The sequence below is a fragment of the Dermacentor silvarum genome, chromosome 7 (genome assembly GCF_013339745.2).
Source record: "Dermacentor silvarum isolate Dsil-2018 chromosome 7, BIME_Dsil_1.4, whole genome shotgun sequence".
NCBI lineage: Eukaryota > Metazoa > Arthropoda > Arachnida > Ixodida > Ixodidae > Dermacentor > Dermacentor silvarum.
The window spans coordinates 7,763,142-7,907,320 of NC_051160.1; the positions used below are offsets into that span (position 1 = coordinate 7,763,142).

At 48.9% G+C, this 144,179-nt stretch overlaps 2 protein-coding genes across 4 annotated transcripts in view; both read right to left on the reverse strand.

The window, feature by feature from the left end:
- Positions 1–15,347, reverse strand: part of LOC119457493 (uncharacterized) — a 276,591-nt gene extending 261,244 nt beyond the window's left edge. For both annotated transcript variants that reach the window (XM_049670126.1, XM_037719079.2), the window contains exon 1: positions 14,740–15,347. In XM_049670126.1, the coding sequence (XP_049526083.1) occupies positions 14,740–14,845 (106 nt within the window). In that variant the 5' untranslated portion in view covers positions 14,846–15,347. The remainder of the gene's footprint in view (positions 1–14,739) is intronic.
- An 11,166-nt stretch (positions 15,348–26,513) lies between these two features.
- LOC119458430 (1,5-anhydro-D-fructose reductase-like) lies at positions 26,514–117,886 on the reverse strand. 2 transcript variants are annotated; one of them, XM_049670135.1, is made up of 9 exons: positions 117,630–117,886; positions 112,857–113,024; positions 109,067–109,333; positions 91,974–92,090; positions 59,266–59,402; positions 50,109–50,196; positions 31,074–31,157; positions 27,970–28,058; positions 26,514–26,685 (listed from the first exon to the last, which is right to left on the reverse strand). In XM_049670135.1, the coding sequence occupies exons 1-9, from the start codon at positions 117,855–117,857 to the stop codon at positions 26,652–26,654; spliced, it is 1,212 nt and encodes a 403-aa protein (XP_049526092.1). In that variant the 5' UTR covers positions 117,858–117,886; the 3' UTR covers positions 26,514–26,651. The 2 variants fall into 2 exon arrangements, with proteins under 2 accessions (XP_049526092.1, XP_049526093.1); XM_049670136.1 differs by lacking the exon at positions 109,067–109,333.
- Between the last annotated feature and the right edge of the window lie 26,293 nt (positions 117,887–144,179).

Consider the following 144,179-nt stretch of genomic DNA (forward strand, 5'->3'; position numbering starts at 1 on the left):
GTCAGAGCGCGCCGTAGTACTCCCGGCTGTTTCTTTTTTTTTTTTAACACGAAAGTGTTTTATGCCGGGGTCCACCAAGACTTCACTGACGTATTTCCATCACGGAAATACGTCATAGAACATAATACAAAGAAAGAAACCAGAAGAAAAAGTTCCACAAACATGCAAAATTTGGAAATCGAACCCACGACCTCTCGGTCCGCGACGATAGATCGCCGAGCGTTTAACCCATTGCGCCACAAACGCATTTGCAGAGAGCTACACAGACGCGCCCTATATATCTAACACTCCTCCGTGTACCCGCGCTCTTGCTCGGGGCGGTGCCGCCGCCTACGAGCAGAAAAGAGAAGTACTGCATTATGACACTAACGCGCACCGACAGTGAACGCTTCGGTGGTCTCAGCACTACGACGCCTCGATGCCAGCATTCGAAGGGACGCTGGCATCAAGAAGCACTACCAACGCCACCTAGGTGGCGGCGTTCACCGTACTCAGCACAGCGGAGCGTGGCCTCCGCAATTAGCTCTGAAAATGTTTCTGAAGTTGATCGCGGAGGCTGCAATTACGACGCGCTGTACGCGCTGATTTGACTCGGTGACGATTCAGTTACGTGCTTTGTCTTGCGCGTTGTATTAGTGTGTCAGTTACGTGCTTCGTCTTTCGCGTTGTGCTAGCGTGTGCAGCGTAGTGCAGCTTCCATATGCACGACGGTTGCTCATGGTCATCGACGTTGGTAGTCGTGATGGAGGAGACGTGCCACCAGGCGTCAGCGTGGGTGCATCAACGCCTAAGGGCGCTTTAGCCACAAAACACCAATAGACATTATATATCAATGTGCAATAAACATTACACTACTTCTGTGAAGACACGTTTCACTTTCGTGTTCTATACCGATTCCTATATAAGAGGGATCAACCACATTTTTTCTCGATACCCATTCGAAACCATCAGAAACTCTTGAAATAAACAAAAACAAGGAAAAATCTTGTCGCTTCCTGCATGTGTGCAGCTGCCGGTCGCGCGCGCACCGAATAAAAACTACCAGTAACCAAACATTTCGGAAAATCTCGGATTCTCCGTGATCTCGACGCAAGAGGTCACGTGTTGGCCACCACTGCCTGCTACACGCAGCGTTCGCTTGCCAAGGCTGGCTGCGTGACGTAATGCTCCCTCCTATATTTTTCTTCCACCATGTTCGGGAGAGCAGAAAAACCAACACTCTCTGAACAGCAATTTCATTCTCTGAAGTAACACAGCGCGCGATACGCGACGTCGGCCAGACAGCTTGCCGGCGAGATTCGGAAGCACGGGAGAGCCCATGTGAACCAGGGGCGGCCGGCACACGGTAGGCATGTATTTGATTGCAAAACGAAAAAGAATTCGCCTTCACTTTCTTCGTCGGCACGTACTGTTTTCATAATACTTCCTCGGCTAACATCCACCAGCACTTTTGTCGCCACGCATGATAATCTTAGAAAACAATTGAACAGATAAACTTAACGTGCATGCACGAAGAAATAGCTGACTTCGTCCATTCGACTAGTTGATCGACTCGAATACGCACCTTGCGTTCATATCCGAGTTTGATCATGGGTGTGAGTTCGTCGCCGTGCGCTCAGTGGAAACAAAATCTCCAGAACGTACACGCGACGAAGCTGATGGCGTGAAGTTCCTTCTGTTTATGCTGGCAATCCTAAGCGGACGCTTGGCTGCAACACCAGCGTCGGAATCCACGAAGTCGCCGCGGCTGAAGATGCACTTCACGTTCGCTTCCGAAAGTTATGTTTGCAGCGGAAAAGTAGTAGCCCGTTAACCCTGAGTAATCTGACATCGCAGCAATCACAGACGGAACACGTTAAAATCGCACTAATTCGTAATGCCACCGCTACCGTTGCACGCTAACGCTGGGAGAAACAGCGATCCGCACATACCAGTGCGCTTGTCTGAGGCTACATTCCTCCTCGCTGGCGCCGTGCTCCCTCAAGGGCCAAGCTTACTTTCTCACAACGTTAGTAGTAGTCCTCCTCACCGATAAAACGGTCTGTGGCCACCCTGCACTGTTCAGAGGGCCCCACTACGACGTTTACATTTTTCACCCCAGCGTCGCCGACACCGGCCGCTAGAGAGGTGATGAAAATGATTCCAAACGATAGCGGTCACTATTCGTCGTTCGTCTGAGTGTTATGCCCTGCGCATGGGCACTTTCGACGTTTTCACTACTCGGACAGTCTTGCCTCGTGTTAAGCAATCGAAAGTGTCACGGCCAACGTATACAGCGTCTCTCCAGTTTTGCTTCGCCCACTCGCTAGGCTGTGTGTTCTGGCGCTGCTGTCTACTCTGCAAAGCTTTAGCGCAGAATGGAATTCGAACTATAGCCCAACGGCTTTGCCAAGGTGACACCGAGAAAATTGATTTTCCTCTTAGCAGCGCGCCAGTTCCATTCGCAGTCACCAACCATTTTCTGTCGTTGTAATGATGTCGGTTTGTCAGTTTCAACACAGTGAATGGTCCAAAAGAAATGAACACTAGAAGAAAAGAACGACGTTTGGGAAGGAAAGAAAGCGTAAACTAAAAATAAGAGAGAAAGAGGTAAAGTTATTTAAACGCAGATATCTCCCTCGACAGCGCCATAAATCATTTTTTCGCCTCTTGGTAACAAGAAAACTTGTTTTCACGGCCTCTCTTAATTGAATATGCGCGAAAGAAAAGTTGTTCTTTTTTGTCTCTCTCGAAGCAACGCAATTTAAAAACGGCAACTGATTCGGCATGTTCGCTCTTCACTCAAGGCCTTTATACGCGGGGGCTGACTCAATCACTTCTTACTCCTCAAGTCTTCTTAGCGCACAGGCGACATAATAATATCGTTGCCTTTGGCGGGCGCGTCATTTAAATGCCAGTCTCTCAGCCGGACCGCGAAAGCAACAGGGAATGCAAGGAGCAGCTCAGACCGGGTTCAGTTTAAGTGGAGTCGGGATCGATTTGATGGCGCATGATAATTACGGGATTAACCGATTTGGACGACACGGTTTCCACGCAGTTGTTTGTTTCTGCGATCGAGATTGCCCTCTACTTGCTCCACGCTGACGCGTCGCTGCTAGCCTTCTTACGTATTCTGAAAATGTTCACTCAGAGCGAAAAACAAACAAACCCAGGAAACTACCCAGCAAGTCTTGCCTGAGGGCAGATAAACAAGTAGGAGTACGCAAATAGCGATCTTTGAGGCCGAATCGAATCCAACCGAATGTCGAGTGCTTTTCCAATAACGATCACAATTAATACAAAGCAATGTTTCCCCTCCGTAACGTTAGTGAGGTTTTGTTGCACGTCATGAAACGTTGCTAGATAAAAATTAGCACAAACGGAGCATTGCGAACGAGTTGGTTTGCCGGACTCTTCGGAGAGCGCCAATGTATAGCCGCTCAAGTTGTCTGGCTCCCTGCGCCACTCATATATGCTGAAATTTATCCTACTTTTGCTATGTTTTATTCAGCACAGTTGACGTTCTGAAATACGTTTTCAAACACTCTTGGAAAATACTCGTGTTTACGAATAATAAGTTCGATCGAATAAAACCCTTCGTTATTCGAAAGTTTCGAATATATCGCACAGTAGAAAATAGCGTTAAACGCAAAGTCGCCGAGCAACATCGGTTAATAAATGATTAGATTGATTTGACAGTTAGAGCACGAAGTGCCTACCTGCCTGCAGCGCAAGTGAAAAATTAATTTGCTAAATAACTACGCGAAAGACAGTGATGGAGACTTGGTGGTGGCCGATCGGGCCAATGACGAACGGTGAAGAGAATAGAATTGACACGAATATCTACAAGAACGCGGGCCCTGGTTAACAGCGGAGCTGTTGTAGGTAGAGGCTGCGCCGTCCGTCCATCCGCCAGTGTCACGCAGGTCACGTCACCAGGAGAGGATGAGAGCCGCGCCAGGGGAGGGCAGGTCCCGTGACCAGCAGTGGATGAGAGGCACGCTGGGGGAGGAGGCTACCAATGAGAGGCCGCGCTGGGCGCGAGGAGGAGAGGCGATGGGTGTAAGAGAAGGTGTTTCTGTCCGGCGCGCCCTTTCGGATAACGCGCCGACCTGCTGCCGACACCGTCCGCGTTTCCCCGGTGTCCGTCACTGCAGCCGATGCCTCTGGCGGCGGTTCGGCAGGTTTCGACCAGACAACTGGACACTCGTCGAGTGGCGTCGGAAGTCGCTGCCTCTACTCGCAACGTTTCAATACAAGTTCGTGTTGTAGATGTGTGTTTACTTGTGTTTGCGCAATTGCTGTAAAGGCGAAAGCCTTTTCGAAGGAAAGAGCAGGCTTCGTCGTCGGGGACGGACAAGCCTTGATACAAAGAGACAATGCGTCAGCTCGTCTTCAGGGTTTCATTTTTTCTTTTTCTTTTCGTGTCCATGCACCGAATTCCGCGTGCCACTCTCACTCCTTCAAACCTCTTTCACGTCGGCTTCTATGCGCCGCACCGTGTAGCAGACGACGCTACCACTATACTTGACACGGGCGTTTCAACACTCCCGGCGCGAGATGTGCTAGGGGCACATTTCTAAAGGATACAAGCGCTGCACTGGTCGCGAGACTACCTGGCCGTTCGACAATTTCAAGAGACTGGCACGAACCAGCCCATCAGAGCGCGTTCTGGCGAAAACTTCCATGACATGCCATGTAAACAAAAAATAGTCTCCAACTGCACTGCCTCGTAAGAGTTCATATAACGTACGAAGCTCTCGCGAAGCACGCTTAAGGCATAACGCATTGTCAGAATAAACAACACGGGGGTAGCCGCGGCGAGATGTGAATCGGTGAAAAGCTTCTAGAAAGCATTCAGTGTTAGCAAGTCTTACAACCTCTAGATGAATGACTCGTACTACGGCACACGTAAAGATGACAACATGGGCTTTCACAACAGGTTCACCTGTCACATATATCGGCCCCGCAAAATCCACTCCTACTGTGTCAAAGGGCTGAGCCATTTGCACGCGCTCTACAGGCAGTGGGGCCATTGGGACACAAGCAGGTTTCGCGCGGAAACAAGCACACCATGAGCACTTCGCGATCATTTTCTTCACGCAATGCCTGGCGGCCACAGTCCAGAATCTCTGCCGTAGCTGTGCCACTGTAACTGCTATTCCAGCGTGGAAGAGACGCTTGTGAGCACTGTGGGCGATCAGCTGCGTCACTCGGTGATCGCCAGGAAGCAGTAGAGGGTTCTTGACGCTAGGCTGAGTAACTGCGTTCTGAAGTCGTGTTCTTATGCGTAGAAGTCCGTCGTCCTCCCCAAGAAATGGGTGGAGATCTTTTATCCGCGATGATGTTTCGATGGCGCGCCAAGCTTTCAGAGATTCTATTTCCGTTGAGAAAGCTTGGGTTCGGATGTAGGAATACCAGTAAACTTCCGCTCTGGCAATTTCTTCAGTCAGTAGCACATTTTCCTTCTGACGTCTTAGTCGTGTGGAACCATCGGCCAACCTTAGGATCCAGGCGGTCACTCTAAGGACGCGAGTCCAGGAGCTATATCTGCTCAAGTCGAAGAGTGCAGGGTGGTGCTCTGTTGACGCATGTAGCATGACAGTATCGGGCACACATTCTTCTATCACAAGTTGTGGGCAGGTCTCTACAGTTGTTGTCGGATGAAATGCGGTCCGCGTCGCTAGCCAAGTTGGCCCTCTCCACCAGAGGTCATTGGTACAGAGCGAACGCGCTGACGTTCCCCTGGAAATCAAGTCGGCAGGGTTGACCCTTCCAGAGCAGTGGTTCCATAGTGGAGGAACTGTTAGGTCTTGCATTTCAGAGGCTCGATTACGGATGTACGGCTTCCACGTCGTGAACGATCCAATCTTATGCATGCGAAGCTATAACATCTTCAACAGGTCTTTGTTGACGTTGGGGCCTTTCTCTGGATGATCATTCAAGGATGTCGCTCCGGCCGCACGTAGTGACGCATCAAAAACGACCCGTAACTTTGTAGTCGTGGAAGACTCCTTGATGACTTCGTGATGTGGCATGCAATACGTCTTGTCATCGACTGTGTCATGCAAAGGTACGGGTTCTGCATGACTATCTTTGGAATACTGCGTGACCGCCGTATCGTACTGAAGTAAAAGGTCTTCGGTCTTGAACAGTCGGCGCAGAAGGCATTGTAACGTTTTCATTGCTACCATCCGGTTGTCTTTAGGTTCGACATCAAGCGCCTTCCAACGAAGGCTTACTTTGTAGCGATCGTCACGCTGCTTGACATTGTTGTTAAATTCTTTCCAAACAGTATTATCATGTTCAGACGCATCTGGCTGATCAGTTATACCCAAACTCTCAAGCTGCCAGAATTTCTGCAGTGATGTTGATAGATCGTCGAACATGCAACACGAAGTACGAAGCACACACACATTCGTCTGCGTCCGTCGATTGAGACATCTGTCGTTGCTAATTGGGCCTTGCAATACCCATCCAAGTGCCGATCTCCTAGCAACCAGTTCTTTGTGGGCCTCATCCCATGTCACTTCTTCTCTTAATATTTTCCAACTCTGGTCTGCCCCGATTAGCAAACTAATTCCTGGTTCCTGTAGTGTTCCAGGATAATCAACCGCGTCAGCGAGGGGCCTACAACGACTCTTTATTATCTTCACAAAGTCGTTGTCATGCGGAATCTCCACAATATCCTCGCAAATGTGCGGGATTTCAATAGCCTCAATTTCCACAAGGGTCCCGTCAAACTGACTCTTCAGTGCAAGCTTAACTATCTTTCGTCGAGCAGTGCGGCTGGGACATTGATGGCCAAAGACGCGTATGCATAAGTCGACTTCATCTATGACTTCGAGCTTCAGTTTGCGCGATAATTCTTGGCTAACAAAAGTACGTTGGCTGCCGCTGTCAAGAATGCCTCGTACATAGCAGCAAAGATGGCGGCCCCGCATCTATGCTCTAAACGTCTGAAGTAGAATAGCAGTGTCAAATCTGCAATGGTTCTTGCTGCCTACTTGTGTAGCATGCATCAACGCGCTGCTGAGAGACTGCTTTGGTTCAGGTGTAACCGCCTGCGATCTGTTCTTATAACACATAGATGAGGCATGTCTGCCAGCGCAGTATGTGCAACTAACCTTGCGGCGGCAATCCTGGGCCCGATGCCCCTTGGTAGTGCACCGGAAACAGCTGCCGCTTGCCATGAGCAGACGCCTTTTCTCGTTGTGGTCCAAGGAGGAGTCACACACTGATGTTGCATGACACTTCTCGCAAAAGACGCACGTTTCAGTGGCACTGTTCTTAAGCACTGCTGCCGATGACGGTGGTGTCTGTCGGCGACCGGATCCGGGCAGCAGGTACTGTCTGCTGGATCCCTCTAATGGACCGTGAGCTGTTCTCTCCCTGCAGTCAACCTCGACGCGAAAATACTGCAGGAGATCTTCAAGGTCTTCCTCCGCTGTTGGCCTTAAGTTCCGATCGTCATTTACCTTAAGGCTTCTGTGTCTATGGTAATTTACCATGACGTCTTGAGGAATGGCTTTCGTTAAAAATTCGCCGAGCATTGCTGCATACGACGACGCAGGAACTCCGAGACCTCTCAGTCCTCTTATATTCACCTGTACGAAATCGTACAGGTTCCGCAATCCCGTGACATGGGTCGAAGAGCTGACCGGAGTGAGGGTACGCAGGTTCTCAAGGTAGTTTGCCTCGATGATCTTGGCGTTCCCGAAACGTTCCTTGAGAATCTCAATGGCATCGGCGTAACTGTTCTCGGTGGTAAGGATCCCTGCGATAGCCTTGGCTGCCGGGCCGTCCAGAAGAGAGCGGAGATACTGGAACTTCACGATGTCACTGAGACGGGAGTTCTCATGCACGTTGTGGCGGAACACGTCCCAAAACGACTGCCACTTCATCGTTGATACATCGAATCTCAGGAGGTCCAATTTGGGCAGTCTTGGTCCAAGTGTGGCAGGGGCACTCACTTGGGGACCGTTCTCGCCAGAAGGCAGCGCGCTGGGAGGTTGTATGGGCGGCGGCTCTACACGAACACCTGTACCGGTGGTCGGAGGATTAGACAGCTCCAAAATATGGTGTCGCAGCAGTCCCAGGGCGCCAGCGGCCTGGTCTTCATATTCCAGTACGGAATCGTAGTCGGCTGCGACCTCATCGTCAGACATCTCGGCATGAAGCTCACCGTTGATCTTCGTGAGCTCATTCGTGCTCTTCTCGAGACGCTGAAGGATAGTCCGGAGCGTTGCCAGGTTGAACTCGTTGGTTTCAATGAGGCCACTAATGTCTTTCACAAGTCGCGTCTGCTGAGCTCTTCGAGCTGCACGCATCTTCTTCAAGCACTCCATGGCCCATCCAAGTCGAAGTCCTGCTCCCGGGTTTTCGGCACCAAATGTAAAGGCGAAAGCCTTTTCGAAGGAAAGAGCAGGCTTCGTCGTCGGGGACGGACAAGCCTTGATACAAAGAGACAATGCGTCAGCTCGTCTTCAGGGTTTCATTTCTTCTTTTTCTTTTCGTGTCCATGCACCGAATTCCGCGTGCCACGCTCACTCCTTCAAACCTCTTTCACGTCGGCTTCTATGCGCCGCACCGTGTAGCAGACGACGCTACCACTATACTTGACACGGGCGTTTCAACAATTGCATCCCGTGCAACACATACACATGTAACACTCGGTGTAACTACCACAGCTTCGCTGTTCGACCATCTTCCCGGAGTGAAAGGGAGGTATAATTTTTTTCTTATTTATTCCTCTCTTTAGGTTTTGATACGTTTTCTCGTAATTGACGTCAGCAGGCAAGTCATGCACGAAATGGTCTCGGTTATCATTAAAATTTAGTTGTAAGTTGAGTTCTCGTCTGGCATCGTATCATATGTATCATCGCATCATATCATATAGGCTGACTAAACGCGATAAAAGCGTCAGGTAAGTTCGGTAAACCGCTTTCTGCGTTTTTTTTATTTATTTATTTTTTGCAAACTTGAGCCAGAGGTATTTCGCCACGCTGGTTTATTGAGATAAGGTTGGGGTAAGTATAAGGTTAGCGCATCATCTTTCATCACTCTTTTTTCTCCCCTTTTCTTCTTCCCCTGTGCAGTGTAGCAGGCCCGAACATGCTAGCTCAAGCCGACCCCTCTGCCTGTAACAAATTGTGCACGTATACATATATATCTTGTACAGGCGTTTATTGCACGCAAGCGTCAGAGCCGACCGTTGGATCAGCTCAGGGAACTGCGGGCGCGAGCGGCGTAGTCCGAGCGATGCGCTAGCTGGAGAGCTTGACCCACGTACTAGACAGCTCTGGTAAGGGTGCCCCACTGCATCGTCCCTCTTCTTCACTACAATATATATATATATATATATATATATATATATATATATATACAGGCTGTTTCAGCGAACACTTTCAAAATTTATTTAAGGTTGCCTGTGGCAGATAGCCCAATTCTAGTTAATGAGTTGGTCTACTCGAAGAGGCGGACATCACCTGCACAAAAAATTGAAATGCATAATCGACGAATTAACAAAAATTCACTAATGAAGTTTTTAAATAATTACCTGATGGCCCATATTGCAGTTTACAAATTGTAGCCGTGGAGTTCGCCAGGATGATCCACTTAGAATTAATTTTCAGGATGACACCAGTTTCGAGATATTAATTCCCGAACTTTGCGGAGAAATGCATTGGCGTTCCAGTTAATTTTGAGCTTCAATGCATAAAGCGACGTTTTGTTAAGAAACTATGTATGTATGTTAAGAAACTGTGTGTGTGTGTGCGTGTGCGTGCGTGTGCGTGCGTGTGCGTGCGTGTGCGTGCGTGTGCGTGCGTGTGCGTGCGTGCGTGCGTGTGTGTGGGCGGGGGGGGGGGGGGGGGGTTGAAGCGCCTACTTGCTCCAACCCCTGTGCAGGGAAGGCCGCAGCTAAACGTCGCCTCCCCTCCCTACCTCCCTCCCGTCCCCCCACGGCCGCGAATTACGCGTCTCTTTCTTTCGTTACAATCACCATATATATAGTTTGCTCTATATATATGGTGATTGTAACGAAAGAAAGAGACGCTTAATTCTGCAGAACTTCAGGGAGCACGGCGCAGAATGCACGTTTGTTCTCCGCCGTGCGTTCGCTCCCCGTGAAAGCGCGCGCGTCCATCGCGCCCTTTTACTCGCACTATCAGCGTCCGGCGCGCGGCGACGATTTCATTAGGCGTTGACGTCATACGGAACCTCACGGCGACGGCAACGACGGCGACGGCAGAAATCCTCCTTGAGTGTCCATGTAATTGCTATCGCAATAAAACCGTCTGCCACACACGCGCACACCAAAGAACCGTACTCAAGCACAGGAAACATGAGGCAAGCTGCTCACACACACGATCACACAAAAAAGCACACGAGAATGCGCACGAGAAAGCACACAAACACGGATAAATCCTGAGGCAACCACATAGTAGCACGAACCGGCGTCTGCCTTGCGTACCGGAGCAGCGGCGTCCTAGCCCAAAAAATGTCACAGTTTCGCCCTAAAGGCGAAGCAATGAATGCGATAGCAAATTAGTAGAGAGCTATACGGAGTAAGGATAGTAGTGTTACCAGCCAGTGGCGTAGCCCGGGTGGGGGGTTCAACCCCCCCCCCACTTACCCGCCCTTTGTTTTCGTCGCTTCGCGCTGACATAATTCATGAAACCGGTGCTACTATCACAATTTCATTCCTGGGCGCTTCCGTTTGGTTGGTAATTTACAGCGAATCATGTCTGCATATGGAAAAAACTGTCACGGTGTTTGTCAAGGCTTTGACACTCTGTGAAGTTTTGGGCGAGAATGTGGCGGCCGCATTCTGAAGCAACAAATGTGCAACAAATGAAGCAACAAATGCGGCAGCCGCATTTTAGATGATGGCGAAAACGCTCGAGGCCCGTTTACTTAGATTTAGGTGCACGTTAAAGACCCCACGTGGTCGAAATCTCCGGTATACATTTCCGCCGCTTCCCTTTAGGTGCCGCGGTTAGGCCGCGCTCGCGCAGGATCTTAGGCTACGTTCACACTTGGTCTCGAAGCTGTAGGAAGCGGCAAAATCTTGCAAAAATCCGCCCGCCAAGGCGGCAAAACAGGCAGAAAAACAGGCTGCGAGCCAAATCAGTCTCGGGCCGATTTTTTCGCCATGGCGAAGCGGAAACGCGGCGGAAAGTCGTTCTGCTTCACTGCAAGCTACACTAGCATGTAAACAACCGGTCGTAAAATTGAACATGGCACCAGAAGTGTAGGCTGTAATGCTGATCGACGCGATCAAGAACCAGCCCTTGCTCTACGAAAAGAGTGGCACTAAAACGTACTGTCAGCAATACACGCGATAGTATTCAACGTCGCGCGACCGGAGGTGCGGCAACGAAGCCTTGGCGTGACAACTTCTCGCGCTTCTGCAAAGCCAGGCGAACCCACCACCACCGTTTCCGAGGTGTCCGCGTCTTCCGTTTATTCATTGTCCATTTCTAGAAAACAAGTAGGTAGAAGTATAAAAGCCATTTCTTCTTCCACTTCCACGGCAGACAATAGTTAGGCAGATTCCTCGTTGGCGCTCCATAATTCTCCTCGCACGTGTACGGTATGTTGCAGAAGTCGCGGGGAGCTTTTCTCGTCGCGACGATAGATTGGGAGCGTAGGTCTCACGTAGGACGCGCAGGCTTTGGCGAGCCCCAACACAAGGGCCAGTCCGGGTTTTAGCTGTGGTGTTCCCGTTGCCCCTTTGGTGTCCTGGAGGCGCCGACAATACGAAATGATGAAATGTTATTACAACTTGAAAATAAAAGCTATAGTTAAAGAAATATTCTCACGCCTACGCACCAACCTGTGACTCAGCGCTACCGCGCCCGTGTGCGGAGAATTACGGAACGCCAACGAGGAATTTACCGAAGGTCGCAGATGACACGCGAAGTTGCGTAAAATGATCACTTTTGATGACGGTATGTGGGTCAAAGAATGAACATACCGCTCGACATAATGCAATAATGAGCGCCACCACGCCGACAAACGTACGCAGACGAGATGGATCTGGACGAAAACGAGATCAAAATGGGACACTCGTCGAGCTGCGTCGGAAATATTACTCACCTTCTAGCCTCGCAACGTTTTTATATAAATACGCATTTGGTGCCGCAGTTCCGTTACTCCACCGACCGTCAACCTTTTTCGAGAGATGTCAACATTTTCCCATGTTTTTCCAACGCCCTCTCTTGAGAATGCGAAAGACGAGTTTGTTATTAAATGCGGGCGACCGCTCAAGTCTCCCACACAGTTTAGAATGTATTTTCTGCAAGTTTCTATACGAAGTGCCGATCGCGGCTAGTGACAGTTGGCTAGCATGCTTTCTTAAATGGAACATTATCCACTGTTATGTTCTTCGTCAAAGGTCAAATCGAGATGTATGCTTTGCAAGGCCATCATTCAACTTTGAATTCACTTACATCATCAACTTTCACATTCACTTAAAAGTCACGCACGCATTAACATTGGTACAAATTCCCCTATGCAGTTTTTATGATGATGAGAATGCTGAGATATCGGCATTTCGTTTGAAATGGGGTGGCGCTTTATCGCACCAAGTTTGTTCTTTCAACTTCATGGCGTTTCTACGTCTTTAGGTACCTTGATACACTATCGCTGCATTTACTGTCGTTTACTGACGCAAAAAACTGAAAAATAGATAGCGCAATTTGTTGTTCATAAACACTGTTACGTCCGTAGAACACGTGCTACCTTTCAGTGTGTAGCAGGCAGATTATGCACTGACGCTTAAGGTGTTACGAACATGTACGAACGAACACGTAGCAAAAGAAGACGATTATATAATTGAACTAAAGCAGTGCATCGTACCGAGTGTAAAAGCGGTATAGAAATATCGCCGATAGCGCAGCGTACCTGCGCCACGAAGTCTGGCGAGGAAAGAACATGGCTGGAAGAAACTGAAACAAACACAAAACACCGGATTGACGTTTCGGCGCCCAATACGGGTGCCTTGTTCACAATGAACGAATGCGTCGGAACACGTAATGCGCTTGCGTACAACTCAGGGCCCGGTTTATCGTGTTAGTAGTAGATTGTATGCAGAATTATTCAATCGGGATAATAATTTCTTCTCTCTTTCGATGATGGAAGCCCAGTTTATACTGTCTTTTCATGATGCTTTGCCAGGGCGCTGGAAACCGTGTGTCCTTTGGCTACATCATTGCGATGTTGCCTGTAGCCTTCTTTCAAAGTTCCCCGTCTCGCCTACGTATATAGGCACCGTGCATTACAGTTTGCGGGCGATCTATGCGCCACTACAAGTGAAGCTTTGGGACGGCCAGTGTCAAAACCAGCAAAACTGGAGAGACGCTGTATACATTCGCCGTGATACTTTCGATCGCTTATCACGAAAGAAGACTGTTGTGAAAATATCAGAGTGCGCATGCTCTGCATATGATCGCACGCGTTCGCAATCGATATGAGCAGCGGGAACAATTCTGAGCTTGATATCGCCAAAGCGCAGGGCATACCTCTCAACTTGCGACGATAAGGAAGCCGTTGTCGTTCGGAATGGCGTATCATTTTCATCGCCTCTCTAGCGGCCGGCGTCGGCAATACTGGGGCAAAACATGAAATGTCGTAGCGCCATCGGAACAGTGAACGGTGCCCATAGCACGCCTGACAATCCTGGCAAACGAATTTTGTAGACGACCGTCCCCCCCCCCCCCCCCCCCCGGATATTTCTTCTTTTTTCAGGCAGACTTTGACTCGGACGAGTTGTTTTAGCTTGCTTGAAGGGAGATTGATGCAAGTCCATCAGGCCTCATAGACGGCAGCGGGATAGCGATACATACTTGGACAGAATGCCGAAAAAAAATTCTTACGTGTTATTAGAAGGTGTTTGAAAGGAATGAGGTCTCTGGGCGGTAGATAAAAAATTTACATGTAAACACCTGCAAACGTGCAGGGCCATCATCACGTTATGGTGCCATAACGAGATAACTGATGTAGCTTAAGACACAAATGTGTCGTATCGGATACATTTATTTTGCTACTATCTTGTATCACTACCTCAAATACTTATCGGCTGAGTATCTTGTATCGTGATACATTTGCAAGGTATCTTTGCCCAGCCCGGCTATATGGACGTTCGCACAGCATGAATGTGTGATTGAATTTGTGCCAGGTAAAAGTTGCCGCGATACGAATTAAAAACTTGGCTCAATGTTCAACCCTCTATCATAAAATGGGTAAAGTTGTCGAGTGCTTTACCCCTGACTAAAATTTCGAAGCTTATCTGAATTTGCTGTGACGGAAGTTAAAAGCTGGAAACTGGGTCTGCTGTGGCCGTACTGACGTCAGACAACCTCCTCATCTTCAGCCTAGCCACAGGGTGAAGGAAACGAAAACTACGCCCACAACCGCCACGTTCGCAATCATACATCAATGCGCAATTAGGTGCAGGATGCGCTTCGGCGTTCGGTAATTTGAGCGGCGTTTTGCGCGCCGGACAGACTGAGCAGTGCGTGCTTTTCGGAGGCCACGGTGGGCAATACTATGGCGACGTTTCGTGCATCGCAAATAAGTTGTCCTCCAGCAAATGGCGGTGTCCGATGTGAAAGCTGTCGCTAGCAAATGAGCTCTCAGAGTGGGAGCGATCGCTGACGTATGCTGATTTTCTTAAGCAGAAAACTCGGCGCCTTGCGTTGCGGCAGTTGGTACCGGGATAACCAAAATGTGGGTAAAAGAGAAGGGGAGACTCACGGATGTACGCTGCCGGTGTCACTTCCACCGCGAGCAGCAGCAGCAGCAGCACCGCGACCACGTCGTGCGGGCACCCGTCCAGGCGGCACGACGGCCGATGCTGCATACCGTCGGCGACGGCACCGCGCGCGGTAGTCCGCAATGCCTCATCAGTGGCCGCACCAGCTCGGCGGCCGAGCACGCGGCGAACAGCCGTGCATGCCACACGGTTGCTTCCGACCGCCGGCACACGACGAAGGCTGTACGGGGGAGCAGTTCCAACGCCCGGCAAACAACAACACCGAGAGTGCGTGCCGGGTGGGAAGGATTGGCACGAGGTTCAAAAGGCTGAGCGCGGGGTGCGGTGCTAAACGCCGGGTCTGCTGCCCCCCCTTTTTTTTTTTTCTTCTTTTTTTTCCCCCACCTTTTGTTGTCGAGACGGCGCAGATACTCTAAGCCACTCTGCTGTCCTTACACACCGATCCTCGGTCACGGCGCAGTCCACACACCCGACGCAACCGCGAGCGTTATCCCGACTGGCTCGGGCTGCTCGGCTCGGCTGTTTGCTGCTGCACGCAGTCGATAACGCTTTAGAAGGCGACGCAGCAGCGGCCGCCGAGGCAGGCAAAGCCAAGCCTCTCTGTTCAGAGGAGGGGGAGGGATGAAGGAAAGGATCGTTGTTGTAGTTACAGGACTGGCCGCTCTGCGGCGCCGCTGGCCACAAGAGCGGTGGCGCTCCGGGCGCTTGTCTGCTTGATGCCTGCTTTGCAGCTGATGGTTTATTTTACTGCCCGCGTTTTGGCGGCAGCGCTAGCACATTTTGGCGCCAAACGTGTTTCCCACGCCTGGGTTTCGCGCCGGCGAGCGGATGTAGAGTGGCGAACAGTGGCGCAACGAGGGGGGGTGTAACCCCCCCCCCCTCCCTTTTGTTTAAGCCCTGTTCTTTCCTTGCGCCTTTGAGTACTACAACTAAGATGTAAGACGCGCAATCGTCTGCACACTCGCAAATAGCGCATTTTTTGACAATTTCCCGTGAAGAAATTGAAATTAGTGCTGTTTAGATGGTATTGCCAAACCTAGGCAAACTGTCAACCCCAGGCACAGATCCTGGGTGCTCTACTGGTGGAGTGAGTGACATATTTGAAATCCGGCGATTGGGAGACCCGGGCCTGGGGCCGCCTAGATGGCCACTGGGAGCTGTTGTTCCCGCACGGCATCCATGGCTCGCTGGACGGCCCAAAGTTGGTTTAGGAGTTCTGAGCTGAGTAGCGTGGCCGACCACAGCGCCCGTAGATTTTCCGGGGAGACTGCCATTTTTTCTTGATATATTTTACATCCCCACAACATGTGTTGAAGGGTGGCTCTAGCAGACTTGCATAGCTTGCATATATCGCTGGCGTATATCTCGGGGTAGAAAGTCTTTAACTGCACGAGACTCGCATAGATTTCTGTTTGCAATCGCCTCCAAGCAACGGACTCGGTTCTGTTCAGTTTAGTGTGAGGCGGTGGTAATATTCGCCTCTGATTTTGATAGAATTTTGTAATATCGCTAAATCTTGCTAATCTGTCTTTTTCTCTCCAGATCTCCTCCTCCGCGTTCCCCTGACCGATGGAAGTCTACTCTTTGCTCAGCTCGGCGAGTAAGACCTCGAGCTTCGCGGTGTGCTATCTCGTTCGGGTTGATTGCGTGAATGCCTGGAGTCGTATGTGCTGGGAACCAGAGCAATTGCCTGCCGTTCTTCTCTGCGTTAGAGAATTTTGCTTTGTTGACTATGATGATGTGCCACGCCTCAGGAGAAATCCTACCCTTAGCATAGTTTCTAATGGCCGCCTGAGAATCGCTAATTATGTATTGAGCATTTGTGGAGATCAATACTAGTGCAATGGCTACCTCCTCTGCTGTCTCGGAATGTTTGGTATTAACTGACACGCTTGTCAGGGGCTTTTGGGTGTGATCTACGACTACTGCCACGTAGCTATTTCTGTGTGGGTATTCAGCCGCGTCTACGAAGGCTGCTCTGTCGTCTGAGCCATAGCTTCGGATCATTTTCTCTGCTCTACTCGTGAGTCTTGCCCTTGTCGTAAACTGGATGCATGTTCTTGGGTATATTTGTTACTAGGAGTTTGTCGCGAATTTCTCTCGTTATCGTCCTCTTTTCCCCGCATTGATTGTGGTCATTCCTAGCTTGCGTAGTATAGCCGTCCTGTTTTGGTTTTGGTTAATCGTTCCACCTGGGATGTTTGTTGCGCTTCTATGAGTTCGTCCAGAGTGTTGTGGAGTCCTAACTTTAGGAAGAGATCTGTGCTCGTACTGATTGGAATCCCTAGTGCTAGTTTGTATGCCTTTTTTATGAGGTTGTTAATTTTGGTCTTTTCAGCTGCAAACCAATTGTGAAAGGCTGCTATGTATGTGATCTGATTGATTATGATTGATTGTATGAGCCGTATGATACATTCTGCCTTCATACCCTGGTGCTTGTTAGTAATTCGTTTGATTAATCTCATGGTGTTTGTTACCTTTGTGTCTAACTTCCTTATGGTTTCCCTGTTTGTACCTTTGTTCTCGATTATTAGACCCAGTACCTTGAGCTGATTGACTATTGGGATATTCCACCCGTTCTTGGTGTGCAGCTTGATTTCCTCGTGAGCATCGTTTCTGTCGTATCCTTTGGGAGGCCTGCCCCTAAGTGTGGGGCGCTATAAGAGAAGTTCAGACTTCTCTGCAGAGCACGTGAGGCTTGTTCCTATGAGGTGTTCCTCTACTGTGTTTATTGCGGTCTGGAGTCGTTGTTCTATTGATCCATCGCTGCCATCACAGACCCAGATAGTAATATCGTCCGGATATATTGTGTGATTGAGGGACTATATGTGATTTAGTTTTTCGGGGAGTCCCATCAAGACGAGATTGAACAGCATCGGGGAGATGACAGAGCCTTGCGGCGTGCCCCCCCCCCCCCCCCCCCCCGATGTCAATTTCGGCTGACGTGAGTCCTCCGACGGAGAAGACTGCTCTCCTATCTGATAGGAAGCTCTTGATATAGTTATACGTCCGTCGCCCTAGTCCTAATCACTCGATGTTTTCCAATATGGTTGCGTGGTTTGCATAATCAAAAGCCTTTTTATGATCAAGGCCCAAGATGGCCCTTGTAGAGCGCGTTTTATAGTCGATTATCTGATGCTTAAGTTGAAGCATTGCATCTTGTGTCGAAAGGTTTTTGCGAAATCCTATCATTGTATCTGGGTATATGTTATTATCCTCTAAGAAGTTATCTACTCTATTTAAAATTACATGTTCCATTAATTTTCCGACGCAGGATGTTAGGGAGATTGGTCTGAGGTTGTCGATCTCAAGCTTTTTACCAGGTTTTGGAATAAGCCTTATCGTCACTTTCTTCCATTGAGCTGGTACTTCTCCCTTTATCCAGCCCTCGTTTATATATTCCGTTAGGTTGGTGATCGATCCATCATCGAGGTTCCTGAGAGTCTTGTTTGTTATACCATCTGGGCCTGGGGCTGATTTGGTGTTCAACATTTTTCAACTGATCAAGCGTGGCATAGTCTTTTTGTGCTTGTCGAATGCGGTGGAAAAGAGTTGTACGCATTTAATGCAAGACAGTGCCTCCCAGCAAGAGAGGAGACTGTTAGTGGCAGGCTATCCAAGGACTATGATCACTTCAGTGGCTGAATCTGTGCACAAGCGTTTGAAAATGAAAAACAGAGGGGATCGCGAAGTCCGAGACAAAATAAAAAAGAACCTGGTGGTTATGCCGTATGTGCATGGCATTTCACACAGATTGAAAAAGGTTGTGGCAAGAAACGACGTCAGATTGGTCTGTTCCGCGCCTTGTAAGCTTTCAAAACTGTGCATGAAGGTCTCGCAGCACAGTTCGCGAAAGAGTACGTGCAATACAAAGCATGTCGCGAAGCAGCGCACGTGCGACACATGTGTAATGTACAGTATTCCTTTGAAATGTGGTAGAGATTACATAGGACAAACCGGTCGCTGTGTGAATGATCGGAGCATGCGAATCTGATACCTACAGGCACAGGAGGTAATCTTCAGCTACATTGTAAACAGTGCGGTTGTAATCCCATCTTCAGTGAAGTTTCAATCTTGGGGAAGGCTGACTCAGCAGGAAAGAGAGTTGATTGAAGCTTATCAAATCTATAAACTAGGGCCCGACAAGTGTGTAAGCGCGCCATCTGTGTTCCTTACCAAGAAAGAGTTTTTATTTCTTGATCAGTGTAGACGTGTATAGATAAGATGATGACCGTGTTTATGTTATATTGTGCCTTGCGCATGTTCAGTGCGGACTTGGGGGACGTCGTTTTCATGTATGAAGTTCAGTTGTTAGTCCAGCCACCTTCCTGTCACTTTGTCTATGTCTTCTTCTCGATTTTTTCTACTTCCAAGTTTGCTGGCATCCTCCAAGTATAGCCTGTATTGTGTTGCACGCACACTGTGTTTCTTTTTACCAGCGTGGTTAATGCCCTGGTCACCCCTTCGGCATAGCCAAAAGATCTGTATCCTGCCAGCTTTGCGACCCCATGTGTTTCCTGCAGAATTATGATGTCTGGCTTATCCTTGTCTTTTAAATACTGCTGCAAAACTGACTTTATTTTTGTAACTTCTACAGTTCCATTGCCATATTCTGAACTCTTTTGTAGCGCGCCTCATTGCGGGTGCGACCATGGGAGGGAGACGGGAGGTTGGAGAGAAGCTGATCTTATATAATTTTGTGGTTGAGAAGTGGGTAAGGATTGTGGTGCTTCTGATGCACCAGAGGGGAGTCCATTACCTGGTGACTGGTGTGCCTCTAGGATGTCTAATCTACTCATAATTGCTGTTATTGCCTTAGCCATTTGGTTCATCATTTCGTCCCGTTTTTCATTTGCCTTTTGTATCTCTACTAGCGTCTTTTGGATATCGGCTGATGCTTTATCTACCGCCGTCTTATCTAGTTTATCACTTCTGGCTTGGGCCTTGCGTTTGAGTGGAGGGGGGTCATCCCCTTCGTCCATCTCATTGTCCGGGAGTTCAGTAGGATCTTTCATGCTCGCGTGTGGAGCTGAACTTACCTGATTTAATTGGCTTTTTGCTTCCTTGAGACTCTTTATTTTATCGCTCATACGTGCTAGCATAATCCTCAACTGCGCGTTCTCGTGCTTTAGTTCCTTTATCTCGTTATTAATGGCAGTGTCCCCGCCAGCCCCCGGGCGCTTGCCATCGACCACGTCTGCCCAGCTCACCGTGGTTGTCGTGCTTGCTGAAGTGGGTGGCCTAGTTCTGGACCTGGATCTGGATCCGGGTCGTCTCCCTGGTGTCCTGGAGCTCGACCTTGATAAGGATCTGGGGGTGGATGGAGACCTTGTTCTCGATCTGGAGCGTCTTTCCCTGGCGTTTGGCCTTCCACGAGACTCTGCCCTGTTTTCTCTTGAGGTAGCATCTTCATGTTCTCGTTTTAGTTCTCGCTGCAGTCTCTGCCATTGTCTCTGTTTAACGATGAAGGGATTCTTGAATTTGGCTTTGCATGTCTTATCCGCGGTTGGATGGTCCTCGCTGTATAACTGGGACTTAGGTTGGCACCTATGGTCTTTTTCTGGGTTCGCTGTTCCACATCCAGCACAAATCTTGTTGTTAGGGTTGGGACATACATCTCCTCTGTGTCCAAGTCTGTAGCATTGGTTACAGAAATCCACTTGTTTCCGGTACAAGGAGCATCGGAGCAGCGCTGCCCTGTATCGGACGTACGTGGGCACTTTGTATCCTTCAAAGAGCACAATCACTGTGGTAGTATTACTGATTCTCTTCGCTGCTATCACCATTGGGTTCTTGTTCGTAACCACCGCTGCTGTGATGTCTCTTGGGCCCTCGTCGAGTGGGATTCCTCTGATGACTCCTTTGGCCGTCATGTCCGGCGCAGTCTCGTAAGCATTGGCCTCGTAAAACTTGTCTTGAATCTTGATACGTGCTACTTCCTGATATTCGATGGCATGCTCTTGATACGATGCACTGACGATTAGGATATTTTGATAATTGTTGGGGCAGACGATATCCTCCTCCCTTTCGTCTCGAGGGATGCCTGCCACGTCTTGTACAGCCGCTGTTAGGTGAACTATACCGTGTTCGGATATTTTGAGTGCTCCACGTGGTCTGATCACAATCTTGTAATCCCCTCTTGGCAAATGTGGCATCCTGCTTGCATTGCGTATCTGCTCTAGCCTTCCTTTTCTGGGGTTATCGTTGCGCTTGTAAGGCCACGTCGGCGACAAGGTGCTCTCGCGATGTTGGGAGGCTTGCCGGTGTGATCTTCTGTACCTGACATCCTTCCATCCCTCGCTTGTATCCATTTCTTCCTGCATCCCTTCATTGGGATTACGGCATGGGTGTGCGAGTGGACTGGGTCCCGGGGCACTCGAGCAGCATCGCCCACGGTGCGGCCCACAGTGCAGCGAGCGAGCTGTTATTTTCCCGCTCATCTCCCCTGGGCCCAGTCCCTCTCACTCCTGTGCGTCTGGATCCGGAGGAGGAGCGCGAGCGACTTGAAGTGCAAGTCAAACGGGAGCTGAAGGCGAAGGTACCGCACAATGCCCACCCTTTGCCCAAGGGGCTTCCTCGGGGCGCGCAAGTCCTGGTGCATAAGGCCAGGACGGGCGCAGCACTCACCGAAGACGTCCTGGCTAAGTGGCGCGCGTACGCCGCTTCAAGGATGACGCGAGGCCATCAGAGGCAACGTTTGGACAATGAGGAGGAGGAAGAGACGGAGGCGAAAGTGATGTCTTCATCAGTGACGTGCAGTACGTGCGACATCGGTGCTCGACCGACAATCAGGCATCTATTGTGGGACTGTCCCGGTCTCGCGGCAATAAGAGACAAGCACAAGGGACGCGGCATTACTTCACTGGAGGCATGGACCACGCCGCCCCCTCAGGCCGATGCCCGACGAACTATCAACTCCCTATGGGAGTTTGTGCGCGAGGCCGGCTTGACCGGCAGGTTATGAATGTGTAGTGTTTTCTTGTTTTTTTGTGTGTTTTTTTCCGTGTGAACCCCGCCATTGACCCTTACCCCTGCTTAGGCCATTGAGCCATTCTTTTCATTAAAGTTCATTCTCTCTCTCTTCCTGGGTTATGCGTTGCCCCTCTACGGTGACTTCCATTGTTGAGAGCATGATCGGTAATTGTTGAGAAAGCCGACCTCGCGGCTCTCCCGCCACGAGGCCCGGCCAAGAAATTGTCGTAGAGGCTTGAAAAATGGGAATCCCACCTGGTTTTCGATATCCACTTGTTCCTGAGAACGAGTCCGTTGGTGTGCAGTTTCGGGTGGTTTTGGGCGATTTGCACTACAAAAACATTTGTGGAATACGGAGCCGACGTGATGTGCGTCCGCTGGCTCCGGCTTCTTCCTCCCCCCCTGCTGGTGGAGAAAGTTTTAAGCTGTATAACTTCTTCCCGAATGGAGCGAGGTGTTGCGACACGAAGCGTTTCAAGATCTTAGACGGAAAGAAAGTACAGAGCTGACGACTGGAAACAGCACTCTATAGAACTTGATGCCTTTTATGGGCACTGGCTGGGAAGGATACTTCCTCCAGTTGTCGCGCGTCCGTAGCAGGCAGGATACTCACGTTTCCTCGGCATAAGAAGCCGCTACAGATCGAGAACCAGCTCACGAACACGTAGGCATCGTAGGCGCCGAACACGTTGGCGACATTTCGCGTGACTAGCGCTGGACGCGTCGGCGCCTACGAGCGACAGCGTTCCTGGCATGCCACAAACGCAGGCAGGCTAACCAAGGTTGGCACAGTGCCAGGAACGCTGCTGCTTGTTGACGCCGAACGCGTTGGAGGCTAGCCGCTCCACATCAATCGGCCAGCTTCGCTGTGTCTTGAGCTTTGCGCGGCCTAGTGCAAGCTTTCACCTTTTTTTTTTTTTTTTTTTTCCTGGCTCAGGGCGCCGTGGAGAGAAGAGAGGCGGGGTCGGGAAGGCAGGGAGCTGGCGAGGAGGAGACGCACACGGTCTCCTCCTGCTATTCCGGGTTGCCATGCGGCAGTTTCTTGGCACGCACCACAAATTACGGCTGCAGAGAAGAGAGGCGGGGTCGGGAAGGCAGGGAGCTGGCGAGGAGGAGACGCACACGGTCTCCTCCTGCTCTTCCGGGTTGCCATGCGGCAGTTTCTTGGCACGCACCACAAATTACGGCTGGAGAGAAGAGAGGCGGGGTCGGGAAGGCAGGGAGCTGGCGAGGAGGAGACGCACACGGTCTCCTCCTGCTCTTCCGGGTTGCCATGCGGCAGTTTCTTGGCACGCACCACAAATTACGGCTGCAGAGAAGAGAGGCGGGGTCGGGAAGGCAGGGAGCTGGCGAGGAGGAGACGCACACGGTCTCCTCCTGCTCTTCCGGGTTGCCATGCGGCAGTTTCTGGGCACGCACCACAAATTACGGCTGGCTTAAACAGCTTCGTTGTTAAGGAACTCTGATTCAGCTCGCTAGGACGTCTGCACGCACAGCGCAACAATTTCCGCGGTTTCGTCGCTAAAATCCTTGAGACCGATATAAGGCTTCGACGAAACCTTCACCACAATCGAGAAACGTGAGCACAGCACCAAGCGAAAGAGCCACCGTGAACCAGTGTTGCCAGGTTTGGCTATATATAGCCAAATTGGGCTACAGGAAAAAAATTTTGGCGTTGACTTGGACGAGTTCTCTATGTGGCTATATTTGGGCTACTGAAAATTTGTGATTTGGCGTTGTTTGGGCTATGGGTGGCGCCCTAATTCATCCTCTAGATGTGGCTCTGATCGCGTAGAAGCGAATCTCGGAGGCAATGGTTTAGCTGGCTGAGCCGGCAGCGTGGCTGTGCGTGTGTGCGCGCGAGAAATGACCCCCCCCCCCCTCCCCTTCCCTTCTCTCTCTTCGCCGTTGTCTGTCTGAGCCGGTGGCTTTGATCTTTGATGGACTTAGGCTTACACCCCGCTTGACCGTTATGCACCCGATCCCCGGGCATCGGAATGAACCTGGAATTAGTAGGTTTTCACAGTACACTGTATTAACATGGCTATGCTCAGGAAGGGAGAGCAATTACATAAGGTAGGGGCCGTAGGGTGATTGTGGCACCGACATGAAAGAAGGGAAGCACGGGTGGATGACATGCTCCAGTGTGTTCATGGCCATGTCTTCTGGGTGAAGTATCGCGCCGGGCACAGCTTTCGACCTACTCCACGTTTCTCGTGCGAAGCTTTACTGCCATTTTCCTTCTCCTGCTAATGAATTTTTGTTCGTGCTTACAATCGAGATTCATTTCGATAGGTTGCACGCAAGATCGGATCCTCCTCAGAGAGGAGAATCCAAACATGGGGAGGTGGGCCAAGTATGCGAGAACGTATAAAAAAGAATGGGAGCAAGACCCCGAGCCAAAGGAGGGTTCTGGTGCTTTTACTTCTAGATGGTTTGCCCGTAACATCACGGATGTAGATACTCATTCTGCTAATATCGAAACACGTTTTCCACGATGACATCAGTGCACCACGTCACATGAACCTCACCCACCGTGTTAGCTTAGTTTGTGAGGTGTCGCGCTGCTGGCTCGAGGACGCGGGTTTGATTCCTGGCCGCGGCGGCCGCATTTCGATCAAGACGAAATGCAGGAACACTCGTGTACTTAGATTTAGGTGTATGTTATAGAAACCGAGGTGGCCAAAATTAATCCGAAGTCCCCCACTGCGTCATGCCTCCCAATCATATCGTGGTTTTGGCACGTAAAACCCCAGCAATTATTAGAGAGTTTTAGAATATGGGCCTCAAACGTTTTGGGGCCCCAAAGAAATAACGTCGAAGCGACTGCGCATGCGCAAGACGCAAACTGTGTTTGAGTTTTGCGTCGGGCACGCTATTTGATCGATTTAGCGGGAGCCCCAAAAGCTGCCCCAAAAGCTTTTGTCAACAAACATGGCGGCGCCCATCGAAGCGATGGCTCTAACCTAGCACCAAACTGGGCTCGATTCCTGGTAACGCGTGAAGTTCGTAAGCTATGAGAAGTGATTGCGGTTAACGCTTTCTCTCAACTAACCTGTGTAATGAAGATTGATTGATTCATCAGGCGCCGCTGATACCGAATTAAATTGTCGATTTCATGGCTCGTAGGCCTAACACGGATTGACTTGGCTGGGTGAAAGTACGTAAAGTTGGTTACTCAAAACTAAGTGCAACAAGTTGCTTGCTCCTAACAGAATAAGTTCTAAATTGTAATTAAATGCGAGAAAACTAAAATCTAAATTACTCTTCTTATCATAAAATGGGTATATTTTATTGTAATATTTATAACAGCTTTTCTTTGATGCCGTAGTGACGCTGCAAGCGCAACACGCTACCCGCAAACGCAAAACGCCTATTCTAAAGCTCTTCACTCCTGCGTGCCCTTTTCACACCCGCAAAGCTCTTTGGGGCCCCCTATTCTAAAACTTTGTTAGCACATCAAGATGGTTTGCTGTTATCAATTTGGACCACTGTTATCAATTTGTTGTTTACCTGTGCTCTTTCTGCGCCGTCGCGGCTTTTACCATTTCGAGCGAGTTGCGTTCGCGATGTGCTCGTCGCCGAATACGACTGCGCGCTTCTTACACTGGTGTGCCGCTTTGCGCAGTTATCTTTTAAAGCTTCGCTTACACCGATTCAGACAACGAGTGGCAGCTGTTGTCTGTCACTTTATTTTAACGCATGCTCTTGCCGTGCTAGAGGCCTAAAATGGCGGCCAGGTTGATGTATATGGACAGAATATAGAGCATGTACCAGCTTACCCGGGCCAAGATAATTGAAAAAAAAAAACGAGAAAACAAGATAGGACGATGAGACAAATAACACCAGATATCATAGCGCGAAATACTTGTTGTAGCTCATAAAAAAAAAAAAAGAAGCCGCGAGCACGTCGCAGATCGCTGGACAGCTGAACTTCTACGCCATAGGCACATATGATGTGAGAGATCGATGATGCGAAACATTATTTTGCGTTCACGATTGCTCAAAAGCAGAGTTCGTAGTTAATATTACTGGAAATAACCAAAAATAATAACTTAGTACTATCTGTCATAAAATAAAAGCACTGATTTCGCCCTCTGCAGCGATGCGATAGAACTTAAGAGCTTCCGGGCCCAACCAAAAAGTGTTCTGTGCAAGCATTATGTCGCTGTTGTTGATGTCAAGGGCCGACCGTCATGGCGGCACGGTCATTTTGGTACGACGGGTTGTGCAAAAAAGGATTGCCGTAGTCGAATGTGAAAATGTATACACAAATAACACTGTAAATAAAAGTGGCTATATTTGGCTACGAAATTTTTTTCACTTTTTTGTGTTTGGCTACATTTGGGCTAAAACTTCTCTAGCTTTTGGCTACGCCGCCTCGTCGGACCTGGCAACACTGCCGTGAACCTGGATGTCGTAGCCATCTTGGCTTATTTGTACAGTGTTGCCAGCACAGGTGAAGCATTCTTGGAGTTCCCAAGTGCTCAATCAGTTACCGCAACACATTTCTCTTTTCGTTGAATATGCTTATTCCCTGTGTACATTGCCCATTCAGATGTAAAATAAACATTTCGTTCGTGTGTTCATATGCCACGTCCTTTAGGGCTTCTAACAATGCAACTTCTGATGCTCGTATTTGAATGTGTGTAGGTGTGTTGGGCGTATTTGCATGTTTTTGTGTTTGTTGCGGGCATATTTGTTTGTGCAAGCATGCGCGTGAAGCACAGGGCATGGAGAAAAACGGTTTTTAGAAGCTTCACAAAATAGTTTTATTCGACAACTCAGTCACAAGAAGAGCTTCTCTTAATTACAGTAATGTGTGACGAAATTTAATATAATACTTTCGGGAAGTAGGTGGTCGGGGAACGAACGTAACTATGTACAGATGACTTCTTGCGAGCTCTCTTCGAGCGTTGACTCACTTGAAAGGGTACTCTGCTCTGTCTGGCAATCTGCAGTTACAAGAGAACGTTAGTAAGTTAGAATGGCAGTTTAATTCACAACTTTATTCACCTGGAGAGGTCTATCATGATGGTATGCGGCGCTGCGTGAACAATATCCTAGATTCGGGGGCTTCGGCAGCTTGCCCTGAACTTTCAGTCTATCAGTTTATTTCATATTTCTCGCTGGAAAATGGACCTTCCACGTTCATTAACGAAAGGCCCAGCGCCAAGGTTACGATACGCCTGCGTTCTTTGCACGTGGTAAAGCACTCTCATAAGTAAAATACACGCAAGCACCAAACACTAAGATGCCACATATAGGGCGCCATGCAAAGTTGAAATTTTCTTGAAGCATTTAGAATGAAGCCCCTAGTGCGGCCATTAAATATGTCACCGTATTACCGACCAGCAATGGGCCGTCCAGCAGGCCCACGAAGCGGCCGCCAGGTATTCCCTGTCGGTCCCTACGTGGGAGACGCCCACTACGCCCTAAGCGCGTCCTGCATGACCCAAATAAAGTTTGTCCAGTCCAGTTTACTCGGTTCTAACGGGCAATGTGTTTTTTTGTGTGTGTGTTGTTGTTGTTGTTGTTGTTGTTTCGGAAAAAGTCACTAAAGGATGATGGGTGCGCTGAATCGAGTACGCAACCAAAGCTGCAATTGGCGTTTTCTAAATCCCGTCAACCAATATCGAAAGTCGTGCTTAGCCGTACAGCGAGCGCCGGATGTTTCTCACCATTGTACGCCACTTGCGGCTGGTGTACAAATCACAGCTCCAGTGACCTCAGAATTCATTTTTTTTTTTTTTTTAGTGAGAACAAATCTGTTACCACAAAAACCTGGTGAGAGAATAATAAAGGGTACCGCATTTTCGCATTTATTTAAACATGAAAATTGGGGTGGGCGTTACAATGAAGGGCATTGATTTTTTTTATTCTGGCCGCGAAAGGTCGGGAGCCCATTACAGTAAAGAGCGCTCGAGAATCCAGCAAGTACGGTGTTCATGATATTCTGAAAAGTGGCCGTTTGAATAAAGAATTTCACCCATTGTTAGATTTACCTGTCGTTCAAATGTCTGGCGCAACGAAAAAAAGTAACTTACCGCACAATAAGCTGTCGAAACACCTAGGCAAGTAATAGCTGAAGATTGACTCGCTTTGTCTCTCCAGAAGTCAACGTTTGGCGAATCACTGTCATTTGCGCGAAGCTTTTTAACCAAGGATAAGTTTACTTCCGCGTAAAAAGCATTATATACAAGCGGTTTCAAGTATTAGCGCATCGTGCCAATACGTACCCGTAAATGTTGTAGGCGAACAAGCGCATGTTCCTGTTTAGCCCTGTGAGTGTTTTGACGTCAGTCTCCGACAGCTCGAAGTCGAACACCTGAAATATCAGCGCCGCACGCGGTATAGCAGTTAAGACCAAGCCCGAGTGTATCTTTTTGGTGCTGTCCTAGCGCCTTTTCTTTCTCCCTAATGCATAATTTTTTAAGGTTATTTTGAAGACAAGGTCTTCATAGCCGACTTCAGACGGACTTGGCGCATCTGGGATCTCCGTATCTTGTAAGCACTTCTAGAAAGAAGCAGTCGGTTAGGTGACTTGTAGATGCCCTATGAGCATTAAAACAGTATTAAATGATACCTCGTCATGCCGAGAATACGTAGCAACAGTCGATGGATGCGATAAAATGTGAGTGTAAGCAGCCGTAAACGGGGTGAGATGCACGAGTCTCTGCGCCACTGTCGCCCTCTGCCTTGCCGCCGCCAAGTGCCACGTAACACAACTGCCGCGCCATCCGCGATATGGCGTAGACTGCCCGAGTTCGATGACTCGCTGCTGAGTTCGAGAGCATGCCCGCGCGCTCGCCGCCTCGCCGCGTTGAAAATCCGCTTGAGGCGCTCCGCTTTCAGTGTGAACGTGCCTTTACGCTTGGCGTCCGCGGCCCACTCATCGTCGGTGGTCTCCTTCCGCCGCCGCGCCCATTCCCTTTTAGATGCGAAGCAGCTTATGGTCGGGGCTACAGTGTACTAGAATTCTAGTACACTCTAGTCAGGGCTATGTCCCTCCCTGCGTCCGCCGTGCGGCGTCCACACCCGCACTGCGCATGCGCGTCCTCCTCCCCCTCTTCTCCTTGTATTGACCCTTTTCGCGGAGCAGTTTGTTTTAGAGAAACGAGATGGCGCTCACGGCGGCGCGCCATACCTCTCCTCAGCGACCGCGCACGAACACGAAACCATTACTGCTTCTACCTTGCTTCTGTGCGATCAGCTGTCGGAAATGCAACTGAGTTTTGCTAACACACTGTGCTCCAATCATGCTAGATTGAATCATGTGGATGGAAGACGTGTGCAGTAGTTGGCTGGAAAAATAATGATTGGCATGTTAAGGAATGGAAGGAATCTGTGTGGCCAAGTTTGCGGACCGCTGCTGCAACTGTCCGAACGTGCTACCGGCACTTCGTGATGTACGGCTTTCCTCGAGGATACAGAAATTTGCTCATCCGCCAACCTTGTATCGCTAACCTTCAAAGAAAGGGCTCCATCTCCAGAACGTCGGCAAGAGTGAGTACCACTCGTTAAACAATGACAAAGGGAGTAGCGCCGCTTCCTGTCATAGTAAGTTTCGCGCACGTTATCTATACACATCTGTCCCAAATGGCAGGAAAACTTACGCCCACTCTATCGCCGACGTATCAAGAATAAGTGGATTGGCGCACACTTGAATATATGCGCACTGTATACGCACAATAAATGACGGACTACACCTATGGCGCTCGAATGGTCGAAGCTGAATGTTTCGTGACCGTCCACAAGAGTAAGCGAGTTACTAGCTGTAATATATATTTGCTACAAGGTATTACAATGTACAAAACAGCTACGTTTCAAGCATTGTGCGCAGCAAGAACAAATCTATCGAAGCTGAGCACACCCGCGAGCGATTAAGCTGAAAATAATCAAATAGTGGCCGCACCGAGGAACTTCACTGAGTCAGAAACTGACAAGCCACTGCTTCAAAATATTTGCCGAATAAAGAACAAAGAGCAAAACACGCTCATCCTGACTGAATTCATGAGCGGAATGTTTGGATAGCTTGGAATACATATTTAGCCCCGCTTTTAGAACAAGCACCATGTACGCTGCTTGCGCCGTTTGGACATAGCTTAATCAGCTCCGAAAGCGCTTTTGCATGTTCTCCGCGTGCGTGCGCGAGCTCACTGTGTCCTTCCTCCCCCACCCCCCTTCCTCTCTCTATCTATCTCTGAAGCTGCGATCAAAGCTTCGTGTCGTCCACCTAGTCACCGTCGACGATATCTCCGAAAACAGAGGTTTTCTAAGCCGCGCCGGCGTCATACATTTCCATTGTAAACAAGGAGGCAACGGGGGCAGTTGAGGCAAGCAATGGACGCGTCATCACGTGATCAAACATGGCAGAGCCCACGGGATCGCCGCGAAAAGGGTCAATATGTATAGTATATGTACGCCAAGCTCCGGCTTCCGGAAGCCGGAACCGGAAGCCGACTTAGCCACTGTACCCGAATGATCCCCCGGTGCTTCGCCCACTCATCATCATTCACTTGGTCCTCTCATTCTCCTCCCGCAAATCCACGATGAGTGCCACGGACAGTGTCAGCGCCGTAGACAGCGCCGCGGAGAAGAGGGCTCGAGCCGCTGCCACGAAACGGCAGCGGCGACAGGCCGATCTGAAAACTAATGGGAACTTGAGTCGACTGCTTCGCATACTACTCAGGGTGTAAATTTTTTCTGTTCACGCAGTCGTTCTAGGTAGGTACGCTGTTCTTCTTCAGACCGTACAACCCGCGGCCCAGCCATTTCACAGTCAGAGCAGAACTGAGGAAAGGAGCCTACGTACAGCATGACGTCAGGAGACAGACGGCACTCAGATTGGTAGGCACTATAGTTTAGTTTGAATACGCGTAATGACGTACACCTGTATGTCGCGAACATAGACATGGCCGACGCGGGTCAAAGTGTAGTATCTTAATATTTGATACGGGTTGTGTTTGGCCCCAAGATATTAAACTCATTTCTGTAAGCCTGCTTCACCTCTGCCGCAGGTTGGCCCGGTATTGCGCTGTCTTCCGGGTCGCCCCACGTTTTTGGTCTACGGACATCGATCCACTAGAAACTATACAGCTTCGCTGTAAAGAAACAACTGGCCGCAGGTGGGATACGAACGTCTTTTCATCATCTTGCGTACTTGAGCTACCGCGGCACCGCTTTCCCATCGGGGAAAGTTACAAGAGCTAGGCTTATCATCGGCGAGGATTCAGATGGACAGCAATAGACGGACGATGAAGGTCGAACGAAGTTGTCCAGACAAAAGGAAGATAAAGAGGATTGCTCTTCCGGGTCCTGCGCCTGTATACGAAGTACAAACCTGGATGTTTTCTTGGATGTGATCCGGACACGTGGACCTGGGCAAGGCCACGACTCCGCGCTGCAGCAGCCACCGGATTAGGATCTGCGGGAAAGGGGGATCAAAGGTCGCCGGTGTGGATTAGTCAAAAACTGCAGGCGATGACGTCGGCCAGCTGGCCTCGTTCACGAGATTAACGTATTGGGCGCCTGTGTACCCGCCTGCGCGACGGCTGCGATGCGCAACGCTGCCGCCAACCGGGCACTAATTGAGACACACGGCACGCACTGCCCAAGGCCGCTGCCGTGGCCTGAATTGATTAGCCTCATCTTGACCGCGTCAAGAAAAACAGCGTATGCGAGCAGAGCGAAAACAATGCAAGATCCTTCAGTGAGTCTTCATACAGGGTGAGGCTAGAAATTGTTAAACTTTTCATTTTTTCATAGAGCTTGTGAGTTATAGACCGACCTAGTGGACTGATTGATTGGCTTCTCAATGATTGACTGACTGATATGTTGAGCAATTTTATTTGTTATAATTATTTATTTATTTATTGAGCAATTGATTAATCAATCATGTGTTCGATTGATCAATTGTGTGCTTGAGTGACCAATTCATTGATTGACTGACTGATATATTTATTAATTGATTGTTTGATTTATTGATTCCAAAGTTTCAAAGTAACATCCAGGCCACGAGAGATGCCGCAGTAGAGGGCAAATCTGTAGTCCTGAACGTACTCTAATTTTCATCCATTCTTGCCACCATAGCAGCTTTGTACTCAGTGCGTGTTCAAACCGCGAATTCTCGTAGGTAATAAACAGGGAGCACCGCCGTAATTCACAAGGTGACGAGAAATATTTTGCCGTCGTATATCGTGGTAAGAGTTCGAAATGTAGGGCACTCAACAAATTTGTTGGGTCCCAAAAGTGTGTACTTTCTAATTGTATAGTTTACTTATGTTAAATAAACTTTCAAACTTTCATTGACGTGAATTCCATTATAATGGTGCACTCGTCCATATTTCGGGCTCCTTGGCCCCCAGGGCACCGAGATATCCTCGCACTGCGATTCATACACTTCGCATGAGACATTAATTTTGACCCTGCTGGGATTAGCAAAGCCAACTCGGTATCTTTTCAATGTGCACATTTTCGCGCCCTTCCGACCTACCTACTTCACGATCACGGGTACCAGCCTTAGGATATAAGCTCCGGTCTTTACACGGGGGCGGGGAGGAAAGGGGGGGGGGGGGGGACATGTGCATGTAGAAGAATGCGATTAGCTCTCACATCATCGCAAAATATGAAGACGCAGGATTTGAGACTTTCCAGAGGTTCTGCGGTTGTCGTCACTCTTCCCTAACATTTACATAATTTCAATGTAGCCGAACTTCCACCCTGGCAAGGTCGCGCCCTGTTCACGCACTAAGTCGGGTCGCGCCTATGGGCTTACGGGGACAGACCATGCAGAACATGAACTGCGATATCCCCACTGATGGAAAGATCCTGCTTCATATTGACTGAAACGAACGCTGTTTTCCTCATCAAACGAGGATTTCTATTTTTTCTGAACAAGTCGCGAAATGTAGAGCAGCTCTAGCACATACAGAACCTATTTGCAGCAGCTACAGATGCAGCAACTCATTGCAGAAGTGGACATAAATATACACTGATGATGATGATTGCAGCAGCTTCCTATGCAGAAGTGGCTGAAAAAGTTAAAAAGCGGAGGGGTCGCGCGTGCGGCCCGATCTCGATTAAAAAAAAAAAAAAAAAAGGCGCACGGCCCTGAACACACGTGTACCGCATCGCAACTCCACCAGCACGTCGGTGCGGTGCCGAAAACGTGCGTAGCGTACGGCGTTTAAAATGAAAACAAGGCCAGGGCTTTGTCCGGACTGCACCGTGAACTACGTATGTATGTATTTCATTGATGGCTATAGCAAATTTATCGAAAAACCCCGGCGTTATAGCCTGGGGCCACCTACAAAAGCATCACGTTGCTGACGAAGCCTTCTTGCAGCGGCGGCCCTCTGGTGGTGGCAGCGCGTGCCTGACGTCACGTGTACTTGTTGAGGGCGCGGTAACTCTGGTTCGATACGAGACCGACTATAGACGCCGACGAGCACAGTGTGTCGCTGAGACCAGTTTATCATGATAGGCCGACAACGACGCAACCGACGAGCGCGGGTTGCCATATAGTGCGACAGGCTTTCGTAAGTATTATATAGGTGTTGTGTTCTTTCGCGGCGACGACACCGACAAAATCAACTTGGCGACCGTATCCGATCCCTGCGCGATCGGCCGCCGAACCGACAACACGACAGCTCGTGTATATACAATTAATCGCGCTCAAAAAGAGTCAAAACGTGCTTCCGAAGTTGAAATGCCCAACCTTCAGCACTCTCAAGCCGTGCACATAAAGTTTTAGCTGATGTTGATCCTGCTCAGCGAAGGTTTAGGCCTAGCGGAGCCGTACGTCGAGTTCGCGCTCCTGCTACCGGCGGACCTGAGCTGAAAAGTTGGCAGTTACGACGCACCAGTTGGTGTCGCCGCAGCGCCGTCTTTTGCCCTGGCGGGATCAAGTGTCATGGCATTGATACCGGGCTGCGTGGAGACGAGCAAGCGCCTCAACGCATGCTTCTAAAGAGAAAAAACCAGCGAAAAACCAAGACGGCGACTGTGTGTGTGTTTGCTTCCCTCTGGTCCTGCGTCTTGGTTTTTCGCTGGTTTTTTTCTCTTTAGAACATGAACCAACTAGCCCAGCAATTCACGCTTCTAACGCATGCTTAGGAGACTCCAGAAGAGTTTCTGCGTGAATTTATTGCGTTTGCAACTAACACTTGGAGCAGGTCAGCTAGCTACATCACTGAGGGTTCTCTCGAAACCTTCCCCAACCCGTACAAACTAACCAGTCTACCCAGGGATACACTCCCCCGAATGTACGCTGTGCGAGGACGACAAAGCCGATTTAGCACACATCTTGCACGAATGCCCTGAGCTCAAACCTAGAGCCGAATCATGGCCATGGCAATCGGGAGTCAGACGGGCAAGCATATATTTCTTAATCAGCCGAGAGCAGTGGGAGGCTGCGGTGACCAGCTCGGTTCAACTGCGGGCTTTAGAAGACACGCACGGTCTGACGGCCACCTCACGAAGCCAGCAACAATCCCGCCATGTAATCTGATGAATCATTTTCTGTCGACGAATTAAAGTTTTCACCACCACCCCGCGAAGACAGTGATGCGCTATAGGCAAAGGGGAGCTTCCGTTTCGACCAGCTGGGCGGCCGCGGCGGCTGCCACGGCAAAGCATGGTCGACGTGCGGGAAAAAGACTGCAGGGACTGGCCGCTTGCTGGTGGCTCGGGCAATGTCGCAGGGAACTCACGTGACACGGTGGCCATGCGCACTCGCGTGGAGAAGGCTCTGCAGACCGTCTTGAAACATGGATTCCCGCAATACTCGGTAAAACATTGTTTACGTTATTGCAATTGCATAACCAGAATCTACCCATCCCCTCTGCGATGCCCCTCGGGCCCTGAGGGCAATAAATGAATAATAGAAATGGTCATGCAAACCTATCAATAGGGTAGGTACGTTACTGCGTTCAAGTATAGCATAGTGCAGAAGGGGCTTCCAGGAAATTCGTAGGTGTAATATGCATGAGCTCATGCATGATGATCCCGATGCGCCTTTCAAAAATTCAGCAAGATAGCGCGGCACGTACACTATTCCATAGGTCGACAATTTAAACGAATAGTACAAGAACACCGACGAGTCACACTACATGAGCATAATTGAGCTCGAGATATCTGCAGCTGTGCGGGATGAAGAAATGAAGCACAAAAAAAAAGAACATTTTTTGAAGGGTAGCGTGGAAAACATTCGGCTGCTGTTCTGAATTGGCTACAGAGCTGTGCATATGATCAAACTTTTGTCACAAACATGTTTTTCTGCAAGGGTTAGTTTACCTGGAGGTTTTTATTGAAACAGGGAAGAAACATTCAGAACGACTCTACGAAAACAAGCAGCACACAGCCGAGTTCCGATTCAGTCAAGACAGTTTAGGATGGAGGAGATTCGAAAGCCAAGCATCGCAACTTAGCGTACCTTCACAGCTTACATGATACGAAGCACTTAGTGGAAAGGTCGTAAGTAATAGCTGTAACGGTGAAGAATTAGACTGCGGCACAACGGCAAGTCTCAAAACGAACATTGGGCGTGCCACAAAAACAAGTTACACAAGGACCGAACGATACAGTGACGAGCACATTCGTCGGCTCAGGCTGTTTACACATGACTCGACGAAGGTTCGTAATCGCTGCTCGCATATATAAAACACCACTCGCGTCGCGCATGTACAATCTCATTGCACAAGGGGTCGACGACAATACAGACAACAGGTAAAATCCACATTCGAGAAAGTGCCAATGCATGCAGGCGCGTCTAGCGCTGAGCGATAACTTGTTAGTTGTTAGCGGGTCAAATACGGTCCCTGGAAAAAAGGATAAACAAGTACGCGTGTCAATATGTTGGCAATCATTTCTCATGATATTCACTGCCGAATGACTCCTGGGACGCGGTGAATGTGACACGAACATCTTAAGATGCCACGAGGTTTCTCACATTCGGGGACGTGAAGCCGCGGGGTACAGTTGCGATTTCGGTGTGGGCAGTATTTTTTTTTTTTTTTTGACAAGACCATTGGAGAGACAGGTGCGCATTTAAAAAGTACTCGCTGCAGCGTGAGGCAATCGCTCACATTTCGCAAAGTTTTACGCATTTTTACAAGTGTCTTCAACAACACCGAGGGAAGAGCGCATCGTCCGGAAATCTATCAATGACTTCTCAAAATCACCACGTAAAACAAAATGTCTCATCTTCACACTCTCGCCACGAATGTCGTGTTTTCTTATACATCATACTAATTACGGATGATGCAAGCATTTTAGAATTCCCCGAATTATTCTAGATTCTACTGTAATTCATACACTGCCTATAAAATTTAATTTCCACACACAAAACAGTGGCGTCGCCCAGGGAACTAAATGATCACGTGATATTGGAAGTTGGGACTGGGGAGGGTATTTATTATTGCGATAGTAACTATGGGGACACTCGATGCTAATTTGCATCGTCGTCGCCGTGAGGTTTCGTACAAAGTGAGATAGGAACACGCCCAAGCGCCGTATGCTGTGGGTGCGACAGAAATCAGGCGAGGGTGAGCAGAGAAGGCCCGTGCCACACGGGCAAACTAAAGTGCACTTTGAGCGAGTGAACTTCAGCGCGCTGAGTGTAACCTTGGCGGCGCGCTGCTACACGAGAAAGAAAAGTGTTTTTTTTTTTTTTCAAATTGATGGCCATGGCAATCGGGAGTCAGACGGGCAAGCATATATTTCTTAATATAAAAATGTGTGCACGAAAACAGTTTATTACTGTTAGAAACAACATTTACAATCCACCTTTACAAGCGCCGGCAACGATGGTAACTTGACCAGTAACAGTCAAAACGACTCCATCCACCAAACAACTGCGCAGCCATTACCCGGCGTGGTCGTGATCAGCCCGAGAGCGATAGTAGTCTTTTGCTGTTCTTGTTGTTTCTTTGCGGTGCGGCACATTTTATTATCTTGTAACCGTTAGCAATTTAAAACAACGTTATTAAAAATTACTCCTCAGTCTTCTTTCAATAATACTTTACTTTTTTTTTACTCATTGCTAACGAGGCTACACACTTCGCCGCCGCGAAGTGAGTTCGCAGAACACACTCGCCGGTGAGTGCGCTCTGCAGTGAGTGTCACTAAGCGTTCCCGTGTGGCAGCCTGCGAAGTGCACTCGCTCAAAGTGCACTTTACTTTGCCCCTGTGGCACGGGTATTAGTTACCGCACGCCCAGTGTTAGGGGATCAAATGCGCGCAAGCGGAGGCCAGATCGCGCGGTATACCGTGATCAAGCGCGCTATAGGGCGGCCCCTCCCCGGCCTGGCTGCTGCGCATGGCTGTCGGCAAGTGTGAGAGCATACGCGGCCCGCTCGCCATATCTGCGGCAGGTGCAAAGACACGGCAAGGCGAGATGGCCGGTCGCTTCAACTGCGCTGTCTTCATTTGAATTTTTAAGGCCTTAGATGCCGCATGGGTAGAAAAATCCGACGTCCGGCGTTATGGCACCAACATTCATCGCACCAAATTATGGTGCCACCAACAATGGTCGTGGGTTGGAGTGCCTTAATTAGGTCTACCTTAATTAAGATATGCTTAATTAAGGCACTCGAACCCACGACCTTCGGTGAGAGGTGAAACCACGACCTTTGTTGTTACTTAAAATGAACTTACGGTTATTAAGGGCACTCAAACTTCCGACCCATAGTGGAAGTCGAACCCATGACCCTGGAGTTAATTAAGGCGAAGTTAATTAAGGTATATTTAATTAGGGTATTTTTAATTGAGGCATTCGAACCCGCTACCTGTGGTCTTAATTAAGGCGATGTCAATTTAGGCAGATTTAATTAAGATAGAGTTAAGGCACTCAAACCCACGACCTTTGGTGGGGAATACGAAGTAACAACGCATTCGAATGAGAATGTCCAGTAATTTAACGAGTGTTTTTGAGCGCGCAAGCTTTCGATTTCATACTGTTTAACGTATGCTGAAGTGACTGTCAAATTTTAACTTCTCGATAATTTTTTTCCAACCCTCAAGCGCTCAAGCTTTGCGGCGCTGAGGGAAACCAACGATTGAATAAATCGTGCACTTGATTTTATGTTGCTTGATTCTCTGTTTTCAACGTGTGTGCACGCTAACATTAGGCAAGCTGTCGAACGAATGGAGCAGAATGCAATTATAAAACGTACTCTGTTCGGTCATGCGATTTATTACAACAAGAAATTGAAACAGATAACTTGAATATTAAGGGATATGACACGTACATCCGTACGGCTATCCTAACAAATAAGCACCTCACGACACCACAACATCCGATCAACCACCGCATAGAACACACCCTGGTCGAAATAATCCCAAGTAAGAAGACCAAACGCAGCCTGCTTATCCTGAACTTACACAGCTCTCCGAGCGAAACACTAAAGGATTTCGACCGTTTCCTGCAAGACGCAAAGAAAATCACCAAGGGACATGAGATGCTCGTTGTGGGGAACAATATGTCGCATGGGGTACACAAAATATGAGTGCGGCCCGGCAGCATCTCTTAAACTATTTGGTACGACCCGCAGATATCAGCGCGTCGCGAGACGACAGTCCCAATCTGACCTTTTCGATGGGAATCAATCCCATAAGAGTGGTCAAGGTTAGATGAGACCCTTGGCAGTGACCATCACATTATACAGTCCCTCTTACCGCATCACAGGACGGGGCCCTGAAGGTGGGACAGGCGAAAATCACGAATTGGGCCGCTTCCCGGGAGTCGACCCACACTAAATTCATAGGTCGGCGCACTCACTCATGAGTGCACTCACTCACACTCACTCACACTCATTTCAAAGGCGTGAGTGCGAGTGCGAGTGAGTGCCAGTGAGTGTGAGTGCAGGTGAGTGCGAGTGCGAGTGAGTGCCAGTGAGTGTGAGTGCAGGTGAGTGCGAGTGAGTGCCAGTGAGTGTGAGTGCAGGTGAGTGCGAGTGCGAGTGAGTGCCAGTGAGTGTGAGTGCAGGTGAGTGCGAGTGAGTGCCAGGGAGTGTGAGTGCAGGTGAGTGCGAGTGCGAGTGAGTGCCAGTGAGTGTGAGTGCAGGTGAGTGCGAGTGCGAGTGAGTGCCTGTGAGTGAATGGAGGTGAGTGCGAGTGCGAGTGAGTGCCAGTGAGTGTGAGTGCAGGTGAGGGCGAGTGCTAGTGAGTGCCAGTGAGTGTGAGTGGAAGTGAGTGCGAGTGTGATGAGTGCCTGTGAGTGTGAGTGGAGGTGAGTGTGAGTGAGTGCAGGTGAGTGCGAGTGAGTGCCAGTGAGTGCAGGTGAGTGCGAGTGCGCGTGAGTGCGAGTGCGCGTGAGTGCCAGTGAGTGTGAGTGCAGGTGAGTGCGAGTGCAAGTGAGTACCAGTGAGTGTGAGTGGAGGTGAGAGTGAGTGCCAGTGAGTGTGAGTGCAGGTGAGTGCGAGTGAGTGCCAGTGAGTGGAAGTGATTGCGAGTGTGTGCAAGTGAGTGAAGGTGAGTGCGAGTGCGAGTGAGTGCCAGTGAGTGCACGTGAGTGAGGGCCAGTGAGTGGAAGTGAGTGCGGTGAGTGCGAACGTGAGTGAGTGCCTGTGAGTGCGAGTGCAGGTGAGTGTGAACATGAGTGAGTGAGTGAGTGTGAGTGGAGGTTTGTGTGAACGTGACTGAGTGCTGTGAGTGTGAACACGAGTGAGTGCTTGAGATTGGAAGTGAGTGTGAACGTGGTGAATGCTTGAACGATAAGCAGCAGTGATATCGGTTCATCTTGCTTGTGGAAAAATGGAAGCACTTTGTGCGTACAAGCTCACTCGCGCTGATGACTTATCGCGCTAGCAGACTGTGCACACCAAGATAGAAACTACTCAATAAGGTCGTAATAATCCAAGGTTCAGGCATGAGTGAGACAATGTATAGTGAAGTGAGCGGTTACATTATATTGCGATAGCAATTATATGGACACTCCAAGCGCACTTCTTCCGTGGTCGTGGACGTCGCTGTGAGGTTCCGTATAAAGTCCAAAGACGGTATCATTGTCGCCCCGTGCCGGCGGTACGCTTTATGTGCGAGTGAAAGCTTGCGAAGGTCAACCGACGCTTGCTGCTCAATCTCTCATGCGCGTGGGAAGAAGGCGCGCTTCTTCTGTCGCGCGCGAGGCACGGGTGTGTCGTCTTACTCCGGCGGCGGCCGCGCGGGCCTCATCTTCAAAGCGATTTACGACGTGAACAAAGCTCGACTAGTGCCTTCGTATGCGGTGTATTTTGGACGTTTACTTTGCATTGAAGCGAGAGGCGGCACGAAGATCAATTCGCTCGCGGCTTTGCCGCGCCTCCTCACTCCAGCGTTCTGACAGCGAGTTTCCGCGGTCATCGAGCGAGATGTGTCCATGTTTGCCTGTGCACGCGTTACACCGTGATCGTTAATTTAGTTAGTAAGGAATGCATAGAAGTTTATACGACCGATAAAACTTCCATTGTTATCGCTATCGAGGCTTCGCCTTTCGAGCGAAACTGAAACATTTTTTTTAATACGCCTGAGAATATGAATGGGCTGGAACGCTTATAGTAGACATATCAAAGTCATGACCGGCAAATTTTGCCATGACTTCCATTGAGTGAAGACGCCTAATCCTGTGTGATTTGCTACAGCTTCGCTGGTCATCCGCCTTCAGAGGGTGGAATAGGTCCTCATTTTTTTTCTCCCTCCCTCTTAAACGCACACGTACAGGCTCCGATAAACAGGCAGAGCGGAAGAGGGACTAGCTAAGTTAGCACAGAGTAACAGACACGCACGCTCGCATACATGGAGAAAAAGCGAAGATGCAATGATAGATACCGCTGTGTTCTTCCTTTTGTATTTGTTTTGGCATAAAGTGGTTGACTAAGTATACGGACAGTCAATCTCTCCCTCTATTTCCCGCTCTCTTGGCTGAATGCGACCGAAGGGGAGCTTAGTGAGCATAAGCAGCAAGCATGCACACGTCTATTCTCAATGACAGAGATAGGCAGATACAGGTTGGTGCTGTAACGGTATTTATTAAAAACAGTGAAGTGACCAGCGTTGAACGTCGGCAAAAAGATATTGGCGTAATCGTCGTTGTCACTTAAGTCGCCCAGCTGAAGCAGCAACCACGATTGCTCTCTGCGTCATTACTATGACCCAGTGAGAAACAAAGCAATTAGCCATCTTGACGACTCAGGCTGACGTGCACGCGGCTGGAACTCGACCAAGTACTTTGCCAGTGATCGTTGGCGTAGCAAGAGCGGACGCTGGCTGTGTGGGTGTGTGTGTGTGTGTGGGGGGGGGGGGGGGGGATGGAGGGGGTTTAACTCCCGACCCATCGCAAAAGTTTTGCACTACTTTGTATGCACATATAGTCACGCACACATGCACATACACACACACACACACTCGTATAGGAGGGTGCTACATGACACCATGAATAAATTGAAACAAAAGCTTTAGTCGTGCTAGTTTTGCCCTACTTTGCAGTGTTAATAAACCAGCTCTCTTTAATAATTCAGTCAATAAATCCGTTAACTTGTATTTATTAAAAAAGAACCTTATTGCCTTCCTCTGCACTCCCTCCATTCTTGCAATGAGTTCTTTTGTGTCCGGAAACCAAACAATATTGGCGTACTCAAGCACTGGTCGAACACGCAATTTAATATAGGCCAGCAGATTTGCATCTGGGGTCGCTAGACGAAGGCGTCTTCTCAGAAAGAAAAGTCGCTTTAGTGCTCAGCATGTACATTGATTTCCACTTGAGGTTTTTTTGTTAAGATGGCTTTCTAATCGCACAGCGTGTGTTAAAATGACGCCTAAATATTTACGCTGAAATACACAAGTGAGAAGTGATTCATTCATAATGTAAGTAAAATCAGATATTTGTTTCTTTTTACTTACTGTTAGCGTTACAGATTTTTGGCCATTTAGGGTCATCTGCCACTCCTGACACCAAGAAAAGGCTGAATTTTAACAGCGGAACTGTTTAAGCCGGCCGTTAGTCCGTCCGTCGCGGATAAAAAATGTGGGCCGATCCTGGCGGTAATGCTGAAAGGGTCCAAGCGCAATGGCGCATACCCTGTGAACTAGCAAAGCTCAGCCTGGCTAAGTCAGCTAAGCATGGTTGGGACTACTTAAGCTTAGTCAGTCATCGATAGCCAATCGATAGCTATTCAATAGCTACTCCATCAATAATCAATAAATTCCGGAATATGCTGGGGTGATTTGGTAGTGCTTAGCATAGCCCAAATACGTGGCCAATACCTTGCGATTGCCAACCGATAGCCAATCAATACCTAGTCGATAATCGATCAATGATCAATAAATTCTAGGAAATGCTGGGGATGACTTGTTAGTGCTTAGCCTAGTCGAAAAGCCAGGATTAGCTAGGCTCCCCTGTATCTTTAGCATTGCGCCTCCAGTGCAAGCTACGCTAATTTTTGTATATGGTGATCACACTGCGGTTAATTTCGTGGTTCGAAATACAATAGTCAGTGAACAGACGGATGTTCCTATGTAATCTGGAAGGCAAGTCTTTTATGTGTATTAAAAACTAAACTGGGCCCATAGCACAGCGTTGGCGCACTCCCGATGTAACAGATGCTAAATTGGAAGCTTCGTTTTGAATATACACGAATTGTGATCGATATAGATTCGCACACTCACTTATGGGTGCACTCACTCACACTCACTCGCAGTTATTTCAAAGTGAGTGAGTGAGTGAGTGCCAGTGAGTGTGAGTGGAGATGAGTGCGAGTGAGAGCCAGTGAGTGTGAATGGAGATGAGTGCCAGTGAGTGGATGTGAGTGCGAGCGAGTGCCAGTGATTGTGAGTGGAGGTGATTGCCAGTGAGTGGAGGTGAGTGAGAGTGAGTGGAGGTAAGTGCGAGTGAGTGGAGGTGAGCGCGAGTGAGTGCCAGTAAGTGTGAGTGGAGGTGATTGCCAGTATAAGTGGAGGTGAGTGAGAGTGAGTGGAGGTGAGTGCGAGTGAGTGCCAGTGAGTGAGTGGAGGTGAGTGAGAGCCAGTGAGTGTGGGGAAGGTGAGTACCAGTGAGTGTCAGTGGATGCGAGTGCGAGTGAGTGCCAGTGAGTGTGAGTGGAGGTAAGTGCGAGTGAGTGGAGGTGAGCGCGAGTGAGTGCCAGTAAGTGTGAGTGGAGGTGATTGCCAGTAAGTGGAGGTGAGTGAGAGTGAGTGGAGGTGAGTGCGAGTGAGTGCCAGTGAGTGAGTAGAGGTGAGTGAGAGCCTGTGAGTGTGGGGAAGGTGAGTGCCGGTGAGTGTGAGTGGATGCGAGTGCGAGTGAGTGTGAGTGGAGGTGATTGCCAGTGAGTGAAGGTGAGTGAGAGTGAGTGTAGGTGAGTGCGAGTGAGTGAGTGGAGGTGAGTGAGAGCCAGTGAGTGTGGGGAAGGTGAGTGCCAGTGAGTGTGAGTGGATGCGATTGCGAGTGAGTGCCAGTGAGTGTGAGTGGAGGTAAGTGCGAGTGAGTGGAGGTGAGCGCGAGTGAGTGCCAGTAAGTGTGAGTGGAGGTGATTGCCAGTAAGTGGAGGTGAGTGAGAGTGAGTGGAGGTGAGTGCGAGTGAGTGCCAGTGAGTGAGTAGAGGTGAGTGAGAGCCAGTGAGTGTGGGGAAGGTGAGTGCCAGTGAGTGTGAGTGGATGCGAGTGCGAGTGAGTGTGAGTGGAGGTGATTGCCAGTGAGTGGAGGTGAGTGAGAGTGAGTGTAGGTGAGTGCGAGTGAGTGAGTGGAGGTGAGTGAGAGCCAGTGAGTGTGAGTGGATGCGATTGCGAGTGAGTGCCAGTGAGTGTGAGTGGAGGTGAGTGCGAGTGAGTGGCAGTGAGTGAGTGGAGGTGAGTGAGAGCCAGTGAGTGTGGGGAAGGTGAGTGCCAGTGAGTGTGAGAGGATGCGAGTGCGAGTGAGTGCCAGTGAGTGTGAGTGGAGGTGATTGCCAGTGAGTGGAGGTGAGTGAGAGTGAGTGCCAGTGAGTGAGTGAGTGGAGGTGAGTGAGAGCCAGTGAGTGTGGGGGAGGTGAGTGAAAGTGAGTGTGAGTGGATGCGAGTGCGAGTGAGTGCCAGTGAGTGGAGGTGAGTGCGAGTGAGTGCCAGTAAGTGTGAGTGGAGGTGATTGCCAGTGAGTGGAGGTGAGTGAGAGTGAGTGGAGGTGAGTGAGTGCCAGTGAGTGAGTGGAGGTGAGTGTGGGGAAGGTGAGTGCCAGTGAGTGTGAATGGATGCGAGTGCGAGTTAGTGCCAGTGAGTGGAGGTGAGTGCGAGTGAGTGCCAGTAAATGTGAGTGGAGGTGATTGCCAGTGAGTGGAGTTGAGTGAGAGTGAGTGGAGGTGAGTGAGTGCCAGTGCGTGAGTGGAGGTGAGTGAGAGCCGGTGAGTGTGGGGAAGGTGAGTGCCAGTGAGTGTGAGTGGAGGTGAGTGCCAGTGAGTGGAGGTGAGTGTGAGTGAGTGCCAGTAAGTGTGAGTGGAGGTGATTGCCAGTGAGTGGAGGGGAGTGAGAGTGAGTGGAGGTGAGTGAGTGCCAGTGAGTGAGTGGAGGTGAGTGAGAGCCGGTGAGTGTGGGGAAGGTGAGTGCCAGTGAGTGTGAGTGGAGGTGAGTGCCAGTGAGTGGAGGTGAGTGCGAGTGAGTGCCAGTAAGTGTGAGTGGAGGTGATTGCCAGTGAGTGGAGGTGAGTGAGAGTGAGTGGAGGTGAGTGAGTGCCAGTGAGTGAGTGGAGGTGAGTGAGAGCCGGTGAGTGTGGGGAAGGTGAGTGCCAGTGAGTGTGAGTGGAGGTGAGTGGCAGTGAGTGTGAGAGGAGGTGAGTCCGAGTGAGTGGAGGTGAGAGCGAGTGAGGGCCAGTGAATGTGAGTGGAAGTGAGGGGGAATGCGAGTGAGTGCCATTGAGTGTGAGTGCAGGTGAGTGCGAGTGGGAGTGAGTACCAGTGAGTGTGAGTGCGAGTGAGTACCAGTGAGTGTGAGTGGAGATGAGTCCGAGTGAGAGCCAGTGAGTGTGAATGGAGGTGAGTGCCAGTGAGTGGATGTGAGTGCGAGTGAGTGCCAGTGAGTGTGAGTGGATGCGAGTGCGAGTGAGTGCCAGTGAGTGTGAGTGGAGATGAGTGCCAGTGAGTGGAGGTGAGTGCGAGTGAGTGCCAGTAAGTGTGAGTGGAGGTGATTGCCAGTGAGTGGAGGTGAGTGAGAGTGAGTGGAGTTGAGTGAGTGCCAGTGAGTGAGTGGAGGTGAGTGAGAGCCGGTGAGTGTGGGGAAGGTGAGTGCCAGTGAGTGTGAGTGGAGGTGAGTGGCAGTGAGTGTGAGAGGAGGTGAGTCCGAGTGAGTGGAGGTGAGAGCGAGTGAGGGCCAGTGAATGTGAGTGGAAGTGAGTGGGAATGCGAGTGAGTGCCATTGAGTGTGAGTGCAGGTGAGTGCGAGTGGGGGTGAGTACCAGTGAGTGTGAGTGCGAGTGAGTACCAGTGAGTGTGAGTGGAGATGAGTGCGAGTGAGAGCCAGTGAGTGTGAATGGAGGGGAGTGCCAGTGAGTGGGTGTGAGTGCGAGTGAGTGCCAGTGAGTGTGAGTGGATGCGAGTGCGAGTGAGTGCCAGTGAGTGTGAGTGGAGATGAGTGCCAGTGAGTGGGTGTGAGTGCGAGTGAGTGCCAGTGAGTGTGAGTGGATGCGAGTGCGAGTGAGTGCCAGTGAGTGTGAGTGGAGATGAGTGCCAGTGAGTGGAGGTGAGTGCGAGTGAGTGCCAGTAAGTGTGAGTGGAGGTGATTGCCAGTGAGTGGAGGTGAGTGAGAGTGAGTGGAGGTGAGTGAGTGCCAGTGAGTGAGTGGAGGTGAGTGAGAGCCGGTGAGTGTGGGGAAGGTGAGTGCCAGTGAGTGTGAGTGGAGGTGAGTGGCAGTGAGTGTGAGAGGAGGTGAGTCCGAGTGAGTGGAGGTGAGAGCGAGTGAGGGCCAGTGAATGTGAGTGGAAGTGAGTGGGAATGCGAGTGAGTGCCATTGAGTGTGAGTGCAGGTGAGTGCGAGTGGGAGTGAGTACCAGTGATTTTGAGTGGAGGTGAGTGCGAGTGAGTGCCAGTGAGTGTGAGTGCAGGTGAGTGCGAGTGAGTGCCAGTGAGTGTGAGTGCAAGTGAGTGCGAGTGAGTGCCAGTGAGTGTGAGTGCAGGTGAGTGCGAGTGCGAGTGAGTGCCAGTGAGTGTGAGTGCAGGTGAGCGTGAATGTGAGTGAGTGCTGGGCCTGAAAAAATTTTGGTGAGTGAGTGTGAGTGAGTTTTCTCCCACACTGCCGACCTATGCACTTACTACACTTGTGGGAAGCTTGCCGGGGAGCCATCAGATGCTGGAAGAAGCAAAAGTGTAATGGGAAACCCAAAACCAAAATAGCCAAGCTCACGAAGGAAGCCAAGGTATAAGCCGACACGATGGGCAGGCAGAATCGGAATCAAGTATGCAACAGATTCAGTAGAAATACCAGCAGTCATAAAGGCATTGCGTAATCAAACAGTACAGGAGGCATAATGAATATTGGCACATATCTACAAGGATTCTACAGCAACTTTGGTTCTCCACAAGAAAAGTAGAAAGTTACCTATCAAGAAAGGGGTCAGGCAAGGAGGCACAATCTCCCCATGCTGCATGATTAAAAGAAGTATTTACGCTCTTAGACTGGGAGGGCTTAGGAGTGAGGATCAACGGCAAATATCTCAGCAACCTTCGGTTTGCAGATGACATTGTCCTGTTCAGCAACACTGGGGACGAATTAAAACAAATGATTGAGGGCATTAACCAAGAAAGTGTAAGAGTGGGGTTGAAGATTAATATGCAGAAGACAAAGATAATGTTCAGTAGCATGGCAAGGGAACAAGAATTCGGGATCGCCAGTCAGCATCTAGAGTCTGCACAGGAGTACGTTTATCTAAGTCAATTACTCACAGGGGACCCTGAGCATGAGAAGAAAATTTACAGAAGAATAAAAATGAGTTGGAGTGCATACGGCAGGCATCGCGAAATCCTGACTGGGAGCTTACCACTGTCGCTGAAAAGAAAAGTGTGCAATCATTGCATTCTACCGGTGCTAACATATGGGGCAGAAACTTGGAGGTTAACAAAGAAGTTCGAGAACAAGTTAAGGACGGCGCAAACAGCGATGGAACGAAAAATGTTGGGCGTAACGTTAAGAGACCGGAAGAGAGCGGCGTGGATCAGAGAGCAAACGAGGATAGCCGATATTCAAGAGAAAAAAAGTTAAGCTTGGCAGGCCATGTAGTGCGTAGGGTGGATAACCGGTGGACCATTAGGGTCAATAGGTGCCAAGAGAAGGGAAGAGCCGTCGAGGACGGCAGAGAACTAGTTGGGGTGATGAAATTAGGAAATTTTCAGGTGGAAATTGGAATCAGCTAGGTCAAGACAGGAGTAATCAGAGATCGCAGGAAGAGGCCTTCAACCTGTAGAGGACATATAAGTAGGCTTATGATGATGAAGATGATGATGATGACGCAGCCAGATTACAAGGCCCCTTTAGCAACAAGAAGACATGGGTCATACTCCTATCGCTGTTGGTTAAGACGGAAACGAGGGTGGTCACACGCCAGCACGTCCGACGACTCATCCACAACTTCTAAGGCACGGAGGAAGATGTCCTCAAGGCAGTCACAGGCAAGTTCCTGGGAGACGGCAATGTAGGACGTGTCTACCCTGAATTCCGAGAATACAAAACGCAACCTAATCCAGAGCAGTGATGGCAGAGGCCCTAGGCAACCTGACAAGAAACACTACACCAGGCAAGGACCAAATCAACAATAGGACACTACGCCACCTAGAAGCCACAGCGACAGAAGCCTTGCTAGAATTTATCAATGATGGTGGGGAAAAGTGGCAAGATGCCCGCTGTGTGGAAACACGCTGATGTCACCATGATTCCTAAGCCTGGAAAGCCATTAGCCCTACACAACTTGAGGCTGATTCACTGACCTCATGCGCAAGGAAGAATTCTATGAACATAAGGTGCTCAACAGGCTTTCACCATACCTGGGAGACAAAAAAGACAAATTTTTCCATACCTGGAAGCCCTTCCCAAACACGATGTTTGGCGTTCAGCCGCACCTATATACGCAAGATATCCTCCTTCAAATCGAGGAGGAGGTAATTAATAAGTACAAGCAACAAGAGAGCCATCCTAACGTTAGACGTAAAGGGGTCTTTGGACAACGTCTCACACGAAGCGATACATGTGCATGTTAGCATGTGAGCTGCTTCAACTGCGGGGAGACAGTTTACAATTACACCAAGGACTTCCTATCCGACCGTACGGCAACAGTGGACGTCGGAAATCTGTGATCCGAAAAAATCAAGGTTCCAGCCACAGGTACGCCTCAGGGCGCGGTAATTTCCGCTCAGATCTTCAACCTGGCATTGAGCACTCTACCGAACGTCCTCGGTGAGGTAGAGGGAGGGAATTCGACATGCCCTGTATGCGGATGACTAAACCATATGGACGTTTGGGGGATCGATGGGAAGACAGCAAGAAGCCTTACAGGAGGCAATAACTTAAAGGTGCTTGTGGACTATCATGTGCCCCCGAGAAACTGGAAGACCCCCACACGAGACACCTCGTGTGGGGGTCTTCCACCCTGAAGTAACGCTGAAAGGAGTGCACATCCCGAAGGTTAGCACACTCCGTATCCTTCGACTGGTCTTCCAAAGGATGGAGCGGGGCTTGCCACATTACAGCGACTTCAAAATACGATCCCGCAGGATACATGCCTGGTGAAGAGCGTCACAAATAGAAGACATGGATTAAAGGAACAACACGCCCTCAAACTCATACAAGCATTGGTCATCAGCAGAATCACGTGCCTGCAGTACAACGTACTTAGATATGAAGAATACTGCAAGAGACAAGTTCAACGTACTCATAAAAAAGAAATACAGATTGGCAATAGGGCTACCACCCACCATGCCAACAGGAATACTGCTGAAAGTAGGAGTACATAATACCTGGAAAGAATTGGCGGAGACTCACAAGACGAGCCAAATGGAAACACTCAACGTTACCACTGCCGGTAACCTCAGAAGACTTGGATACCCTCTCGAAGAACAGAACACTCCACAGCGCGTACTCCCGACCCTGATAGTAAAGATACACTAGCACCCATACCAAGAAAAATGCACCCGGAATACAACAGAGAGAAGACAAGCGAGAGCCGCCGCGCTACAAAAATTGCTAAACAAAGAAAGCAACAGGGCAGAACTAAGTTACACGGACACCGCAATATACAAGGCATGGATATATGTTAGCTCGGTAACCAACTAGCAAAACGAAGAGATAGTAGCTGCATCGGTAGTTGCTAGGAACTATGAGGTAACCGAACAAGTCGCTATAGCACTGGCCATACGGACCTGCCGATGGGACGTGCTGGTCATCATCGGACGTGCTGGTCATCGTCGTGCTGGTCATCGATGGGACGTGCAGGCAGTCTGTCGCCATTTTCGGACAGGGAGAATTAGCAAGACCACACTTAACATCATCAGGAACCAAGACATCCCTGAAACATACATTGTCTGGACTCCGGGACACGAATCCTTGGTGGGAAACGAAGTGGCTCACGCCGCCGCCCAATAACATGTACACCGGGCAACCCCACCAGGTTATCGTCTACCACCAGACCAAGACGGAAGGATACAAAGCAAATACTACATAATTCTAGAACATTATAAGAACAGGCGGGAATACCCGCCACCACACTGCAAACTTAACAGAGAGAAAGACGCCATACTACGGTGACTTCAGATGGGCGATTACCTCCACGTCACTCTACTACACGCGTTGTACCCCTCAACATATAAAATACTGCCAATTCTGCAATACGCCAAGCACCCTTTACCACATGGTCTGGGAATGCAAAAAGGACCCATGGTCACCGCCCGTCCAAACACTTAGAAAAGACCAGTCGTAGGCCCAGATGACAAGCCCAAGTCCTGAGGACTAGCTACGGCTGGTGAGCAGGAGTAGACTATCAACACAGGGCCACGGGTACCTTCGGGCATTAACAACTCGGTCTCCGAAATAAAGTTCATTCATTCACTCTGTTGAACTGCTTGGCTAACGTTAGCAGGGACAACCTACACATTAAGCCTGAAAAGCTCCCATTTATGTCGCGTCCACAGGATCTCAGATCATTCAGCTAGGCTACTGATACAGACTCATAATCGACCTTTTCTGACCGCAGGTTCGTTTAAACAAAGTCGAATCATACCTAGAAAACGCGGTAAGCCTTTCACGATTCTGTTTTACGGCATGTTTTCTATTACAAGCCAGACATAGTCCTGAAGTCTAATGCTGGAATCATACTAATGTGGGGCATTTAGCTGGGGCTAACCGTTAGAAACGCTTTGAAGAAACCGCTTGCTTTCGAACCAAGGAGCTTCGCACTCACCTGCGCCGGCGTCTTCTTGTAGGTATCCGCCATTTTCCTAAGCACTGCGTGTTGCATGAGGTCGGAATGGTTTTGCTCTTCGCGAGGCCTGCGATAACGCGAAAGCGAAGTTTGTGCACAACTTCAGGCGGGTCACCGAGAACACTGGTGTTATAGCGATCAACAGCACGCTCATCCACCAATGCCAGCGCCAAAGATAGGGGCTCGGCAATAGCTGTAATTTTAACTTGGATACATAGCGCTAGAACGACACAAGGATGAAGAACAAGCGTTGTGAACGGTTGTTTACGGTGTATACGTTTTATTTTAGTTGGGATAAAGTTATCTTCAGAGAACGTAATGGCCTCCTTAAATTTCTGCCAAAGCTTGTCTACAGTTTCGCATCTTTCCAGACTGAAGCTGTCTAGTGTATATATATATATATATATATATATATATATATATATATATATATATATATTGTACGGGAGATTATCGGTACTGGCACGGTAAAGTGTGAAAGAGGAAGTCGACGAACTAGGAGTGCGCGCTCGATCGGTGTCCAGCTGAGACTGCTCCGTCTTCTTGTACTTCAGTCAGACGCCCTGTGGACTTGCAAGAACATCCCGTGACATTTGGTGGAAGTGCTGGGTTAACGTTTTCCCCGACCTGGAGCTCCGCAGCCGTACGTTGCCATCTGCGGCCACAATGACCGACGACGCCGGCCCTTCGCAATCCGCTCCCGCCCCCCCCCCCCCCCCCGGCTGTTGTGTGTTCTGGTGCGGTACGTCAGCGCGACCCTGCCATCTTCAGCGGCACCGACGATCACGACGTGGAGGACTGGCTTGCAGAGTATTACCGCGTTAGCGCGCATAACAAGTGGTCTGATCGCGACAAGCTGACCAACGCCATCTTTTATCTGACTGATGTGGCACATCTGTGGTTTATAAACCACGAAGCCGAATTTCCAATCTGGTCAGCTTTCACCGAGACCCTCACTTCGGTCTTCGGCCGTCCCGCTGTGCGCAGACTCCGTGCTGAACACCGTTTGCGTGGTCGCGCTCAACAAAGCGGTGAAACCTTCACGAGCTACATTGAGGACGTCATCGACCTCTGTAAGCGCGTGAATGCGTCCATGACCGAAGGCGATAAGATAAGGCACATTATGAAAGGCATAGACGACGATGCCTTCCATATGCTCGTGGCCAAGAACCCTACGACAGTTGCACAAGTAATTGAGCTCTGTCAAAGCTTCGACGAGCTGCGCAAGAAGCGCCTTTCCACCCGTCGCACCAGTGTGCAGTCCGCGGACCTCTCGGCCTTGGAGCCTGGATGCCTTGGCGCTGATCACTCTGGCTTGCTGCCGCAGATTCAACAATACATTCGGGAAGAAGTGGCTCGCCAGCTCTCTCTTGTAGCGTGTGTTGCTGAGCCTGCTTCCACGCTAGAACCATCGCTCCGTCGTGTCATCCAAGCACAAGTTTCTGAGGCGCTCCCACCTCCCTCTCCACCGCCGCCTGTGACTGCGCCTCTGACTTACGCTGCCGCTCTCAGCCGACCTCCTCCGCGACCGACTACCTCCCGACCCGCCGCTAGTTTCTACTCGTCGCCACTTCCGGTACGCCCGGTCCACGTGCCCTTATCGCCTTCCGGACCTTCTCTTAACCCTTGGCGTACTCCGGACAACCGCCCTATCTGTTTCGCATGCGGTATTCCGGGACATGTTGCGCGTTTCTGTCGCCGCCGTGGACTTTATTTTCGTCGTGGCGTGCCGAACCTCGGCTACCTTCCCCAAGAGCCTTCGCATCGTTCTATCCCTGATCCCTCGGACTCGTATTCTCGTCGCGCCGCCTTCAACTCTCGTCGGTCTCCTTCCCCTCACCGCCGTTCCCTTTCACCCATGCTTCGCCGTTCCAGCTCTGGTCAGGAGGAAAACTGACAGCCGCAGTTCCCGAGGCAAGAACTGCGCCATCGTCGAAATTTTCAAGGCCTCGTCTTTCTCCTCCTAACGAAATCGCCGTATTTGTGGAAAGCGTCGCGACAACAGCTCTTGTCAATACGGGGGCTGCCATTTCTGTCATAAGTGAAGACCTCTGCCGCAAACTCAAGAAAGTAACGATTCCTGTACCAGATATTTCCCTACGCACGGCAAGCTTGCAGCAAGTCAAGCCTTCGGCCGCATGTACGGCTCGTGTTATGATTCAGGATGAACTATATTTTGTAGAATTCGTCGTTCTCTGCCGTGCTTCGCATGACGTTATTCTGGGTTGGGACTTCCTTTCCGCACATCATGCTGTTGTCGACTGCGCTCGCGTGCAACTGGCTTTGTCTCCGTTCCGTAACACTACCGTCGACCTCCCGAACCGTTCTCCTAAAGTGATCGTTACCGCTGAGGTCATTATCGCTTCTTTTTCTGCCGCCTTGGTGCCCGTCTCTTGTGACTCTGCCCCCGCCACGACAGCTCTTTTTACACCATCTGAAGATTGTGCGCGTCGACGGAACCTTCTACTCCCGTTTGCTGTCGTCACACTCACCGATGGTTCCGCTGCGATTTATGCGTGCAATCCATTTCCATGTCCTTCAACTCTCTTACACGGTGAATGTGTGGGGCGTCTAGACACTGTTGACGTCATTAGTCCATTTGACCTATCGTCCGATAGGTCGCCACTGCCTATCGGTGCCATCACTTCTGCTACCGCACCAGCCTCGCGTTTCCCCGATGTTTTCTTGCATACCATCGACGACGAGCTTACGCCCACTCAACGCAGTGAAGTTGTTGAACTTCTTGGACGTTTTCGTGCTTCTTTCGACCTCGGCCAACCTTCCTTGGGGCGCACGACAGCGGTTGTTCACCGTATTGACACCGGTCACCATGCTCCGCTGCGCCAACGTCCATACCGTGTTTCCGCAGCCGAACGCCGTGTAATTGACGAACACGTTGAGGACATGCTGAAACGAGGTGTGATCCAGCCCTCCCACAGTCCTTGGGCGTCTCCGGTCGTGCTGGTGCGGAAAAAGGATGGCTCAATCAGGTTTTGCGTCGATTACCGCCGACTCAACAAGATTACCCGCAAGGATGTTTATCCCCTACCACGCATCGACGACGCCCTGGATTGCCTACAGGGAGCTGAGTTCTTCTCTTCACTGGATCTGCGCTCCGGGTACTGGCAAGTGCCGATGGCTGAAGCCGACCGCCCAAAAACGGCTTTTGTAACTCCTGATGGATTATACGAGTTCAATGTAATGCCTTTCGGCCTTTGCAACGCGCCTGCAACTTTCGAGAGAATGATGGACGCTATTCTCAGGGGTCTTAAATGGCACACATGCCTTTGCTACTTAGACGACATTGTGGTCTTTTCTACCGATCTCGATACGCATCTCGCCCGCCTTGAGCAAGTTCTTGCCTGTCTCACGTCAGCTGGCTTGCAACTCAATTTGAAAAAAATGTCATTTTGGTGCCCGTAAGCTTACGATCCTAGGCCACGTCGTCTCCAAAGAGGGAGTTCTGCCTGATCCTGCCAAACTTCGCGCCGTTGCCGAGTACCCCAAGCCCACTACTCTAAAGGAACTACGGAGCTTCATCGGTTTGTCTTCCTATTTCCGGCGTTTCATTCGTAATTTTGCCTCGATCATCGCTCCCTTGACGCAGCTTCTTAATGGCTCGTCAGACCTGTCGGCTTGGAACTCGGAGTGTGACGAATCATTTATGAGGCTCCGCCGGCTCCTCACGTCCCCTCCAGTACTGCGCCACTTCGACCCCAATGCGCCTACTGAGATACATACGGATGCTAGCGGTGTCGGACTTGACGCCATTCTCGCCCAACGCAAAGATGGCTTTGACGAGTACGTTGTCGCATATGCCAGCCGCACCCTAACGAAGGCAGAATCCAACTATTCTGTGACGGAAAAAGAATGTTTGGCGATTGTTTGGGCAATCAGCAAATTTCGTACTTATCTTTACGGCCGTCAGTTTGACGTTGTCACTGATCACCATGCCTTATGCTGGTTATCGTCCTTGAAAGATCCCAGTGGCCGCCTCGCTCGTTGGGCCTTACGGCTTCAAGAGTATGACATACGTGTCATTTATCGCTCTGGACGCAAACATTCAGATGCCGACGCCCTATCCCGTTCTCCGCTACCTCCTGCCTCAGTTTGCTCCTTACCTCCCACCTGCGATTTGTCAGCTCTTAGCTTCAACGACATGCCGGCCGAGCAGCGTAAAGATCCCTGGATCTCACTACTGGTGGACTTCCTGTCTCACCGCTCACCTGCGCCTCTCTCACGCGCCGTGCGTCGTCAAGCACACCACTTTGCCATCCGCGACGACCTTTTGTATCGACGGAATTACCTCACCGACGGCCGTCGATGGCTGCTCGTTATCCCCAGTCACCTGCGCTCACACATCTGCGCCGCTTTCCACGATGACCCCCAATGTGGCCACGCCGGCGTCTTCAAAACGTATTCCCGTCTTCGTCTTCGATTCTACTGGCGAGGCATGTACAGATTCGTTCGCCAGTACGTCCGTTCATGTGCAACGTGTCAACGCCGCAAGACCCCTCCTCAGAGTTCTGCAGGTCCCCTGCAACCTTTACCCTGCCCTGCTCGACCATTCGACCGTGTTGGAATTGATATTTACGGCCCCCTTCCAAGCACTCCGGACGGTAACCGGTGGATCATTGTTGCCGTAGACCACCTCACACCAGCGTCCACCGCGAAAGAGGTCGCTTGCTTCCTTCTTCGCCACCTCATTCTGCGACACGGTGCTCCACGTGAATTATTAAGTGACCGTGGGCGCGTCTTTCTCTCCAATGTCATCGCGGCCCTGCTAAAGGAGTGCAACATCGTTCATCGCACCGCTTCCGCCTACCATCCACAAACTAACGGCATGACGGAACGTTTCAATCGTACGCTTGGCGACATGCTTGCCATGTATGTTTCTGGCGATCACTCCAATTGGGACCGGGTTCTTCCTTTTGTCACTTACGCCTATAACTCTGCCCCGCAAACTACCACCGGCTTCTCTCCTTTCTTTCTTCTCTATGGCCGAGAACCTTCCTGCCTCTTGGACACCATTCTCACCTACCGTCCTGACGCTTCTGAAGTGACACCTGTTTCAGAAGCAGCTGCTTATGCTGAAGAATGTCGTAAACTAGCCCGCTCGTTCACCACCCAAGATCAGTGGCGCCAAAAATCACGCTATGACGCATCCGCTCCTAGTGCCCGCTATTCTCCCGGAATGCTTGTTTGGCTTCGGGTCCCGGCTACTTCCCCCGGCCAATCCACTAAGTTTTTGTCCAACTACCACGGTCCCTACCGCGTACTGCAGCAAGCATCACCTGTGAACTGTCATCGAGCCGCTCGCGCCGTCTTCTGATCGCCGTTGCCGAGGGCGCGAAATAGTTCATGTAGCACGGCTTAAACCGTGTTACGACCCGCCGATGCTGTCTTTTCCCTAGGTCGCCAGGATGGCTTCTTTCTGTGCGGGGGGTGATTGTACGGGAGATTATCGGTACTGGCACGGTAAAGTGTGAAAGAGAAAGTCGACGAACTAGGAGTGCGCGCTCGATCGGTGTCCAGCTGAGACTGCTCCGTCTTCTTGTACTTCAGTCAGACGCCCTGTGGACTTGCAAGAACATCCCGTGACAATATATATATATATATATATATATATATATATATATATATATATATAGTGTTTTCAAATAATCGATGACACCGACCTTATCAGCTCTGACATAATTTTTTGCAACCATGTGGTTCCGTGCGTGGAGCGCCTGATATTCTTGCACCCGACCTTAATCGTTAATGCTAGTAGTTTGTGGTCTGATATGCCATCTTCTGCTGTTAGCTCCGATAACAAGTTATGCGAGACAAATGCAAGGTCCAGTATTGAACTGCTCTGTCCTTGAATGCGTGTAGGCAGCTTCACCAGCTGGTTTAATGAAAAGCCAATGTTTAGAAGTAGTTCGCAGCAGATAGGACAGGCCGGGGCCCTGCCATGCTGTAGTACGCAGTCATAGCAACCGACGCTGCACTGGAGCTCGCTAAACTCCGCGCACGCGCAGTCGTGGCATCCGGTGTAATGGTAGCGGGTAAGACGGTAGCGCTATCTAAATAGTTCGCCTAGCTTGGAACGAAAGGCGTGCCAAAAACGTCAAGGATATCAGTTATTGGTGCTAAAACACCTGATTGGTGCACGATTGAAGCGCGACTAGGTGAGGAGGGGACAAACACTGAAACTAGAAAACCTGTGAAAAGAAAAATGTTTGAAATTCTTAATTAGAATACTGTCATACGAGTAAATATTGCGTTTCAAGTATAATTTTTTCTTCTATTTCGCAATTTATTCGTTCTTGGTGACCAACTAATGATTCTGGCGCTAGGCTTCGCAAGACTGTGCAAAGCATATGTTGCAAGGTCGATCCACATAGGTCTTCGGGCGAAAAGCGCTTCAGAACGAATTGTCACCGACATCAGCAAGGGTGATTGTGGGAACAGCGACTGAAGTGCGACTATGTTTGGAGGGAACAAACATTGCGAAAGAAAAAAACGTTTTTTAATTAAAGCGACACACAGTTAGAATCATTCAACAAAAATAAAATTCCTAATAAATTTTATATACACATCGCGCGAAAAGAACAACTCTATTTTACTTGATCATTATCAATAAATACCTTTTTTCAGCGCCCACCGTAAGAGCGCCCACCGATAGCGGCGGGCGTTCACGCCGCTATCACTTGCAATGCAATGCAGCTCTTGAAGTGGACAGAAAGGCGCGCTCGTAAAGTTCACCTGTTACAATACGCCCCCCTCACATGTTGTCTTGCTTTGCTTGTCGACATTTGTATGAATTTGGTGACGCGTGTAGTTTCATTGTTTCGTAACTAGTTCAGTCAAAGTAGTGAGTTGCCACCGCCAGATAATTGTTCACTTTAGTTGTTTTCGTGGGACAGCGCTGGCCGACGGGCTTGGCGTCCGACGAAAGGACGAGCACTCTACGCCCAAAGCGTTCGTCGGCCTCCAAACAAAGTATGTCCTACGCAAGGGTGCGGTTTCGACACCCGTATGGCTAAACTTTTCCTGCATCGGTTTCCGCGCTGAAAGCTCGAAACACCCATCACGTTGAATGGCGGGGCATTTGAATATACAGCCCCAATGGCAGGCCTCCGAAAACAAATTTCGCGCCTTTGAGAACAAAATGACGTCACTTCTGTTTTTAACGGATATGGCGTCACATTATTTTTTTCTTCCGCCGGAAGTGTTCCCTCCTCACACAGATGGCGCTAAGCCCCATGAACCGCCGATAAGCCGCCATGTATTGAACGTATGGGCTTCTATGGAAGCTTCGCTACCAGGTGTATTTACCTTGTATGTTGTGCGGAATGACGTTGCTGACTTGAACGCGGCGGTTTCATTACTTCCTTGCGTGTTTGTTCAAAGTGTGGCATGCGCTTAACTTGAAATTGTGCGTAACCTAGCGCACGGCATTCATTGGCGAAAGGTTTTTTGTTATCGTGAAAGTTCATGGGGCTGCGGCATCCTCTCTCGTCGTTACGATAAATGCGGCAGAAACGTCACCCTATGTTGGTTCACCCTCCGTAACACAGGCAACGACGGACTGCAAAATTAGTAAGTCGAATGTTTTCTAAATGATAATGCTGTCGTGTCTGGTAACTGTTGGATATGAATACATGGTGTCGCTCGGAATTGCGAATGATTCTGTGAAAAGGTTTCGCATATGTTGCTATTACATTACGACTGTGTGCTAGCCATAGTACTTCTCATCCATAGAAACATGTTTCGTTTGGTCAATTATATTGGCTGCATTATTATTCTAGACGAATAAAAGTGAAGTTGCTTTTGAAACCTCTGTGGCACCGTCATTTATTTGCATCCTAAGGAAACTACTGGAGCAATTGCCGTCAATAACAGCCTAGTTATGTTCACATTAAGACAACCCCCTCCCCCATAGTTTAATCACACGCTTCAGCTCAGGCGAGTCGCAAGCACGCCTCAACCCCCCCCCCCCCCCCCCCCCCTCCAAAAAAAAAAAAAAAAAAAAAGAACGGCTGGCGTAGCGGTCGCAATGCCGGACGCTAGCGAAATTCAAATATTCGCGCCAAGCTGCATAAGATATTGACGTCACTGCCATTTCCGGTTGTAACGTCACTTTAAAAAAAATTTTTTTTTTTGCTTGCTTTTAGTTTTCCCCCCGATACGTAGATGGCGACGGTTGCAACGAGCCGCCATTTTCTTGACATGTGGGCTACTCTTCGCTACCAGTTTACATATACCTTCGCGCTATGCTGAAGCTTCCAATAGTTCCGCGGCGTCCACATGATTACCCGCGCGTGGCAACATCCGAGCGGCCGCGCAGGCAGTGCAGCCGACAAGCAGATGACGAACGCAGGGCAGCCGCGTGGGGCGACACCACCTGGATAGCACAAGGCACTCCATGACGTCATGCTACCTGGCCCATAGAATGTAATGGGGATGCTCCCACGTAAGCAACAGTGATTTTGACGTCACCGCTTTCGTGACGCCAGCCTTGGCAATGTAAAGTTCGGGCCAGGTAGCTCATAGATCGGCGCTATCTGCTTGGCGGCGCCTCCTGTCCCTGTCAGCGGCAGCACGTGTTGGCCACAGAGTGGTGTCGTCAGCGTACAGAGCGTGCTGCACGCCGCACTCAGTATAGGGCATGGCAGACTTCATTGAGTCGGCCTTTATGATAAACGGGGCTCTCGGCCTCTAAAAACGTACGGCGTTTTCCTTCTCTTTCATGGCAAACTACACCTTACACTTTTTGACAATAACAATATTAACTTTGCATTCAGCCCTTATAAATAACAAAGACGAAATCCCAGGAGAAGAGTGCGTTCATTACACCGATATGGAGCATTGCCTGCTTAACAGCAATATTGATACCTGATAGAGTATGATAGATGAAATTAAATAACCGATGGCGCTCACCGAATACAACACAAGCCAAGACGTACACGTTTGGCGTGTCGTGAAAAGTACGTTCCCGTAAGGCACCACCAAGGACGTGAGCTTAGATACCTGTCAAGAATTAGTGTCTTAGTTTAATCTCAAATAGTCGCGTGCAACGGTGTCCCGCGTAATCCTGAGATATCTGGATAATCGACTCCCAATTGGACGCCCTAATTAAACGACTCACTTTTGCTCCTTGCTGCAGGCGGCCACGTGCATTGCTCCGACGGGGCTGCCCAGTGGCGCATAAGCAGTGAGACAAATACTGCGCTCCTTGCAGAACTGCAGCAGGTCGTCCTGGTTCATGTACGCGTGGCACTCCACCTGGGCATCAATAACTGCGACTACAGTGCAAATTATAAAACACACAGGAGCTCTCCAAAGTGAATTCGAATGCTGCTGCAGCTACCTCATGACGGAGTTAATGTACTCCCTGACGAAACAGTGAACGTACTGTATTGGGGAGTAGGTAAAATGTCAAATATCAAGTCAAATCTGGTTGAAACGGTTACTCCACTACGATCAATCTCGAAAGTGGAGTCTTGAGAAACAGTTGTGTACACATGCGCCCGTGAGTGGTCTGTGTGTGCGTGCGCATATTTCCGCATTATTACTGCTCATGAGCTGGGTAATCACACCATTAGTACTCTCTGCCACAAAGTATAAACTAGAACCGATGCGTCTATACGTTTGCCTGTACGAGCAAGGCTGTAAAGAGAGATCGATAAATATGAGCCATAAATACGCGTGAGAACAGAGTCCCCAGGGTGCAGCTATCAGCAAAAAATTTCACCGTTCGTCCGAGCGATAACAGGCGGATGTGCCCATAAACCAAAAGATAACCTACTTCTGCCAAGACAGAAATAAAAGATAAGCCGCGGAAGTTAATCGTTTTACCCGCAGCAAGGCCTTGCGGAACGCAAGCTATCGCTACACATAGCTGGGCTCATTAGTGGAACTTTGCGCGCCGCTCCATTTACCGGATACAGCTGCAGCCGATCCTTCGCGCAGTCACCGAAACTTGGCGAAATGACGAGGGACGAGCAAAAACAAGCGTCACATACAGCGGAGCACGCGCCCCCGAAAAGCGGCACGCTCTGTCGTCAACGCACTTGGGCGCCGGTATGCCTAATGAGAATCCGTTTCCATAACGCGTAACAGTAACCCTTTGTTCACTTCCCGCTGCCTTTGTAATAAAGTACAAGTGCAAGCGAGGCGCGTTTCCGTATCGGCGAAACCCTTTCTGCACACGCACCGGATTTGGAAAAGAATAAATGAATGACGCGTCGTTGCAGTCGGCCTCTAAGCATCCGCTTTTGATTAGAAAGCACTTTGGCCAGCCCCTAAACACGCTAGGTGGCGACATATGGCTGGGCGTGTTTGCATTCCAATCGCGCAGAAGCAGCTGTATTGCCAGACCTCACTGCTTCGCTGGCTGCAAACACAGCGGACCCTGCCAGCTTGTGCCATCGTTTTCCGACACATGCCTCGGCGCGTTGTCAGCCGAGAAGCTCTGTGAGATCGCGCTGAAGCAAGGAGCCAGCACAACTCCGTGGTCCAGACGCATCAACAACATGTGCAGCGCCGGCAGCAGGGACAGCCTTGCAAGCATGCCGCAGTGCAGAGACGCGAGGCCCTACGTTTCGAGCCGGTGCTGCTCGCGGTCTTCCTGTTATTACGACTGGCCTGCGTAGTGAACAATTTGTGTCGCCACGGCGAAAGCTCGGACGTTTTAAATACGCCAAGCCACCCGCAACCGTTGAAAAACTAGGAAGCCGCAACGGCCAGACGGCTTTGTGCGCACATTCTCGCCTCCTTACCCACGGCTCGCACCTAAAGTACCGCCACTCTTTCAACTCTGCCGCCACCGCGCGACCTCCTCGCCCCTTGGGCGGAAACCGGTTTTGCGCCCGTTTTTCTGGACGACGATTTGCCTGCATGCTGTTGCCTTTGAAAACGCGCGGATCTTGCGTTTTGCTTGTGTATTTATTTTTCGTTGGCGCCATTTTTCTCCTTAGCTCGGCGCCACGCGAAGATCTCGGGTCGAATAGGTTCTGCTTTCCGCTGTGAACAATTATATATGTGCAGCCTCTCGATGGCACTTTTCGCTACTGTTGGGATCAGTTGCCCGTTTTACTGAAAATCGGAATTTTTGAGGAGCTTTCTTTCCAGCTTAGTTCGATGTGTGCGTCAGTCACTTAGATAGAATGAATGCAGGCCCTGAAAAAATTAATGGCAAGTGTATTGCTAGTGGCATTTCTAGTGGTATTGCGAGTGATGAGCGTTAGCTAGTCTACATTGCGGTTTTTCAGTTCTTAAATTTGCTTTGAATTGGGATGCCGCGCGCGCATGAGTGGGTGACGATTATTATTTGGTTTTCTCACGGACACAGGCAATGAGCAGGGGGTGTGATCGCGCACGCTTTCTCGCACTGAAATTGAGCAACTGTCCTATTCAGTTTAAGAGACTACAGCGCAACTTTCACATTGAGAAGACATGGACGGACGATGCACTCGCGACTAATTGGTAGGGAGGCACGCCGAATATACCTGCGGTGCACATGCGCGCAGAGGCAAGAAAAATCCAGACATAGAAGGATGTGCCACAAGCAATGCTAGATCAGATGCACAAAGTAAACCATCGTATCTTGTGGCCTAAAAAATGTCAGGGGTATAGAACTCGCCTGAAAGCGCCTTTTACATCAGTATGCCCCATTCATACGGCTTTAAGAAGAAACCAACCTCCTCATAAACGTTATCTTCAGCATTCTCGATGCTGCTATCACCATTTTTTTCAAAAGTTTCCACACCACTGGGGCGCGCAACTGGCCCAATTATTATGCGCCTCCATCGAATGCCCGTCCGCGGGAGCCAAGGAGAAAAAGCGTGCCGTGCGCAGCGCGCGAAGAGAATCGAGGAGGAAAGCGCCGCGAGGAAGAGAGTGTCAAACTACCAAGGGGTGTCACAGCGCACGATGTTACTCATTCGGCGGAATTATTAACTCTTGCCGAATCAGTATTATCTTTGCTCGTGCTATTGGCGAAGAAAAATTAAATTAAGAAATCACCTACCGTACTCGCTCTTGGATAGTGATTTGCAGTGCAGTCACCCATCGTCGAACAACGTCTTAGTTGGTGCTTTTAAGCATGTTTTCTGCCTGTGCTTTTCTAGGTGTGCTTGTGTTGTGCCTCGGGTGAAAACTGCTGCACCGTGTAGCCTCGATTGTGCGTTTGCGTACTGACAGTGATAGAGGTGTACTGAGCGGACGACGCCGGGTGTGCATTTTTGTTAGGGTGTGCGACATGGAGGAAGGAAACCCAGGAGAGGCCCCGGCCAGCACGGACGTATTGAAGAAAGTGTGGCGGAAGTCACGTGCTGTTTTTCGAAAAGGAGCACTGGTACGGATACCCCAAATGTCAGCCTTGCCATAGCAACCACGCTCCTCAAGCTTTCGCTGCTGCTCTCGGTCTCTGAAAAGTGAGATAAGATTTTTCCGCCGGTGTCTTTCTCGCAGCACCTTTTGTTCGCGAGAAACGCTGACTTTGGAGCGTGGTGCGTAAGCTTGAAAGTTGTGTTTTGGGTCTGCGAGTGTGAGTGACGGCCAGCAACAGATACAGTCAAGCAATCACGGCGCGGGCTCTTCGTCGTCTTCTTCACGTGCCACGGAAAAACACAGGAGCGCACCTGCTTCACTAAAGCTGCTACAGAAGTTTCGTAGGCTTTGATTTGACGCGCGTCGGCAGCACACACTTAGGAGTGGCTCGTAACAAAGTTCGCGCCAATCTGCTCCGGCGTGCTGCAGAACCCCTGATTGGAGGCGCAAAGGGAGATGGCACACCAACATGGCTGCACTTCCGGCTTCAAGAACGTGACATCAGGGCCTCTCCTGTTTTTTTCTTTCCTCCATGGTGTGCGAGAACCTTGGAATTTTTTTCATTTGTGAGCACAGCTCCTTTTAAACACATTGTTTTGGTCTTAAGCAATTGTTATAACGTGGCTGTCGTGAGCATCATGCAGACATTATTGCAATTCCCGTCATCTATACAATCGCGTACTTGTGTTTCCTTCATTTTCACCCAAGCGTGTCGTGTTAGCTTTCCACAGACTAGGTGGACACTACTCGGCGCAAGCAAAATACTCGAATAAGATAAGCTGCAAGATACTCTAGATCAGAATGACCAATAGTAAAAGTAACTTGCGTGGTTAGCATGCATGCTAGCTGCGTCCATTTCTGCACTCGGGAAGCCGCGGTTCGTGTGCACAACTTGAAGAACGGTTCCTCTAGTGCACGCATTTCGAACAATCCGTGTAATTTATTGGAGCTGCATTATTATATATACATAAAACGAACCACACAAGAACGGTGCGGTGCAATAGTGGGGAAAGAGTAAGACGAAGATTAAAGGCAGCTGTGTTCGGGCGACCATGTTTGTCTCCGTCCGCAACCTCCTGCTCGCGTCACACAGGATGAAGACCTTGCAGCCACCTCATCAGCCACACATCAACATGCAAGTCTTTCATGCCACGCTGTGAATCCCGAGCGCACAGTTCCCCCACCCACACCGACCAGCATCATGACCACATCACCGCAACCCTTGGACATACCCAAGTACACCGGATCAGTGAACGATGGGCCCGTGGAAGATTGGTTCCACCTTTTCGAGCTCCACGCATCCGCCGCATCATGGTCGGAACGGGAGATAGTCGACAACTTCAATCACTACGTCACCGGTGAGGCGTTTCGGTTTTACCTCACGCACATCTTTAAAACCAACGAATCGTGGGAGAGAATCAAAGAAGAAATGATTAGTCAATTTAAAGTGTACGCTGCAGATCCCTCCATTATCCGACAGCTAGAGACATCTCAACTGTGTCGCCGCAGTCACCCACAGCCTCCACTTCGCAATCACCATCAGTGCCAAACAAGGTCAGGAGATCATCGATGAGTTTCTCATGGCATGATCCTCGTGAGAACACGATGCACAAACGCACGCCCAGCAAGATGATGACTACCACAGAGCCATCTTCACCATCTATGCTCTCGACACGCCGCAAGAATCATGTCACTGAACCAACTGACGCGTTCACACCGTTGTCGTGTACGCGCGGTCCACCACCGCGTTTCTCGTCACGTGACACTTCCACAGCTGTGAAACAACGCCGCATTTCAAACACAACTATTACTTTTCCTGATGAATCGAAGCCGACTTGCTTTCCGACAATACGTCAGAGGGAAACCACCAGCAGCATGTGCTCTTTTTACGAAGAAGACAATACTCTTTCAGCAGCTACGGATGAGCCATGTACATTTGGAGACCAAACCACTACGCAACAAATAAACTTTCTTCCGCGTACAACACCCCAAGGAACCGCTGTCACTGCAGAAGCGTCGCACTCTGCCATAATGCAACAGCTCCCATTCACCATGTCGGCGCTGCAGCCCCAGAAGAGCCTTCTGTGGAGCCTGACACAATGCCTCTGCCACCAGACAAGTTTCCCACAAGCGAGCAATGCACCAGCTACCCACAGAATCAAAGGTCAAATGTGCAGGAAAGACAACCCCAGCCACTCCCACATAAACATCAAAAAGATCAACATCAACTCCATCAACAACTTCAACGACCCCGACGACGACTTCGACACAGACGACGACGAAGAGCGTCGCCGGAAACACAAATACATCAACAAAAAAGAAGTGACCGCGCAAGCCAACTAAACCCAAGGCGACCACAAGCAGGTCGTGTCCCAAGAAAAGAACATCACCTAGGACATTTTCAACACCACCAGTCAAGACTGCGCCTATTGCGGGGGCAACCGCGACGACACCGCTTGCGACGGCGAAGAGGACGGGTGCCATTTTCCTGCCTCACAAACATCGAACAACGAGCACTCATTTCAGGAAACGCGTATCGGCAACCATCAGAAACGGGACAATTCACCCGCCAGCGGTACCTATCACGCGAGCGCAATATCCCAAAGAAAACTTGCAACGTGCATCCTTTCATCGGCACTAGTTTCAAGAACAACCACCGCTCCTGCTACTTCAAGGCACTTGAGCTGTACTCAGTTGTGTCAAGAGCTGATCGTGCACTACGATCAGCGTTCACGAGGCGCGTGCAAACATCGTCCGGAGCGCAACAGTCAGGCTCGCCCGCCAGAACTATGCTTTACGTCACCGGACAGATAAACTTTTCTTTGAAGTTGTGAAGAACCATCATGGAACATTGGACTCACTGCACATTTTATGCTCTTCATTCATCAGTCTCTTTGCTTCCGCTCATGTTTGCAGCACGCGCTCTCTCGGGGGGAGGGGGAAGTGTGTAACGAACCACACAAGGACGGTGCGGTGCAATAGTGGGGAAAGAGGCAGTGTTCGGTTTGTCTCCGTCCGCAACCTCCTGACACCCGCACACCCCTGGCGGTACGCATGTACTCTCTCATTCTTCAGCGTTGCAAAATGTTTCTTCGTAAAAGGAAGCATAAGTACCATGTCAATGACGAAGAGAAGCGCAATTCAAAGAGTCAATTTGCCAGCGTGATCATTGAATCATTCGGAAGTTGCCTTTTTGTGCTTCGTCCCGCGTGCGACCGTAAAGCCGTACTGGAAAGCTCTGAGACTGACCTGGTACACCCACAAATTATTTATTTGTGGCTCTCCAGTAGTCATTTCAGAGAAAAAAATGTGGTTGATCCCTCTTATATAGGAATCGGTATAGAACACGAAAGTGAAACGTGTCTTCACAGAAGTAGTGTAATGTTTATTGCACATTGATATATAATGTCTATTGGTGTTTTGTGGCTAAAGCGCCCTTAGGCGTTGATGCACCCACGCTGACGCCTGGTGGCACGTCTCCTCCATCACGACTACCAACGTCGATGACCATGAGCAACCGTCGTGCATATGGAAGCTGCACTACGCTGCACACGCTAGCACAACGCGAAAGACGAAGCACGTAACTGACACACTAATACAACGCGCAAGACAAAGCACGTAACTGAATCGTCACCGAGTCAAATCAGCGCGTACAGCGCGTCGTAATTGCAGCCTCCGCGATCAACTTCAGAAACATTTTCAGAGCTAATTGCGGAGGCCACGCTCCGCTGTGCTGAGTACGGTGAACGCCACCTAGGTGGCGTTGGTAGTGCTTCTTGATGCCAGCGTGCCTTCGAATGCTGGCATCGAGGCGTCGTAGTGCTGAGACCACCGAAGCGTTCACTGTCGGTGCGCGTTAGTGTCATAATGCAGTACTTCTCTTTTCTGCTCGTAGGCGGCGGCACCGCCCCGAGCAAGAGCGCGGGTACACGGAGGAGTGTTAGATATATAAGGCGCGTCTGTGTAGCTCTCTGCAAATGCGTTTGTGGCGCAATGGGTTAAACGCTTGGCGATCTATCGTCGCGGACCGAGAGGTCGTGGGTTCGATTTCCAAATTTTGCATGTTTGTGGAACTTTTTCTTCTGGTTTCTTTCTTTGTATTATGTTCGTGTACATTGTAAGCTGACGTATTTCCGTGACGGAAATACGTCAGTGAAGTCTTGGTGGACCCCGGCATAAAACACTTTCGTGTTAAAAAGTAAAAAGAAGTTGTGTTCAAGATGAATAGCACCTATTACTGTGGTTGTTTGAGCTCAATATTCTCGTTTTGTCGAAACCTTTGCCCATTTCTATACGCGCTCGCAGTGATAGCGCCACAGAGTCCGACGAGTTCATGCTGAAAAATGATGATGATGTTGCTGGTGATGATGATTTAATGGCATCCCCTTTGAAACGGGGCGGTGATAAACAGTCACCTACCCTGCGCTCGATTTAATTAGGCATGCTATACATGTTATATATATATATATATATATATATATATATATATATATATATATATATATATATATCATTTTTGTAAACATCTCCTTAATGTCTTTTTTTTTACTCAATATCTACCTTGTATCGCTACCTATATGACTGTAACAGACACCGGTCATATCAACCTCTTCCCTGCTTTTCTTCCACAAATACTCTAAACATCTCTTGCTTATTTCGAGTGCTGACCGGTTGATGCTTCCGTCCACTTTATACACAAGTGCTTCTGGAAGGTGTACGTTACTTACGGATCTCACTGGGTGAATCCCTTCGCATTCCATTAGTATGTGTTGAGTGGTCTCCGGATCTTTGCTGCAGCATACGCATGCCTCATCTAGTTCCGAATATTTGGTCTGGTATGCTTTTGCCCTTAGGCAACCGGCTCGAGCCTCAAATAGCAAAGAGGAGGAGGAGCGCCTCATGATCTGCCTCTTCACCAACACTATGTTGGTAGCCCGGTGGCTCTCACACATTTAGATCCGGCCTTTACTGGAGCTTGCCCGCACTATGCGGAGAAGTCCTCGGACTTCTAACACATGATGTCGGCTTGCCCATCCAACCCTGCTTACCCCCCCCCCCCCCCTTACCCAACCCTACCCGGGAGGACTGGGAGGCTGCCCTGCTTGTCTACTCAGACCTACGGGCCCAAATGGCCCCTGCTAAGCGCGCCCAGGCGGCGGCTACCGCCACTGGGGTCCCGTACTAGGGACTCCACCTAGTGTTTGTAAGGGGCGACCTCTTCAGGGTCGCCCCGAGCATACCTCTTTGTACTTTTTGTATGACCAATAAAGGTTTTTCACCACCACACCAAATAGCAAGGCACTGCCCTTTCTCTTATCGTACCGACTTTCCCTTCCAATTTCTTTCTTCTCATTCTTGTAAATCTCCATGGTTCTTTTTGTTTCCATTCTTTGCATCCAATTCACTGTCCCCGTTTCTCCCACTTTCTTTCTGATGACTCCTGGTTGTCTATTTTCAGTGTAAATTACCCTGTACTTGGTTGCCAACTTCCCTGACCTCTTCCTCCATTCTGTGTCCACCAGGGGCGTAGCCAGGGAAGGGGGGGAGTTCACCCCCCCCCCCGAAATTATTTCCGCCCCCCCCCCCCACTTACCCACCCTTTGTTCTCGTCGCTTCGCGCTGACATAATTCATGAAACCGGCGCTATTATCAGAATTTCATTCCTGGGCGCTTCCGTTTGGGTTGGTAATTTACAGCGAATCATGTCTGCATATGGAAAAAACTGTCACGGTGTTTGTCAAGGCTTTGACACTCTGTGAAGTTTTGGGCGAGAATGTGGCGGCCGCATTCTGAAGCAACAAATGCGCAACAAATGAAGCAACAAATGCGGCAGCCGCATTTTAGATGATGGCGAAAACGCTCGAGGCCCGTTTACTTAGATTTAGGTGCACGTTAAAGACCCCGGGTGGTCGAAATCTTCGGTATACATTTCCGCCGCTTCCCTTCAGGTGCCGGTTAGGCCGCGCTCGCGCAGGATCTTTAGTCTGCGCGAGAAACGTCTCTTGTTTGCGATTGCGCCCCTACGGAAGGCTGGTAATTACTGTTGTGTTGTTGAATCCCAAATCAGCAATTACGGAAGGCTGGTAGTTGCTGTTGTGTTGTGGAATCCCAAACCAGCACAATGCGTTGGCGGGCTATTTGGTGCGAATCCATAATTACTTGTTTAGCGCAAAAACAACGGACACGTGAAAGACGACTTTGCGCTAAACAAGTAATTATGGAATCCCAAACCAGCAATGTACACACGAAGGGGCTGATGACAGCAGTGAAATTCCACCGACTCGCAACAGAATACACGGAACAGACAGCCGACAAGCATGAATTACTGCTGTGCGCAGTACAGCGTAAGTAAACTCTTGTTGCAGGCGCTGACAGTTCTCGTCGGAGTTCACGCGTCCTGAGAAATGGATTATGTGCACTATGCACTGAACAAGACCGGAGTTCATTCCTGCATCACTAGTACACCAATCAGTCGAGATTCTGTGAGGTACAAGGCCGCTTCCTGTTTGCACCGGCGTAAGTGAAGCAGAAATGAGTTGCACGCATTACTTAAAATGCGTACACATGCCATATCTATGCTGTGCGGTGAAATATTCTGTACTATTCTGAATCTGTTGACGTAAAGGCAAATGACGGCTGCACGCTCGCACACAGCGGAAGACACAGTGGCCCATGCACTTGCCGCAGGAAATGCAACCCTCTCGTATGAGGGAGCAGGGCGACGAAAGCTTCGAAAAAAAAAAAAAAGCCCCCTTACGCGTTTTTGCGCGTATTTAAGTTTTCTAGCGCAATGACGCAGCGAACAAGCTATTGCTATGGGAGTAGGTATAGCCTGGTCACACGTGCATTTTCACGCGTATAGCCGTCCTTGACTTGTGAAACGCACTTCTCCCCGACGAGGACGACGCCGTCTACGGAAATTAACAATTAATGATGGCTTCTCCGATCGCACGGGTCGTCTCAATGATGCGTTTTCGAAGACTGGTCCATTCAGTGGCGCGATGAGAGACCGTTGCTCCAAACGCCCACTGTACCTGTCGTATTTACTGAGCTTACTTTACTTTTTACTTAATTTCTTCACAAGCACACGCACACGCGAGGTCCCATGTCTTTGATATACATGTATAGAGTCTGCTTAAACTGCCGATATTTATTATCGATCACGTGACGTAGAGGAAAGCAAAAGATTGCCCCCCCCCCAACCCCCCCCCCCCCCCCCCCCCGAAAAAAATTTCTGGCTACGCCCCTGGTGTCCACGCTTTTCATGTAGAGATACTTGTGCACTTAGCCGCCCATTTATTTTCATCCATGTTCCTGAGCCTTTCTTCAAAACTAATTTTGCTCTGTGCTTCTCTGAATGTCACCCTGCACTGCCTCATTTGTGGTTTGACCGTGGGCTCCCAAAGCCAACCGGCCTAACGATCTTTGGTTAACTTCCAACCCCGACAAGATATCCGATATTAAGCACAGAATGGCATTTGCGAACGTTAGCGCTGTCACCATTACTCCTTTCCAGATTCCACGCTCATATTTAGTGTGGTCCCACATTGCTCTGTGGGGCCACAATAGCTCATTCCGCTTCCCGTTTATTTTCAGATTATCTTAGTGGTTGCTTGATTAAGTCTTTCCTTCGTTTATGTATACGCCGAGGTAATTGCTTCACTATGGGTATGACTTGTTGTTGAATTGACACCACGTAATCACACGTCTCTTCATTAAAGATATTAGTTCCCGATTTCTCGGTGCTAAACTTGAGGCCTAGATTTGTCGCTGCGTTGTCACAAATATTCGAAAGTGTCTGTAAATTACTTGTATTATCGCCTGTTAGCACGATGTCAAACGCATACAAGGGAACTTCTGTTGCACTATTCCTCCATTACGCATGTAGGATAAATCAAACCCTAATTCGCTGTTTTCCAGTAGTCTTTCCATGCCCTTAGCATAAAGCGTGAAAACAAAGAAGACAGAGAACATCCTTGCTTCAGTCCTTGGTGAATTCCCACCACTTCATTACATTTTCGACCTTCCCATACAACTTGTACTCGGTTGTCTCCATATATCTCCCTCAGCAGCTCCACGAAATCGTCATCTATGCCGTCGTGCTTAAGAATGTCTACGTTGTCATAGGCTCCTTTAATATCAAGAAATGCTACCGATATAGGTCTATTCGGAACTCTAGAAATCTCTATGCACTGAGTCAAAAATGTTATCCTCTAAGCGTCTGACTGGCCTGAACACCCATTCTGTAGTTCCCCCAGTACATCATGTTTCTACACCCACTTCGACAGTTGTAGTTTTATGGCTTGGGTTGACATTCTATTATCACCGACGTTACTGTACATGGCCTGTACGAGCTTGTCCTATCATTATCAACTTTGCCTTTGTAGATGAGCTCCAACATGCTTTCACGCCATCCAACCAATCAGCAAAACCTGATCGCCAGAACCCAAAGTGCTGCCACCGCCTCTGGGGCCCTGGACTGAAGGCTCCACCCACCACGAGGATCCGCTCCTCTCCGTGCCCCATCAAAATAAAGCTTTGTCTCTCTCTTTCGCGTTCTAATCACTTGCCCCATGGCATTAGTCAGTAGTGCCTTGCTCTTTGGATCGAGTTTTTTCATTAGCTGTATAGGGATTTCATAGGGTCCTGCTACCGTGTTATTAGGGACATTTTCTTCTGCTTTTTTCCAGTAAAAGCTTTATATGGTAAATTTTGAACTCTCAGGCCTCTCTGTCGTTGCTGGATCTGTTGTCTGAACTACGCTTTTTCTCGTGCCGAAGTTATCCCTGATAACATCTGTGATGTACCGCAGCTGCGCGTCGTCTCCTTCGTAGATGTTACCGTCTTCATCCCTTATAGCCGTTTGCGAGTTTTAGTTGCAGCTCTGAGTGCTCTTCTATGGTTACAGAATCTCTTTGGGGCACCTTTCTCTCTTGTGCGAATGTTATGCACCCAACGTTCATTTGCGCATTTAATTTTCTCTTGCACGAGCTCACTCGCAACTCTCCTCTTTTCTGGGTATTTGTTCCATCTAAGGAGAACTTTTTCTTCGTGTAATCCCAATTTTTTGGCTTCTCGATGATGCCTAGACGCCTGCTTACGCTTTTCTATAGCTTGCTTTATTTCTTTGTTCCAGCACTTACGTTGTTTTCTCTTTCCAATCCAACATTTTTTTTTTTTTTTTTTTTGCCGTGTACTGCTCCGTTACGCCTACCAGTTCCTTATATTGTCAGACTGTGTAGGAAGAGCCTCCATTTTCTTCTCTATGTTGTTTGTCATCTCTTATTTGCTCTTCATTCATATTTAGAAATTATGACTCTATCGGATCATGTTTTGCGTCAGTATCTCTCCCAAACTTTAATGTAAACGTATATGATCGCTACCCAGGTTATTTTTTTCTTCATGTTCGTCTATTATCATTTGGTCTAGTTGTTCGTAGGCCATTTCTGAGACTAATGCGTAGTCGATACCTGACTGTCTGTTTCCGCATGGCCACGTTACCTGTCCATGACACTTATGTCAGTAGTGCATGTTGAATTCCAATGGCAGATCACGAACGGAGCGCGTCGCTCCGACTCGGATCGCTCCCACCAGCTCGCACCAAATCTGCGAATGGAATGCATGCGCTCCCGCGGGGGCACTTAGTACACGGAAATGAATTGAGAGGGCGCTGAACTAGAGGTAAAATGCGGATGATGTATGCGGATACATTGTATGCTGATGATGTATGCGGATGATGTATGCGGATGGTGTATGCGGATGGTGTATGCGGATACATTGTATGCTGATGATGTATGCGGATGATGTATGCGGATGGTGTATGCGGATGATGTATGCGGATGGTGTATGCGGATGACATTGTACTTATGGCTGACAGCAAGGAAGACTTGCAGAGATTAATGGACATCTGTGGTAAAGAGGGAGATAGCTTAGGTTTGAAGTTTAGTAAAGAAAAATCAGCAGTCATGACTTTTAATGATAATCAGGGCAGCGAGCATCGGATACAGGAGGTTACGCTGGAGGTGGTGGATAAGTACAAATATCTTGGAGTGTGGATAAACAATGGGGCTGAGTACCTAACGGAACATGAAAAATATGTGACAGCTAAAGGTAGCAGAAATGCAGCTGTGATGAAAAATAGGGCACTGTGGAATTACAATAGGTACGAAGTGGTGAGAGGGATTTGGAAAGGGGTGATGGTCCCTAGTTTGACTTTCGGCAATGCGGTCCTGTGCATGAGATCAGAGGTTCGAGCAAGGTTGGAAGTTAAGCAGCGAGGGGTAGGTAGACTGGCTCTGGGAGCACACGGAAATACACCAAATCAGGGGGTACAGGGTGACATGGGATGGACGTCATTCGAGGGCAGGGAAGCCAGCAGCAAGATAGAATTTGAGGAGCGATTGAGAGAGATGGCAGAAAAGCGGTGGGCAAGGAGAGTTTTCAGTTATTTGTACATGAGGAATGTTGATACAAAATGGAGGAAGCTGACCAGAAAACTGTCAATCAAATATTTGGACTGCAGGAGGGGTGCAAACCAGGAAACAGCGGTTAAGAAAAAGGTTAAGGAAACAGAGAGGGGTCTGTGAAAAACAGGGATGCAGACGAAATCAGCACTGGGAACATACCGAACTTTCAAGCAAGAAATTGCCAAAGAAAATATCTACGATAATTCTAGGGGAATCTCTTTGTTGTTTGAAGCCAGGACGGGAGTATTGCGGACTAAGATGTACCGAGTCAAGTACCAAGGTATAGACACGTTGTGCTGTGCGTGTGGAGAAGAAGAGGAAACGGCTGAACACCTCATACTTTTCTGTAAAGGGCTTAACCCTACAGTGCAAGGCAACGGGGCTGATTTTTTCAAAGCATTGTGGTTTAAGGACAGTGAAGGCAAAATAGACTTTAAGCGGGTAGAAATAACCAAACAGAGGTTATCTGATTGGTGGATAAAATCAAGGCAGGGGTGAAATTTCACCCACCACAAAGTACAAAATACGTTAATAGTCATGGCTAGGTGGCGTATGCCACCGCCCGGTTTAAAGGGTTCAGCCTCATCCATCCATCCATCCATCCAATAGAGAGGAGAACAACAACTTGGTGGCGCAGCCCACCACACCGCTTCAAAGGAGGTGCTTATAGCATCCATCCATTCATGTGCATCGTCCCAGCATTATCTGGCTTTGTTTTCCTTCTGGTATTTCGCGCGAGCATCGCACGTGTTGGCGCGCTTGTACCACCTTGGGCTGTACGGTACCTCGTCGTCCGAGTATCGCCGAACGACATCCTCGACGAACCCAATCACTTTAGGCCTTTTTGCAGGCAGGCGAAACATCACATCAAACGCCCGTTGACACACAGCAGCGTCACATTCACTGTCGGTGTCGGTAGAATCATCACTGGACTTGGAACTTGTGTCCGAGTCGGAACTGTCACTATCTAGTAGCATGAACAAAAGCGCACGGCGCGTCGCAGCATCCATGCGGTCCATGTTTTCCATGTCTACTGCCCGCGACCGGAAACAGGCGACCATGACATGAAGCAGAGGCGGGTGAAGGAAATACGACACGCGGACTTCCGGTGAAATCTGCCGATTTCGGCGGAGCAGATATTTTTGCTCCACAGAGCGATCCGGAATCGGCGGCTGGTCCCAATCTGCCATTGGAACACACAACTCACGCTCCCATTCTGCCATTGGAATAGACTTGCTCCACACAGAGCAGAAATACTTGATCTGGATCTACCATTGGAATTCAACATTATTCTCCCTGTCAGCTACTATACGATTCTGTCCATCACACAGATCCATCACTAGAGAACCATTTTAATCAGTATATCCGTCTAAATCATACATGTGCACATTCATATCTCCCACTAACATCACCTGGCCCGATTTCTCGAACTCCTTAATATCGCTTCTAATGCAATCAATTACTTATTTTTATCTCTGTTATCCCTACCTGTCCATAGATAAGCTACTCCCAGCCACGTCTTTTTGCCCTGCCATGTGCCGTTAATCCATAAATGATCCTTACATGTCACTTTTACCCTTTGCCACTTCATACCTCGCTTAATTAGCATGGCTACGCCTCCACCTTTCCTTGACCCAGTCATTCTGTTGCACCCCTCTCATACGAAATTGTCAGTAACAGGGGGCTGCTCTAAATCTCGTAGATGCGTTTCGGTCAAGGCGTACAGACTAATAGCTTCGTCATTCACCTGCGTTTGAATTTCCAGCCACGTTTCCTACTTGCGACCACCCTGCATGATTATATAACAAATTTTACCTTATCTATTCTTATCCTTTGTGCGTCTTTTCCTAACTCCTTGTGGTCTAATTCCGCTCTTTACTGGTGTGTCGCTAGATTCAATACTTCATCTTCCTTCAAGATTGCCTGGGGCCCGCCTAAAAAAGCTACAGCCCGCGTCGCGAATCGACGTCCAACCGGTGTTGCTAAACTACCACTAAGATGTATTCCTTCACGCACAATAAAAGCGCCTTCTGCTCGGTGCACTTCTCGGTTGATGTCAATGACCGTCAAATTGATCAGCATGATAGATCAGCAATTGCATACCCCTGCATTATTTCAACCTCTGGCACCGTGCACATTGCGATTTGCACTTCCTTTGACACATTACTCCGCTTACTACGATTACTACGCCCATTATCACCACTAGGTGCCTCTCCTCCATTGTGTCCCACACCTGTTGCTTAGCTTTCGCTGTCATTTCCCTAATTGGTTTCCCCGGAAGCGCGCTAACCTGGACTCGCTCGCCTGTACCTACACTCTCTAGTATCGCCGGTTTTACTTTACGCATGTTGGAATCCCCAACAAAGACAAATCATTTTAACAAAACAACTGTAATAGGTTTCCATATTTTAAAGTGATGCTTGTACTGTGTTATAACACCAAACGTAGTCTTGCACTTGCTGCACAAGAACACTGTCTCACAATCGTCATGAAAAGCTTTTGTATGTTGAGCAAATGAAATGTATGCACTGCAAAAAAAGAAAAAAACATTGGAGGACGCTTAAGCTTCGCCTTTAAGAGTAGAACGCGATAGCGTTATCGGGACCCGTTCGCATCGCATCGTTCGCCTCCGGCAAGTAGGCTTCGTTCACTGCAACACAGAACGTGGGAAAGCCAGCTTACAAAGACCAAGGTTACACCGATCACCTTAAAGTCGGCTTCACTTTTAAACAGAAATGCATTGCTGGGAAGACGTTTTTCCAGGAGCAATATAAGTCGTCTTGTACTAAAATATGGAGGCCCTAGGGCCTTTTTTTTCATTATTTTATTAATTGTTTGCTATTGCCCGACGCGCGCTCGTGTCGAAAAAAACGTATTTGGCAGGCCAAGTCCCAATTTGACCTGCCGAAGATGCTAGCGCCTTCTCGATAAGATTTTCGCAAGTAGGCTACCCGAGTGAGCCGGTGTTTTAACAGCGAAGCTGTTTACGTCAGCCGTAATTTGTGGTGCGTACCAAGAAACTACCAAGAAAGAAAAAAATTACACCATCTTCCCATAGGGGAACCCTGAGTAGTATGCGAAGCAGCCATGGGGTCGACTCAAGGTAGTTTTATCAGCTGCATAAACTTGGACATGCAGCAGCACCAGCAACGCGCAGAACTGTTGTCGATGCCGTCGGCGTTTTGCCCGCGTTCGCACCGAACGCGCGCGGCGTTGGTGACTATTGTCGGTGCCACTGGGGCGCCTACCGTCGCGCCTCTAACCTAAGCTGCTTCGCATTACGCGAATTAAGCGTCTCTTCCTTATGTATAATAAACACCTCCCCCCCATTATCGCGCACGGAGCCGCCGGTTTGCCATTCGTTGCGCCATGCGGAGAGGAGAGGAGGAATGCCGAGAGGAGAGGAGATGAGACAAGGAGAGGAGGATGCGCATGCACAGAGGAGAGGAGCGTCGGAGAGGAGATGAGACAAGGGGGAGGAGGATGCGCATGCGCAGTGCGAACGCCGCACGGCGGATTCAGGGAGGGACATAGCACCGAGCATAAGATGCTTCGCATCTAAAAAATAAACTTTCTTGCCACGGCAGGATTCAATCCCGCGTACCCCCGGTCCCAAAGCGAGCGTCGTAACCACTAGGCTATACAGCCACGCCTCAGAGCATGTATTTATGCGAACCATATGATTGCGTTAGAGCGTCGTCGTCTTCGTGCACAGCTGGCGCGTTCGTACGCTCGTGCTCTGCGACGTGACGAGGTTTTGCGAGAGTGTGTGTGTTGTGTTGTGTTTAATGGCGCATAAGCAACTAAGGCTATCATGCGCCAACCGCAAGGTAAAATTTCTTTTCGACAGTTGGGTCACCTGATCAACAGTCCTTGTCTGGGCAAGGACCCCCAGGATCCCAACAAATTAAAAAACCTCAGTCTTCTTCTCGGAGTAGAGAAGGTGAATGAGGTGTATCATAATGTGAAATGCAGCGCAGGGTCAGATTCATAGTTTTTCGAGGACACCTGCTTCCCTTAAGAAGCTAAAAACGTATGCCATATTTACTAGTGCGTCTTCGCCTAAAATTAATGATGGATGAAAAGGAATGTGTTCATTGTAAAACAAAGTAAAATATTTTTTTCTCAGTGTTTCGAGTTTCGTGCATGATATTAATATGTGGTTTACGGTAAGTTCATCTCCGCATTTTTCACAAACAGGTTTGTCTTGTTTTGTCAGTAGGAAATTGTGAGTAAGATGCGTGTGTCCAATGCGGAGGCGACATAATATGACTTCGATGAAGCGTTTTTGGTGTGAGCATGACTTCCATTCTTCTATGTTAGGTTTTACTAGATGTAGTTTATTGTTTACTTCTTTTTTCCATGTAGACTGCCATTTATTTCGCAGTTTATGGAACACTAATTTCATGGAATCTTTGTAAGGAATTCTCACATTTATGATTTCTTTACGCCGCGCTTTCGCTGCACATTCATCTGCTTTCTCATCGCCACTGATTCCGACGTGGCTCGGCACCCAACAAAATTTTATGTTTTGTCCTTGGCTTGTGGCCCTTCTTATGTTATGTAGGATGTTGCCGATTAATGGTGTAATTGCATTTATAGGCTGAAGTGCTGTAAGTACACTTAGTGAATCTGTGTAAATGATGCTGTTCTCAATGTTCTCATTTATTATTTTTTCTACAGCCACAGAGACTGCGTAACACTCGGCAGTGAAAATGGATGCACACTGAGGTAGGCGTACAGTTTTTTCCCAATTGCTTTGTATCACGGTACTTCCAACGTAGCCTGCTGTTTTGGAACCATCGGTATAAAATGCTCAGTGTTCCGCGTATTTTTCGTTTAGTGATAAATATTCTTGTAATATATGTTCATGCGGTGTTTTTTTTTTCTGAAACTGCGTTAATGTGAAGTCGCACACAGAGGGCAGGCGATACCAAGGCGGGAGTGGATCTGGGCTATATGAGGCAATGTGTCCATTATATCTAATTCTTGGCATCTCTCTTCAAAGCGGAGAAGGAGTGGTCTTATTGCATGGGGTTTGTTGGTAAACAGTGTTCGCGATGGGCACCTTGTAACTATATGGTAACAGATATGTTGTGGCAGTGAACGGATTTTTAGAATGTATGAGCATGTGAGCATAGTTCTTCTGTCTGAAAGTGGTGGTTCATTGGTTTCTACATACAGACTGTTTATGGGCGACGTCTTGTATGCACCAGTTGAAAGACGTAAACCTAAGTTATGTACTGGGTCCAGGCGGTTCAAGTATGACTTCCTTGCTGAACCATACACTATGGAACCATAGTCTAAGCGGGAGCGTATAACGGAGCGATAAATTTGTAGAAGGCATAGCCTATCAGAACCCCAGTGTTTGTGTGAAAGGACTTTAAGTATGTTCAGGGATCGAGATGCTTTCTTTTTAAGCGCGTTTATGTGCGGAAGGAAAGTGAGTTTTTTGTCAAAAGTTATACCGAGAAATTTGTGCTCATTTTGGACAGGTAATTCAGTTTCGTTCAGGTGTAGGGTGGGGTCTGTCTGTAAGCCTCGTTTGAGTGAGAAAAGAATGGCCACTGTTTTCTGTGGAGAAAAGCGGAATCCATTTCTGTCTGCCCATGTTGCCAGTTTATTTATTGTTAACTGTACTTGTCTTTCGCATGTTGATATGTTGGAGGACGTGCAGGCTATCTGAAGATCGTCGACGTAGACTGAATACATAATGGATCTTGGGATAATTTTGCTAATAGAATTCATTTTTACAACAAAGAGTGTTGTGCTTAAAATACATCCCTGGGGTACTCCGTTTTCCTGAATGAAATTCTTTGAAAGGGTTGAGCCTAGGCGTACATGGAACGAGCGATTAGATAGGAAGTCTTTTAAGCAGTTCAGCATCCTGCCGCGGATGCCAAGCTCAGCCAGGTCTTTGAGAATCCCAAACCTCCAGGTTGTGTCATATGCCTTCTCTAAATCGAAAAAGACAGCAAGACAGTGTTTTTTGTGTATAAAAGCTTCTCGAACTGTATTTTCAAATCGAACAAGATGGTCAGTTGTGGAGCATGCCTTTTTAAAACCACATTGATGAATGTCGAGAAGTTGGCGAACTTCTAGCACAAAGGTTAGTCTAATATTCAAGACACTTTCAAATGTCTTTGCAAGACAGCTGGTGAGGGCTATGGGCCTATAACTACTGGGGGAAGTTGGTGGTTTTCCGGGTTTCAAAAATGGAATGATAATGGCTTTCTTCCAGGCTTCAGGTATATTCCCCGTCACCCAAACTTTGTTAAAAAGTCCTAAAAGGGCCTCTACGGCAGGTTGAGCTAACATTTGATAATGTATCTCATCCGGACCCGGTGCAGTCTGTTTACCAGCGGACAGTACTCTATGGATTTCATGAACTGTAATTAAAGTATTGTAGGGCTCATTTGTGCTGCCATTTACCGGCAGTCTTTGTTTCTCAGCGGTATTTCTGAATTTTAAAAATGATTCTGTATAGTGTGATGAACTGCCGAGAGGTATTCCCACAAAATGTCTGCCTGTTCTTCAATACTTGTCTGTATACCTGGGGCTGTGAGGAGGGGAATGGGGAGTAGCTGCCATTTATGTTTCGAACCTTCTCCCACATTTGTTTTGATGTAGTTGAGCTGTTTATGGAAGACACGTAGCTTTGCCACGAAGATTTTTCGGCATTGCGGCGGATGTATCGGCCTTTCGCTCTTGCTTTTTTAAAACTGATAAAATTTTCCGCCGTTGGGTATCTGCGAAAAGTCCCCCAGGATTTGTTTTGTTTCTTTTTCGCTTCTCTACATTCTTGCGTATACCAAATTTTCTGGTTTTGTTTTACTACTCCAGAGGATTGAGGGATAGCTAGGCGCGCTGCGGCAATAATACAGTTAGTGAAAGCTTCATTAAGTTCGTCTATGCTCAGATTATTCGAATTTATTTTTTCTAGGCTGGCCTTTTCTCGAAACAGTGCCCTTTTGCGAGAGAGAGAGAGAGAGAGAGAGACGCATTCACAGAGCGGATCTCCTGGAACGCGGTGTCGGTGTTGCAAGCTGCGCTATGCAACGCGCAGTGACGGCCGCAAGTCCTAGACGCGCGAAAAGAAATTATCATCATCATGATTAATAAGATGAAAATTTCGCGCGCACTTCCGGAAAATGCTGGGCTACGATTGCCCAGCTTCGCTGTTTCAAGCGTTGCGCGGCCGAGTGCAAGGTTAAGTGTTTTCATTTAAAACTTGTTTATAGTAGAAATGCTGGCAAAAAAGGTTTGTGTTTGAGTTTCCTCGTAACAGAATTGTTTTCTCGTACATTGAAATAACAGTCCGACGCCACCATGTCTGTAGGTTGTGCTTAAGTTGTACTTTACCATTTTTCTGATGGATTTCCATTTCATTTCATTTCATTTCATTTCATTTCATTTCATTTCATTTGGGCCCATTTACAAGCAAATGGAGGGGGCCAAGGTAAAAGCTGCTTATTGGCAGCTTGCGTGGTCCCTGGCCCCCTTTACATATTGGCAGACCAGTGGCAAAGAACACTTTCAGAAATGAAAAAAAAAAACAAATAACAGTGGGTTACATATTAAAGGAAGTAATCACATTTCTTTCACTGTGAGTACACGTGGTTTCACTGTACCATGGTGATTTAAATTATAGTTTTCGCAAGACAGATGAGCTCCAATGGTGTCAAGGCATGAATGTCAACTCCGGCTTCTAGATAAGAATTTAGTAGCCGTGGCAAAGTATTTGCGACCATTTGATGGCCGTAATTTGTTCTCGAAAAGGTATGAGCCATTTTTCATGGCTGCGCGTGCCATATGTAGCTGTATACTCTTTTAAGTTTGCTATGTTTGTTATTAGGTTGCTTCTTTTACCTGAAAGTAGTAAGTGCGTAGGAGAGTTTGTTTGTAGAGATGATGACTTTTTGTTATGTTGTACTTGGTGAAAAGAGCTTCAGTGTGTGAGTTGTACGGCATATTTGCAATAGCGCGTATTACTGTTTTTGCATCAGTAGTATTTAGAGAGATTGGAAGCCGATGTTGTGCCCAATACAAGATGGCAATAATTTACATGCGAGGCAAACAGTGCATTATAAATGATCAATTTAGCTGACATTGGTAAAAGGCACCAATTTCGATGTAGTATGCCTGTTATGCGGCTCAGTTTTTGAAGTTTAAAATCCACGTGAGCGTCCCATTGCAATGTGTCGGTAAAGTATACGCCAAGTACTTTTACCGAGTCAACAACCTCTATAATCTCAGAGTTGTAAAATATCGTGTGGGTCAATGGAGTACCTCTTGTTTTAAAGATGACTGCTTGTGTTTTATTGGAGTTTACTTTTAAAAAGTTCTCCTGGCTCCATTTTGAGAGATGGATGAAGAGACTGTTCGCTGCACCAATGAGGCCTGTATAAGAGTTGTGTGATAAAAACAAAACACTTCTGCGTAGTTTATGAATTTTGCTTCTCGGTGGATAATAACTATGTCTTTTATGTAGATATTAAATAGAAATGGATTAAGGATACTTCCCTGAGGGACACCTGTTTGTATTTCTCGCGTAGATGATATGCTAGTGTTTATAGACACATATTGCTGCCAATTTCTAAGGTAGGATGTCAGTAACTGAATAGGAAGGCCCCTGATGCCATATCTTTCAAGCTTAAGTATTAGGAGGTCATGATTTATGCAGTCGAACGCTTTTGTGAAGTCTATGAATAGACCAATTACAAGTAACTTATTTTCTAGGTTTTGCAGTACATATTCTTTCTGTGCTACTAGTGCTAGTTCTGTTGATTTACCTGATTGAAAACCGTATTGAGCGTCTGTGATTAGTTTATGTTTCTTGATGAAAGATGTTAATTGGTTGAGCATGATTTTTTCAAGACCTTTAGAAAACTGCGGGAGAATAGATCTCGGGCGGTAATTTTTTTATATCGAGCTTGTCACCTTTCTTATATAACACAATTACTTTTGCGATTTTCATTTTTTCAGGAAAAGTACCTGATGTTATGCATAAGTTATAGATATAAGCTAACACAGGTGCAATGTCAGAAATGACAGTTTACTGTGAGAAATTCAATTTTTGTTCACCAAAACCCTGCACCACAACGAAGGCCCTGCGCGGTCGGGGTTGTTCGGAATAATTTTCTCCTGCACTAACACCTTGCGGATGCGGTGGTTGCGGATGACTTTTTCTGCCATGGACGCCGACATCCACGCCGACACCGACGCCAACGCCGGATTTTCTGGGACACGAGGCACGTAACGCTGTCGCGTTAAAACTGATCTAGAGCGTACCACTGTGGCAACCTTTTTTTCAAGATTTCTCACATATTTTCCGAAGGTTTTCGATGATATGCTTTCGATTGTGCCAGAGTGTGACCAGAATAGGGGAAGGAGAGTTTAGATGGGTAGTGCAGCTCTTCAAAACTCTTTTCATTTTAATAATTTGGTTGCGAAAGATGCATTTCTAGTAACGAAAATGATGGCCACACTTTTCTTTCTTGATTTTCGCGCCGGAACTTCAGCGGCAGTACGTCAGTGCGACGTCGTTGATTTCAATGTTTCTTTCTCGTTTCTTGGCCTTTTTTTCTTGACATGAAAACTTCAAAAAATTGGAGGAAGCTTAAGCTTCGCCTTTAAGAGTAGAACGCGATAGCGTTATCGGGACCCGTTTGTATCGTATCAGGCCCAAGAGCGCAAGCCACCTATCTTTGTGGAACTACACGTGCCTTTCTTTACTATCTACTAAACCCCTCCCCCTTTCCCTCGTTTTGGTATAAAAGGCTGACAACAATAAACCCAGGCGTTCACTACTGTCCTGACATGCGTGTGGGTTTCATTGAACGTGGCCCGGCTGATACAGCGTTCGCATCGCATCGTTCGCATCCGGCAAGTAGGCTTCATTCACTGCAACACAGAACGTGAGAAAGCCAGCTTACCAAAACCAAGCTTACGCCAACCGCCTTAAAGTCGGCTTCACTTTAAAACATAAATGCATTGCTGGGAAGACGTTTTTCAGGGGCAATATAAGTAGTCTTATATTAAAATGTCAAGGCCCTAGGACCTTTTTGCATTATTTCATTAATTGTTTTCTATTGCCCCGACGCGCGCGCGTGTCGAAAAAACGTATTTGACAGGCCAAGTCCCAATTTGACCTGCCGTAAAGCCCCTCTATATAAAAAAATCACAGCATATCCACGAAGTGAATGATGATGAGTGGGCGAAGCACCGGGGGATCATTCGGGTAAACCACAGCTACGGACGAGAGAGAAAGAGAGAGTGCGTAGGTAACGAACGCCCTTGTGCACCGCAGCGCCCCTAGCTACGGACGAGAAAGAAGGAACGAGAGAAAGAGAACGCGCGTCGGGAACGAACGCCCTGTGGACCGCAGCGCACCTAGCTACGGACGAGAGAAAAACGCCGGAAGCGTTCTCCGGAAGTCGGAAGCTGGCTTCCGGAACCGGAAGTGGAACCGGAAGTGGAAGTCAGCTTCCGGTCATACCATACATATACATATATATGTATATATGCGTATACATACATGCATAGCGGTCTCCATGCCAACCAGAGCTACGGACTTCTAGTGAACACTTCATAAAACTACATGCGGCGTCTCTTTCACGTACGGACACACAACGCCATCTATTGAGCAATTCATAAACTAGAGGTGGCTACATACTACTACTACTACTACTACTACTACTACTACTACTACTACTACTACTACTACTACTACTACTACTACTACTACTACTACTACTACAGAGGAGGGAACGACCCACACCCTAAGGAGCTTCGCCCCTAAACGTAGCGCCATTCTTAGATCTTGCCGCCACCGCGATCACCCCGCCGTTTCCTCCTCGCCATCTCCTGTCGTCCCAGCCTCCTCCGCTCCCCCATCCGCTCCCCCATTGGTTGGCGCTGAGCCGTGCTCCCTCAAGGGCTGCAGAAGATAGCGCCAACCTTTCCCTTTCCCTCAAGAACCACTTACCTACCTCCCCCATTGGCCAATCCGTGTCACGTGGAAGCACGCGTCGCGCTTTTGTATATTTTATTGCGATAGCAATTATATGGACACTCAAAAGCAGATTTCTGCCGTCGGCGTCGCCGTCGCCGTCGCCGTCGCCGTGAGGTTCCGTATGACGTCAATGGAGATGAAACCGTCGCCGCGCGCCGAACGCTGTATGTGCGAGTGAAAGGGCGCGAGGGACCGCTTTCACGGGGAGTGAACGCACGGCGGAGAACAAACGCGCGTTCTGCGCTGTGCTCCCTTAAGGGCTGCAGAAGTAGGCGTCTCTTTCCTCATCTACAATCACCATATATGTAGAGCAAACGTGCCTTCTTCCGACGCACGAAAGGCCGTGGGGGGGAGGGGGAGGGAAGGGAGGCGACGTTTAGCTGCGGCACCAAGTGCCTATTTATATCAGAGGCTCCGGCAACAGTCACCAACGCCGCACGCATTTTGAGCGAACGCGGGCAAAACGCCGACGGCGTCGACAACAGTTATGCGTGTTGTTTTCGATGCTCGCGGCAGCTAACGTTCGGTGTCAAAAGTATAGCGTGACGTATGGTGACGTGTTTCCTGATGCCAGTGTTTGCCGAGTGTCCCCACTTCTTGAATTTCTTTCTCTATGGCTCAGTTTCCGTTGAAGCCATAGACCGCTGCGGCGGATGCGCTTGCTGCCAGCGTTTTGACAGTCGTTGTCTCCAGTCATTCAGTGTGATCTATTCATGTTTGCTTGTGCGCCCTGACATCACGCTTGTTAATTCGGCTAGTAATAGTCGAGCCACATTTTCCAATGCACGCTACACATGCAATGCTGCCCGGATCGGCAGTGCAGCGCTACAGGTGTGTCCCTTCACACGCGCTGCCCACGGGAAGCGCTTCTCATCAACACCACCGTTTCACACGCGCCTTGTCGTGGTCCTCGAGTCTCTCTTCATGTCGGTCTACTTACGCCGCAGCACACCTGCTTACTTAATAAGCTCATGTTTACTCAAATTCATATTGCTACCAAAGCCGCTCACCTTACTTCGTATGACATTGCTGTGTTGCCATCGCATTCATTGCTTCGCCCTTAGGGCGAAACTGTGATATTTTTATTGCGATAGCAATTATATGGACACTCCAAAGCGGATTTCTGCCGTCGCCGTGAGGTTCCGTATGACGTCAATGGCGATGAAATCGTCGCCGTATGTGCGAGTGAAATGGCGCGAGGGACGCGCGCTTTCACGGGGAGTGAACGCACGGTGGAGAACAAACGCGCGTTCTGCGCCGTGCTCCCTGAAGGGCTGAAGAATTAAGCGTTTCCTTCCTCCTTTACAATCACCATATATGTAGAGCAAACGCGACTTCTTCCGACGCGCGATAGACCGTGGGGGGGGGGGGGGGGGGGGAGGGAATGGAGGCGACATTTAGCTGCGGCACCAAATGCGTATTTATATAAAAACGTTGTGAAGCGAGAAGGTGGTAAAGACTTCCGACGCTGCTCGACGAGTGTCCCGTTCTGATCTCGACGAAAACCTCCGAGCCGCCCCCAGAGGCACCGGCAACAGTAACCAACGCCGCGCAAGTTTGATGCGAACGCGGGCAAAACGCCGACGGCGTCGACAACAGTTCTGCGTGTTGCCGGTGCTGCTGCATGGCCAAGTTTATACAGCTGATAAAACTACTATCCTTACTCTGTATATCTCTCTACTAATTTGCTATCGCAATTGATGCTTCGCCTTTCGCGTGAAACTGCAACAACTTTTTTTTTTCTTTCTAGCGCGCTCCGGCCGCCATTCTCGGGTCTGTGCGACGAAAGTGCTGTACGCACAAACGGATTAAACGTGTTAAGGACAAGAACTTCTTTGCGATGGCATGCTGCTGCGTCTTCAGTTGCCGCAACCGACAAGGCGAGGGCTAAATGCTTTTTATTGCAATAGCAATTATATGGATACTTCAAGCGGATTTCTACCGTCGCCGTGAGGTTCCGTATAAAGTCCAAGGGCGATAAAATCGTCGCCGCACGTCGTATGCGCGAGTGAAAGCGCGCGGGGGACGCGCGATCACGGAAAGCGAACGCACGGCGGAAAGCAAACACGACTTCCGTCGCGCGAAAGGCCGTGGGGGTATGGGAGGGAGGGAGGCGGGGCGACGCTGTGCTGCGGCACAAAATGCGTATCTTGCAACTGGGCGCAAGGGGAACTGGCCACTCAATCTCCCACTCGAAAGGAGGAAAGCGGGAAGGCAGTGTTGGAGAGAGGGGGCGCGGTTTCTACTCTGCCAGCAACAGCGTACTTTGCGCCGCTGCGGGCTGCCCCGCGCACCGCATCTTGAAAGCGATCTCCGCACGGCTCTTACTTTGTATGCGCTGTGCTTTCGCCGCTCAATTTCCGTTGAAGCGATAGACCGCATGAACCTTTGCTCGCTGCTGCAGCCGCGCTTGCTCACGCCAGCGTTTTGACAGTGGTTGTCTGCGGTCATTGAGTGTGATCTATTCATGTTTGCTTGTGCGCGCTGACACCACGCTTGTTAATTCAGTTAGTAAGCGAATGTGTCCAAGTTTATGCAGCCGCTAAAACTACTATCCCTACTCCGAATAGCTCTCTGCTAGTAATTTGCTATTGCAATTGATGCTTCGCCTTTCGGGCGAAACTGCGACATTTTTTTTTACCATCCGGCGAGCGCTAACGCTCGCCTCACACATGGTATTTGCGCCGTCTCGCATCGTCGCGTTGCTATTTCCAAAACGGCATTATTAAGGTCACTTACTGACTGACGAAGCAAAATCGCGCCTCAAAAACTGTCCGCAGGGCGCGATCGAAGTTTTCCGCGGATTTCCTCTGGTAGCGCGTTAGCCATCATCTGCTACGGCAGGGTCGACATGAGCGGCGCCACTGTCGAGATCGCGCCTCGATCGTGCTGTGGAACGGATGAGGAGGGCAGTGGTTGGCACTACTTTTTATATAGAGGGGTTTTAACCTGCCGAAGATGCCAGCGCCAACTGGATAAGATTTTCGCAAGAAGGCTACCCGAGTGAGCCGGTGTTTCTATGGTGGAAATGCTGGCAAAAGAAGTTTGTGTTTGAGTTTCCTCGTAACAGAATTATGTTTTCTTGTATATTGAAATACCAGGCCGACGCCACCATGTCTGTAGGTTGTGCTTAAGTTGTACTTTACCATTTTTCTGACGGATTTCACTGTAAGAAATTGAATTTTGCACCAAAACCCTGCACCACAACGAAGGACCTGCGCGGTCGGGGTGGTTCGGAATGATTTTCTCCTGCACTAACACCTTGCAAATGCGGCGGTTGCAGATGATTTTTTCCGTCACGGACGCCGACGCCGCCGGATTTTCAGCGACACTGGGCCCTTAACGCTTTCGCGTTAAAAACCATGATGGCAGACACCTACAGCCGGTTCAATCGACCTCTGTGCCTGGGCAGCCTTTGGTGATTCGTTCAACTTACATTCGAGGGCCCTAGAATCGCGGCGCGTTAGCCGGCAGTCACGTGGTATCAGTCGCAGTTAGCACGAGTTAAGTCGTAGGATCGGTTTCAGCGGTGAATTAAATTTTATGCTTAAGTGTGCAGTGACACACCGCCAATGGGCTCATACTGCCTTAAGCAATAGTTCATACCCCCGTAAACGCGGCCTCTCCCTTACGACGACAGAAGAGGAGTGAAATTCTACGCTGGAATGATGAGCGGCAACGCAGCCAGCTGTGGAAGACGACGACGCCGACGAACGCGGGAGCAGTGGCACGAGCGCGTGCCGAGCTCGAGCACGGGCCGCTTGCTTACCGTGACGACGACGACGACAGGAGACGCCGACAGCCCGGACGCATAAGGTGCTTCGCACCAAATCTAGCACGAAAAAGACGTGGACTAACAAGAAACGACAAGCACGAGCACTCAACCCTCCTCCTCGACAACAACTCGACCCTCCTCCTCACCGCCGAAAGCTGCACCTCTCCACCCTCTCGTATGATCCATGCCCTTTGCTTTGTTTTCTTCCACGGCCGGCACGTCATTGCTAGCCCCTTCGTGATCATCACTACTGGGCCTCTTCGTTTATGCAGTCCTGGACTGTCCGCAAGCCGTCTGCGGCTTCCGGTCTGACTAGCCCTGACACGTCACAGTCACGTGATCCAGCTGCCGGGGTCTGCCTAGGGTGTCCGAAGTTTCGATCGAAAGCACCGTGACCGGAAGTCACTCTCCTGGCTGCTGTCGTCTGCTTTTCGCTACTCGTATTGATAGCCCCCCAGCCAGCGAATTCATTAGCGTGGCCTCAGAGCGACAGAAAGCTGTATCGGGAGTTTTCCATGTTGCTGTACATTTTTCCCTTTACACTTTTAATCGAATTAAAATATTAAAGAAGGTAATTAATTAATTGAAACTAGTTATGTAATTAGGTGGAATTCAACAAAGTTCAACTATGACGGGACTGGCAGGTCGAGACCCACCGCAACATCATGGGCCTTCTTTGACGGCCTGGAGTTGCTGTATATGTTCTGGACACTGGATTGCGGATTCCCAGGAGTCCTTGGTTTGAAGTGAACATGCCTCTAAGGCTGGGCACAGCCAGAGCATGTGTTCAAAATTACAACATTCGTATCCGCAATTGTGCCATTCCTGTGGGTTTTCGTGAAGTGCATTAAGCGAGGGTTATGGTAAGATCTAGTCTGTAGCATTCTAAGCGAAGAGGTCTGGGCCCTGTCAAGCTTGGGGTGTGGCAGGGGGAAGATTCTACGGCTAAGCTTATAATTAGTGGTAATCTCATTATATGTATGGAGCGGGTCTTTTGCTAGATCGATGAGAATTTCTGAGGCCAAAGATTCGGCTGTGCGGTTCGTGAGGTCACGCGCAGACCTATGGGCAGCCTCATTAAGGTTAATCCCATTCGGTGCAGTGATGTCCCTTATGTGGGCAGAGAACCACGAAATGTGCTGATATCCCTGCTCTTCACTTCTGATAGTGAAGTCCTGATTCCGAAGGATCTTACTCGTTGTCTCCGCTACCAATCCGGACGAGAAGGAGCGGATGGCCGAGCGTGAGTCCGAGTATATAAAGGCTGGCTTCTTACGACTATTAATAGCTAAAGCGATAGCAGCCTCCTCCGCCACATCTTGACCCTTACAGAAGCTGCGTTAATGATTTTCCCCTCTACGTCCATCACTGGTATGGAGAATATTTCCCCTGTGGGATACTGTGCTGCGTCGACAAAAAGCTCATCTAGCTTGTGTTGATGTAACTTTTGTAGGATTGTCCTTGCTATTGCACTCCTCCGACCCACGTTATACACAGGATGAATGTTACGGGGTACAGGGTCTCTTACGAACTGAGACCTGGTATCTTTGCTGAAAGATTTAGTGGGTTCGGGGCTATACCTGGGTTCAATGACGGCCTCCTCCAGGATTTTAAGGGCAGATTTAGTGGCAGAGAGCCGAGTGATTTGGGCTACATGCAGCGTGCTTCAATAATCTCATCAATAGTATTGTGAATTCCCAGGGCCAGCAGCTTGTCCGTGCTAGCAGACTGTGGCAGTCGAATGGCCCGTTTGAGTCCCGTTCGAATGAGAGAGTCAAGCTTAGCTTTTTCAGCTCGTGTCAATTCTAAGTAAGGTGCAGTGTAAGATACGTGACTTGGGAAGAACGCCTGAAAGGCCCGGATGAGATTGTCCTGCTTCAATCCCTTCCTTCGGCTAGCTACACTAGCAATGAGTTTTAGAACACTGTTTGCCTGTTCTGTTAGACGAATCAGAGCTTCTCTATTATGCCCTTTGAAATTAATAGTTAGCCCTAAGGTTTTAACAGAATCAACTCTGGGAATGTAGGTGCCCACTTTAGTTTGTATCTGAATAGGAAGCTAGTCCAGTGGTGCTAATCCTTTAGTTTTGCCTCCTTGTTTCACTTTCCTGTTCAGGAGTAGCTCTGACTTTGTGGAAGAGAGCGTCAACCCCGTGCTATAGCGAGGAAATCCTCTGTGATGTTAACTTCTTGTAAGCCTTCCTCTAATCTGGCTAGCGACCCTCCGGGGACCCATATGGTGATGTCGTCTGCATAGATGACATGCCGGACATCTAGGGTGCCAGTCAACCTCTCAGAGAACCTGTGCATAGCGATATTAAAGAGCAGGGATGACAGCACCGATCCCTGGGGTGTGCCGAGACAACCTAGAAGGAAAGGCTCTCCGGTAACCATCCCAGCTCTGATGAACGCTATGCGTTCACCAAGGAAGGATTTAATAAAGTTGAAACATCTGCTGACAAAATTTAGCTGGGATATCTAACCTAGGATGTGTTGGTGTCTGATCATATCAAAAACCTTAGTCAAGTCTGGGGCCAGAACACGATCACGTCTCTAGTGCAGCTATCAAAGACCGATTTCTTCAAAAGGAACATCGCATCCTGTGTGGAGAGGAAAGGTCGAAATCCAATCAAGTTTTGAGGAAAGAGGCAATGTCATTCGATGTGACTTGATATGCGATTATGAACTACATGCTCCATGACTTTGCAAAGGCATGAAGTGAGCGAGATGAGTCGGACGTTTTCCATACTGGTAGGCGATCCCGGCTTGGCGATGAAAACTACCTTGGCCGCCCTCCATTCATCTTGGACTTGCCCCAACTCCCAGACTCGATTGATCTCGTTTGTTAAAATCTCTATTGCCTTGTCATCCAAGTTCTTAAGAAGTTTGTTTGTGATGCCATCTGGCCCTGGAGCAGACTTGCTATTGAGGTTAAAGAGGACGTGTCTAACTTCTGATACGGAGAAGGCCTCATCAATGAGTGAGGCACTCATCCCGGTGTATTCTGGGTATGGGACCTTCTCTGCCTCCCTGCATGCGTCCCGCATCCCCCGCGGCCTTTCGCACGACGGAAGAAGTCGCGTTTGCTCTCCGCCGTGCGTTCGCTCTCCGTGAAAGCGCGCGTCCCTCGCGCGCTGTCACTCGCAGATACAGCATACGGCGACAATTTTATCACCTTTAAACTTTACACGGAACCTCACGGCGACGACGACGGCGACGGCAGAAATGCGCTTGGAGTGCCCATATAATTGCTATCGCAATAAAACAAATGTGGGTGGCTGCCATGAGCTGCCCCTAAAGCAGCGCTTTCCCCAGACCTGCCGTGGGAAGGAGGCATACGCGAAACAACAGCAGCTCCAGAGTAAAAACGAGATGATATGCGGACGTGTCAGCACGAAGCAAGACCGTTTTACATGCGTCGTTGCTAGATTACAAGGTATTTCCTTTCGGTTATAACCACATTGTTCTAATCAGAAGGCAAGCATACTAGTTTCCCGGTGCATCCATTAGTACCCGAGGCGGCGGTATTAAACTTATAGATAAGGTAGGACTCTCGAATTTCCCGGTCGTGATGTGAGCGAAAACCTGATTCCAATATTGTAAATTTTATGTAATTGAAAGGGTGACCGGGAAAGGTTGACATGTTTGGATGCGGGAAGGTTAAAAAGAGATTTTGCGTCTGAGCGGTGTGTTTTTCCGAGCGTGAAAGAGCCTGCGAACAACGCAAAGTGCCTCGAGCGGCCAGTCGCGCGGTAATTTTGCTTGTATTCGCGGGTTTCTTTCATGCTCGGAAAAACACTTTTATGTAGCACGTATTGAGCAACAGAAAGCTGTATCGTGACTTTTCCATGTTGCTCTACAATTTTCTCATTCAGACTTTTCATGTAATTATAATATTTGAGAAGTCGATTATTAATTTAAGACTAATTATGTAATCAGGTGGAATGCAAAAAATAATCTGAGTATCTCTAAGCGACGGCAAACATTACCTTGGTTCTGTCCAGCTACGTGGCATTTGCATATTTTAAATCTTGGTGCATGATAGTATAATGAAATATACAGGCTGTCCCATCTATGGATCCTGAAACAACCTTTCTCACACACGATCTTGTTGCAGACCAAAGCGAGAGAAACGAGGAGGGATAATCGGGACCGCATCTTTCATCTGCTCGCTATTTCATAATTCGGTAAACTCCACACTGAGGACACCTTCATTTCGACACCCTGGAAATTGTCATCGTTGAGAGTCAAGCACTTCTTCACACTCACCTGTAATGCAGCCGGCCTTATCGTGGCCATTGCGAGAATCCTGGTCACCTGCTCCTTGTTGAAGTTGCACAGGCCGATGGACCGCGTCATTCCCATGTTGGCCGCGTCTTCCATGCCCTGCTTGCGACCCAGATAGGATTCATTCTGTTTTACGTTACAAAAACATGCGCGATAAGACGCCCTTCGTAGAGGGATTTATTTATTTTTGCGGTGTATCTTTACATAGCTTTCCGGGTGCCATGAGAGTCGCCATACTGCAAGGCTTCTGGTTATTATTTTTCGACCACATTTCAACGTGCACCCGACGCCGGGCGTCCATCGCAACGCGCGGCCGAAAATCGAATCCGCGACCTCGTGTTGCTTCGAGTGCGCGCATGTCTTATCCACCGTACGCGCAAACATTAAAAAAAAACTGTCAGCCCTTGCACTGGGGTGGAGATAAGAACAGCGAAGCTGTACTATGGTGGGAATTATTTATTTCCAATTATGACTATTAGGATGTGATGGTACAATTGGTTATTTGAACTAATAAATAATCAGAAATATATATGATCCGGTGGTTTTCATCAATTTAGTGACCACAGGGACCGTGGCCTTATGGTCGCTACGGTACACCGCCATAGGGTGTACGGAAAAGGTTAGCACGTTCTTCATAAACACGTCACCAACGCCACGCGCGTTCTGTTCCAACGCGGGTTCTGCGCGTTGTTTGTGTGACCGCACACAACCGCTGTCGAAACGCTGGCGTGAGCAAGCGCGCCAGCAGCAGCGGGCGAATGTTCATGCGGTCTATCGCTTCAACGGAAACTGAGCGGCGAAAGCACAGCGCATACAAAGGTAGGAGCCGTGTTGCAGATCGCTTTCAAGATGCGGTGCGCGCGACCGCCCGGCGCCGCGTAAAGTACAAGTTGCTCGCAGAGCAGAGCAACCCCTCCCTCCCGCGCTGCCTTCCCGCCGTCCTCCTTTCGCGTGGGAGATTGAGTCGCCATCCCCGTCGCTCGTTGCGTTGTTCCTCCGAACGAACGGCACGCGGCCTGGCCGTGGCGAGTCGTAAGGGCAACTGATAAGAGCGCTAGCGCGATGTCTACGTGACGGAATGGCTCAACGCCGTTGTCGACACTGTTAGGGGAGAGGCGGGCGAGAGCCCAGAGAGTCGGCGCCACACAGGCGGCAGAAGCCGGCAGGGCTGCTCACATGCGCCGCAGTGGAAGAGCGGGCAGCCACACGCACAGTCTAGGGTGCCTCGATGCCCTCCTCGCCCACCGCTCCCCTTCCACTGGGAAGTCGCGTTTGCTCTCCGCCGTGCGTTCGTTCCCCGTGAAAGCCCGCGCTTTTACTCGCAGATACAGCATACGGCCAATGAGAGTTTTTTTTCTACATCCCGACGCGACCATCGAAGAATGAGCTCTTAACAGCTTCATTGTAAAAAAAAAAAAAGAAGTTTCCTACTGATTTCAAAGCACGTTCCTGCATCCCTAATGGTGGTTCTGATGCTTCGACGCACTGACAGAGCGTCTACGTAAGCTGAAGAGCCGGCAACTTGCCAATGAACCCTCGCCTGCTAGCATCCAGATTCCAGACTGCCACATTCCTCGCTATGTATACACGGTGTGAGCGAGAAGTGGTATATCGTCAAGGCCGTGGTAAAACATGTGTGCCAGAAACTGTCTGAACACCGTAGCAATAGATGGCGGCTTCGACTATTGCCGGAACCAATAAAAGTTCGCACCCTTTGGGGCTTGTCTTCGTGTCCCCAAACGATAATCGCCATCCGTCTTGCGTGCCTTCCTTTTCTTTAACAATGCACGATTACGAACGATATAGCCTGAAACAGAATTTTGGACAGGAAAGTAAGAGCGTAGCGTTTTTAAAAAGGAAACGCAAGCAAGGCAGATTACATTGTTCGGGGACAAGATACCGTAAAAATCGGAATATGGGTCGACCACTCGCTTTGAGATGAATAAAATTGAAAAATAAATTCAATGCAATAACTGCAGAACACACTTTAAAACATCAAGATGATCATTTATCGTCAGAGACGAAAACCGCACGTTAATTGTTAGCAAGCATTCTCGTCCGGGGACGGTCGCTAGTCATGTATGACATCCCACGGCATGTCCAAGACATCTGTTATGCAAGACATCGGACAACGAGCGGCACGCATTGGGCACCCAAAGTGGCAACCACAGCAGCTGACTGTAGGCGTCCTCTCGTGACTGCCGGCCACTGACTCGTTTTTATGGTCTAGCTTCTGTCGACAGCAGTGTCGTGGTCTATAGATCCCGACGCGTGAGCATTTTGGATAATAAGAAGCCTTGGTGTAAAAAGGCTCAAAAGAGAGTTACACACTACACAATAAAAATTGGAGGACGCTTAAGCTTCGCCTTTAAGAGTGGAACGCGATAGCGTTATCGGGCCCCGTTCGCATCGCATTTTTCTTCATGAGTAGGCTTCAATGCAATACAGAACGTGGGAAAGCCAGGTTACAAAGACCAAGCTTACACCGATCCCCTTAAAGTCGGCTTCACTTTTAAACAAAAATGCATTGCTGGAAAAACGTTTTTCCAGGGGCAATATAAGTTGTCTTATATTAAAATATGAAGGCCCTAGCACCTTTTTCATTATTTTATTAATTGTTTGATATTGCCCCGACGCGCGCGCGTGTCCCAATTTGACCTGCCGAGGATGCGAGCGCCATCTGGATAGGATTTTCGCAAGTAACCTACCCGAGCGCGCCGCTGCTGGTATGGTATAACTGCTGGAAAAGGTGTTTGTGTTTGAATTTCTTCGTAGCAGAATTATGTTTTCTGGTACATTCAAATTACAATCCCACGTCACTGTAGGTTGTGGTTAAGTCGTACTTTACCATTTTTCTGGCGGATTTTACTGTGAGAAATTCAATTTTTGTTCACTAACACCTTGCGACACGCGGAGGGCCTGCGCGGTAGGGGTGGTCCGGGTTTATTTTCTCCGCCACGCACGCCGCCGCTTACGCCGACGCCCGATTTTCTGCAACATGGGGCCCTTAACGCTATCGCGTTAAAACAGCAATACAGAACAAGAATCAGAGCGAAAGCCTTTAAGTATTTACAAGTTCGTCGAAGCCGTAGCGTTGTCGTAGACCTCACGCTGTCTTCCTTGCTCTCTTCGCTTATGTACTCCAAGGTTAAGAATGGCACGGCACAGAATACACGGACATAAAGGACGGGACGAGTGCCAACTTACAACTGATTTATTCAGGAAAGCTTACGCCGAAGTAAACACCATGCGCATGCGTATACAGACAGCACTCAGCACAAACAGCATCCAATAAGGACCAATATCGTTTACACTGCCATATCTAAAGACTGCTGCTCATCGCGAAAGAATGATAACGAAGGTACGCTAACGCACTGCTCATACTTCATATGAAACGCCTCTATCAATTCTCTGGCAACTTGGTCGCGGCTTTTGCCAAGTAATCTAGCGTCCGCAAGTCGCGTTGCACATGCCCATGAGCCGCATTGGATGTGAACCTTATCTACTCTTTATAGAAGCAGCATGCTCCCTGAATGGATCATAATTACATCGGCTGGTTTGGCCGATGTAGACCGTGCCGCATCTGAGGGTTATTTCGTACACCACTCCAACAGAGCAACTGAGATAGCGCTTGGCGTGCCCTTTCTCGCGCGGTCGCTTCATTTGATCAGAAATGCAGGTCGGCTCTGGTCCCGTCCGTCATGTCCGTGTATCTTGTGTCGTGCCATTCTTATTAACCTTGAACAATGTACCAACCAGCCCAGCAGAGAGTTTTACTCAATTGGAGTAATTAGCGTAGACAAGGGGAAGAGAGGTCGTCCCCCCTTCTGCAATTTTTGGCGATCCCCCCCCCCCCCTTCTCTCTTTCCCACGGAACAGAAAGCTTCAAGAGGCGGGCTCAGGAAGAGCGACATGAATGAAAGGGAAAACTTGAATGTGAAAGCAAGTCGAAGGCTAGTGGCGGTGTGAAATGGGATGGGGGAGGGGGGGGGAGGCGTTGTCACGAGGGCGAATGCCCTCTCCCGTGCACATGAACAAAACGACTTCGCGTCGCGCCAACAACAAATAGGCGAAAGGTGCGTCCACGTCAGCTAGCGTCTGATTGGGGGAAAAGCGACTACATTAGTGCTTGTTGGGAGAAAAAAGGAATTTTGCTGGCCGGACTGGCGATGGCCGACACCTGGACATTAGCCATAAATGGGGGCTGGTGCAAAGAAGAGGGAACAGAATTAGAGGAAGCACAGAGGGGGTGCAATGAAGGAATGAAGGAAGTACACATATTAGGGCAATTTACTGAGACATTGGAGTGTGCTCCAATGGAATGCTAAGTCGCTGCTGCGGCGGCAAGCAGACCTGTCCCTGCACCTCATGCAGAGCGAGTATAGGGTGCTCGATCTGCAGGAGGTTTACGTACGAGCCGAGGAACTTCGCCTGCCGGGTTACGTTAGCAGCCAAACCTCCTGGATGCCTGCCAAGCCACCGCCTGCAGGACACCCCCAGGGTGAACCTCGCTGCGCCATCTATGTCCCAGGCACAGATCAACGTGGCCGACGTCACGGGAGGCCCGCTCAAATGCTGTGCCGTAACAGTTCGGCTCCGAGGGGTGGACACCACGGTGGCATCAATATACATACGTCATGCCCAGCAGTGGGATGCATCGATGCTCCTGCAGCTCGCTGCACGTCTCGGCAGCGATTTCCTGCTCTGTGGTGATGATTTCCCACCAACTGCACCTGCTAGCAGCCAGGTGCACAGCCGAGAGCCCTGTGACCAGATGCGCTGAGCACCACACGGATCACAATCGGATTGATGCCGCCTGCAGACGAAGCGCCAACCATCACCGGCGACAGAGCTGGCAGGGCATCTGCCAGTCGATCAGCAAGGCCAGAGGTGGTGCAAGGGCGTGGAGGCTCCTGCAGTCCCTCGTCGACGGACCGGCCGCAAAACAGCCAGTACTTACAGTAGCCATCTGCCTGGCAATCAGTGAGGCAGCTCTGGCAGAACAACTTGCCAGAGCTGCCTCACTCATCAGTGGAGCTCATCAACAGTGTGGACGCCGTCAAGAGAAGCACAGCCTCGGCAAAGCAATCGGCGATATACGGGCACCTTGTTCCGTCTTTGCAGTGCTTTGGTTTTCCGCAGATAATATCCGCTCTCAGATGCATCGTTGTCCTTGCTTTTCTGGATATCTGCGGCAGCAGTAGTATTAATGGTCGGACGTTGGTTGTTTGTGCCATGTAGGTTAGTTAATTCAGGTTTAATGGCGCAAAAGCGACAAAGGCCATGCTGCGCCAGCCACAAGGTATTAAGAAACGTAATGTTAGTGCAGCGAAAGCTGCCTTACCTTACATTCTATGTAAAAAACCGGCTCCATCTAAAAACTCGAACAAGTCAGACAATGTAGGGCGGGGTGTAATGGTATGTGTCAGTTATACAGATTCTGAAGAATTTTCCGTCTGTGTTTTTCTATATATGGACATGTCATAACAATGTGTATTACTGTAAGAGGTTCATGACACTTATCGCAAGTGGGCGGATCTTCTTTTCTAAGAAAGAAATTGTGTGTCAGATGTGTGTGCCCTATTCGAAGCCGACATAGGATCACCTCATAGAACCGTTGCTGGTGACTGCACGATTTCCACTCGCCAAGCAGGGGTTTGGTTATGTGTAACTTGTTATTTATTGATGCAGGAGTCCCATTCTTGTTGCCATTTTGATGTCAGGGCTTTACGAATTGCTCGGATACTTTCTTTGTATGGAATTTTTGAGTTAGTTAGGTCTTTGCGCGCTGTCATGGCCGCTCATCTATCTGCCGATTCATCCCCTGGTATCCCAACATGGCTAGGGACCCAGCAGAATCGTATGGTTCGTCCGTATTTGTTATTAACAACCATGTTTAGGATATCGCCAAGCAGTGGGTCACAGGCAGATTTTAAGTTTAAAGCTCTGAGTGCACTCAACGAATCGGTGTAAATGACAGCACTCTTCTGTTTGTCGGTGATAACTTTGTTTACTGCCGTCCATATAGCCATAACTTCGGCGGTAAAGACTGAAGCATAATTATGTATTCGAATGCTATTTTCCCAATTTTCCGTTACGGTTCTAACACCCACGTATTCTTGTGTTTTAGAACCATCTGTGTAAAATTCTATGTAATCTTAATATTTGTCTTGAATAGTGCGGAACTCTTGCATTATGTGTTCTTGTGGGGTGTCCTTTTTCTTTAAGTGAGTTAATGTCCAATCACATAGCCGTGTAAAATCGCACCATGGGGCCAGTCTTTGCGGCCTTTCAGCAACCTGCAGGACCTCATGAGGAATTTGACAGTATTCCTCATATCGTAAGACAAGTCTTACGGCCAGTCTTTGCGGCCTTTCAGCAACCTGCAGGACCTCATGAGGAATCTGACAGTATTCCTCATATCGTAAGAGAAGTGACCGTATCATGTTCGGTTTATTTGTGTAGTGTAACCGAGAGTTGCATTGTGTTACGATTTTGTAGCATATATGTTGTGGTGTTGACCGAATCCTCAGTACATAGGAAAGGGTTAGTAGTGCTCTGCGGTGCTGTAGGGAAGGCTCATTGCAGTCAACGTATAAACTTAGGACAGGCGATGTTCTGTAGGCACCGCCAATCGTAGGCCAAGATTATGAATTGGATCAAGTCGTTTAATGTAGGATTGCCTGGCTGCACCATGAACTACACTACCGTAGTCGAGAATGCTACGCACAAGGGACCGGTAGATACGTAGTAGGCATATTCGGTCCGATCCCCAGTGCTTGTGCGATAACACTTTGAGAATATTTAATGCTTTATTTGCCTTAATTTTTGTTGTGTTAATGTGGGCTAGGAAGTTCAGTTTTGTGTCAAATGTTACGCCTAAAAATGTGTAGTCTCGTTTGACCGGCAGTGTTGCAACATCCAGTGTCAGAACTGGATCGCAATGTAAGCCATGCTTCTGGGAAAACAGCACTGTAACGGTTTTGTGGGTTGAAAAGCGGAAACCATTTTTGTTAGCCCATTGTGTGAGATTATTTATTGTTATTTGTAGCTGTCTTTCACAGGTGGATAGGTTTGAGGCGCAGCAAGCCACTTGCAAATCATCGACATATATTGAATGCATGACAGACGATGGAATGATTTTGTTAACGGAGTTCATTTTTACTATGAAGAGAGTCGTGCTGAGAATGCAACCTTGTGGGACGCCATTTTCTTGTGTAAATGTGCGTGAAAGTGTTGTGCCGAGACGTACTTGAAATGTTCTATTTGACATGAAATCGTATAGGCAGTTTAACATTCTCCCACGAATGCCCAAATCAGCCAGGTCTCTCAAAATTCCATATCGCCATGTGGTATCGTGCACTTTTTCTAATTCAAAGAAAACCGCGAGGCAGTGTTGTTTGTGTAGAAACGCCTCACGTATTTCATGCTCTAGTCGGACGAGACGGTCAGCGGTGGAGCAGCCCTTTTTGTATCCGCACTGGTGCATGTCTATTAGCTTTCTTGATTCAAGAATGAATGTGAGTCTCATGTTTATAATGCTCTCATATGATTTGGCTAGACAACTTGTTAATGCAATGGGTCTGTAGCTGCTTGGAGGTGTTGCAGGTTTGCCGGATTTTAGAAAAGGCACTACTACTGCGTTTTTCCAATCTATAGGCATTACCCCAGATTGTCATATCTTGTTGACAAATTTAAGGAGTGCCTCTACCGATGTTTGAGATAGGTGTGCCAGCATTGTGTAGTGGACCCGGTCAAGACCTGGTGCTGTTTTTTTACCGGCCGATAGAACCCTGTTTAATTCCTGTATTGTAAGAGTGTCATTATATCGTTCCATTGAAGCGCCGGTTATGGGCAGTCTCTGTTTCTCAGCTGACTCTTGTATTTTAAAAATGTGTTTGTGTAATTCGCTGAACTTGAGATGTTGTAAAAGTGCTCGCCTAATAAGTTGGCCTGGTCTTCTAGTGTTGTTTGTGTGCCTGGACTTATGTGTACTCTCCTTTAAATTTTCTAAGCGGGTCCCGCATTTGTTTAGATGTGACCGAACTGTTAATTGAAGATACGTATTTTTGCCATGACGGATTTCTCTGCCTGACGCCGAACAAATCTTGCTTTGGCTTTGGCCTGTTTAAAGGCTAGGAGGTTGTTATAGGTTGGATACCTTCGTAAAATTCCCCAGGCCTTATTTTGTTGTTTTTTAGCTTTGGTACACTCGTCTGTCCACCAGGGATCTAGTTTTTTGCGCAAGATACCGGATGACTGAGGTATCGCTGTTTCTGCGGCTGAGATTATAACCTCAACGAACTTTTTATTGAGTTCGTGAACGCTCAGTTCTGGTGAGAACACCATTTTCAGTTTAGCATGCTCCATAAAAACTGGCCAGTCAGCAAGCTGCAGTTTCCACCGGCGTGGCTTAATGCCTAAGGTTGGTGGTGATGGTAAGAGTTTTATGATTGCGGGCAAGTGATCACTACCATATGGCGTGTCGAGGGCTTCCCATTTAAGATGGCTAAAAAGAGATGGTGGACAAAAAGCTAAATCTAAACAACTAAATGTGCGTGAAGTTGGTGAAAAATACGTCGATGCACCCGAGTTTAAAAGGCAGATATCATTTGACAAGATAAAATCTTCAATGAGCTGGCCTCTTGGGTCATTTTTCCACTGCCCCAAAAAGTACAATGAGCATTAAAATCTCCAACTAAAACAAAAGGCTCCGGCAGCTGGTCTGTTAAATTTTCTAAATCTTTAGTAGTAAAATAGGTATGGGGTGGAAAATATAGTGAACAAATGGTGATGATTTTATGAGACAGAACCGTGACCGCTACAGCCTCGAGAGATGTATTTAATTGGACATTTCGGGTAGCAGTGCCGCCCTGCACAACTATGGCGACTCCTCCTGACAGACGGCTGGAGTGTTCGCGGTCCTTACATACGACAGTAAAACCTTTCAAAAATTGTGTATTTTTGGGGCCTAAGTTCGTTTCTTGAAGGCAGAATGCAACTGGCGATAGCTTATTTATGATGTCTTTGATGTCACCTAGATTACGAATCAGGCCTCTACAGTCCCAATGGATGATGAAAGCCATTGTAAGACAAATAAAATTGTTTACTTATGTGCGTGTGAGCTAAAAAGTGATAGGTGACATGTAATAAAAAGATCACTACTCTAATCAAGGGCGGTAGCCGTTCAGGTTACCTGGCCCTTTTGCGGTACAGTTACAAGAAGTCTGTCGTTCTTGCTGCGCTCCAGGGAGCGCGGATATTTTGGCGTCAATGACGCCGGGGCTTTTGGGTCGACCTCCATGGCCTTCTCCGAGGCGCTGGACGATCGAGAACCAGGCGCCGAAACGCGTGTCTCGGGCCGTGGAGTTCGGTTTAACTTTGGGCCCTGCGAAACTGCGGTCTGCCGGCCCGTATTCGATGATGATGGAGCAGCACTGGCTGCTACCACCAAGGGGGCGGATGGAGTTTCTGCAGGAGTACCGCGCGCGGACCCTGTAGACTCCTGAAACCGGTGTGGTGCTGCCCCCTGCCACTCCGCACTGGCATAGCTAAGTTGAGGTAAGTGCCCCAACCTTTTCCTCGCTTCATAGAATTAATTTTTTATTTTACGGTGATTGCAATTATTTCTTTTTCTTTTTTCCAGCAAGGGCAGCTCCGTGAGTAGGCTGGATGGTCTCCCTTACAATTGGCACAATGTGCAGGAGCATTGCAGTTGTCAGAGGGATGGTCGTTGGCACTACATGTTTCTTTTCCTCTGCATGATTGTGATGCATGTCCGAACCTCTGGCACTTGAAGCACCGCCTTGGGTTCGGTATGTATGGTCGGACGTTGATTCTTAGGTATCCTGCTTCGAGTGATGTGGGCACAGTTCTAGTTCTAAATGGTAGTATCACGTGTTTTGTGAGGATTTGTTGGTCGTTTTGTCGGAGTGTAATCCTTTGTACCTTAATTACGTTTTGGTCTTGGAATCCTTCAAGGAGCTCTTCGTCACTAAGGTTTAGGAAATCTTCTGATATTACTGCCCTGCTTGTGTTGAGCGAGCAATGTGGAGAGATTGTGACTTTAATGTCACCGACACTGGTGAGTTCAGCGAGCTTTTCGCCTTGTTCTTTCTTTGTCAGTTCAAGGAGGAGGTCTCCGCTTGCCATCTTTGAGGCTTTATAGCCAGGTCCAATTGTGTTTGCTAAGCATTTCGATACTAAGAAAGGTGACAGTTTTCTTACGCTCGTCTTGCCTTCACTATGAAGGACATGGTACTTTGGGAAGGTGTCTAGGTCTGTTCGGAGGGTAAATTGAAAGATCGCATCGGTGCGACCTCTTTTCAGAAGCCGATCTGGGAGTCGGTGGAACGCTTCTGCCATAATATGGTTACCAAATTCGGCAGCGGTGGTAGCCACCTACCACGGAGCCCCACAATGGGACGCTACAGGTTACGAAAAACCTGCAGACGCCAGCTATGCACAGCCACTATAACCTAATGTACGTACCCAAGACTGGATAGATACACACGGTTAACCCTTGCTGCCTGGAAAAACGAGAAGTAAATGAAGTGAGTAGAAGACAGGAAAGATTGAAAGTGAGAGAGAAAGACGAAGGTTTGAGAGGGGGACAGGAAAAGGCAACTACCGATTTCCCCCGGGTGGGTCAGTCTGGGGGTGCCGTCTACGTGAAGCCGAGGCTAAAGGGGTGTGTTGCCTCCGCCGAGGGGCCTTAAAGGTCCAAACTCCCGGCATCGGCTCAACCCCTAGGATCCCCCTTTTCCCGGACACGGCTAAGCCACGCACGGTTAGGCACGGGAGGGTCCAACCCTCGTGTGCTCGGGTCCGTGGTGTCGCCACACACCAAACGCCTGCTTACGCAGACGCCCCTGCGGGGGTGCCATGTATGATTCTTTAAGGGTTAAATACTTAGTTCTGATAGCGGGGGATAGGGCTGTGGGCAGACGCTCTGCTACGTTGATTGCGCAGTGACGATGGGCCTCCTGTTTTCAGCACCGGTACTGGCTCGAATTCATTTCGCTTCGGTTCACGCATGAGCCTTCGTGGTCATCAGAACAATGAGTATTCGTTCCCTCGCCTGGACGGGACCGTGACTCTGTCGTGAAAATGAGGTCTTCGTGGACCCCTGGACTGTTCAGCAGATACGTTGTCGAACGGCGTGTTGCTATTTCAACCGTTCGCGTGTCCTGCACACTGTGCAAATGCTCTTTCGGTATGCCTGTGGCTACAGGAGCTACTACTTGTTCGTCCTTGTGCTTTTGACGCGTCTCTTAAGTCCAAGATGATGACATCAGTTGATAGCTGTCTTCGGCTCCATCATACACGTCTCTAACCATGTTACTGCCGGTTTTCGACACAATATTGTCTTCAGTAGGTACTTCCATGTCATTGATTGCTTTCTTTATGCCGTTCCTTCGTTTACCTTCACTGCAGCCATGGCTTGTAGCTTCGGTCTTACAATCTTTAACCGGTTGTACGTTTTGCAACGCTTCAAGGCACAAGAGTAATAAGATGGTCATTCCTACTCCAGAGATCTGCGACACGTCTTCACTGTTTACACTCTGTGTCATCTCAATAGCAAATCTGATTTTAGACTGTAGTGTAACCAGTTTATAACTGTAATCTACCTGAAGGGTATATTCTTCATATATTTCGTCATCAGGAGTGAGCACTTGAATCTTTCCATCAAGGAAACAAAGCCTCTCATGATGCATTTCGAGCCGGCTGCTCATGAGGTGCAGTTGAGCCGTTGTGGCCTCACTGAGCGCCGTGTCGATATCGTCGAAAATGAGGCTTACCGTCCTTCTGATAAGTGCCCTATCCATAATCAGCTCGGCCTCCTTGTAGCTGGCGGCTGTCGGTGGATGGATGAGGGCCGTCGGTAGCGTTGACTCCGCTCTTCCCGGTGAATCCATGCGTGGGCTCGTCGTCAGTCGGTCCTGGGGGCTGTTCGGTCGTTGATTAATACATCTCCCGGGTTTCGGCACCAGAAAATGTAAAACAAAGGAGTCGTCGCAGTAGAAGGGGAAGTTTATTGCCCTAAGTACCGTAACAACGCGTCCATACTGGCCGTTCGAATCAGTCCAGAAGCGCCAGATCATGAGCGAGCCGCTCCCGCTGAGCGCGTTAGTCGCCGTCCTCTAATATTTAACAGCGGGTATGTGAGGTTGTATTCACGAAACAAATAGTTCTCAGTTTGGTGTAGTTAAACCACGCAGGATCCAGACATGGTGAGGCAGAAGGCGTTTGAATTTTCCTCTTCAGCGCAGCCTAAGCTGCGCTGTATAGCCTCGAGTATACCTTAGCCATTGCAATTGGCGCTGGGTTTCGCGAATAATGCATGCCTCGCCATAACGACAGTCGGTAGATTTATTTGCGTAAGGGCTGTGCCATGATGTCGATAAAGGCAACTGAGGGTCACTATGAAACATTTTCTCCCTTGGAATTGATAGGCTCTCGATCTTCGCCACGAAACTGTTCTTTCAGGTGATTACTGTTATGGTATTCGTGAAGAATATACATACTATACGTGACGCACCGTCGTGTTAACAGCCATGAGCAATGAGTTTCCTGGGTGCCTGTTTCAGAGAAAGGTGAATGTATTAGCAAACGTTTTCATGCAAAATGCGCGCCTAACTCTTCCTTTTACACATTAATAAAGTACTCATATTTGACTAGAACAACTCACCATATTAATAAGAATCGATATAAAAGAATCGCTGCGCAGTTTCCTTCTAACACGCATTTATAATATTGATATCAAATACCAATACCAAGATTTTTCTTCCTTGTAAAATGCAATGTCTCTCATAACTAAGCACTAAGGGAATGTTAAGTGTTTTGCGGAGCACCATACACAACTTCGTGTGCTGAAATTGAAGACACTCTTTTTACGCAAAGTTTATGGACAGACAGTGCGCAAATACGCATTGCAAAACCAGTAGACCCCTTCAATCCACATAGCTGGCGATATCCACGCCGCAAATTTTCACGACTCGCGGTTTTGAAGAAGAAACTGCCGTTCAGGCATGGCAGTAAAAAGAAGCCGCCATATCCTTCAATAAGTACGGCAGCCGGCCACCAATACTCCAAGCATGCACGAAGAGAACGAGCGCGCGGAGCAGCCGAGCGAACGCCGTCCTGGCCGTGACGTCACTCGTAGAGGGCGCCACTCCAACTTCTCGCCGCTAATAGTGGGTTGGGGGCCAGAGGCCACATTTTCTTAACTTTTGACTGGTTGGCCGGATTTGTCATTGCAATGAAGCCCGGATGTTCTCGTTTGAGTGCCCCGATAGTGGCTCTGGCTTTTGGTTCAATGTCACTTGAAGGTCGCCGATAATGAGAGCTAAAAGCGTTTCATGTTTAAAACACATTTATTGCGAAGCTATGAAAAAAAAATCACAGACGATTACGATACCACCTAATGTGAAATTTGAGCGCAGGTCTAAACGTGTTTTCATTTCGCGATATATTGGCTGGCGCGGACAATCTGTCTCGCGCGGCACGTTGCAAACGGAGCGAAGTGTGGCGCGACTGCCTCGCTAATCGGGAGGTCGCGAGAAGCAGCGCCTGGTCGACGCGGGGGCGCGATTCACAGCAGCCGCCGCTGACAGACTTCCGCGCATAGAGCGCTTTGTTCCCATACAGACGACGCGCGCCACTCTGGCGCCTTCTCGTCGCCATCTTCGCCGCAGAGCCCGTCTTGCGCGGCACCTTCTCACGATTTCGCCATGCCCACCTCCTCCGCTTTCCTCCTAGCGCTCTATCGTCGCCTTCCATCTTCCGCTGCGCTCCCCGTTCGCTCTTTCATATTTCACTAGGCTCGTTCGCTCGGTTACACCGAGGGCGCCAACACCGACACTCGCCGCAGGAACCGACGCCCAAGAGCTGCGCTCTAAAATGGCGCAGTATCGCCCGAAGGGCGAAGCATCGATTGCAATAGCGAATTACTTACGAAGAGGGGATAGTAATTTTATCGGCCGCATAAACTTGTAAACATTGGCTTACGAACTAAATTAACAAGCGTGGTTGTTAATTCAAGCCGCGCCGCGCAATTAACAAGTATGGCTTGATTGTGCTGGCCGCCTACCTTTCGGCCAGCGCCTGCCATCGCGCACCCCCATAGCAGAGAAAACGGAAACAGAAGACACAGAAGAACAGACGGGGGCACGATCGGAAGACGCTGCCTCAGGACATCGAGACGACGGCAGAGTGCCCGCGCCCGCCGAGGACGGGACCCCGATGAGCCGAAGTAACTATCGGCCGACGGCGGACAAAGGGTGCCGCCGCCGGCAGAGAGAAGCACCTTCCGACGCCTGGATGTGGTCTCCTCGGGCCCCGTCTTGCGTCAGCGTACCCGGAGCGCACGCAAGCAGGGCCCGAATCCCGCAATAAAGTCGGCCAATTGGGGAAGCCCGTTGATATTGCCGTGGGCGGGATGACAGCCGAGTGACAGTGTTTTATTGCGATAGCAATTATAAGGACACTCCAATCACATTTCTGCCGTCGTCGTCGCCGTGAGGTTCCGTATAAAGTCCAACGGCGATAAAATCGTCGCCGCGCGCCGTATGTTGTACGTGCGAGTGAAAGGTTCACGGAGAGTGAGCGCACGGCGGAGAGCAAACGCGACGTCTTTCGTCGTGCGAAAAGCCGTGGGGGGATGGGAGGGAGGGATGGGAGGCGACGTTTAGCTGCGGCACCAAATGCGTATCTTGCGACCGGGCGCAAGGGGAACTGGCGACTCAATCTCCAAAAGAACTTCTTGGGCAAGTTGGTGCTGAGATTTCCTAGGTATACTTGAATGTGGCGCGAAATACAGTTCGTGAAAAGGGGACTGAATAGAGGAGACAGTGAAGCGCCAATGCAGTGTTTCCTCTTTTCTGTCCCCTTTTCACGAAATTTATTTCGCGCCACATTCAAGTATACCTAGGAAAGACTCAATCTCCCACGCGAGAGGAAGCAAGCGGGAAGGCAGCGCAGAAGGAAGGGGGCGCGGCTTCTACTCTGCCAGCAATTGCGTACTTGTACTTTGCGCGGCTTCGGCCTGTCGCGCGCACCGTATCTTGAAAGCGATCTCCATACGGCTTTTACCTTTGTATGCGCTGTGCTTTCGTCGCGCAGTTTCCGTTGAAGCGATAGACCCCACGAACCTTCGGTGGCTGCGCCGCGCTTGCTCACGCCAGCGTTTTGACAGTGATTTGCGGTCATCGAGTGTGATACTGGCGCTGCAGTTGGCATGACGCGGCAGGGAAGCGGTGAACAGCATCGGCACAGAAGTGTGGCTCGTCATCTATGCTAAAACGCCAAGAAGAATTCAGACGTTGCGAAGGGCTATCGCACGCGTTCCCGTGGGCTCCAACTGCATGTAGCGAAAGTATATTCTTCCGTTCGCTCACGGATGTTCGCTTTCCTCCCGCGGAATTATCACATGCTGCGACCTAAAGCACACGGCACGGTGCAAGTACGCGCGTTACGTTGGTATACCGAGTTCGTGACGAAAAATGAAAATGCTGCGCGGGAAATGGGCCAAGAACCGCCTTCTGCGCTCTTTATTATCGCGCTTCACTCGTTTTTCTGGCGTAAGGCCGCGTACCAAGCACATTCAGTTGCATTTGTTTTGCTTATCACTTTTTTGTTTTTTAGCGAATATATAATTTTTATTCGCCTTGAAAGCGCAATTCAACCTTCGTGTCTCCAAAATGTGGTACAAAATATATTGGCGTTTCTCTTAACAATTGCACACGTGCCACTACAGTGTGCGCCTCTTCATATCGTACACCGAAACAGACCGAATTGTGTTCTTTCACAGTATAGGTCTAGATAAATTCAACTGAAAAATTCAGTATATATATATATATATATATATATATATATATATATATATATATAATACGACGGGGCACTTTGCCACTTTTTTTTACGTCGGTCTATATTCCGGATTTTACGGTAGGCCCAAAAGGGTTTCAACTTTATTTGGAGTGTAGCTGACAAAATGACATATTGGCAAAACGCAGCAAACGCATTCTGAAAAAAAATGTCACAGTTTCGCCCTAAGGGCGAAGCAATGAACGCGATAGCAACACAGCAATGTCATACGAAGTAAGGTGAGCGGCTTTGGTAGCAATATGAATTGTAGTAAACATGAGCTGATTAAGTAAGCAGGTGTGCTGCGGCGTAAGTAGACCGACATGAAGAGAGACTCGATGACCACGAGAAGGCGCGTGTGAAACGGTGGTGATGAGAAGCGCTTCCCGTGGGCAGCGCGTGTGAAGGGACACACCTGTAGCGCTGCACTGCCGATCCGGGCAGCATTGCATGTGTAGCGTGCGTTGGAAAATGTGGCCCGACTATTACTAACTGAATGAACAAGCGTGGTGTGAGCGCGCACAAACAAACACGAATAGATCGCACTGAATGACTGCAGACAACGACTGTCAAAACGCTGGCAGCAAGCATACGCCGCAGCCGGCGAAGGTACGTGCGGTCTATCGCTTCACCGGAAACTGAGCGGCGAATGTACGGCGCATAAAGGTCAGAGCCGTGTGGAGATAAGAGACGGTGCGAGCGAGCGACGAGCGCGGTTGTTGGCAGAGTGGAAGTGCGCCCCCCCCCCCCCCCCCCCCGCTCCCTCCGGCGCTGGCTTCCCGCTTCCTTGCTTCCGCGTGGGAGATTGAGTGCGTTCGCTCTCCGTGATAGCGCGCGTCCCCGCACGCTTCCGCTCAGGCATACGGCACGCGGCGAAGATTTTATCTATAGGGAACCTCACGGCGACGGCGACGGCGACGACGACGGCAGAAATCCGGTTGAAGTGTCCATATAATTGCTATCGCAATAAAAAGTTTACACTCTGAGGAGCATCCTGTCCCCAAACAACGATCATTATCTGCCTCGCCTACGCTTCCTTTCTTTAACACTCTGCGCCACCGTGCTTTGCGCTCACTACTTTCCTGTCTGATAAGCTGATAGTATCCTGGAAGTGTTAAACACGCAAGGTAGATGGCGATTATCGTTTCGGGACAAGATCAGCTTTTCCCGGGTGTGCATTAGTTTCGCTGTCGTCCGAAGCCTCTCACCCTCCACGTGTCGAGGATGTCGGTCTCGTCTACCGCGGCGGGCGTCGCCGACTCTTCCTCCGACGTGGGGCTGTCGGGTGACGCGTCAACGTCCGGCAGATCGCTCTGCTGGTGTGCGTCGCCGTGGCGGCGGTGACTCTTCTTGAATGCGCGCTCGTACACCGGGAAGTGGACCATGTACAGGTCGACGAACGGCATCTGCAGCTTCTTGAGGGACGAGCGCAGGTACTTGCGAACCTTGTCGCGCCGGTTGCCCTCGCACGGAAGCTGCGAATGTGGCGACATCTTCATTTTGCCTGGAGAGATTTAGCTAGTAAGCGAATGTTTACACGGCCGTTAAAACTAATATCCTTACTTCGTGTAGCTGCCTACTAATTTGCTATCGCAATCGATACTTCGCCTTTGCGACGTTTTATAATTTCATTATAATGGGATCGGTGAACTGCGACGTTTGTCAGTGTGACGTCATGGATATTTTTTGTTCCTATTTGGACCAATGTGGCGCCGTGAAACCGCTTCAAAGGCTCTATTCTGGACATTCCGCCATTTTCTTCGAAGCGTGACGTACGCGCGACGCTTACACAATGGCGCCGATAGCCCCGATTTGCTTTCGTAACGTGACGCAAATTTGACGTTTCGCCTAAGAAACTGTAATGTAGGCATTGAACATAGCGTGGCTGATAAAGCAAAACAGTTTTCCTCCCCAGTAAAAATAAAACAGCTAGCTCAGCGCGTACGATTATTCCATCAAAATCGTTTCTCGCTTCCGTCGTCTGCATGCGCGCAGGCTGTCGTCTGCTTCATTAGCTAGGATGCGTGTCCTCGGGAAACGGAATGAGTCATCGTATATTGGCGCCCACGCGCTTGCTTTCTACCTTGAGACAACATACGCGACCTGCCAGTGATGATCAGCGCACGCTCTAGGCCGCGTTATCGCTATCTCGTGATCCGCAAGTGACTCAGCCCGACTCGTCTGGCTGAGAAGCCGCCGAATATCATCGATAGCGTTGCGCGCGCCACAGGTATCCGCTTGAGCGACGCAAACGACGGCACTGCCATCTCTTGTGCACTTCGCTGCTTACTCGCTCCGCGAGAGGAACCTTCAAGTTGCCGAACCACGGCCGCCTGGATCGGCGCGCGCGGCGGGGTTACCAACGGCAGGAGCGGTGGTAGAATAGGAGATGTGGTCAAACGAGCGCCGCAAGCGCGTTGCCGAACCACGGCCGCCTGGATCGGCCGCGCGCGCTGATCCAGGCGGCCGTGGCCGAACCTATCGAGTTTCTACAGCGGTCGCCAGGGGGCGACAGAGGTTTTATGGGCTCAAAAACGCGCTTCGCAGGCTTTCGCTGTGCTGTAAAGGTCGGTTATTGTTGCAAATTTTGTGGCTTTAAAACGTTGTTTTTTTTTAATAGCTTGTAGAGGCTGTCTGCCGGCCTTGCCTACAAAAATGAGGGTATCAGGCTCTATGGAGCTTAAATATTTCTAATAAGCGCGGTTAATCTCGACAAGACTGACACAGAGCTGTGATAGCAAGGGACGCCGCGTGTATTTTTCTGGAAGCGTGAAAATTCTTACCGGCAAGTGCACAGCGTAAAAAACAATTTGGTTTTCACGTCATTGTGGGTAGCGTTGGGCTTATGGGCATAGTTGATTTATGATCGCCTGGCTGTAACTAAATTTCGTTGTTGCGCAGTCAGCTGGCGCCTGCGCCAGTAGCTTCGTATGGCGAGTGCAAACGTGCACGCGCCTACGAAATGCTGGAGGCTGCAAACGACGAGAGTAGACGCCGTTATATCTAGACACGCCGAACACGCCTTCGTGTTCGCGGCCGACTTTGCCCGGCCACTCTGAGCAACAACGAACAGAAACGGCGTGAAACATGCAGTAAGTGAAGCCGCGGTGACCGTTGTGGACGCGGCGCAGTGGACTTCACTTGGGATGCACACTGCAGACAGATCGCACACGCTTCTACAGGGAATATCATGGTGGCTGCGTCGATGAACTTGGATTTTAGTATCAGCCGGTCCTCCCAGTGATTTTATATTTCAGTGAGGTCCTTGCAAATTGACGGTTACTCGACCCAACGTTTTTCATTAATTATATATATATATATATTGGTGAACACGCCAACAGTAGTTTTGGTACGACATTAAATACTGTTTCTGCATAGTCGTATATGCTGATAAAGATATTTTATTCATATTGTAATGAGGAAGAAGAAACAAATGTACTCGATCGTGGACATATGAAAAATATATTCGTTTCAAGCGTGATTCATTTGTCAATGGCACATTAGTCACCATACAGTTCTCAGAACTAGTCTACATGCGGCAAAATAAAGAAATAAAACAATCGAATAAACAAGTCTGAAGTCACGCTGCATGCGTAAATCTGCGCGAATTAAGTCCGTTTTAAGTGACGGTAACTATGCTGTGGTATTGAAGACCTCCCTGGTGTACGGCACTATGACGCGAAGCTCTTTCTCAAAAGTCGGAGACGTAAAAATACCGTTTGAATGCTCGCGACGCCCGCCGGCTACGTACTTTCAAGTACGGTGGAGCGTAGACGTGAGCCCAGACTACACCCGCTGCCGCCTCACGCAAAGCGGCGGCAACTCGAGAGCCGTCGCGTCACCGTTTGGCCACCTGTCTCATTCTACCACCGTGGCAGTGGCCGCGCGGCGACCGCGACGAGCCGAGTTGCTGGAGAATCGAGGGCCGTGGTGTGACGTCACAGTGCGGCCACGGCTCAAAGTGCGGCGAAGGCGAAGAGGCGAAAACCTGGCGTAATATCGCTACAAAAACAGTGGAACCAGATGGCATGGGTTTCGCCGTGGATATTCAACTAGCACACAACTGGCTGAAATCGTCCACTATTTTGCTACTGCGTTAACAAAGGAAAGCAGGTATATTCCATTTTTATGGACTCGCCGTGATGTTCCGTATAAAGTCCAAGGGCGATAACATCGTCGCTTCGCGCCGTATCGTGTATGTGCTAGTGAAAGCGTCCGAGGGTTGGCGGCTTAATCTCGCGCGCGCGAGGAAAGCGCACCGTCTTCCGTCGCGCGCAATTAGGCACCGGGGGGTTCTACTCTGGCGGCTGCTGCGTATGGCGCGGTCTTTATCTTGAAAGCGATCTGTGACGGGGACAGAGTCCGCTGTGCGCTGCGTTTCCGCCGCTTAGTAAGCGAGATGCAAGTCAATTGGCTCGCTGCTGATGCTGCGCGCTTCCTCACTCCAGCGTTTTGACAGCGAGCTTCCGCGGTATTTGAGATGTGTTCATGTGTACCTGTGCGCTTATGCTTATTAATTTGGTTAGCAAGTGAATGTTTACAAGTTTATACTTTCGTAGTCTTCTGTACCTACCCTGCTATGATCGTTTAAAAAACGCAGTATTCATATTATATATATAAAACTGTGCTCCTGTCAGAGGAGCCGAAACGTGTTTACTTCGTCTTCTGTGACCGGCGTTCCTTATTACTTATTTTCATTCTTTCGATGAAATTTTACCGTTTATATACTAAATATAGCTCGACGCGAAAAAGAAAGACGAAAATGCAATTCCATGATATCATCCAAGTTATAGCCGCTTCAAAAACAAGCTTGAAATCTTGATGTGAGAACCCGTCGAGTCGTGTCACCGTGTGTCTCTTCACTTGTAACGCGTAACATTTCGCCGTATGAGAGACGTCAACCTTGAAATGTGTGCAGCGCGACGTATAATATACACGAGGCTTTCCCGTCACCGGAACTTGCGCGCAACAAATTTTGCACCGAGAGTCACTGCGTACCTTGGTGACGACGAACAGCTCCTCACGTCTCACTTTTCCGGCGGCGATGACCCGGCGCAGGGCGTTGCCGATGGCCGCCTCGTTGTGGGCAGCGTGCGACGTGTCGATGTACCGGTAGCCGGCAGCCACCGCCGCTTCGACCACCCGCTCGACCATGGCAGAGTCACCCTGTGAATGCAATGTGTATGTGGGAGGCATGGTCAAGTCGCTATTTAAATAGCACAGTACCAGCCAGACCTGGCGTTCGTGAATGTCTCCAACAAGTTTGTTCAACCTTTTTCAGCCCTCGGTTGCATCTTAACATTGCGTAATGAGATACTAGCCCAGCAACAAGTTTGTTGGGGTTCCTCCAGAAAGTGCCCTCACACGGCAGTAGTGCATCTTCCATTGGCATACAACACTCATCCTTTAACATATATAATTACAAAAAGAAAGGTAAACGACACCATGCCATCAACCCATCTAAGATGCATTAAGAGAACATTCCACAATGTATATACAGCCACACTGCCGTCAACATGCCTAAGACGTACATTATCATGTTACATGTAGTAAAAAAAAACACGTGGAGTATAACGAATATGACATGCATCAATCAATGTGGAATTAGGTTTTTCTTATCATTGCTTAGAAAAGTACGCTCTAATTTTCTTAGGGTTAGCGTACTTGTAATGACATTTTCTTCCTCGTATCCGTTTGAAAGTGAAGGCGAATCTGAACGACTGCCGTAGGTAATTTGTGCGCCTGTATACTAACCACACGTTTTGGCGTACATCACTTCTTTCGCTTTCAAAAAGCCCCTGATGTAAGTTGTCAAAAAGCTCCGATAGGTGTAGGAAAAGGAATAATTAACTGCCGGAATTCGGAAAGACTCGTATTATGCTGTATTTAGCGAAAAGTTGGGCAGTAGAATGAACCTCGCCAAGTTTGATGTCGAAAGAAGATTTCTTTGCGTGGCAGTAGCCCACACAAGCGCACAGTAATTCCAATGGGATTCACATAAGGCAGAAACTTTCCCCGGATGACGGCAGCGTGATGAAGCACCCGCGACCGATGACAATGATTTCGCGACCAGCTCAATGTGGCCACGTCCTGCTCATATCTTCCGAACGTGATACACCCAATACTTTGTGCTTGCTTAGAATCTCCATGGACTCATCGTCTACGAATAGCTACATTCAAGCAAGACTGCTTGCCTGTCGCCTGGAATAACATTGCTTTTTAGTTGGTGCTATTAACCTTGAGAGCATTGTTATGAGACCAAACCGATAATTTACAAATGCGCGTTTTTTCGTACGAGATCGTTAATGTCATGGCTTTAGAGACAAACAGGCTGGTATCATCAGCGTGCAATAGATGCATCACTGTCCATTTCAACAATATTGTTCGCATATACAGAATAAATAAAAGCGGGCCGAAAACACTGCGCTGCAGCAACCTTGATTTAATTGCTTTACACACAGAGCGGTCAGTAGCGACATACTGCACTTGCTTGCTTAGTGCGTATACGATGATGTCTACCAAGGCACGAGAACTGAGCGGCTATTGCGCGTGTCTACTTGAAGTCGTGCCCTTAGAAGAGTAACTTCTGTCGCGCTGCATGTGTATTGTGCTCGAGCCTCTCGATGGCGACTTGTCCATTAAATAAGTGTTCTCCGCACTCCCAACCCACACGTTGCAAGCCATATATCGCTTGTCGATTCACATGCTTATCGAGAAACCACACGGCACCGCCCGTAGCTTGGTACAGCATAGACGCAGAATAAGTGGCCACCCAGAAGCAGTTATGCCCCACCTCCTTCTCGAGTGCTCAAGGTACGAAACTGCAAGGCAAATGTTGAGAGCAGATTTAATGCCATTAGAGCTACGACGCCCATAAACCCTTAAAAAAACACCTGTCCCATGGCTAACAGCATGACTTGAGAGAAAAGTGCCTGTCACTTTAAATGTTTTCTTAGAATATAGCAATATCTTAGGTTTATATTAAATTTTAGTGGTCCGCTGAAAGACAAATGGATGGTGTAAGTCTAAGCTTGTCATGTGTCAAGTATACATATGTCTTATATTATGTATACGACTTCAGAATAGCTCCTTCTTGGGCGAGTTGGTGTTTACTGAACATGACACTTAGTAGCTCAAAACTCGAAATAAAAGACAACAGTGAGAGGACATGAAATATGAGACTGTTTATTCCGAAGCAGGGCATCCTACACAAACATACGCATGCGCAAACGCATAAAACACACAAAGGGCGCCAGTCAGCCGAGGGCAGTGTAGTCACATTATATGCTTAGCAATCTCATTTCCGAATCATAAAGTGTCACAGTCGTTTGACTAAATGAGGCCAGACCATTGATTTGGATGTGGTAGGCCTCTAACAGTTCACGAGCGGTTTTGTTCTTGCTTTTGCCTAGGATCCTGGCATACAGCGGTTCACAGTCGGGACAAGACCTGCAATGCGCAGACAAGTGCGCGGTGGTATCCTTCTTTAAAATACGTGCGTGCTCTCTCATTCGGTCGTTGACGCAGCGCCCCGTTTGCCCAATGCGAGGGGATAAACCACTCCAGTGGAGCAATGCACGTAACGCTCAACGTGCACCCGTTCGTAGCGCCACCCGTGATTCGAGGGCAGAGACGGGCCAGCTTGTTCGGGGCGGACAAAACCGCACCTGTTCGCCACCTTCTTAAGGTTGTGGCTAACCTTGTGAAGGTATGGCACCACTTGTGCCCTTTTTCGCGCTCGACTTGATCGCCCACCTTAGGCTTTTTGTTGCTTTTCAGCTTCTGGAGCAAAGATTCCCGCGCTGACGTTAACACCGAGCGAGGGTAGCCGGCTTTTAATCTGATTGTCAAAACTCGTCTTGAACAGACGATTTCTTAAGCGCGAACCCCAGACAGGTTGTTGCGATCCCTCGTTTAATAATTTTCGAGTGGGCAGAATTGTATGGTAAAAGCTCTTTCTTAGCACGTGGTGAATAGCTGAACCTGAAGTGAAACCTGTTAAACCAGCATCTCTGTTGGAGCTATTCATCACGTGCTAAGAAAGAGCTCCCTATTTTCATGGAATTTTAAGTCCGTATCTCGTGCAATTGTTTTACGAGTCTTGAAAAGCAGCGGTATGACACCTGGAACACTTCAATGTGTAACTTTCTACAAAGGCTGTAATGAACCTACACAGAAACATATTTATCGCTCGTCACTCAGGACATTGCTTCGTACTTCGAATAAATATAGACACCGTGCCCCGCATAGTTTACCGAGGATACGCGATCAACAACTAAATGCCGAAAATAAAGCATAAAAACTGGGAGAAAGCGAGCATTCAGTAGCGGTGTTTCGAGCACGTATAAGCAACCTACACAGTTCAAAGTTTCGGAACACGTCACCACAAAGTGGGCTTCATTTCTTCAAAATATAAAATATCTGCTGTTCTTGCTCCTGCCGGGAAACAAGTAGTAGGGTAGCTCTTATTCAGAAACGGCCTGAAACTGAAATCGATAAAATCAGAAGTGACACAGGCCTTTAGAAAAAATTCTGTTAAGTGTTCTATTGACACTGAAATGGCTCTGCACGTTCGATCGGGTCACTTTCACGAACATGCATATACGATAAGTCGTGATTACACAAAGAGATTAGGGAGTTAGACCGGCCTGTAAGTGGTTTGATTATATTTTTGATGGTGATAAGATATTTATACTGTTACCCTAGCAACGCTACGTAGACTATCTCTGGACGGATATTCAATACTTCTAGCATTTGATAATCCAGCGATTTCATGCGGCTGATTATAATACTTTGTCTGGACCTCTCCCCTCGCCCGGAGGTTAAATATATCAAGCCGCTTTTTTTTTCAGGTATGGTTAGGCGGTAACTTTTTACGGCGGGAACTGCCCAGCGCCAGGACTTGTGCGCAATGCAAGCGAATCCCGCGCGTCGCCCGCTACAGCGCGTCACGAGGAGGCACAATACTCGCTGCCCAAACCGGGGATATATAGTGAAGAAAAGCAATACTAAGATGGTGACTCTATTAAAAAACGGATATTTAGCTTCAGTTGTAGTTTTGTTGGACTTTCCAGAGTGTAGCCGAAAGTCCCGCTTTCGAAAGTGGGGGAGTTCGCATTTAAAGTGGCCCTGAACCACCCCTCGAACTTGGTGAAAAAACTCGCAGTATAGCCCTAAAGAAGAAGCACTGATTGCGATATCAAATTCGTCGACAGCTATACGAAGTATGAATAGTAGTTTTATAGGCCGCATAAGCTTGTGAACATTCCTTTACTAACTAAATTAACAAGCATGGTGTCACGCGTGCGCAAGCAAACATGAACACATCTACTCGAAGACCGCGGAAACTCGCTGTCAAAACGCTGGAGAGAGGCAGCAGCAGCGAGCGAATTGACCTTCGTGCTGCCCTTCGCTTCAGCGCCAACTAAGCGGCGAAAAGAGCGCATGGCGGACTCTGTCCCCATCGCAGGTCGCTTTCAAAATCGGGCGCGCGCGGCCGCGCAATATGCAGTTGCTGCCGGAGTACAACCTACCTTCCCCCTGGTGGCTTACGTGCGACGGAAGACGGCGCCCTTCCTCCCCGCTTTCCCCCCTTGCGCGCACGAGATAAATCCGCGTCGTCGGCTCCATTCGCACGCATTCACTCACACATACAGCATACGGCGCGCTGCGACGTTTTTATCACCCATGAACTTTACACGGAACATCACGGGGACGGCAATGCGCCTTGAGTGTCCATATAATTGCTATCGCAATGATTCAGGACCCTACCTTGCAGATGCCGATGCCGACAAGGGGCATCCAGACACCGTTGTTCATGAGCACGCAGTGGCGTCGAAAGCGGTCCACACATAACGCGTGCGCTGGCTCCGCTACCTTGGGGTTTTCGGCGCACGGCTGCTGCGGTTCATGCCTAGACGAGTTAATCGGCTGCCTGACCGCGTCGTCGGCATTTCTGTCGTGCTCCTTGGGCCGCGATTCAACGCTGCTGCTGCTCATGTCCGGAGCGCGTTGCCAGGCGGGCCAGACAGTCCACCACACGCGACGACTGTGGGCTTATACCATACGGTACACACATCGACATTCAAGCTGCATATCTCGCTTGTTTCCTATACACCATGACCCGTACCCATTACGGGTTTTTGGCCAAGAAGCTGGCAGTTAAACGGGAGAGGCGAGATCGAAACGTCAGACAAAGTGTATATGTCAGGGTAAAATCAAAACTTTACCAAAAATTAACGTAGACCAATTTTAGAGAAATCCTTTCTTTTCTTTCAGAGGAACACGTGTCTTCGAGAAAGGATAGTTAAAATTTAAATTCCGATTTTTGATTTCCTGACATATCAGTGAATTAACCAGGAATTTTTTATCCTTATGCCACAAAGGAATTCACAGATGGTCATGTATACGTTTCTGTGGCTAAAACCCAATGTAGACGCCCCAAAGGAGATATCTGCAGGTGGTACAATTTGGATGATGCTTGGTTATTGATATTGATTCCTTTCATCGTGAAATATACCCACAAGGGAGGGATTGGCCCCATAAATGAAAAATAAGATGAGTAGCTATAACGACAGCACTATAAAAACATTGTATGTATGTATGTCAACCATCGTAAAAACGCGGTGCAGCCACAATGATGCAACACCGGTGGGACAGACAACGAAAAAGCGTGAAAGAAGAGAACACGGAATTCTGGGCTTACAAGGTTGCCTTTCAAGACAAGCGAAATCGAAACTTGTAACAGTAACCGAAATTGCGGCTGTTTTAACACATGGTTCCGACACACTCCAGGCGTATCACAAGATACCACTATGCGGGCTAAGGAACCGTACATCAGTCCTCGTGCACTATAAGAAGGACAATCTCAGTCACTGGCCGGGAAAATGTTTTCACCACACCACCGTTCGCCGTCTTCACCTCAACCTTTCGCACTTTCCCGTCCGCACTAGTTTTCACTACACGTTGTGGGGATGCGCGACTCTCACGCGTCCCCTGATGTTGTTTTCCCCGCATGTCTCCTGCAGTCCGGCTTCTCCGCGTGGCTAAGACCAGCGGCGGTCGTAGTGGTTGCGGCGCGTTGCGAGAGATGGCGCGAGTGTCGCGATGCTAACGCCACCGAACGGCGGGGTGACTTGGGAGAAAAAGGTCGAAGGCGCTCGCTGAGGCCCAGTGATGCCACGGCTGCTGATTTATCAGTAGATCTACTGATTTTTTTAAAAAAATTCTGCTGATTAAGTGATAAAGCACTTGAATCTACTGATTTTCTTGCTTTTCTACTGAAACAAAAGCAAAAGCTGCTACTTTTTCAGTACAGAGTTTATATTAATGTGATGCCACCTAGCGAGCGAAAAAAAAAACGCCGGTTGGCTCCGAGGTTAACATACATTCTTGCGTTTCCAGACTCTCAAAGGTGGCGCTACCTCTGTCTTTGAGTTGGAGCTGCTGAGGGAGATATATAGAGATAACCAAGTACAATTGGTATGGGAAGGTAGAAAAGGAAATGAAATGGTGGGAATTCACCGAGGATTGAAGCAAGGATGCCCTCTGTCACCATTGTTGTTCACGCTTTACGTCAAGGGCATAGAAAGACGACTGGAAAGCAGCGAATTAGGTTTTGATTTATCCTACATGCGTAATGGACAAATGGTACAACAGAAGGTCCCCGGACTGATGTACGCAGACGACATTGTGCTACTAGCGGACAATAAAAAAGATTTACAGATACTTGCGAATATCTGTGGGAATGCAGCGACAAATCTAGGCCTTAAGTTTAGCACAGAGAAATCAGGAATTATGATCTTTAATGAACACACGAGTAACTTCGTGGTGCAAGTAATACCCATAGTGAAGCAATATAAGTACCTCGGCGAACACATAAACGGTTCGAAGGAAAGAATTACTCAAGCAACCACCAAGATAACCTGAAAATAAAGGAGAAGCGGAATGCAGCAATAATGAAACACAGAGCACTGTGGGGCCACAATAAGTATGAGGTGGTGCGTGGAATCTGGAAAGGAGTAATGGTGCCAGCGCTAACATTCGCAAATGCCATTATCTGCTTAAAATCGGATATATTGGCGGGTTTGGAAGTTAACCAAAGATCAGTAGGCCGGTTGGCTTTGGGAGCCCACGGTAATACCACAAATGAGGCAGTGCAGGGTGACATGGGTTGGGCCTCTTTTGAAGTCAGAGAAGCACAGAGCAAAATTAGTTTTGAAGAAAGGCTCAGGATAATGGATGAAAATAAATGGGCGGCTAAAGTGCACAAGTATCTCTACATGAAAAGCGTGGACACAGAATGGAGGAAGAGGTCAAGGAAGTTGACAACCAAGTACAGGATAATCGAAACTGCAAATAGACAACCAGGCAGGGGCGGATCCAGGTTTTTTCTGAGGGGGGGTCAGCTTCTGTCGATGATGATGATAATAGTAGCCTTTCTTATTTACCGAAATTCACCGTTTTTGCTCACAATAAACCCGCGTTTTATACGGCTAGAGCAACACCTGTAGCCTTCTGTGGTGGCTCAGTCAGCTCAGCCGTTGAGCACGAGATCGCGGGATCAAATCCCGGCCGCCGCGGCCGCATTTCGATGGAGGCGAAATGCAAAAACGCCCGTGTTCTTGCGTTGTAGTGCAGGTTAAAGAACCCCAGGTGGTCAAAATTAATCCGGAGCCTTCCACTACGGCGTGCCTCATAATCAGAGCTAGTTTTGGCACGTAAAACCCCAGAAAGAGGAAGAAGACCTGTAGCGAAGCCAGGTATCGGTTTCTCCGAGCTTATAGGAAAAGGACGTTACCCAATACAGCCATGTGCTTGGCGGCTGCGCCTGATAATACAGGGTGTTCAAAACTAAGCTTTATGGTTTTCTTAAAATTAGGCACTGGGAGGCACGCGAAGACCACCTGTGCAAATAAGTTATGTGGCTAGGGGGGCACAAAGTGAGATGATAATTATCCCTGTGAGGGGTCCAATTAACTAAAATTGAACAATTATTTTTTGTTGACTGCAGTAAGTGGGTATGTTTGTATTGAAAACTTAGAGACAGTCGAGTTTCTACACAGCATCAGTCGGAAGAATTATTCTAGCGTGTCCGTGCTCCGAGATATCCGACTCCAAATTTCAATTGTCGTACTGCGCAGAATAATCGAGTCGACGCGAGAGCGGTTTATGCTTTGCGTTGCTGTGGAAGGGAGGCATTTTGGACATTTTTAGGGCATTGACATCTTGATGGGTGAAGTGTTGTCATGAGATTTGTGCATGACAACACCAAACTTAAAGCGGCAGTATGAAATATTGGTTAGCATAGCTAAAAAGGTTTCTGCTGTTGATGGTGCAGTTGTTGCTCTTGATTTCAATAAAACTTACAATACTTGGAAATCAGCAGTCAATTTATTTGCGTAGCTCAGACAAGGACCATGCCCGGTCGTCTAGTCACCATTACGCACGCGTACTGCCCTCCGGCTTCTCCGCTCGCGCCATTATCTCGGCATGGCAGCTGCCGCCAGCTTTACAGGCTGCGCGATCGCGTGTTACGACAGCGGTTACTGGTTCTTAGATTTTTTTTTTATTGCGATAGCAATTATATGGACACTTCAACGTAATTTTTGCCGTCGGCGTCGTCGTCGCCGTCAGGTTCCGTATAGATTCCAAGGGCGATAAAATCGTCGCCGCGCGCCGTACGAGTAAAAGCGCGCGGGGGACACGCGCTATCACGGAGAGCCAACGCACGGCGGAAAGCAAACGCGATTGTCGCCCAAAAGACCGTGGGGCTATGGGGGGGAGGGAGGCGGGGCGACGCTGTGCTATGGCACCAACTGCTTATCTTGCAACCCAGCGCAAGGAGAACTGGCAACGCAATCTCCCACGCGAAAGCAAATAAAAATAATAATAATAATAAAAAGCGGGGAGGCAGCGCGGGAGGGACGGGGGGAGCAGCTTCTACTCTGCCAACAAATACGCTTGCACTGGCTGTGGTGGCCGTCGCCCGCACCGTCTCTTTATCTCCACCACGGCCGGGCTCGACTGGCGCGCGCACTCGCTTCTTAAGAAGCGAGCGAGCGCGCGCGCTAGTCGAGCCCGGCCGTGTCTCCACACGGCTCTGACCTTTATGCGCTGTCCATTCGCCGCTCAGTTTCCGTTGAAGCGATAGACCGCAGGATTCTTCGCCCGCTGCAGCGGCCGCGCCAGCGTTTTGACAGTCGTTGTCTGCGGTCATTCAGTGTGATCTATTCATGTTTGCTTGAGCGCGATGACACCACGCTTGTCAATTCAGTTAGAAAGCGAATGTGTCCAAGTTTATGCGGCCGATAAAACTACTCTACTATCCCTACTCCGAATAGCTCTCTACCAATTTGCTATCGCAATTGATGTTTCGCCTTTCGGGCGAAACTGCGACATTTTGTTTTTCATTTCGCCAGCCGTGAGGGGAAGGTGGACAGTTATTATCTTTGCCAATGCCTCCGCCCCGTTGTCAGACTAAACGCCGCACGCAACAGCCGCGTCACATCAGGAAGAGCTTTGCGCCGATCCTCACTCTCTTGCATGCGTAATCGTGCGAACGACAATTAAAATTTGGAGTTGGATTTCTCGGAGCACAGACACGCTAGAAGAATTCTTCCAAGTGAAACTGTGTAGAAATACGACTGCCTCTAACTTTTCAATACAAACATACACACTTACTGCAGTCAATAAAAAGTTAATTATTCAATTTTGGTTAATTGGGCTGCTGACAGCGATAATTATCATTTCACTTTGTGTCCCCCTGGCCAAATAACTTATTTGCGCAGGTGGTCTGCATGTGCCTCCCAGTGCATAATTTTAAGAAAGCCATAAAGCTTAATTTTGAACACCCGGTATATCTAGCCTGTATTGTTTCTTAAAATAAAATTTGGGATTATCTTTTGCAGGTTCTTTATAAATGCGTAAGCACGGGTCCGTCTTTGGAGTTCTGTTGGGACACCTTGATTTCCTTAAGAAGAATCTTTGTGTTCTGCTGAGACACCTTCGTTTGCTTTGGAGGACTAACTCCCGTATTCTCAAACAGCCCTCGACTCAAAGCTCTTACTTCACTCCACCTTGTTGAGCACAGCGCCGCCTCTCGACTGATAAAGACACGACTATTCTCAAGAATTCCCGTGAATGATCATGAAGCTCAGTGACCACTTCTGTGGAGGGATGACGGTGCCATCTTCTCTCTTGAGTCGTGGTGGTGTTGACTAGAGTGTAGTGAAGAAGAAGAACAGGGAGCAAGCAGTAGTGGGGCGCTCTCATAGATGTAGGGCGCGAGCGCAGATCACGAGCTCTTGGCGTTGAGACCGTTGCTCTCTGGCGACTGAACTGGTTTTTCGCCTGCCGCTTGCCGTCAGTAAATCTCCTTATCAAAGTGGTGGAGGTGCGGGGTACCCCCTTCAAACCTGGAACTCCGAAGCCGGACGTTGCCCACCACTGCTCCGACAATGCCTGATGACGCCACCCAGCAAGACGCGGCCCAAGCTCCATCGGTCATCGTGTCAAGCGCGCTGCGTCAGCGCGATCCCGCTTTCTTTAGCGGCACCGATGACTATGACGTAGAAGATTGGCTAACGTCGTTTGAAAGGGTGAGCGCGCACAACAAGTGGGACGACGCTACAAAACTACGCAGCGTCCTGTTCTACCTAACACACGTCGCAAACCTCTGGTTTCGTAACCATGAGTCAGACTTCGCCAATTGGACGGCTTTCAAGACGAGCTTCGCGGAAGTGTTCGGTCGCCCCGCAGTGCGCAAGCTTCGCGCTGAACAGCGTCTACGCGGACGTGCGCAGCAGCAGGGCGAGAACTTCACGAGCTATATTGAAGACGTCATTGACTTGTGCAAGCGCGTGAATCCTTCTATGATTGAGCAAGACAGGATAAAGCACATCATGAAAGGCATAGACGACGACGCCTTTCAGATGTTGCTGGCCAAGGACCCACGCACCGTATCTGAACTCGTGACCTTGTGCCAGAGCTTCGACGAACTACGTAAGCAGCGCGTCCTAGCTCGGCGGCAGACGTCAACAGACGATTCCCTCGCTGCGTTGACCATCGGCGGCGACCACACGGCGCTCCTGTCACAGATTAAGGAGCTTGTGCGTGAGGAAGTTGCTCGACAGCTTTCATTTTTTCCGACCACGCAAGTGCCTACGCCTAGGCTGACTCCAACCATCCGACAAGTGATACAGGAGCAGGTCACCGAGGCTTTGCCGTCTGCCTTTCAGCCGACTGGTGTCACCGCGCCGCTATCATTTGTGGTGCCGTCTGCTGCTCCTCCGGCTCCTGTTGCCGCGCCTCTGACGTACGCGGATGCCGTCATGAAGCCACGTCCTCAACCAGTACTAACCCCTCAACCACCAATTCGACCACCAGCGACGGTGCTTTTCGGGGCGCAGCCACAGTACGCAAATCCTTGGCGCACTGCAGACAACCGCCCGATCTGCTATGCTTGCGGAATTCCGGGTCATGTTGCGCGATTCTGTCGCCGACGCTTCGCGGCGACCACGAATACGCCGAGATATCCAGACTACTCCTTCCGACCTCCCTATCGCACGCAGCCAGAACGAGAGCCTGAAACATGCGCCCGTGATCACCAGCCCGATGCCCAACCTTTTGCTGCTCGTCGGTCCCCCTCACCGCGCCGCCGTTCTCTTTCGCCTATGCGTCGTCGGTACAACACTGGTGAGGCGGAAAACTGACTACCGCAGCTTCTGAGGCACGAGCTGCGCCGTCGTCAACCTGTCTAAGTCCTCGCTTGTCCCCCGCCAATGTTATTGAAGTGTTTGTTGACGGTGTACGAACTCTTGCGCTTGTGGACACCGGCGCCGCTATTTCTGTAATGAGCCATACGTTTTGCCGTTCTATCCGTAAAGTGACGACGCCACCTTCAGGATTTTCTCTCCGTACTGCGAGCGCACAATATATTCAACCCGTTGCAGCATGTACGGCCAGGGTGCTCATACAAGACGTGATCTACAGTGTTGAGTTCCTTGTGCTGGCCTCGTGTTCCCATGACCTGATCCTCGGGTGGGATTTTTTGTCCCGTAACCACGCTGTTATCGACTGCGCTCGTGCTCAGGTAGAGTTCGCTGTGTTTCCCGAGACGCCTTCCACCCATGTGGCCGGTCCTGGGGATAGAAAGCTTGTCGTCACCGCCGATATTGACCTGCCACCTCAGAGTGCCGTCATTGTTCCCGTTTCCTGTGCCGCCCTTTCCGACGCCACCGTTCTGTTCACGCCATCTGACTTGTTTCGTCGCCGCCACAATACGTCACTGCCTTTTGCCATCCTCGCGCTTCATCAGGAGAATACCGGACTACTTGTTTGCAACCCCAATTCAGGCCCTCTGACTTTGCACCGAAATGAAACGCTTGGCCACGTTCAGCCTGTAGACGCTGCTGTTATTGTACCCCTTGACCCCTCTGTGCCTGAGACTCAGCATCCGCTGAACGCCCTGACCCCTCACCTTGCGTCCGACGCCGTGCTCTCGGAATCTTTTCACCGTTCCATCGACAGCGACCTCGATCCGGCTGCACGGACGCAGCTTCTTGCCCTTCTACACGAGTTCCGCACTTCGTTTGACTTACCGCAAGCGTCCCTAGGCCGAACTAATGCGGTTGTTCACACGATTGACACTGGGCCTCACGCTCCTTTGCGACAGCGCCCCTACCGTGTGTCACCTGCGGAACGTCGTGTCATTACGGAGCAGGTTGACGACATGCTTCAGCGCGGAGTCATTACGCCTTCTTGCAGCCCCTGGTCCTCTCCTGTTGTACTGGTCAGAAAGAAAGATGGCTCTATTAGATTCTGTGTTGACTACCGACGCCTCAACAAGATTACTCGCAAAGACGTCTATCCTCTTCCTCGAATAGACGACGCCCTCGATTGCCTTCAAGGTGCCGAATTTTTTTCTTCCCTCGACTTGCGATCGGGATATTGGCAGGTCCCTATGGCGGCGTGTGATCGTCCGAAGACGGCGTTCGTCACACCGGACGGGCTTTTCACCATTCTTTCTTTTATATGGCCGTGAACCATCCTCCACGCTTGACACAATTTTACCGTACCGCCCGGACGCCTCCGAATTCAGTGCAATTTCTGACGTCGCCCAGCATGCCGAGGAGTGTCGTCAGCTGGCCCGCTCGTTCACGTCCGACAGCCAAGCACTCCAGAAAGATCGCCGCGACACCGATGAGCATGTGCTGAGTTTTGCCGTTGGATCCCTCGTCTGGCTCCGCATACCTTTCAACTCTCCTGGCCTCACCCCCAAGTTTGCTGCCAAGTACCACGGGCCATACCGCGTCATCGAGCGCAGGTCTCCCGTCACTTATGTCATTGAGCCGGTCAACCCCTCCTCGGACAAGCGCCGTCTCGGTCGCGACACGGTCCACGTCAGCCGCCTCAAGCCGCATCACGACCCTCTCATCCTTGCGTCCCCTTGAGTCGCCAGGATGGCTCCCCTTCGCCGCCGGGGTTATTGTAGTGAAGAAGAAGAACAGGGAGCAAGCAGTAGTGGGGCGCTCTCATAGATGTAGGGCGCGAGCGCAGATCACGAGCTCTTGGCGTTGAGACCGTTGCTCTCTGGCGACTGAACTGGTTTTTCGCCTGCCGCTTGCCGTCAGTAAATCTCCTTATCAAGAGGAACGTTCTTGAATACGGGCGTAACGCTCCGCTCCAACGCGGCAACCACTACGCTGGTTGTTTACGATATACGAATCACCGCGTATGAAGACTCACGACGCCACCTACAAGAATAACGATGTGGCGTAGTAGCCGAGAGCGCGAGCCAGCGTCTTCATGTTTTGTTTCCCACGCGATGTCATCCTTTTACACATGGCGCGCATCGGCTCCCGTTTCTTTAACCACGCGACGCCATCCTAGGCCCGCGCGCTGGCATTGGCCGCTGTCGTCACGCTCCCCCACTTCGCAGCCGCGGCTCGAGGCTTCGCCCCGCTCCGCGAGAACGCCCACTCAGATAAACGGATCCGGCGGTTTTGAGCCTCCTATGCTTAATGTACGACAATAAAACTACGAAGTTACAATGAAAAACTTATAGCGTACGAACGGTACTGTGCTCGTACTGGATATTGTCAACGTGTAACTGTGATCACAATGAGTGCTACAGTTAAAAAACGTTGCCTATGCATAGCTCTTATAGTTTAGCTGTTAGTTGTTATTATTTATATATGAACACTTCAGCGAGAGATCTCTTTCATTAAGCAGGTTGGTCGCGGAACCGATGACAGTCAATGAGGCAACCGTTGACACCCCAAGGGGGAAACTAAGTTAATCAGGCGCGAAGGCGCTCGAGCGGACCTCGGCGTGCTTGGCAAAAGGGACGTCCCCTCGTTCATTCGACGCCACCGACGGGACGAGTAAGGCACGGCAGGCGCCAGGAAGTCCAAGGTGTTCATGAGAAAAAATAACTACGGCAACTTCGCGACACCATGCACACTCCTACCGAATACAACTAAGCTTGTGAGCGAGCTAGCTTTACTTGTACATGGCCAAAAATACTTTTGAAGAGTGCTGGTGGCCATATTTTTCTGTTTTTTGCGACAGGGCCATCCCCCTGTCAGCGAGGGGGCGATGCAGAAATCTGAGGGGGGGGGGGGGGGGGGTCAGGACATCCGGACATCCCCCCTGGATCCGCGCCTGCAACCAGGAGTCATCAGAAAGAAAGTGAGAGAAATAGAGACCGTGAATTGGATGCAAAGAATGGAAACAAAAAGGACAATGGAGATTTACAAGAATGAGAAGAAAGAAATTAGAAGGGAAAATCTGTACGATAACACAAAGGGCAGTGCCTTGCTATTTGAGGCTCGAGCCGGTTGCCTAAGGACGAAAACATATCGGAACAAATATTCGGAACTAGATGAGACATGTGCATGCTGCAGTAAAGATCCAGAAACCACTCAGCACATCCTGATGGAATGCGACGGGATCCACCCAGCGAGAACCGTAGGTAACGTGCAACTCCCAGAAGCGCTTGGTTTCAAAGTGGAAGGAAACATAAACAGATCAGCCGTAGAGATCAGCAAGAGACGATTGGAGTACTGGTGGAAAAAAAGCAGGGAAAAGATGGATACGACCTGATCTCTTAAAATTATAGGCAGCGGCACAAGGTAAATTTTTGAAAAAGAAAAATAATAATGAGAGGTATACAAAAATGCTAGATAAAGAACATGTATAGTATACCTGATTAAATCAAGCAGGCTAGGTGACTATTTGTTGCCGCCCCGTTTCAAAGGGGATGCCAATAAATCATCACCATCATCATCATCGACGTCCCGTCGTGGGAGACCTGAGCCCGGGTCGTCAAAACTGCAGGACAATTCAATAAAGTTATTACCATCCATTGAGGTTATTTAGCACATAAATGTCTCCGCTGTATTGTGTGTGCATAGTTTGATGTATTTCCTTGTTTTCGTAAATGCGTCAGGTAAACAGAACACTATTCGATTCCGAGAAACAATCAGCAGTAGTAATACTGCTAAGGATTGCGTTTAACTTGTTCTACCTTTCGTTTTCCTCGTCTGAGCGACGCAGATTCTACTAATAATTGAAGGTACTACATATCTCACGTAGATATCTTACGTACGAACAGCCTTGTGAAAATGCGCCCAGAACAGTCGCATTTCAAGCAAGCGCTTCAACGCCCCGCGTGCGATACGAAATGACGCGGGCGCTAGCGGCCGCGCGCTTCGCTCACTAATGGCGGCCGCGAGGGACGGCAAGGAGGAAACGGCGCGGAGAGGAGGCGTTTGCGCTACCTTTGAAAAATACAGGGACCACGGCCCTCCCACTATTTTTTTTTTTTTTTTTCCTTCCTCCATGCCACTCGGGTTTCAAACAGTCGCGGCGGCATCAGGGAGGACAATCTCTTGAAGCTCTTCCACGCGTTCTTGATGAGTCACATCATGTACGTGGCTGCCATGCACTGCTGGCAGAATCACGAAAAGACGAAGCTTAATTTACTCATTCGCAAAAGCATCAAGCGCGTGCTGGGTATTCCGATGAATGCCAGCACAGAGAGGCTCATGCAGCTCGGGGTTCACAACACGTTAGAGGAAATCATCGAGGCGCAGCACACGGCTCAGACTGCCAGGTTGTCTTCTTCGGCCGCTGGAAGGCAGATTCTGGCGCTTCTGGGCTGTAATCCATCGCTGGAGGCAGAACGCAAGATTTGCCTTACTAAAGAGCAGAGAGCCGGTATAACTGTCTCCCCGTTTCCCCGCAATGTGCATCCGCAGCACAATGCGGGCAGGCGAAGGGCCAGAGGCGAGGCCCTACTAAAACAAGTTCGCGACGACCCGCACTCCGCGTGCTTTGTGGACGCCGCGCAGTACGGCCGATCGGCAAACTTCTCGGCCGTGATGGTCGATCACAGTGGCGCAGTTCTCAACTCTGCATCTTTCAGGTATACCACCCCGGCTAGAGCCGAGCAGGCCGCGGTAGCTCTCGCCTTACTTGACGACAGTAGACATCGAATTTACACCGATTCTCGCGCGGCCATCAGGGCCTTTGCATCAGGTTCCGTTTCGCCCGAGGTCGCTCGCATCCTAGGCGATAGGGTCATTTCCTCACACACCATCACCTGGTTTCCGGCTCACCTCGGGTCGCACTTGTCCTCTGTAAATAACCTCAACGAGGTCGCCCACACCCGCGCGCGCGAACTAACCCACCGTGCCGGGTCGGACGGAGGTGGTACCTCGGAGACTAGTCGGGAGGTCTTTAGAGACACTTTATTCACATTCAACGAGGTTACTAAGCACTATCAGCTGGGCAGGCGAACGTTTCCTCTTCCGCACGAGAAACTCTCCAGGCTGCAGGCAGCAACGTTCCGAATGTTGCAGACCAGGTCTTATCCTAGTCTATCCACTCTCAGCTCTTACACGGACACTTTTAAACCGGAATGCCCCGATTGTGGCGAGCGTTGCAATTTAGAGCACATGCTCTGGCGGTGTCCCTCATTAGGTGGCCCTCAACGCATCACCGAAGAAGAGTGGAGCTCCGAGCTAAGGAGCCCCGAACTACTGCACCAGCTAAGGGCCGTCCAGAGGGCCCACGACGCGGCGGTGAGGCTCGGCGTCCCCGTCCCCACGTGGGAGTGGCCCGCTGCGCTGCCGCCCTGAACGGTGGCGGTGCTCCTCGGGACCTTTAATAAAGTTCATTGTCTGTCTGTCTGTCCTCCATGCCTCCCACAGTGCAACGCAAATAAGCGTAGCGGTGGCGTTGTGAACTAAAGTATGCGACCGAGCGATGGCGCTGGCAGAATCGAAACATCGAGACGCCTAGGGGCCGTTGAACAGCAGGCGAGAGCCGGCGGCAACACGGCGGTTCCACAACTCTACAGCGAGGTAGTGCGGCAGGCTTCGGGTGGGAAGGGGCGAACGGCAGGGAGCACATCGTCCCTTGTCAGTGGCGCACGGCGGGTGGAGAACCAGCTAGCGCGAACTGGAGGACGACAATCGCAGGCGGGAGGCAAACGTGTAGAGCGAAGGGTCCTAGTGGTGGGGGACTCCAACGTAGCTAGGGTTGAGGAGTGCGTCCTTACAACAGTGAAGGCAGACGGGCGGGTGAGGGTGGAGGCCCAGTCAGGGAAGTGCATGGTTGACGCAATGGCAAAAGCTCAGAAGGTGGTATCGGACAACCTCGAGCATGAACATCTGGTCGTTATCCATGCTGGTCTCAACGATGTGCTGAAGGGAAGGAGCCAGAACCTAAACAGACAGTTAGAGGTTGGGTTGCGTAAACTCAGAGAAACCTCTGCGAATGTGCATGTGACCATATGCACAATCCCACAGGTCCGGGGCCAGGCTAGCGGGATGGAATGGAGTGTGCTTGAGGCTAACCGGGTCATTAGGGGTCTGAGCCGACCACTTGGGTACGGCATAATGGAGGTAAACCGGGAAGTGTACGAGTCTGGCTCCCACCCTTTTGCACAGGATGGCATTCACTACAGTGGTGCCACGGGCGGGAGCGTAGGTAGTAGGATAGGGCGCCAAGCTACGGCTTTTTTGGGGGGACCCAGAGCCCTAAGACCACCAGTGTAGACGAAAACGGACCCAGAGAGGCCCCAAGATTCAAGAAACGTAGAATCGGTAGGAGAAGAAATAGACGCAAGCACCAGGGGCAAGGTCATTCTGACATAGGGTACATTAACATGCAAGGTGGCAGGAATAGGCTGAAGTGGGAGGAGATAGACGAGCAACTAAGGCAAGAAAAGCTGATGGTATACGGGTTTGTGGAGACACATCTTAGGGACATGGAACAACCTCCCTGTAATCCTGACTATGCATGGGAATATTTCAATAGAACAGAGGGCAGCAGAAAAGGGGGTGGAATTGGTGCATTCATTCATAAAAGTATGAACTGGCAAAGGGTCAAACAGGAACGCAAGGAGCATTTATGGCTAAAAGGGAAAGTTGCAGGAGAGCAGACACTCCTTGGCTTTGTATACCTGTGGACAGGAGCAAATGCCAAAGAGGAAAACAAAGAAATGCTGGAATGCATATCAAGTGACATTAATGAGCTAGGAGAAGGGTGCGAGATTATTATACTAGAAGATATGAACGCACACATAGAAGACATGGACGGGTACACAGACTCAACAGGCAACATGATGGTGGACATGTGTGAAATGCATGACTTAGTTGTATGCAACAATACTGAGAAATGTGAAGGGCACATAACATGGGAGGTAGGGAGCCTGCAGTCGACGATAGATTATGCACTAATGTCACATAGGATGCACGATAGGCTAAATGTAATGAGCATAGATGAATGTAGCCAGGGGGGGGGGGGGGTTGGGGGGGTTCAAACCCCCCCCCCCGAAATTTTTTCCGCAACCCCCCCGCTCCCCACACACACACTTACCACCCTTTTTTCTCGTCGCTTCGCGCTGACATAATTCATGAAACCGGTGCTACTATCACAATTTCATTCCTGGGCGCTTCCGTTTGGGTTGGTAATTTACAGAGAATCATGTCTGACTATGGAAAAAACTGTCACTCTATGAAGTTTTGGGCGAGAATGTGGCGGCCGCATTCTGAAGCAACAAATGCGCAACAAATGAAGCAACAAATGCGGCAGCCGCATTTTAGATGATGGCGAGAACGCTCGAGGCCCGTTTACTTAGATTTAGGTGCACGTTAAAGACCCCAGGTGGTCAAAATCTCCGGTATACATTTCCGCCGCTTCCCTTCAGGTGCCGGTTAGGCCGCGCTCGCGCAGGATCTTAGGCTACGTTCACACTTGGTCTCGAAGCTGTCGGAAGCGGCAAAATCTTGCAAAAATCCGCCCGCCTAGGTGGCAAAACAGGCAGAAAAACAGGCTGCGAGCCAAATTGGTCTCGGGCCGATTTTTTCGCCATGGCGAAGCGGAAACGCAGCGGAAAGTCGTTCTGCTTCACTGGAAGCTACACTAGCATGTAAACAACCGGTCGTAAAATTGAACATGGCACCAAAAGTGTAGGCTGTAATGCTGATCGGCGCGATCAAGAACCAGCCCTTGCTCTACGACAAGAGGGGCACTAAAACGTACTGTCAGCAATACTCGCGATAGTATTCAACATCGCGCGACTGGAGGTGCGGCAACGAAGCCTTGGCGTGACCCAACTTCTCGCGCTTTTGCAAAGCCAGGCGAACCCACCACCGCCGTTTCCGAGGTGTCCGCGTCTTCCGTTTCATCATCATCATCATCATCAGCCTATATTTATGTCCACTGCAGGACGAAGGCCTCTCCCTGCGATCTCCAATTACCCCTGTCTTGTGCTAGCGTATTCCAACTTGCGCCTGCGAATTTCCTAACCTCATCATCCCACCTGACTTTCTGCCGTCCTCGACTGCGCTTCCCTTCTCTTGGTATCCATTCTGTAACCCTAATGGTCCACCGGTTATCCATCCTACGTATTACATGGCCTGCCCAGCTCCATTTCTTCCGCTTAATGTCAACTAGAATATCGTCTACCCCCGTTTGTTCTCTGATCCACACCGCTCTCTTCCTGTCTCTTAACGTTACTCCTAAGATTTTTCGTTCCATTGCTCTTTGTGCGGTCCTTAACTTGTTCTCGAGCTTCTTTGTTAACCTCCAAGTTTCTGCCCCGTATGTTAGCACCGGTAGAATGCAATGATTGTACACTTTTCTTTTCAACGACAGTGGTAAGCTCCCAGTCAGGATTTGGCAATGCCTGCCGTATGCACTCCAACCCAATTTTATTCTTCTGTAAATTTCTTTCTCATGATCAGGGTCCCCTGTGAGTAATTGACCTAGATAGACATATTCCTTTACAGATTCTAGAGGCTGACGGGCGATCCTGAATTCTTGTTCCCTTGCCAGGCTATTGAACATTATCTTTGTCTTCTGCATATTCATCTTTAACCCAATTCTTGCACTTTCTCGATGAAGGTCCTCAATCATTTGTTGTAATTCCTCTCCATTGTTGCTCAATAGGACAATGTCATCTGCAAACCGAAGGTTGCTGAGATATTCGCCATCGATCCTCACTCCTAATCCTTCCCAGTCTAAGAGCTTGAATACTTCTTCTAAGCATGCAGTGAATAGCATTGGAGAGATTGTGTCTCCTTGCCTGACCCCTTTCTTGATAGGTATCTTTCTACTTTTCTTGTGGAGAACCAAGGTAGCTGTGGAATCCTTGTAGATATTTGCCAAGATATTCACGTATGCCTCCTCCACTCCTTGATTACGCAATGCCTCTATGACTGCTGATATCTCTACTGAATCGAATGCCTTTTCATAATCTATGAAAGCCATATAGAGAGGTTGATTGTACTCCGCAGATTTCTCGATTACCTGATTGATGGCATGGATATGGTCCATCGTAGAATTGTCAATTTCTAGAAAAGAAGTAGGTAGAAGTAAAAAAGCCATTTCTTCTTCCACTTCCATGGCAGACACTAGTTAGGCAGATTCCTCGTTGGCGCTCCATAATTCTCCTCGCACGTGTACGATATGTTGCAGAAGTCGCGCGGTGCTTTTCTCGTCGCGACGATAGATTGAGAGCGTAGGTCTCACGTAGGACGCGCAGGCTTTGGCGAGCCCCAACACAAGGGCCAGTCCGGGTTTTAGCTGTGGTGTTCCCGTTGCCCCTTTGGTGTCCTGGAGGCGCCGACAATATGAAATGATGAAATGTTATTACAACTTGTAAATAAAAGCTATTAAAGAAATATTATCGCGCCCAGGCACCAACCTGTGACTCAGCGCTACCGCGCCCGTGTGAGGAGAATTACGGAACGCCAACGAGGAATTTACCGAAGGTCGCAGATGACACGTGAATTTGCATAAAATGATCACTTTTGATGACGGTACGTGGGTCAATGAATGAACATACCGCTCGAAATAATGCGATAATGAGCGCCACCACGCCGACAAACCTACGCAGACTAGATGGATCTGGACGAAAACGGCAGCGGCGGCCGCGGCGGTAGCAAAACAAATGTGAACAACTTGGACAGGCACGGAAAAAATTTTCCGCCCGCTTTGGTCTTTCCGCCCGCTTGCCGCTTCCCAAGTGTGAACGTAGGCTTAGTCTGCGCGAGAAACGTCTCTTGTTTGCGATTGCGCCCCTACGGAAGGCTGGTAGTTGCTGTTTTGTTGTGGAATCCCAAACCAGCAATGTACACACGAAGGGGTTGATGACAGCAGTGAAATTCCACCGACTCGCAACAGAATGCACGAAACAGACAGCCGACAAGCATGAATTACTGCTGTGCGCAGTACAGCGTGAGTAAATTCTTGTTGCAGGCGCTGACAGTTCTCGTCGGAGTTAACGCGTCCTGAGAAATTGATTATGCGCACTATGCACTGAACAAGACCGGAGTTCATTCCTGCATCACTAGTACACCAATCAGTCGAGATTCTGTGAGGTACAAGGCCGCTTCCTGTTTGCACCGTCGTAAGTGAAGCAGAAATGAGTTGCACGCACTACTTAAAATGCGTACACATGCCATATCTATGCTGTGCGGTGAAATATTCTGTACAATTCTGAATCTGTTGACGTAAAGGCAATGACGGCTGCACGCTCGCACAAAGCAGAAGACACAGCGGCCCATGCACTTGCCGCAGGAAATGCAACCCTCTCGTATGAGGGAGCAGGGCGACGAAAGCTTCGGAAAAAAAATCCTTACGCGTTTTTGCGCGTATTTAAGTTTTCTAGCGTAAAGACGCAGCGAACAAGCTATTGTTATGGGAGTAGGTATAGCCTGGTCACACGTGCATTTTCACGCGTATAGCCGTCCTTGACTTGTGAAATGCACTTCGCCCCGACGAGGACGACGCCATCTATGCTTAACGGAAATTAACAATTAATGATGTCTTCTCCGATCGCACGGGTCGTCTCAATGATGCGTTTTCGAAGACTGGTCCATTCAGAGACATTCAGAGACCGTTGCTCCAAACGCCCACTGTACCTGTCGTCCTTACAGTATTTACTGAGCTTTTTACTTAATTTCTTCACAAGCACACACACACGTGAAGGGGGGACGGGGGGGCGGTCCCATGTTTCTTGATATACATGTATAGCGTTTGCTTAAACTACCGATATTTATTATCGATCACGTGACGTAGAGGAAAGCAGAAGCTTGCCCCCCCCCCCCCCCCCCCCCCGGTCGGGCCGGTGAACCCCCCCCCCGAAAAAAATTTCTGGCTACGCCCCTGATGAATATGGCTCCAGAAGTCTAGGTAGTGATCACAAACGTATTAAGGTGAGTTTTAGAAGGGAAATGAAAGTAGGTAGGAGGCAAGATGAACAACCAGGTGGGATATTTTACTCGGAAAAGCAGCTTGAAATAGCAACCCAGCAAATTGAGGAAGTAATTTCAAAGGATACAAAAACAGAATGGACATATGCAAATTTAACAGGACTATTTGAGCTAGAGCTTACTAAGGTACGAGTCAGAACAAAAGGGAACAGAAGACGTAAACCCAAGAGCTGGTGGGATGAGGAGGTTAAGAAGGCCATAGAGAAACGTCAGGAAGCATCCAGGGAACACAGATATTCAAAGCAGAAGGGTGAACCAGAAGCTGATGTAGGCAGAAAATGGAATAACTTTTTAAACTGTAGAAGGGAAGCATCCCATTTGATCAATGAGAAGATCAGAAGGGGAGTCAATGGTTGTCAGAAGTAAACAAAACGGACAGAAAAGCAGCGAAGAAATTTTGGAAACATCTCAACTCCTTGAGTAATAAGACTCGCCTAGAGCAGAGGTTTATAGTTACAGCTCAAGGTGTTCGGCTAGAGGGAGATGAGGCAATGGAACATATAAGAACAATGATGACAGAAAAATTTAAAGAACGAAACATAGCATGTGCTCAATCAGGTGAGGATGGACTAGTCAGTGCAGTGGCTCCACTTGAACAAAGCGAGTGTGAAAGGGCAGAGAAGAGGGTTCCTAGTAGCACGTCGACAGGTCCTGATGGCATCCCAATTATGTTGATAAAGACATTGGGCCCAAAATTTAAGAAAGCATTAAGAGAGGCAGTGAGCAAAATGATAATGGACGGTAAAGCCCCCGACGGGTGGAGACTGAGCAGGATGAGCATGATATATAAGGGAAAGGGGGACAAAGCCGACATAAACAACTACCGTCCCATAACAGTGACGTCAGTGCTTTACAGGGTGGTGATGCAGATTATAAAGGACAGACTGCAGGCATGGGTGGAGAGCGAGGAGGTGCTGGGGGAACTACAAAATGGGTTCCGAAAACAAAGAAGGTTAGAAGATAATCTGTGCTCATTGTTACAGTGTATTGAAATAGCAGAAAAGGAACACAGGCCCCTATGGCTTGCATTTCTGGATATCAAGGGAGCCTATGACAGTGTAATCCAAAAGGATTTGTGGGACATACTGGGCACTCTAGATGTGGAAGATGGAGTAAGAAATCTTTTAAAAGATATCTATAAAAGTAACAAGGTGCTTATAAAATGGGAAAACAAGGTATCTGGGCCTATAGAGATACAGCAGGGGCTTAGGCAGGGGTGCCCTCAGTCACCTCTGTTGTTCATGCTGTATTTACAAGGATTAGAGAAAAAATTTGAAAAAATGAAATTATGGGGTTTTACGTGCCAAAACCACGATCTGATTATGAGGCACGCCGTAGTGGGGGACTCCGGAAATTTGGACCACCTGGGGTTCTTTAACGTGCACCTAAATCTAAGTACACGGGTGTTTTCGCATTTCGCCCCCATCGAAATGCGGCCGCCGTGGCCGGGATTCGATCCCGCGACCTCGTGCTCAGCAGCCCAACACCATAGCCACTGAGCAACCACGGCGGGTGGAAAAAATTTGAGGAGCGGACTTGGCTTCAATCTTTCCTATTTCAAGCAAGGAGAATGGATTAAACAGTCATTACCAGGACTGATGTATGCGGATGACATTGTACTTATGGCTGACAGCAAGGAAGACTTGCAGAGATTAATGGACATCTGTGGTAAAGAGGGAGATAGCTTAGGTTTGAAGTTTAGTAAAGAAAAATCAGCAGTCATGACTTTTAATGATAATCAGGGCAGCGAGCATAGGATACAGGAGGTTACGCTGGAGGTGGTGGATAAGTACAAATATCTTGGAGTGTGGATAAACAATGGGGCTGAGTACCTAACGGAACATGAAAAATATGTGACGGCTAAAGGTAGCAGAAATGCAGCTGTGATGAAAAATAGGGCATTGTGGAATTACAATAGGTGCGAAGTGGGGAGAGGGATTTGGTAAGGGGTGATGGTCCCTAGTTTGACTTTCGGCAATGCGGTCCTGTGCATGAGATCAGAGGTTCGAGCAAGGTTGGAAGTTAAGCATCGAGGGGTAGGTAGACTTGCTCTGGGAGCTCACGGAAATACACCAAATCAGGGGGTACAGGGTGACATGGGATGGACGTCATTCGAGGGCAGGGAAGCCAGCAGCAAGATAGAATTTGAGGAGCGATTGAGAGAAATGGCAGAAAAGCGGTGGGCAAGGAGAGTTTTCAGTTATTTGTACATGAGGAATGTTGATACAAAATGGAGGAAGCTGACCAGAAAACTGTGAATCAAATATTTGGACTGCAGGAGGGGTGCAAACCAGGAAACAGCGGTTAAGAAAAAGGTTAAGGAAACAGAGAGGGGTCTGTGGAAAACAGGGATGCAGACGAAATCAGCACTGGGAACATACCGAACTTTCAAGCAAGAAATTGCCAAAGAAAATATCTACGATAATTCTAGGGGAAGCTCTTTGTTGTTTGAAGCCAGGACGGGAGTATTGCGGACTAAGATGTACCGAGTCAAGTACCAAGGTATAGACACGTTGTGCTGTGCGTGTGGAGAAGAAGAGGAAGCGGCTGAACACCTTATACTTTTCTGTAAAGGCCTTAACCCTACAGTGCAAAGTAACGGGGCTGATTTTTTCAAAGCACTGGGGTTTAGGGACAGTGAAGGCAAAATAGACTTTAAGCGGGTAGAAATAACCAAACGGAGGTTATCTGATTGGTGGCTAAAATCAAGGCAGGGGGGAAATTTCACCCACCACAAAGTACAAAATATGCTAATAGCCATGGCTAGGTGGCGTATGCCACCGCCCGATTTAAAGGGTTCAGCCTCATCCATCCATCCATCCATCCTAATATCATCATCATTTACGTAGTGAGCAATATGGCCGCTATGGTAGCGGTTCGTAGGGCTGGTCGCGTTGCTCGCTCGCTGGTGTGGGGCGTTTTGTTACCGCTTTCGGGGCGGTATTCGTATGTACTGTAATCTAACATGACTACAGATATCTTTATTATGTCGCCAGGTGACTGAGAGGCCTCAACTGGCAATAAAACACTTCAAGCAAGTAAGGTCACATTGTTTATTGTCAATGGTGAATGAGGCAGTACATGCTCACAATTTTCGTACAGCTCAGGTGGACTTAATGTTGTCCGTCACGGAGTTTACAACATAAAGAAACACAGATAACCATCTATTTAATGGAACCTAAAGCAGAAATCGAGCGAAGTTTTCTCATCGTATTCGGCGTGCCGTAAAGCTGCCCTCGTACTTGGATTCCGTACAGTGCTGCTTGACGTTTTATATTCTCTGTGTTCGACGATTTCAGCTAGATTAAAAAAAGGAACATAAAAAATTGCTCGGCAAAAATGTACTGTCAGCATGATAAGCTCGAGCTGCAATGTCCCATTGCTCTCGTAACACATTACACGAAGTGTAGGAGAGGGGGGGGCCGTTACGCTAAATTTCACATCACATATTTTCTGCTCTTGATATTCTTCTGCTGCACATTTAGTGTTCAGGTGTGGCAGTAAAGGCTTTGACACAAGTGGAGTACTCGTAGGGAAACCAAGGAACGTTATGGAGACAGCAGTGCTTAGAAGGACTTCTGGAAATATTGTGTGAATAAACAAGGACACTAAATCAACATATAAGCAAGCCCAATTAATGCTCACAGATCCTTGTAAAATCTAATTTGTGGTTTCATGTTGAAAAAGCATCTCGGTATATGTATTCAAACAGGGCAAAGAGGTTGCAAGGAGATGAACACTTCAGTTGAGTAACAGGTGAGCAAGGGAAGCCTCAGCTTGGAGCCAGCGTTTCACCAAGCAAACATATTTGTGAGGGCCGAGACGAAGACAAGTTCCCACACTGAGGTTTCCCGTGCTCGTCCACTGTTGATTAGCTGAATGTTAAAATCTTTTTGGGAGCACACTGCACTCAGGTTTGTCATCTGCTGTTTGAAGAGAAAGAATATTTGTTTTTAGTGATTTTTCAAGTTTGTAAAGTGTGAAATAGGCTAGCCGGTTGTGTGAGCTTGCCTTTTCTAGCTATCTCTTATGGTGCAGTACTAGCCTAGTTATTGATTTCATGCAAACTGTATATGAGCCGCTTGTAGTAAACAAATGTAAAATTATGCGCATTTCCAGATCTAATTCTAATCCTAGCACTTGCCATGTTAACGTTTCCTTTGATTTTGTCATGTCATATAAATATCTCGGTGTACACATTACAAATAACAAATTGGACCATTAATATAGAGTACGTAATTAGCACTGTGAATCACATGCTCGGGTACTTATGGCGCAACTTTTCCAAAGCACCGTCTACTTTAGAACTACAGCTTTACAAGACTAATTCGCTGGAAACTTGAATATGCATCTGCAATATGAGATCCCAGTCGCGTTAATCTTATTACTTCACTTGACCTAGTACAAAATAACTATACATTTATTTCTAATTATAACCGTACCGCGAGTATAACTTCAATGTAAACTAGCCTAGCACTCATTGCACTAGCTAATCGCCGCAAAGTCGACCATCTTTTACTGTTTCATAAACACCACACTTCATGACGACTTCATACTGCGGCCTCAGTGCATTTCAAACTGCGTCGATCATCGCAGTAAGGTAGGAATTGATTCACGTAACACGAAGTCTTTCTTTCATGCCCCGTACATCTCAGAAATGGAACCACCAAGTATCGTAGCCATCACAGATAACAAACTTTTTTGCAAAACATTAGCTAACATTGTATAATCAGGAGAATCATTATGTTACAAGAACTCACTGCACTTGTTTATTTTACTCTACTACTTTGTAACCACTCCCCTCTTTAATGCCATGTGGCCCTGAGGGTACTTTAAGCAAAAAAATTAAATGAAGAGTGACTACCAGAGTTTCAGTCAACATGAAGTGTCATTTCCTTAAAATTGCATTAAGTGCTTTTGATCATTTAAAAATTTTTGCATTTTCATGTAACAAATTATTGTTGTGAGGGAGCATGTGATACTTCGTGGTACTAATGCCCGTGAAATTGATTTGTAAAGAGCAGATGACAGAATTTGTGCATTAGCAAGTAGGAGCTTGCTACAATGTTTCTGTTCTGGTCGTCATGGCTGTAATGACTGGAAAAGAAACAAGTTCGGACTCAACATGTTACTCCTCCGATTGTCATAAAGCGCCCTTAAAAGCAACTAAGCTTGTATGTCAAATTTCTCATTCCCGCTCAGTATGATACAGAATTGTAGACTGCTGTTTTCCTAATAGGGCTCACACTTCTCTATCTGGTAAACTTCCAAACATTTCATAGTGAGGCACGTAGTTCAAGAGGACCTGTTGTCATTATGGTGACAGTTGAGCAACTTGTGGCTTAGCGTGGGCAGCTTTCAGACCAATAATCTCTCTTTTGTCTGTCTTCCTGAAAAGAGAAATGACAAAGCCATGACACACATGCAAGCAAAAAATAGTGAAACAAAAGTTAGTCCCATAAATGAAAAAAAAAATCACGGTTCTAGTTGAAGTGTTCAGAAACATACCCTGTGAGGATTCTGGCCCTTGATGTTACTTCCAATGGAGACACATTTACGGTTGACTTCTAAGTCCAGAGACAATAGAGTTCAAAGGGATGAGTCCAAATATGAGCAGCATCTTGGAGGCTGTAGTCGAAAAAAAAAAGAAGAGCCTCAATTACTATGGTGGAAGTGTGGTTGAGTTTGTGATTCATGTATAAGAACAGTGCACAAAACGCTCCATGACAGAAAAACACACAGACACAACACTGTTTTGAGTTTGCATTTCTTTCAGTGATGTCCTTGTGTGGGCTGTGCTTAGTCAAGCCTCGATTAGATGACAAGTATTTCTGCCAGATACTAGTAATAAACACAGTCATTTTATTATGTCTCAAATGCAGTTAATCTAACTGTATCACCGAAAGTACACTTGTCACCAATGTGCAGTGAATTTATCGCGGTGTATCATTAATGCAGAAACAGCCAAAACTTCATTATTTATGCTGTACTCATGTTAGCAATTTTAGCAACTTGGCAAAATAGCAAGATCCTCATTTGAATTGCTTTGGAAGAGCAATAACTTTATAATTATTACTATTTTCTACTTTTAAGAAATGACGACAGGAATCTGCTTTATCCGCCTCGCACGCAAACAAATTCAAAGTTGAAAATGCGAAGCACTGCTTTTTTACTCACCGGCGCACAAGCCCAGGGGCTGCAAGGTTAATCCGCTTTCGTGGGTAGTCTTCAAGCAGACTGTGCTCGGTTCCAGTGATGAATTTTCTTGCTGGCCAGCACTTGTTTTTTTTTCGTGCAACACGTCATTACGCGGCCAGATGCGGCAGATCACAAACGGCGGAAGCCGTGCATGCAGCCGCCAGTGAAACGCCGCAGCTGATAAAGTTCACCGTCTTTAAACACGTTCGCGTGGCAGCTATCGAATGTTGGAAGTAACTACTTCTTTTCGGTATAATCACACACTGAGGATTCATTTTTAGCATTTTCGTAAAATTTTCAGATTTCGTGTCCCTTTAAAGCAGAATAAGTAGTGCATGAGGTGGATTAGGGTGAATTACAGTAGACTTTACACGGATTTCACATTCGCGTCTCTGAGACGATAGCTGAGGAGACCTGGGAATTTTTTTTCAGTTCTTGAATTTGCTTTGAACTGGGCTGAGTGGGACAGAGGCAATGTGCAGGGGGTGTTATATGATCACGCACCCTTGCTGTTGATACTGACTTCTAGGCAAAGGCTGGGAATTATCGCTTTAATAGCAAATGCGTTAAAATCACCTTTCTTCGGTTTTGTTTTGTGGGTAAACTTTTTACATCGATATAACACGAGCCGAAGTCATTACATCAATGCCCTTTGATTACGAAGGTTGGGCAATAAATAATGATTATGGTTGATGTAGTAATGCAGGGAATTTTATGTAGGCAATAATGTTTAGCACTGCAACATATTAGCCACTTGTAATTGTATAAAGGACGTTTTATTTATCCTGCCTGAATGATTAACTCTTTGCTAAATGTTCTAGCTCCATTTCACTGAAGACAGTCCTATTCAATCTAGAGACCACAGCGCAAAAGATACTTTCACATTGAGACTAACACATGGACGAACGATGCACTCGCAACTAATTCGTTATATGAAGGCGCACTGAATATAATACCTGCGGTACACATGCGTGCACAGGCAAAAAAAAAAAAAAAAAATGCGCCAAACACAGAGGGATGTGCCACAAGCAATACTAGATCAGATGCACACACTAAGCATCGTATCTTGTGGCAGAAAAAATGTCTGGAGTATAGAACTCGCCTCAAAGATCCTTTTACAACAGTGTGCTTCATTCATATGGCTTTAAGAAGAAACCAGCCTCTTCCTAAACGTTGCCTTCAGCATTCTCGATGATGTTATCACCATTTTTCAAAGTTTTCTACACCACTGGGCATGCAACTCGCCCAAAATCATGCGCCTCCATCAAATGCTGCAGCCCGTCCGCGGGAGCCAAGGCAGAAAAGCGTGCTGTGCACCGCGCACGCAGCCAGCGCGCGAGGAGGAAAGCGCGGTGGGGAGGAGAGTGTCGCTACTTTCAAATTATCAAGGGGCTTTAATTCACAGCAGCAGCCACAGACAGACCTCCGCTCATGAGGTGCTTTGTTCCCTCCCACATAGACGACGCGCGCTACTCTGGCGCCATCGTCGCCGCAAAGACCGTCTTGCGCGGCACTACGCTTTTCTCCTCACGCTTTCACCACACCTTCCTGCTTCGCTGTCGCGAAGCGGAGGAGGAGGGTATGCAAGTGCCATCTGTCAAATTCAACATGCTGCATGGATGTTATATGGAAATTCGGACTTGTGGTTGAAGTGTGTGGAGCTAGGCACAAATTCAGATTGTCTTCATGCTGTGCCTAAACATGTCTTGGGTGGCAGGCTCCAAAGGTGCATCTCAGACACCTAATCAGCATGCTACAACATACGGACTCTTTCTAAATTTCAGAGAGAACCCGTGAACTTCAGCACCAAGTAAACACAAATTCCTACGGGAGTCGTCGCACAAAAAGTTTAACGAAAAATTTCCTTGCCAGAGTAGTTCCATTTATCACAGACAGGTGGTGAAACTCGGGCCCAACTCCGAAGCCGCTTATTCAAAGACATGTAAAACGCAGAAACACTTTTCCGAGATAACCGCTGGACCGATTTTAATGAAATTTGTTGCACTTGATAAAGTTAAATTCTAGTGACTGTTGGGAAGTGGAATTTCGATTAGAGGCCTGAATTTCTTAACAACATTCAAAAATTTGTGTCTGAAAAAAATAAAAGCACCAAGTTTACACCTTTGTAGCTCTGCACCAAGAAAGATATCGCAGTTCTGTAAACTGAAACCATTAGGTCGTCCAAAGGGGACAAATTTGATATGTCAATTTATATCTTACGTGAATTTGTTACATTGTTTACAAGGGTTTTGCTAAAGCTCTACTCACATATTACTCGTTTTTTTTTAGAGCCATGTGTAATATATCAATATTGTTCGCTTTAAATGTAAAA

Bases quoted from the DNA above. Each gene is read 5' to 3' on its own strand.
- LOC119458430 (XM_049670135.1), bottom strand. From the start codon at position 117,857: ATGAGCAGCAGCAGCGTTGAATCGCGGCCCAAGGAGCACGACAGAAAT. The intron at 50,197-59,265 runs GTGAGTCGTTTA...GCGTTATCGCAG, and splicing joins GCCTGCAGCAAGGAGCAAAA to GCCTCGCGAAGAGCAAAACC. The intron at 31,158-50,108 runs GTGAGTGCGAAG...CCTTTCCCGCAG, and splicing joins ACAAGAAGACGCCGGCGCAG to ATCCTAATCCGGTGGCTGCT.